Source organism: Ambystoma mexicanum, chromosome 14, assembly GCF_040938575.1.
Source record: "Ambystoma mexicanum isolate Mex_15411 chromosome 14, UKY_AmexF1_1, whole genome shotgun sequence".
Lineage (NCBI taxonomy): Eukaryota > Metazoa > Chordata > Amphibia > Caudata > Ambystomatidae > Ambystoma > Ambystoma mexicanum.
In genome coordinates, this window is record NC_090940.1 from 195,648,818 (window position 1) to 195,792,996 (window position 144,179).

The window sequence follows — 144,179 nt, forward strand, 5'->3', positions numbered from 1 at the left end:
ATTCTGTGATGTAGAATGAGCTGCTCTCCCAAAGGCACAATGACATACAGTGATGCAGAATGAGCTGCTCTCCCATTGGCACACTGACATACAGTGATGTAGAATAAGTTGCTCTCCCACAGGCACACTGACATACAGTGATGCAGAATAAGCTGCTAGCCCACGGGCACACTGGCATACAGTGATGCAGAATAAGCTGAACTCCGATGGGCACACTGACATACAGTGATGCAGAATAAGCTCCTCTCCCACGGGCACGTTGATATACAGTGATGCAGAATAAGCTCCTCTCCCACAGGCACACTGGCATACAGTGATGCAGAACAAACTGGTCTCCCACAGACACACTGGCATACAGTGATGCAGAACCAGCCGCTCTCCCACAGACACACTAACATACAGTGATGCAGAACATGCGGCTCTCCCAGACACTGTTATACAGTGATACAGAATACAAAAAGGTTGCTCTCCCACAGACACACTGGCATACAGTGATGCAGAATAAGCTGCTCTCCCACAGACACACTGACGTACAGTGATGCAGAATACACTGCTCTCCCACAGACACCCTGACATACAGTGATGCAGAATACGAATAGGCTGCTCTCCCACAGGCACACTGACATTCTGTGAAGCAGAATAAGCTGCTCTCCCACAGGCACACTGATATACAGTGATGCATAATACACTGCTCTCCCACAGACACACTGATATACCGTGATGCAGAATACAAATAGGCTGCTCTCCCACAGACACACTGACATTCAGTGATACAGAATTAGCTGCTTTCCCACAGACACTCTGATATAAAGTGATGAAGAATAAGCTGCTCTCCCACAGGCACACATACATACAGTGATGCAGAATAAGCTTCTCTCCCACAGACACACTGACATACATTTGTGAAGAAGGAGCTGCCCTCCCACAAGCACACTGACATAAGTGATGAAGAATAGGTTGCTCCCCCACAGGCACACTGACATACAGTGATGAAGAATAAGTTGCTCTCCCACAGGCACACTGACATAAAGTGATACAGAATGAGCTGCTCTCCCCCATACCCACTGACATACAGTGATGAAGAATAAGTTGCTCTCCTGCAGACACACTGACATACCGTGATGCAGAATAAGCTGCTCTCCCACAGACACACTGACATACAGTGATGCAGGTTAAGCTGCTCTCCCACAGAAACACTGACATACAGTGATGAAGAATAAGCGGCTCTCCCACAGACACACTGATATACAGTGATGCAGAATACGCTGCTCTGCACAGAGACACTGACATACAGCAATGCAGAATACGCTGCTCTCCCACAGAAACACTGGCATACAGTGAAGCAGAATAAGCTGCTCTCCCACAGACACACTGACATACAGTGATGCAGAATAAGCTGCTCTCCTACAGGCACACTGACATTCTGTGATGCAGAATATGCTGCTCTCCCATGAGCACACTGACATACAGTGATGTAGAATAAGTTGCTCTCCCACAGGCACACTGACATACAGTGATGCAGAATAAGCTGGTAGCCCACAGGCACACTGACATACAGTGATGCAGGATAAGCTGCTCTCCCACAGAAACACTGACATACAGTGATGCAGAATAAGCTGCTCTCCCACAGACACACTGTTATACAGTGATGTAGAATAAGCTGCTCTGCACAGACACATTGACATACAGCGGTTCAGAATAACCTACTCTCCTACAGACACACTGGCATTCAGTGATGAAAAATAAGCTGCTCTCCCACAGGCACACTGACATTCTGTGATGCAGAATAAGCTGCTCTCCCACAGGCACACTGACATACAGTGATGCAGAATAAGCTGCTCTCCCACAGGCACACTGACATACAGTGATGCAGAACAAGCTGCTCTCACGCAGGCAGACTGACAAAGTGGTGGAGAATAAGCTGCTCTCCCACAGGCAAACTGGCATACAGTGATGCAGAACAAGCTGCTCTCCCACAGACACACTGCCATATAGTGATGCAGAGCAAGCTACTCTCCCACAGACACGCTGGCATACAGTGATGCAGAAAAAACTGCTCTCCTACGGACGCACTGACATACAGTGATGCAGGACAAGCTGCTCTCCCACAGACACACTGGCATAGTGATGCAGGACAAGGTGCTCTCCCACAGACACACTGGCATAGTGATACAGAATAAGCTGCTCTCCCACAAACACACACACATACAGTGAAGCAGAATAAGCTACTCTCCGACAGACACACTGACATACAGTGATGCAGAATATGCTGCTCTCCCACAGACACACTGGCTTACAGTGATGCAGAACAGGCTTCTCTCCCACAGACACACTGGCATACAGTGATGCAAAATAAGCTGCTCTCCCACAGACACACAGACATACAGTGATGCAGAACCAGCCGCTCTCCCACAGACACACTGGCATACAGTGATGCAGAAAAGCTGCTCTCCCAAAGACACACTGACATACAGTGAAGCAGAATAAGCTGCTCTCCCACAGACACACTGACATACAGTGATGCAGAACATGCGGCTCTCCCAGACACTGATATACAGTGATACAGAATACGAAAAGGCTGCTCTCCCACAGACACACTGGCATACAGTGATACAGAATAAGCTGCTCTCCCACAGACACACTGACTTACAGTGATGCAGAATACACTCCTCTCCCACAGACACCCTGACATACAGTGATGCAGAATACAAATAGGCTGCTCTCCCACAGGCACAATGACATTCTGTGAAGCAGAATAAGCTGCTCTCCCACAAGCACACTGACATACAGTGATGCAGAATAAGCTGAACTCCGACGGGTACACTGACATATAGTGATGCAGAACAAGCTCCTCTCCCACGGGCATGCTGACATACAGTGATGCAGAATAAGCTCCTCTCCCACAGGCACACTGACATACAGTGATGCAGAATAAGCTGCTCTCGCACGGGCACAATGACAAACAGTGATGTAGAATAAGTTGCTCTCCCACAGGCACACTGACATACAGTGATGCAGAATAAGCTCCTCTCCCACGGGCACGCTGACATACAGTGATGCAGAATAAGCTGAACTCCGACGGGTACACTGACATATAGTGATGCAGAATAAACTCCTCTCCCACGGCCACGCTGACATACAGTGATGCAGAATAAGCTCCTCTCCCACAGGCACGCTGACATACAGTGATGCAGAACAAGCTGCTCTCACGCAGGCAGACTGACATAAAGTGATGGAGAATAAGCTGCTCTCCCACAGGCAAACTGGCATACAGTGATGCAGAACAAGCTGCTCTCCCACAGACACACTGGCATGCAGTGATGCAGAACAAGCTGCTCTCCCACAGACACACTGCCATACAGTGATGCAGAACAAGCTACTCTCCCACAGATACGTTGGCATACAGTGATGCAGGACAAGCTGCTCTCCCACAGATACACTGGCATAGTGATACAGAATAAGCTCCTCTCCCACAGACACACTGACATACAGTGAAGCAGAATAAGCTGCTCTCCCACAGACACACTGACATACAGTGATGCAGAATATGCTGCTCTCCCACAGACACACTGGCATACAGTGATGCAGAACAAGCTTCTCTCCCACAGACACACTGGCATACAGTGATGCAGAATAAGCTGCTCCCCCACAGACACACTGCCATACAGTGATGCAGAACCAGCCGCTCTCCCACAGACACACTGGCATACAGTGATGCAGAACAAGCTGCTCTCCCAAAGACACACTGACATACAGTGAAACAGAATACACTGCTTTCCCACAGACACACTGACATACAGTGATGCAGAATAAGCTGCTCTCGCACAGGCACACTGACATTCTGTGATGCAGAACAAGCTGCTCTCCCAAAGGCACACTGACATACAGTGATGCAGAATACGAATAGACTGCTCTCCCACAGGCACACTGATTTACAGTGGTGCAGAATAAGCTGCTCTCCCAGAGACAAACTGACATTCAGTGATGCAGAATAAGCTGCTCTCCCACAGACACACTAACATACAGTGACGAAGAACAAGTTGCTTTCCCACAGGCACACTGACATTTAGTGATGCAGAATAAGCTGTTCTCCCACATGCACACTGACATACAGTGATGCAGAATAAGCTGCTCTCGCACAGGCACACTGACATTCTGTGATGCAGAATAAGCTGCTCTCCCAAAGGCACACTGACATACAGTGATGCAGAATGAGCTGCTCTCCCATGGGCACACTGACATACAGTGATGTAGAATAAGTTGCTCTCCCTCAGGCACACTGACATACAGTGATGCGGAATAAGCTGCTAGCCCACGGGCACACTGCCATACAGTGATGCAGAATAAGCTGAACTCCGATGGGCACACTGACATACAGTGATGCAGAATAAGCTCCTCTCCCACGGGCATGTTGATATACAGTGATGCAGAATAAGCTGCTCTCCCACAGACACACTGGCATACAGTGATGCAGAACCAGCCGCTCTCCCACAGACACACTGGCATACAGTGATGCAGAACAAGCTGCTCTCCCAAAGACACACTAACGTACAGTGATACAGAATAAGCTCCTCTCCCACAGACACACTGACATACAGTGAAGCAGAATAAGCTGCTCTCCCACAGACACACTGACATACAGTGATGCAGAACAAGCTGCTCTCACGCAGGCAGACTGACATAAAGTGATGGAGATTAAGCTGCTCTTCCACAGGCAAACTGGCATACAGTGATGCAGAAAAAGCTGCTCTCCCAGAGACACACTGGCATACAGTGATGCAGAACAAGCTGCTCTCCCACAAACACACTGCCATACAGTGATGCAGAGCAAGCTACTCTCCCACAGACACGCTGGCATACAGTAATGCAGAAAAAATTGCTCTCCTACGGACACACTGACATACAGTGATGCAGGACAAGCTGCTCTCCCACAGACACACTGGCATAGTGATACAGAATAAGCTGCTCTCCCACAAACACACACACATACAGTGAAACAGAATAAGCTGCTCTCCGACAGACACTCTGACATATAGTGATGCAGAATATGCGGCTCTCCCAGACAAACTGACATATAGTAATGCAGAATACAGAAAGGCTGCTCTCCCACAGACACACTGGCATACAGTGATGCAGAAAAAGCTGCTCTCCCAAAGACACACTGACATACAGTGAAGCAGAATAAGCTGCTCTCCCACAGACACACTGACATACAGTGATGCAGAACATGCGGCTCTCCCAGACACAGATATACAGTGATACAGAATACAAAAAGGCTGCTCTCCCACAGACACACTGGCATACAGTGATGCAGAATAAGCTGCTCTCCCACAGACACACTGACGTACAGTGATGCAGAATACACTGCTCTTTCACAGACACCCTGACATACAGTGATGCAGAATACGAATAGGCTGCTCTCCCACAGGCACACTGACATTCGTGAAGCAGAATAAGCTGCTCTCCCACAGGCACACTGACATACAGTGATGCAGAATAACCTGCTCTCCCACGGGCACAATGACATACAGTGATGTAGAATATGTTGCTCTGCCACAGGCACACTGACATACAGTGATGCAGAATAAGCTGCTAGCCCACTAGCACACTGACATACAGTGATGCAGAATAAGCTCCTCTCCCACGGGCACGCTGAAATACAGTGATGCAGAATAAGCTGAACTCCGACGGGTACACTGACATATAATGATGCAGAATAAGCTCCTCTTCCACGGGCACGCTGACATACAGTGATGCAGAATAAGCTCCTCTCCCACAGGCACACTGACATACAGTGACGCAGAATAAGCTGCTAGCCCACTAGCACACTGACATACAGTGATGCAGAATAAGCTCCTCTCCCACGGGCACGCTGACATACAGTGATGCAGAATAAGCTGAACTCCGACGGGTACACTGACATATAGTGATGCAGAATAATCTCCTCTCCCACGGGCACGCTGACATACAGTGATGCAGAATAAGCTCCTCTCCCACAGGCACGCTGACATACAGTGATGCAGAACAAGCTGCTCTCACGCAGGCAGACTGGCATAAAGTGATGGAGAATAAGCTGCTCTCCCACAGGCAAACTGGCATACAGTGATGCAGAACAAGCTGCTCTCCCACAGACACACTGGCGTAGTGATACAGATTAAGCTCCTCTCCCACAGACACACTGACATACAGTGAAGCAGAATAAGCTGCTTTCCCACAGACACACTGACATACAGTGATGCAGAATATGCTGCTCTCCCACAGACACAGTGGCATACAGTGATGCAGAACAAGCTTCTCTCCCACAGACACACTGGCATACAGTGATAGAGAATAAGCTGCTCTCCCACAGACACACTGCCATACAGTGATGCAGAACCAGCCGCTCTCCCACAGACACACTGGCATACAGTGAAACAGAATACACTGCTTTCCCACAGACACACTGACATACAGTGATGCAGAATAAGCTGCTCTCACACAGGCACACTGACATACAGTGGTGCAGAATAAGATGCTCTCCCAGAGACTAACTGACATTCAGTGATGCAGAATAGGCTGCTCTCCCACAGACACACTGGCATACAGTGATGCAGAATAAGCTGCTCTCCCACAGATACACTGGCATACAGTGATGCAGAACAAGCTGCTCTCCCAAAGACACACTGACATACAGTGAAACAGAATACACTGCTTTCCCACAGACACACTGACATTCTGTGATGCAGAATAAGCTGCTCTCCCAAAGGCACACTGACATACAGTGGTGCAGAATAAGATGCTCTCCCAGAGACTAACTGACATTCAGTGATGCAGAATAAGCTGCTCTCCCACAGACACACTGACATACAGTGACGAAGAACAAGTTGCTCTCCCACAGGCACACTGACACTTAGTGATGCAGAATAAGCTGTTCTCCAACATGCACACTGACATACAGTGATGCAGAATAAGCTGCTCTCGCACAGGCACACTGACATTCTGTGATGCAGAATGAGCTGCTCTCCCAAAGGCACACTGACATACAGTGATGCAGAATGAGCTGCTCTCCCATTGGCACACTGACATACAGTGATGTAGAATAAGTTGCTCTCCCACAGGCACACTGACATACAGTGATGCAGAATAAGCTGCTAGTCCACGGGCACACTGGCATACAGTGATGCAGAATAAGCTGAACTCCGATGGGCACACTGACATACAGTGATGCAGAATAAGCTCCTCTCCCACGGGCACGTTGATATACAGTGATGCAGAATAAGCTCCTCTCCCACAGGCACACTGGCAAACAGTGATGCAGAACAAACTGGTCTCCCACAGACACACTGGCATACAGTGATGCAGAACCAGCCGCTCTCCCACAGACTCACTGGCATACAGTGATGCAGAACAAGCTGCTCTCCCAAAGACACACTGACGTACAGTGAAGCAGAATAAGCTGCTCTCCCACAGACACACTGACATACAGTGATGCAGAATATGCGGCTCTCCCAGACACACTGACATACAGTGATGCAGAATACGAAAAAGGCTGCTCTCCCACAGACACACTGGCATACAGTGATGCAGAATAAGCTGCTCTCCCACAGACACACTGGCATTCAGTGATCTAGAATAAGCTGCTCTCCCACAGACACACTGACATACAGTGAAGCAGAATAAGCTGCTCTCCCACAGACACACTGACATACAGTGATGCAGAACATGCGGCTCTCCCAGACACTGATATACAGTGATACAGAATACAAAAAGGTTGCTCTCCCACAGACACACTGGCATACAGTGATGCAGAATAAGCTGCTCTCCCACAGACACACTGACGTACAGTGATGCAGAATACACTGCTCTCCCACAAACACCCTGACATACAGTGATGCAGAATACGAATAGGCTGCTCTCCCACAGGCACACTGACATTCTGTGAAGCAGAATAAGCTGCTCTCCCATAGGCACACTGACATACAGTGATGCAGAATACACTGCTCTCCCACAGACACACTGACATACCGTGATGCAGAATACAAATAGGCTGCTCTCCCACAGACACACTGACATTCAGTGATACAGAATTAGCTGCTTTCCCACAGACACTCTGATATAAAGTGATGAAGAATAAGCTGCTCTCCCACAGGCACACATACATACAGTGATGCAGAATAAGCTTCTCTCCCACAGACACACTGACATACAGTTGTGCAGAATGAGCTGCCCTCCCACAAGCACACTGACATAAAGTGATGAAGAATAGGTTGCTCCCCCACAGGCACACTGACATACAGTGATGAAGAATAAGTTGCTCTCCCACAGGCACACTGACATAAAGTGATTCAGAATGAGCTGCTCTCCCCCATACCCACTGACATACAGTGATTCAGAATATATTGCTCTCCCACAAACACACTGACATTCAATGATACAGAATTAGCTGCTTTCCCACAACAGACACTCTGATATACAGTGATGAAGAATAAGCTGCTCTCCCACAGGCACACAGACATACAGTGATGCAGAATAAACTGCACTCCCCCAGAGACACTGACATACAGTGATGAAGAATAAGTTGCTCTCCTGCAGACACACTGACATACCGTGATGCAGAATAAGCTGCTCTCCCACAGACACACTGACATACAGTGATGCAGGATAAGCTGCTCTCCCACAGAAACACTCACATATAGTGATGCAGAATAAGCTGCTCTCCCACAGACACACTGATATACAGTGATGCAGAATACGCTGCTCTGCACAGAGACACTGACATACAGTAATGCAGAATACGCTGCTCTCCCACAGAAACACTGGCATACAGTGAAGCAGAATAAGCTGCTCTCCCACAGACACACTGACATACAGTGATGCAGAATAAGCTGCTCTCCTACAGGTACACTGACATTCTGTGATGCAGAATATGCTGCTCTCCCATGAGCACACAGACATACAGTGATGTAGAATAAGTTGCTCTCCCACAGGCACACTGACATACAGTGATGCAGGATAAGCTGCTCTCCCACAGAAACACTGACATACAGTGATGCAGAATAAGCTGCTCTCCCACAGACACACTGTTATACAGTGATGCAGAATAAGCTGCTCTGCACAGACACATTGACATACAGCGGTTCAGAATAACCTACTCTCCTACAGACACACTGGCATTCAGTGATGAAAAATAAGCTGCTCTCCCACAGGCACACTGACATTCTGTGATGCAGAATAAGCTGCTCTCCCACAGGCACACTGACATACAGTGATGCAGAATAAGCTGCTCTCCCACAGGCACACTGACATACAGTGATGCAGAACAAGCTGCTCTCACGCAGGCAGACTGACATAAAGTGGTGGAGAATAAGCTGCTCTCCCCCAGGCAATCTGGCATACAGTGATGCAGGACAAGCTGCTCTCCCACAGACACACTGGCATAGTGATGCAGGACAAGGTGCTCTCCCACAGACACACTGGCATAGTGATACAGAATAAGCTGCTCTCCCACAAACACACACACATACAGTGAAGCAGAATAAGCTACTCTCCGACAGACACACTGACATACAGTGATGCAGAATATGCTGCTCTCCCACAGACACACTGGCTTACAGTGATGCAGAACAGGCTTCTCTCCCACAGACACACTGGCATACAGTGATGCAAAATAAGCTGCTCTCCCACAGGCACACAGACATACAGTGATGCAGAACCAGCCGCTCTCCCACAGACACACTGGCATACAGTGATGCAGAAAAGCTGCTCTCCCAAAGACACACTGACATACAGTGAAGCAGAATAAGCTGCTCTCCCACAGACACACTGACATACAGTGATGCAGAACATGCAGCTCTTCCAGACACTGATATACAGTGATACAGAATACGAAAAGGCTGCTCTCCCACAGACACACTGGCATACAGTGATACAGAATAAGCTGCTCTCCCACAGACACACTGACTTACAGTGATGCAGAATACACTGCTCTCCCACAGACACCCTGACATACAGTGATGCAGAATACAAATAGGCTGCTCTCCCACAGGCACACTGACATTCTGTGAAGCAGAATAAGCTGCTATCCCACAAGCACACTGACATACAGTGATGCAGAATAAGCTGCTCTCCCATGGGCACACTGACATACAGTGATGTAGAATAAGTTGCTCTCCCATACACACACTGGCACACAGTGATGCAGAAAAAGCTGCTCTCCCAAAGACACACTGACATACAGTGATGCAGAATATGCGGCTCTCCCAGACACTGATATACAGTGATACAGAATATGAAAAGGCTGCTCTCCCACAGACACACTGGCATACAGTGATGCAGAATCAGCTGCTCTCCCACAGACACACTGACTTACAGTGATGCAGAATACACTGCTCTCCTACAGGCACACTGACATTCTGTGATGCAGAATATGCTGCTCTCCCATGAGCACACTGAAATACTGTGAGGCAGAATAAGCTGCTCTCCCACAGGCACACTGACATACAGTGATGCAGAATAAGCTGCTCTCCCACAGGCACACTGACATACAGTGATGTAGAATAAGTTGCTCTCCCACAGGCACACTGACATACAGTGATGCAGAATAAGCTGCTAGCCCACAGGCACACTGACATACAGTGATGCAGGATAAGCTGCTCTCCCACAGAAACACTGACATACAGTAATGCAGAATAAGCCGCTCTCCCACAGACACACTGTTATACAGTGATGCAGAATAAGCTGCTCTGCACAGACATATTGACATACAGCGATTCAGAATAACCTACTCTCCTACACACACACTGGCATTCAGTGATGAAAAATAAGCTGCTCTCCCACAGGCACACTAACATTCTGTGATGCAGAATAAGCTGCTCTCCCACAGGCACACTGACATACAGTGATGCAGAATAAGCTGCTCTCCCACAGGCACGCTGACATACAGTGATGCAGAACAAGCTGCTCTCACGCAGGCAGACTGACATAAAGTGGTGGAGAATAAGCTGCTCTCCCACAGGCAAGCTGGCATTCAGTGATGAAAAATAAGCTGCTCTCCCACAGGCACACTGACATTCTGTGATGCAGAATAAGCTGCTCTCCCACAGGCACACTGACATGCAGTGAAGCAGAATAAGCTGCTCTCCCACAGATACACTGACATACAGTGATGCAGAACATGCGGCTCTCCCAGACACAGATATACAGTGATACAGAATACGAAAAGGCTGCTCTCCCACAGACACACTGGCATACAGTGATGCAGAATAAGCTGCTCTCCTACAGACACACTGACGTACAGTGATGCAGAATACACTGCTCTTTCACAGACACCCTGACATACAGTGATGCAGAATACGAATAGGCTGCTCTCCCACAGGCACACTGACATTCTGTGAAGCAGAATAAGCTGCTCTCCCACAGGCACACTGACATACAGTGATGCAGAATAAGCTGCTCTCGCACGGGCACAATGACAAACAGTGATGTAGAATAAGTTGCTCTCCCACAGGCACACTGACATACAGTGATGCAGAATAAGCTGCTAGCCTGCTAGCAAACTGACATACAGTGATGCAGAATAAGCTCCTCTCCCACGGGCACGCTGACATACAGTGATGCAGAATAATCTGAACTCTGACGGGTACACTGACATATAGTGATGCAGAATAAGTTCCTCTCCCACGGTCACGCTGACATACAGTGATGCAGAATAAGCTCCTCTCCCACAGGCACGCTGACATACAGTGATGCAGAACAAGCTGCTCTCACGCAGGCAGACTGACATAAAGTGATGGAGAATAAGCTGCTCTCCCACAGGCAAACTGGCATACAGTGATGCAGAACAAGCTGCTCTCCTACAGACACACTGGCATGCAGTGATGCAGAACAAGCTGCTCTCCCACAGACACACTGCCATACAGTGATGCAGAACAAGCTACTCTCCCACAGACACACTGGCATACAGTGATGCAGAATACACTGCTCTCCTACAGGCACACTGACATTCTGTGATGCAGAATATGCGGCTCTCCCAGACACTGATATACAGTGATACAGAATATGAAAAGGCTGCTCTCCCACAGACACACTGACATACAGTGATGCAGAATCAGCTGCTCTCCCACAGACACACTGACTTACAGTGATGCAGAATACACTGCTCTCCTACAGGCACACTGACATTCTGTGATGCAGAATATGCTGCTCTCCCATGAGCACACTGAAATACTGTGAGGCAGAATAAGCTGCTCTCCCACAGGCACACTGACATACAGTGATGCAGAATAAGCTGCTCTCCCACAGGCACACTGACATACAGTGATGTAGAATAAGTTGCTCTCCCACAGGCACACTGACATACAGTGATGCAGAATAAGCTGCTAGCCCACAGGCACACTGACATACAGTGATGCAGGATAAGCTGCTCTCCCACAGAAACACTGACATACAGTAATGCAGAATAAGCCACTCTCCCACAGACACACTGTTATACAGTGATGCAGAATAAGCTGCTCTGCACAGACATATTGACATACAGCGGTTCAGAATAACCTACTCTCCTACACACACACTGGCATTCAGTGATGAAAAATAAGCTGCTCTCCCACAGGCACACTGACATTCTGTGATGCAGAATAAGCTGCTCTCCCACAGGCACACTGACATACAGTGATGCAGAATAAGCTGCTCTCCCACAGGCACGCTGACATACAGTGATGCAGAACAAGCTGCTCTCACGCAGGCAGACTGACATAAAGTGGTGGAGAATAAGCTGCTCTCCCACAGGCAAGCTGGCATTCAGTGATGAAAAATAAGCTGCTCTCCCACAGGCACACTGACATTCTGTGATGCAGAATAAGCTGCTCTCCCACAGGCACACTGACATACAGTGAAGCAGAATAAGCTGCTCTCCCACAAACACACTGACATACAGTGATGCAGAACATGCAGCTCTCCCAGACACAGATATACAGTGATACAGAATACGAAAAGGCTGCTCTCCCACAGACACACTGGCATACAGTGATGCAGAATAAGCTGCTCTCCTACAGACACACTGACGTACAGTGATGCAGAATACACTGCTCTTTCACAGACACCCTGACATACAGTGATGCAGAACATGCGGCTCTCCCAGACACAGATATACAGTGATACAGAATACGAAAAGGCTGCTCTCCCACAGACACACTGGCATACAGTGATGCAGAATAAGCTGCTCTCCTACAGACACACTGACATACAGTGATGCAGAATAAGCTGCTCTCGCACGGGCACAATGACAAACAGTGATGTAGAATAAGTTGCTCTCCCACAGGCACACTGACATACAGTGATGCAGAATAAGCTGCTAGCCCGCTAGCAAACTGACATACAGTGATGCAGAATAAGCTCCTCTCCCACGGGCACGCTGACATACAGTGATGCAGAATAAGCTGAACTCCGACGGGTACACTGACATATAGTGATGCAGAATAAGTTCCTCTCCCACGGTCACGCTGACATACAGTGATGCAGAATAAGCTCCTCTCCCACAGGCACGCTGACATACAGTGATGCAGAACAAGCTGCTCTCACGCAGGCAGACTGACATAAAGTGATGGAGAATAAGCTGCTCTCCCACAGGCAAACTGGCATACAGTGATGCAGAACAAGCTGCTCTCCCACAGACACACTGGCATGCAGTGATGCAGAACAAGCTGCTCTCCCACAGACACACTGCCATACAGTGATGCAGAACAAGCTACTCTCCCACAGATACGTTGGCATACAGTGATGCAGAACAAACTGCTCTCCTACAGACACACTGACATACAGTGATGCAGGACAAGCTGCTCTCCCACAGACACACTGGCATAGTGATATAGAATAAGCTCCTCTCCCACAGACACACTGACATACAGTGAATCAGAATAAGCTGCTCTCCCACAGACACACTGACATACAGTGATGCAGAATATGCTGCTCTCCCACAGACACACTGGCATACAGTGATGCAGAACAAGCTTCTCTCCCACAGACACACTGGTATACAGTGATGCAGAATAAGCTGCTCTCCCACAGACACACTGCCATACAGTGATGCAGAACCAGCCGCTCTCCCACAGACACACTGGCATACAGTGATGCAGAACAAGCTGCTCTCCCAAAGACACACTGACATACAGTGAAACAGAATACACTGCTTTCCCACAGACACACTGACATACAGTGATGCAGAATAAGCTGCTCTAGCACAGGCACACTGACATTCTGTGATGCAGAATAAGCTGCTCTCCCAAAGGCACACTGACATACAGTGATGCAGAATACGAATAGACTGCTCTCCCACAGGCACACTGACTTACAGTGGTGCAGAATAAGCTGCTCTCCCAGAGACAAACTGACATTCAGTGATGCAGAATAAGCTGCTCTCCCACAGGCACACTGACATTTAGTGATGCAGAATAAGCTGTTCTGCCACATGCACACTGACATACAGTGATGCAGAATAAGCTGCTCTCGAACAGGCACACTGACATTCTGTGATGCAGAATAAGCTACTCTCCCATGGGCACACTGACATACAGTGATGTAGAATAAGTTGCTCTCCCACAGGCGCACTGACATACAGTGATGCAGAATAAACTGCTAGCCCACGGGCACACTGGCATACAGTGATGCAGAATAAGCTGAACTCCGATGGGCACACTGACATACAGTGATGCAGAATAAGCTCCTCTCCCACGGGCACGTTGATATACAGTGATGCAGAATAAGCTCCTCTCCCACAGGCACACTGGCATACAGTGATGCAGAACAAGCTGCTCTCCCACAGACACACTGGTATACAGTGATGCAGAACCAGCCGCTCTCCCACAGACACACTGGCATACAGTGATGCAGAACAAGCTACTCTCCCACAGATACGTTGGCATACAGTGATGCAGAACAAACTGCTCTCCTACAGACACACTGACATACAGTGATGCAGGACAAGCTGCTCTCCCACAGACACACTGGCATAGTGATATAGAATAAGCTCCTCTCCCACAGACACACTGACATACAGTGAAGCAGAATAAGCTGCTCTCCCACAGACACACTGACATACAGTGATGCAGAATATGCTGCTCTCCCACAGACACACTGGCATACAGTGATGCAGAACAAGCTTCTCTCCCACAGACACACTGGCATACAGTGATGCAGAATAAGCTGCTCTCCCACAGACACACTGCCATACAGTGATGCAGAACCAGCCGCTCTCCCACAGACACACTGGCATACAGTGATGCAGAACAAGCTGCTCTCCCAAAGACACACTGACATACAGTGAAACAGAATACACTGCTTTCCCACAGACACACTGACATACAGTGATGCAGAATAAGCTGCTCTAGCACAGGCACACTGACATTCTGTGATGCAGAATAAGCTGCTCTCCCAAAGGCACACTGACATACAGTGATGCAGAATACGAATAGACTGCTCTCCCACAGGCACACTCACTTACAGTGGTGCAGAATAAGCTGCTCTCCCAGAGACAAGCTGACATTCAGTGATGCAGAATAAGCTGCTCTCCCACAGGCACACTGACATTTAGTGATGCAGAATAAGCTGTTCTGCCACATGCACACTGACATACAGTGATGCAGAATAAGCTGCTCTCGCACAGGCAAACTGACATTCTGTGATGCAGAATAAGCTACTCTCCCATGGGCACACTGACATACAGTGATGTAGAATAAGTTGCTCTCCCACAGGCGCACTGACATACAGTGATGCAGAATAAACTGCTAGCCCACGGGCACACTGGCATACAGTGATGCAGAAAAAGCTGAACTCCGATGGGCACACTGACATACAGTGATGCAGAATAAGCTCCTCTCCCACGGGCACGTTGATATACAGTGATACAGAATAAGCTCCTCTCCCACAGACACACTGACATACAGTGAAGCAGAATAAGCTGCTCTCCCACAGACACACTGACATACAGTGATGCAGAACAAGCTGCTCTCACGCAGGCAGACTGACATAAAGTGATGGAGAATAAGCTGCTCTCCCACAGGCAAACTGGCATACAGTGATGCAGAACAAGCTGCTCTCCCAGAGACACACTGGCATACAGTGATGCAGAACAAGCTGCTCTCCCACAAACACACTGCCATACAGTGATGCAGAGCAATCTACTCTCCCACAGACACGCTGGCATACAGTAATGCAGAAAAAACTGCTCTCCTACGGACACACTGACATACAGTGATGCAGGACAAGCTGCTCTCCCACAGACACACTGGCATAGTGATGCAGGACAAGGTGCTCTCCCACAGACACACTGGCATGCAGTGATGCAGAACAAGCTGCTCTCCCACAGACACACTTCCATACAGTGATGCAGAACAAGCTACTCTCCCACAGATACGTTGGCATACAGTGATGCAGAACAAACTGCTCTCCTACAGACACACTGACATACAGTGATGCAGGACAAGCTGCTCTCCCACAGACACACTGGCATAGTGATACAGAATAAGCTCCTCTCCCACAGACACACTGACATACAGTGAATCAGAATAAGCTGCTCTCCCACAGACACACTGACATATATTGATGCAGAATATGCTGCTCTCCCACAGACACAGTGGCATACAGTGATGCAGAACAAGCTTCTCTCCCACAGACACACTGGCATACAGTGATGCAGAATAAGCTGCTCTCCCACAGACACACTGCCATACAGTGATGCAGAACCAGCCGCTCTCCCACAGACACACTGGCATACAGTGATGCAGAACAAGCTGCTCTCCCAAAGACACACTGACATACAGTGAAACAGAATACACTGCTTTCCCACAGACACACTGACATACAGTGATGCAGAATAAGCTGCTCTCGCACAGGCACACTGACATACAGTGGTGCAGAATAAGATGATCTCCCAGAGACTGACATTCAGTGATGCAGAATAAGCTGCTCTCCCACAGACACACTGGCATACAGCGATGCAGAATAAGCTGCTCTCCCACAGATACACTGGCATACAGTGATGCAGAACAAGCTGCTCTCCCAAAGACACACTGACATACAGTGAAACATTATACACTGCTTTCCCACAGACACACTGACATTCTGTGATGCAGAATAAGCTGCTCTCCCAAAGGCACACTGACATACAGTGGTGCAGAATAAGATGCTCTCCCAGAGACTAACTGACATTCAGTGATGCAGAATAAGCTGCTCTCCCACAGACACACTGACATACAGTGACGAAGAACAAGTTGCTCTCCCACAGGCACACTGACATTTAGTGATGCAGAATAAGCTGTTCTCCCACATGCACACTGACATACAGTGATGCAGAATAAGCTGCTCTCGCACAGGCACACTGACATTCTGTGATGCAGAATAAGCTGCTCTCCCAAAGGCACACTGACATACAGTGATGCAGAATGAGCTGCTCTCCCATGGGCACACTGACATACAGTGATGTAGAATAAGTTGCTCTCCCACAGGCACACTGACATACAGTGATGCAGAATAAGCAGCTAGCCCACGGGCACACTGGCATACAGTGATGCAGAATAAGCTGAACTCCGATGGGCACACTGACATACAGTGATGCAGAATAAGCTCCTCTCCCACGGGCACGTTGATATACAGTGATGCAGAATAAGCTCCTCTCCCACAGGCACACTGGCATACAGTGATGCAGAACCAGCCGCACTCCCACAGACACACTGGCATACAGTGATGCAGAACAAGCTGCTCTCCCAAAGACACACTAACGTACAGTGATACAGAATAAGCTCCTCTCCCACAGACACACTGACATACAGTGAAGCAGAATAAGCTGCTCTCCCACAGACACACTGACATACAGTGATGCAGAACAAGCTGCTCTCACGCAGGCAGACTGACATAAAGTGATGGAGAATAAGCTGCTCTCCCACAGGCAAACTGGCATACAGTGATGCAGAACAAGCTGCTCTCCCAGAGACACACTGGCATACAGTGATGCAGAACAAGCTGCTCTCCCACAAACACACTGCCATACAGTGATGCAGAGCAATCTACTCTCCCACAGACACGCTGGCATACAGTAATGCAGAAAAAACTGCTCTCCTACGGACACACTGACATACAGTGATGCAGGACAAGCTGCTCTCCCACAGACACACTGGCATAGTGATGCAGGACAAGGTGCTCTCCCACAGACACACTGGCATGCAGTGATGCAGAACAAGCTGCTCTCCCACAGACACACTTCCATACAGTGATGCAGAACAAGCTACTCTCCCACAGATACGTTGGCATACAGTGATGCAGAACAAACTGCTCTCCTACAGACACACTGACATACAGTGATGCAGGACAAGCTGCTCTCCCACAGACACACTGGCATAGTGATACAGAATAAGCTCCTCTCCCACAGACACACTGACATACAGTGAATCAGAATAAGCTGCTCTCCCACAGACACACTGACATATATTGATGCAGAATATGCTGCTCTCCCACAGACACAGTGGCATACAGTGATGCAGAACAAGCTTCTCTCCCACAGACACACTGGCATACAGTGATGCAGAATAAGCTGCTCTCCCACAGACACACTGCCATACAGTGATGCAGAACCAGCCGCTCTCCCACAGACACACTGGCATACAGTGATGCAGAACAAGCTGCTCTCCCAAAGACACACTGACATACAGTGAAACAGAATACACTGCTTTCCCACAGACACACTGACATACAGTGATGCAGAATAAGCTGCTCTCGCACAGGCACACTGACATACAGTGGTGCAGAATAAGATGATCTCCCAGAGACTGACATTCAGTGATGCAGAATAAGCTGCTCTCCCACAGACACACTGGCATACAGCGATGCAGAATAAGCTGCTCTCCCACAGATACACTGGCATACAGTGATGCAGAACAAGCTGCTCTCCCAAAGACACACTGACATACAGTGAAACATTATACACTGCTTTCCCACAGACACACTGACATTCTGTGATGCAGAATAAGCTGCTCTCCCAAAGGCACACTGACATACAGTGGTGCAGAATAAGATGCTCTCCCAGAGACTAACTGACATTCAGTGATGCAGAATAAGCTGCTCTCCCACAGACACACTGACATACAGTGACGAAGAACAAGTTGCTCTCCCACAGGCACACTGACATTTAGTGATGCAGAATAAGCTGTTCTCCCACATGCACACTGACATACAGTGATGCAGAATAAGCTGCTCTCGCACAGGCACACTGACATTCTGTGATGCAGAATAAGCTGCTCTCCCAAAGGCACACTGACATACAGTGATGCAGAATGAGCTGCTCTCCCATGGGCACACTGACATACAGTGATGTAGAATAAGTTGCTCTCCCACAGGCACACTGACATACAGTGATGCAGAATAAGCAGCTAGCCCACGGGCACACTGGCATACAGTGATGCAGAATAAGCTGAACTCCGATGGGCACACTGACATACAGTGATGCAGAATAAGCTCCTCTCCCACGGGCACGTTGATATACAGTGATGCAGAATAAGCTCCTCTCCCACAGGCACACTGGCATACAGTGATGCAGAACAAGCTGGTCTCCCACAGACACACTGGCATACAGTGATGCAGAACCAGCCGCTCTCCCACAGACACACTGGCATACAGTGATGCAGAACAAGCTGCTCTCCCAAAGACACACTGACATACAGTGAAGCAGAATAGGCTGCTCTCCCACAGACACACTGACATACAGTGATGCAGAATATGCGGCTCTCCCAGACACACTGACATACAGTGATGCAGAATACGAAAAAGACTGCTCTCCCACAGACACACTGGCATACAGTGATGCAGAATAAGCTGCTCTCCCACAGACACACTGGCATTCAGTGATCTAGAATACACTGCTCTCCCACAGACACACTGACATACAGTGAAGCAGAATAAGCTGCTCTCCCGCAGACACACTGACATACAGTGATGCAGAACATGCGGCTCTCCCAGACACTGATATACCCTGATACAGAATACAAAAAGGTTGCTCTCCCACAGACACACTGGCATACTGTGATGCAGAATAAGCTGCTCTCCCACAGACACACTGATGTACAGTGATGCAGAATACACTGCTCTCCCACAGACACCCTGACATACAGTGATGCAGAATACGAATAGGCTGCTCTCCCACAGGCACACTGACATTCTGTGAAGCAGAATAAGCTGCTCTCCCACAGGCACACTGACATACAGTGATGCAGAATACACTGCTCTCCCACAGACACACTGACATACCGTGATGCAGAATACAAATAGGCTGCTCTCCCACAGACACACTGACATTCAGTGATACAGAATTAGCTGCTTTCCCACAGCACAGACACTCTGATATAAAGTGATGAAGAATAAGCTGCTCTCCCACAGGCACACAGACATACAGTGATGCAGAATAAGCTTCTCTCCCACAGACACACTGACATACAGTTGTGCAGAATGAGCTGCCTTCCCACAAGCACACTGACATACACTGATGCAGAATAAGCTGCTCTCCCACAGACACACTGACATACAGTGATGCAGAATAAGCTGCTCTGTCCCAGAAACACTGACCTACAGTGATTCAGAGTGAGCTGCTCCCCCAGACACACTGACATAAAGTGATGAAGAATAGGTTGCTCCCCCACAGGCACACTGACATACAGTGATGAAGAATAAGTTACTCTCCCACAGGCACACTGACATGAAGTGATTCAGAATGAGCTGCTCTCCCCCATACCCACTGACATACAGTGATTCAGAATAAATTGCTCTCCCACAAACACACTGACATTCAATGATACAGAATTAGCTGCTTTCCCACCACAGACACTCTGATATACAGTGATGAAGAATAAGCTGCTCTCCCACAGGCACACAGACATACAGTGATGCAGAATAAACTGCACTCCCCCAGAGACACTGACATACAGTGATGAAGAATAAGTTGCTCTCCTGCAGACACACTGACATACAGTGATGCAGAATAAGCTGCTAGCCCACAGGCACACTGACATACAGTGATGCAGGATAAGCTGCTCTCCCACAGAAACACTGACATACAGTGATGCAGAATAAGCTGCTCTCCCACAGACACACTGTTATACAGTGATGCAGAATAAGCTGCTCTGCACAGACACATTGACATACAGCGGTTCAGAATAACCTACTCTCCTACAGACACACTGGTATTCTGTGATGCAGAATAAGCTGCTCTCCCACAGGCACACTGACATACAGTGATGCAGAATAAGCTGCTCTCCCACAGGCACGCTGACATACAGTGATGCAGAACAAGCTGCTCTCACGCAGGCAGACTGACATAAAGTGGTGGAGAATAAGCTGCTCTCCCACAGGCAAACTGGCATACAGTGATGCAGAACAAGCTGCTCTCCCACAGGCACACTGACATAAAGTGATTCAGAATGAGCTGCTCTCCCCCATACCCACTGACATACAGTGATTCAGAATAAATTGCTCTCCCACAAACACACTGACATTCAATGATACAGCAGAATTAGCTGCTTTCCCACAACAGACACTCTGATATACAGTGATGAAGAATAAGCTGCTCTCCCACAGGCACACAGACATACATTGATGCAGAATTGTGATGCTGGAAATGCATCAGAGGGACAGGGCCTCTGAATCCTTGTCCTTTACTGCTTTTTATCGTGTGTTCTGCCGTGTTTTCTGCCCAGGAGTCCATGTGGGACTCCTGGCAGTGCAGCTCTCTCTTTTGGTTTGGTGAACAGACCCATGGGATACCCTTATGGCACCCATGGGTAGGGGTACAACCCTGTGCCCCTAGTTTATGTTTTTGGGCACCTGTGGGTGGCCCACAGAGCAGGGTATGGGCTGGTGGCAGCTCCATGCTGAACTTTACAGGTGCTCTGGGTGTCCTCCATTTTGGGATACCCAGGCCCTGCCATTGGGATCAGTTGATTCCTGATAGAAAACAAGATGGCCCCTGTGGCCTCTTGCTTTCTATTGCCTGTTATCTTGTTTTTCCCAAAGTCCTGGGAAGCCCTGACTCTGTCCCTTCCCCCTGACTGGCTGTTGGGTGGAAGGTCCATATATGGTGTTGTTGTGAAGGCCCAGCTAGACTGACTGGAGCCTTCCCATTGACTGTATGTTGTGGGTACCTCCTGTGGGTGGGACCTGGGTGAATGGAGTGGGTGACCAATATACACTCCTTGTTGTGGTTGTCTGGTTTCTGGCATGTGAGACAAAGACTGAGACAGCCCTGCCCGAAACTGGCCTGAATGCAGTGTGTAGTGTTGAATGGCTGGGTACTTGTCCCAATCCACATTCCTTGTTGTGAGTGTCTGAAAGGGAGGAGTGTGGCCTGAATGCACTGTGTGCCTGATTGGCTGACTGACTGCATGAATGCCCTTCTGTGTGATTGGCTGCTGTGTGTGTGCCAGCAGTGTGGATGAGAGACAGAATAGTATATCTGGGGACCTCTCACCACTGGAAATTGTTCAGAAGCGTCCAGAAGCTGAGTCTCCACTCAAGAGTAACTGGAACTGCTGATCCTCGACGCCCAGCTGGAAGAAGACGACTTGCTGCTGCATTTGCTTCGACCGATCCGAAGGCTGCCGTGTTCGTCGAGGACTGATCCGAGAGAGGATCTGGCTAGGCGCCCTCTTCCCATGCTCCGAGGGACCATCGAGCACCGCTGAACTTTCGCCGAAGCTCCCTGGACGCCAGACCATCGAAAGGCTGCCGACCGGAGAAGGGGACCGCCGAGGAGATCGAAGTGAAGCACCCGGACATCGACGCTGTCGAAGTCCATTGCCGTCGACCAGGGTTCGCAGGTCTGTGGAACCGCTGGAGGCCCGTCGAAGTTGTGTTGCCCAGCCGTGGGAACCACTTGACGCCGTGCCGCCGACGACCGGAGCCGTCCGCTCCTTGCCTAAGAACATTTGACTCGAAGGACTCCCTCGTCCGCATCGTCGACCGCCTTTGTCCTGCCGGAGAAAGTCGAGGACGACCAACGTGCCGAGGAGAATCCGCCGGTGGGTTTCCCGCCACCTCACGACTCCAAAGACTCGAGCGACTCGACGCCCTTGCTGGGCCACCGTCATTCACAATCTTTGCGGTCCAGAACTAGTGTCGCCGAGGTGCCCCGCACGCCTCTTCCTCGCAGGACGCCGACGTCTCGACGCCGACGAGCACCGCTCGGATCGAAGCCTGCCGCCTCATCGACGCCGTTCTACCCTGTTTGTTGTCGGACGTTCGACGCCCCGTGTCTCCCGCTTGAAAGGGAAGGCTTTCAAGAAGGGCCGTCGATTCCCCGACACCGAACACCGAGTTCCTCGACGCTTCTCGACGCCTCTCGACGATCCGTGACTCCTGCTTTAAAGGGGGTCATTCAAGAAGGATCTGTTGACGCCTCCTCGAAGAACTCGACTCCACCAGGTACATTGGGGGGGTAAAAACATTGTAGGAGAGAATAAGACTATTGAACAATATATGGACTGGGCTTGTGTTACATCTCTTTATTTTACAGGTTGCCCAGGTGGGGGGATCTCCACACAGAACTGTGTCCAGTAGCAAGGGCCAGCCTTCTGCCTATTGTTTCAACCATCTGTTATCTCTCCTCTCTCTATTGCTGGTTTCCTTCTTATTGATCTGCGTGCCATTTTTACAGTATTATGAATGCACTTTAATGAGGTCTAATATTAGTGGTACCACTTTAGAATTGTAGATATTTTACCATTATTGATTTTCCTGAGCACAAAGTGCGTTGTTGTGATAAGTGTACATAACCCTTGAATATTAATTATATAAAGACTGTGTTTTCAGTAATACAGTGTGTGGACATTCCTTTGTGGGGGCTTGGGGATACACTGTACTTAAGAACCAGCCTGCATCACCTCCTGAGAAGCTAGGCCTTGATTGATCGTCCATAGCTACCGTAATTGAGAATCTTGGCTGGGGTCCTCTGTGCCTCTCCTCTACCATATAGAGAGCAGAAGTACAGACCCCCCCACCGGTCTTCTTGACAAGAATAAACTGCACTCCCCCAGAGACACTGACATACAGTGATGAAGAATAAGTTGCTCTCCTGCAGACACACTGACATACCGTGATGCAGAATAAGCTGCTCTCCCACAGACACACTGACATACAGTGATGCAGGATAAGCTGCTCTCCCACAGAAACACTGACATACAGTGATGCAGAATAAGCTGGTCTCCCACAGACACACTGATATACAGTGATGCAGAATACGCTGCTCTGCACAGAGACACTGACATACAGTGATGCAGAATACGCTGCTCTCCCACAGAAACACTGGCATACAGTGAAGCAGAATAAGCTGCTCTCCCACAGACACACTGACATACAGTGATGCAGAATAAGCTGCTCTCCTACAGGCACACTGACATTCTGTGATGCAGAATATGCTGTTCTCCCATGAGCACACTGACACACAGTGATGTAGAATAAGTTGCTCTCCCACAGGCACACTGACATACAGTGATGCAGAATAAGCTGCTAGCCCACAGGCACACTGACATACAGTGATGCAGAATAAGCTGCTCTCCCACAGACACACTGTTATACAGTGATGCAGAATAAGCTGCTCTGCACAGACACATTGACATACAGCGGTTCAGAATAACCTACTCTCCTACAGACACACTGGCATTCAGTGATGAAAAATAAGCTGCTCTCCCACAGGCACACTGACATTCTGTGATGCAGAATAAGCTGCTCTCCCACAGGCACACTGACATACAGTGATGCAGAATAAGCTGCTCTCCCACAGGCACACTGACATTCTGTGATGCAGAACAAGATGCTCTCATGCAGTCAGACTGACATACAGTGATGCAGAATAAGCTGCTCTCCCACAGGCACACTGACATTCTGTGATGCAGAATAAGCTGCTCTCCCACAGGCAAACTGGCATACAGTGATGCAGAACAAGCTGCTCTCCCACAGACACACTGCCATACAGTGATGCAGAGCAAGCTACTCTCCCACAGACACGCTGGCATACAGTGATGCAGAAATAACTGCTCTCCTACGGACACACTGACATACAGTGATGCAGGACAAGCTGCTCTCCCACAGACACACTGGCATAGTGATGCAGGACAAGGTGCTCTCCCACAGACACACTGGCATAGTGATACAGAATAAGCTGCTCTCCCACAAACACACACACATACAGTGAAGCAGAATAAGCTGCTCTCCGACAGACACACTGACATACAGTGATGCAGAATATGCTGCTCTCCCACAGACACACTGGCCTACAGTGATGCAGAATAAGCTGCTCTCCCACAGGCACGCTGACATACAGTGATGCAGAACAAGCTGCTCTCACGCAGGCAGACTGACATAAAGTGGTGGAGAATAAGCTGCTCTCCCACAGGCAAACTGACATTCTGTGATGCAGAATAAGCTGCTCTCCCACAGGCACACTGACATACAGTGATGCAGAATAAGCTGCTCTCCCACAGGCACGCTGACATACAGTGATGCAGAACAAGCTGCTCTCACGCAGGCAGACTGACATAAAGTGGTGGAGAATAAGCTGCTCTCCCACAGGCAAACTGGCATACAGTGATGCAGAACAAGCTGCTCTCCCACAGACACACTGCCATATAGTGATGCAGAGCAAGCTACTCTCCCACAGACACGCTGGCATACAGTGATGCAGAAAAAACTGCTCTCCTACGGACACACTGACATACAGTGATGCAGGACAAGCTGCTCTCCCACAGACACACTGGCATAGTGATGCAGGACAAGGTGCTCTCCCACAGACACACTGGCATAGTGATACAGAATAAGCTGCTCTCCCACAAACACACACACATACAGTGAAGCAGAATAAGCTGCTCTCCGACAGACACACTGACATACAGTGATGCAGAATATGCTGCTCTCCCACAGACACACTGGCCTACAGTGATGCAGAACAGGCTTCTCTCCCACAGACACACTGGCATACAGTGATGCAGAAAAGCTGCTCTCCCAAAGACACACTGACATACAGTGAAGCAGAATAAGCTGCTCTCCCACAGACACACTGACATACAGTGATGCAGAACATGCGGCTCTCCCAGACACTGATATACAGTGATACAGAATACGAAAAGGCTGCTCTCCCACAGACACACTGGCATACAGTGATACAGAATAAGCTGCTCTCCCACAGACACACAGACTTACAGTGATGCAGAATACACTGCTCTCTCACAGACACCCTGACATACAGTGATGCAGAATACAAATAGGCTGCTCTCCCACAGGCACACTGACATTCTGTGAAGCAGAATAAGCTGCTCTCCCACAAGCACACTGACATACAGTGATGCAGAATAAGCTGCTCTCCCATGGGCACACTGACATACAGTGATGTAGAATAAGTTGCTCTCCCACAGACACACTGGCATACAGTGATGCAGAAAAAGCTGCTCTCCCAAAGACACACTGACATACAGTGATGCAGAACATGCGGCTCTCCCAGACACTGATATACAGTGATACAGAATATGGAAAGGCTGCTCTCCCACAGACACACTGGCATACAGTGATGCAGAATCAGCTGCTCTCCCACAGACACACTGACTTACAGTGATGCAGAATACACTGCTCTCCTACAGGCACACTGACATTCTGTGATGCAGAATATGCTGCTCTCCCATGAGCACACTGAAATACTGTGAGGCAGAATAAGCTGCTCTCCCACAGGCACACTGACATACAGTGATGCAGAATAAGCTGCTCTCCCACAGGCACACTGACATACAGTGATGTAGAATAAGTTGCTCTCCCACAGGCACACTGACATACAGTGATGCAGAATAAGCTGCTAGCCCACAGGCACACTGACATACAGTGATGCAGGATAAGCTGCTGTCCCACAGAAACACTGACATACAGTGATGCAGAATAAGCTGCTCTCCCACAGACACACTGTTATACAGTGATGCAGAATAAGCTGCTCTGCACAGACACATTGACATACAGCGGTTCAGAATAACCTACTCTCCTACAGACACACTGGCATTCAGTGATGAAAAATAAGCTGCTCTCCCACAGGCACACTGACATTCTGTGATGCAGAATAAGCTGCTCTCCCACAGGCACACTGACATACAGTGATGCAGAATAAGCTGCTCTCCCACAGGCACGCTGACATACAGTGATGCAGAGCAAGCTGCTCTCACGCAGGCAGACTGACATAAAGTGGTGGAGAATAAGCTGCTCTCCCACAGGCAAACTGGCATACAGTGATGCAGAACAAGCTGCTCTCCCACAGACACACTAGCATACAGTGATGCAGAACAAGCTGCTCTCCCACAGACACACTGCCATACAGTGATGCAGAGCAAGCTACTCTCCCACAGACATGCTGGCATACAGTGTTGCAGAAAAAACTGCTCTCCTACGGACACACTGACATACAGTGATGCAGGACAAGCTGCTCTCCCACAGACACACTGGCATAGTGATGCAGGACAAGGTGCTCTCCCACAGACACACTGGCATAGTGATACAGAATAAGCTGCTCTCCCACAAACACACACACATACAGTGAAGCAGAATAAGCTGCTCTCCAACAGACACACGGACATACGGTGATGCAGAATATGCTGCTCTCCCACAGACACACTGGCATACAGTGATGCAGAACAGGCTTCTCTCCCACAGACACACTGGCATACAGTGATGCAAAATAAGCTGCTCTCCCACAGACACACTGACATAGAGTGATGCAGAACCAGCCGCTCTCCCACAGACACACTGGCATACAGTGATGCAGAAAAGCTGCTCTCCCAAAGACACACTGACATACAGTGAAGCAGAATAAGCTGCTCTCCCACAGACACACTGACATACAGTGATGCAGAACATGCGGCTCTCCCAGACACTGATATACAGTGATACAGAATACGAAAAGTCTGCTCTCCCACAGACACACTGGCATACAGTGATACAGAATAAGCTGCTCTCCCACAGACACACTGACTTACAGTGATGCAGAATACACTGCTCTCCCACAGACACCCTGACATACAGTGATGCAGAATACAAATAGGCTGCTCTCCCACAGGCACACTGACATTCTGTGAAGCAGAATAAGCTGCTCTCCCACAAGCACACTGACATACAGTGATGCAGAATAAGCTGCTCTCCCATGGGCACACTGACATACAGTGATGCAGAACAAGCTGCTCTCCCACAGACACACTGGCATACAGTGATGCAGAACAAGCTGCTCTCCCACAGACACACTGCCATACAGTGATGCAGAGCAAGCTACTCTCCCACAGACACGCTGGCATACAGTGATGCAGAAAAAACTGCTCTCCTACGGACACACTGACATACAGTGATGCATTACAAGCTGCTCTCCCACAGACACACTGGCATAGTGATGCAGGACAAGGTGCTCTCCCACAGACACACTGGCATAGTGATACAGAATAAGCTGCTCTCCCACAAACACACACACATACAGTGAAGCAGAATAAGCTGCTCTCCGACAGACACAATGACATACAGTGATGCAGAATATGCTGCTCTCCCACAGACACGCTGGCATACAGTGATGCAGAACAGGCTTCTCTCCCACAGACACACTGGCATACAGTGATGCAAAATAAGCTGCTCTCCCACAGACACACTGACATACAGTGATGCAGAACCAGCCGCTCTCCCACAGACACACTGGCATACAGTGATGCAGAAAAGCTGCTCTCCCAAAGACACACTGACATACAGTGAAGCAGAATAAGCTGCTCTCCCACAGACACACTGACATACAGTGATGCAGAACATGCGGCTCTCCCAGACACTGATATACAGTGATACAGAATACGAAAAGGCTGCTCTCCTACAGACACACTGGCATACAGTGATACAGAATAAGCTGCTCTCCCACAGACACACTGACTTACAGTGATGCAGAATACACTGCTCTCCCACACACACCCTGACATACAGTGATGCAGAATACAAATAGGCTGCTCTCCCACAGGCACACTGACATTCTGTGAAGCAGAATAAGCTGCTCTCCCACAAGCACACTGACATACAGTGATGCAGAATAAGCTGCTCTCCCATGGGCACACTGACATACAGTGATGCAGAACAAGCTGCTCTCCCACAGACACACTGGCATACAGTGATGCAGAACAAGCTGCTCTCCCACAGACACACTGCCATACAGTGATGCAGAGCAAGCTACTCTCCCACAGACACGCTGGCATACAGTGATGCAGAAAAAACTGCTCTCCTACGGACACACTGACATACAGTGATGCATTACAAGCTGCTCTCCCACAGACACACTGGCATAGTGATGCAGGACAAGGTGCTCTCCCACAGACACACTGGCGTAGTGATACAGAATAAGCTGCTCTCCCACAAACACACACACATACAGTGAAGCAGAATAAGCTGCTCTCCGACAGACACAATGACATACAGTGATGCAGAATATGCTGCTCTCCCACAGACACGCTGGCATACAGTGATGCAGAACAGGCTTCTCTCCCACAGACACACTGGCATACAGTGATGCAAAATAAGCTGCTCTCCCACAGACACACTGACATACAGTGATGCAGAACCAGCCGCTCTCCCACAGACACACTGGCATACAGTGATGCAGAAAAGCTGCTCTCCCAAAGACACACTGACATACAGTGAAGCAGAATAAGCTGCTCTCCCACAGACACACTGACATACAGTGATGCAGAACATGCGGCTCTCCCAGACACTGATATACAGTGATACAGAATACGAAAAGGCTGCTCTCCTACAGACACACTGGCATACAGTGATACAGAATAAGCTGCTCTCCCACAGACACACTGACTTACAGTGATGCAGAATACACTGCTCTCCCACACACACCCTGACATACAGTGATGCAGAATACAAATAGGCTGCTCTCCCACAGGCACACTGACATTCTGTGAAGCAGAATAAGCTGCTCTCCCACAAGCACACTGACATACAGTGATGCAGAATAAGCTGCTCTCCCATGGGCACACTGACATACAGTGATGTAGAATAAGTTGCTCTCCCACAGACACACTGGCATACAGTGATGCAGAAAAAGCTGCTCTCCCAAAGGCACACTGACATACAGTGATGCAGAACATGCGGCTCTCCCAGACACTGATATACAGTGATACAGAATATGAAAAGGCTGCTCTCCCACAGACACACTGGCATACAGTGATGCAGAATCAGCTGCTCTCCACGGACACACTGACTTACAGTGATGCAGAATACACTGCTCTCCTACAGGCACACTGACATTCTGTGATGCAGAATATGCGGCTCTCCCATGAGCACACTGAAATACTGTGAGGCAGAATAAGCTGCTCTCCCAGGGACAAACTGACATTCAGTGATGCAGAATAAGCTGCTCTCCCACAGGCACACTGACATACAGTGATGCAGAATAAGCTGCTCTCCCAAAGGCACACTGACATACAGTGATGTAGAATAAGTTGCTCCCCCACAGGCACACTGACATACAGTGATGCAGAATAAGCTGCTAGCCCACAGGCACACTGACATATAGTGATGCAGGATAAGCTGCTCTCCCACAGAAACACTGACATACAGTGATGCAGAATAAGCCGCTCTCCCACAGACACACTGTTATACAGTGATGCAGAATAAGCTGCTCTGCACAGACATATTGACATACAGCGGTTCAGAATAACCTACTCTCCTACACACACACTGGCATTCAGTGATGAAAAATAAGCTGCTCTCCCACAGGCACACTGACATACAGTGATGCAGAATAAGCTGCTCTCCCACAGACACACTGACATACAGTGATGCAGAACAAGCTGCTCTCACGCAGGCAGACTGACATAAAGTGATGGAGATTAAGCTGCTCTTCCACAGTCAAACTGGCATACAGTGATGCAGAACAAGCTGCTCTCCCAGAGACACACTGGCATACAGTGATGCAGAACAAGCTGCTCTCCCACAAACACACTGCCATACAGTGATGCAGAGCAAGCTACTCTCCCACAGACACGCTGGCATACAGTAATGCAGAAAAAACTGCTCTCCTACGGACACACTGACATACAGTGATGCAGGACAAGCTGCTCTCCCATAGACACACTGGCATAGTGATGCAGGACAAGGTGCTCTCCCACAGACACACTGGCATAGTGATACAGAATAAGCTGCTCTCCCACAAACAAACACACATACAGTGAAACAGAATAAGCTGCTCTCCGACAGACACTCTGACATATAGTGATGCAGAATATGCGGCTCTCCCAGACAAACTGACATATAGTGATGCAGAATACAGAAAGGCTGCTCTCCCACAGACACACTGGCATACAGTGATGCAGAATAAGCTGCTCGCCCACAGACACACTGACATACAGTGATGCAGAACCAGCCGCTCTCCCAAAGACACACTGGCATACAGTGATGCAGAAAAAGCTGCTCTCCCAAAGACACACTGACATACAGTGAAGCAGAATAAGCTGCTCTCCCACAGACACACTGACATACAGTGATGCAGAACATGCGGCTCTCCCAGACACAGATATACAGTGATACAGAATACGAAAAGGCTGCTCTCCCACAGACACACTGGCATACAGTGATGCAGAATAAGCTGCTCTCCCACAGACACACTGACGTACAGTGATGCAGAATACACTGCTCTTTCACAGACACCCTGACATACAGTGATGCAGAATACGAATAGGCTGCTCTCCCACAGGCACACTGACATTCGTGAAGCAGAATAAGCTGCTCTCCCACAGGCACACTGACATACAGTGATGCAGAATAACCTGCTCTCCCACGGGCACAATGACATACAGTGATGTAGAATTAGTTGCTCTCCCACAGGCACACTGACATACAGTGATGCAGAATAAGCTGCTAGCCCACTAGCACACTGACATACAGTGATGCAGAATAAGCTCCTCTCCCACGGGCACGCTGACATACAGTGATGCAGAATAAGCTGAACTCCGACGGGTACACTGACATATAGTGATGCAGAATAAGCTCCTCTTCCACGGGCACGCTGACATACAGTGATGCAGAATAAGCTCCTCTCCCACAGGCACACGGACATACAGTGATGCAGAATAAGCTGCTAGCCCACTAGCACACTGACATACAGTGATGCAGAATAAGCTCCTCTCCCACGGGCACGCTGACATACAGTGATGCAGAATAAGCTGAACTCCGACGGGTACACTGACATATAGTGATGCAGAATAAGCTCCCCTCCCACGGGCACGCTGACATACAGTGATGCAGAATAAGCTCCTCTCCCACAGGCACGCTGACATACAGTGATGCAGAACAAGCTGCTCTCACGCAGGCAGACTGACATAAAGTGATGGAGAATAAGCTGCTCTCCCACAGGCAAACTGGCATACAGTGATGCAGAACAAGCTGCTCTCCCACAGACACACTGGCATGCAGTGATGCAGAACAAGCTGCTCTCCCACAGACACACTGCCATACAGTGATGCAGAACAAGCTACTCTCCCACAGATACGTTGGCATACAGTGATGCAGAACAAACTGCTCTCCTACAGACACGCTGACATACAGTGATGCAGGATAAGCTGCTCTCCCACAGACACACTGGCATAATGATACAGATTAAGCTCCTCTCCCACAGACACACTGACATACAGTGAAGCAGAATAAGCTGCTCTCCCACAGACACACTGACATACAGTGATGCAGAATATGCTGCTCTCCCACAGACACAGTGGCATACAGTGATGCAGAACAAGCTTCTCTCCCACAGACACACTGGCATACAGTGATGCAGAATAAGCTGCTCTCCCACAGACACACTGCCATACAGTGATGCAGAACCAGCCGCTCTCCCACAGACACACTGGCATACAGTGATGCAGAACAAGCTGCTCTCCCAAAGACACACTGACATACAGTGAAACAGAATACACTGCTTTCCCACAGACACACTGACATACAGTGATGCAGAATAAGCTGCTCTCGCACAGGCACACTGACATACAGTGGTGCAGAATAAGATGCTCTCCCAGAGACTAACTGACATTCAGTGATGCAGAATAAGCTGCTCTCCCACAGACACACTGGCATACAGTGATGCAGAATAAGCTGCTCTCCCACAGATACACTGGCATACAGTGATGCAGAACAAGCTGCTCTCCCAAAGACACACTGACATACAGTGAAACAGAATACACTGCTTTCCCACAGACACACTGACATTCTGTGATGCAGAATAAGCTGCTCTCCCAAAGGCACACTGACATACAGTGGTGCAGAATAAGATGCTCTCCCAGAGACTAACTGACATTCAGTGATGCAGAATAAGCTGCTCTCCCACAGACACACTGACATACAGTGACGAAGAACAAGTTGCTCTCCCACAGGCACACTGACATTTAGTGATGCAGAATAAGCTGTTCTCCAACATGCACACTGTCATACAGTGATGCAGAATAAGCTGCTCTCGCACAGGCACACTGACATTCTGTGATGTAGAATGAGCTGCTCTCCCAAAGGCACAATGACATACAGTGATGCAGAATGAGCTGCTCTCCCATTGGCACACTGACATACAGTGATGTAGAATAAGTTGCTCTCCCACAGGCACACTGACATACAGTGATGCAGAATAAGCTGCTAGCCCACGGGCACACTGGCATACAGTGATGCAGAATAAGCTGAACTCCGATGGGCACACTGACATACAGTGATGCAGAATAAGCTCCTCTCCCACGGGCACGTTGATATACAGTGATGCAGAATAAGCTCCTCTCCCACAGGCACACTGGCATACAGTGATGCAGAACAAACTGGTCTCCCACAGACACACTGGCATACAGTGATGCAGAACCAGCCGCTCTCCCACAGACACACTAACATACAGTGATGCAGAACATGCGGCTCTCCCAGACACTGTTATACAGTGATACAGAATACAAAAAGGTTGCTCTCCCACAGACACACTGGCATACAGTGATGCAGAATAAGCTGCTCTCCCACAGACACACTGACGTACAGTGATGCAGAATACACTGCTCTCCCACAGACACCCTGACATACAGTGATGCAGAATACGAATAGGCTGCTCTCCCACAGGCACACTGACATTCTGTGAAGCAGAATAAGCTGCTCTCCCACAGGCACACTGATATACAGTGATGCATAATACACTGCTCTCCCACAGACACACTGATATACCGTGATGCAGAATACAAATAGGCTGCTCTCCCACAGACACACTGACATTCAGTGATACAGAATTAGCTGCTTTCCCACAGACACTCTGATATAAAGTGATGAAGAATAAGCTGCTCTCCCACAGGCACACATACATACAGTGATGCAGAATAAGCTTCTCTCCCACAGACACACTGACATACATTTGTGAAGAAGGAGCTGCCCTCCCACAAGCACACTGACATAAGTGATGAAGAATAGGTTGCTCCCCCACAGGCACACTGACATACAGTGATGAAGAATAAGTTGCTCTCCCACAGGCACACTGACATAAGGTGATACAGAATGAGCTGCTCTCCCCCATACCCACTGACATACAGTGATGAAGAATAAGTTGCTCTCCTGCAGACACACTGACATACCGTGATGCAGAATAAGCTGCTCTCCCACAGACACACTGACATACAGTGATGCAGGTTAAGCTGCTCTCCCACAGAAACACTGACATACAGTGATGAAGAATAAGCGGCTCTCCCACAGACACACTGATATACAGTGATGCAGAATACGCTGCTCTGCACAGAGACACTGACATACAGCAATGCAGAATACGCTGCTCTCCCACAGAAACACTGGCATACAGTGAAGCAGAATAAGCTGCTCTCCCACAGACACACTGACATACAGTGATGCAGAATAAGCTGCTCTCCTACAGGCACACTGACATTCTGTGATGCAGAATATGCTGCTCTCCCATGAGCACACTGACATACAGTGATGTAGAATAAGTTGCTCTCCCACAGGCACACTGACATACAGTGATGCAGAATAAGCTGGTAGCCCACAGGCACACTGACATACAGTGATGCAGGATAAGCTGCTCTCCCACAGAAACACTGACATACAGTGATGCAGAATAAGCTGCTCTCCCACAGACACACTGTTATACAGTAATGTAGAATAAGCTGCTCTGCACAGACACATTGACATACAGCGGTTCAGAATAACCTACTCTCCTACAGACACACTGGCATTCAGTGATGAAAAATAAGCTGCTCTCCCACAGGCACACTGACATTCTGTGATGCAGAATAAGCTGCTCTCCCACAGGCACACTGACATACAGTGATGCAGAATAAGCTGCTCTCCCACAGGCACACTGACATACAGTGATGCAGAACAAGCTGCTCTCACGCAGGCAGACTGACAAAGTGGTGGAGAATAAGCTGCTCTCCCACAGGCAAACTGGCATACAGTGATGCAGAACAAGCTGCTCTCCCACAGACACACTGCCATATAGTGATGCAGAGCAAGCTACTCTCCCACAGACACGCTGGCATACAGTGATGCAGAAAAAACTGCTCTCCTACGGACGCACTGACATACAGTGATGCAGGACAAGCTGCTCTCCCACAGACACACTGGCATAGTGATGCAGGACAAGGTGCTCTCCCACAGACACACTGGCATAGTGATACAGAATAAGCTGCTCTCCCACAAACACACACACATACAGTGATGCAGAACAGGCTTCTCTCCCACAGACACACTGGCATACAGTGATGCAAAATAAGCTGCTCTCCCACAGACACACAGACATACAGTGATGCAGAACCAGCCGCTCTCCCACAGACACACTGGCATACAGTGATGCAGAAAAGCTGCTCTCCCAAAGACACACTGACATACAGTGAAGCAGAATAAGCTGCTCTCCCACAGACACACTGACATACAGTGATGCAGAACATGCGGCTCTCCCAGACACTGATATACAGTGATACAGAATACGAAAAGGCTGCTCTCCCACAGACACACTGGCATACAGTGATACAGAATAAGCTGCTCTCCCACAGACACACTGACTTACAGTGATGCAGAATACACTCCTCTCCCACAGACACCCTGACATACAGTGATGCAGAATACAAATAGGCTGCTCTCCCACAGGCACAATGACATTCTGTGAAGCAGAATAAGCTGCTCTCCCACAAGCACACTGACATACAGTGATGCAGAATAAGCTGAACTCCGACGGGTACACTGACATATAGTGATGCAGAACAAGCTCCTCTCCCACGGGCATGCTGACATACAGTGATGCAGAATAAGCTCCTCTCCCACAGGCACACTGACATACAGTGATGCAGAATAAGCTGCTCTCGCACGGGCACAATGACAAACAGTGATGTAGAATAAGTTGCTCTCCCACAGGCACACTGACATACAGTGATGCAGAATAAGCTCCTCTCCCACGGGCACGCTGACATACAGTGATGCAGAATAAGCTGAACTCCGACGGGTACACTGACATATAGTGATGCAGAATAAACTCCTCTCCCACGGCCACGCTGACATACAGTGATGCAGAATAAGCTCCTCTCCCACAGGCACGCTGACATACAGTGATGCAGAACAAGCTGCTCTCACGCAGGCAGACTGACATAAAGTGATGGAGAATAAGCTGCTCTCCCACAGGCAAACTGGCATACAGTGATGCAGAACAAGCTGCTCTCCCACAGACACACTGGCATGCAGTGATGCAGAACAAGCTGCTCTCCCACAGACACACTGCCATACAGTGATGCAGAACAAGCTACTCTCCCACAGATACGTTGGCATACAGTGATGCAGGACAAGCTGCTCTCCCACAGATACACTGGCATAGTGATACAGAATAAGCTCCTCTCCCACAGACACACTGACATACAGTGAAGCAGAATAAGCTGCTCTCCCACAGACACACTGACATACAGTGATGCAGAATATGCTGCTCTCCCACAGACACACTGGCATACAGTGATGCAGAACAAGCTTCTCTCCCACAGACACACTGGCATACAGTGATGCAGAATAAGCTGCTCCCCCACAGACACACTGCCATACAGTGATGCAGAACCAGCCGCTCTCCCACAGACACACTGGCATACAGTGATGCAGAACAAGCTGCTCTCCCAAAGACACACTGACATACAGTGAAACAGAATACACTGCTTTCCCACAGACACACTGACATACAGTGATGCAGAATAAGCTGCTCTCGCACAGGCACACTGACATTCTGTGATGCAGAACAAGCTGCTCTCCCAAAGGCACACTGACATACAGTGATGCAGAATACGAATAGACTGCTCTCCCACAGGCACACTGATTTACAGTGGTGCAGAATAAGCTGCTCTCCCAGAGACAAACTGACATTCAGTGATGCAGAATAAGCTGCTCTCCCACAGACACACTAACATACAGTGACGAAGAACAAATTGCTTTCCCACAGGCACACTGACATTTAGTGATGCAGAATAAGCTGTTCTCCCACATGCACACTGACATACAGTGATGCAGAATAAGCTGCTCTCGCACAGGCACACTGACATTCTGTGATGCAGAATAAGCTGCTCTCCCAAAGGCACACTGACATACAGTGATGCAGAATGAGCTGCTCTCCCATGGGCACACTGACATACAGTGATGTAGAATAAGTTGCTCTCCCTCAGGCACACTGACATACAGTGATGCGGAATAAGCTGCTAGCCCACGGGCACACTGCCATACAGTGATGCAGAATAAGCTGAACTCCGATGGGCACACTGACATACAGTGATGCAGAATAAGCTCCTCTCCCACGGGCATGTTGATATACAGTGATGCAGAATAAGCTGCTCTCCCACAGACACACTGGCATACAGTGATGCAGAACCAGCCGCTCTCCCACAGACACACTGGCATACAGTGATGCAGAACAAGCTGCTCTCCCAAAGACACACTAACGTACAGTGATACAGAATAAGCTCCTCTCCCACAGACACACTGACATACAGTGAAGCAGAATAAGCTGCTCTCCCACAGACACACTGACATACAGTGATGCAGAACAAGCTGCTCTCACGCAGGCAGACTGACATAAAGTGATGGAGATTAAGCTGCTCTTCCACAGGCAAACTGGCATACAGTGATGCAGAAAAAGCTGCTCTCCCAGAGACACACTGGCATACAGTGATGCAGAACAAGCTGCTCTCCCACAAACACACTGCCATACAGTGATGCAGAGCAAGCTACTCTCCCACAGACACGCTGGCATACAGTAATGCAGAAAAAATTGCTCTCCTACGGACACACTGACATACAGTGATGCAGGACAAGCTGCTCTCCCACAGACACACTGGCATAGTGATGCAGGACAAGGTGCTCTCCCACAGACACACTGGCATAGTGATACAGAATAAGCTGCTCTCCCACAAACACACACACATACAGTGAAACAGAATAAGCTGCTCTCCGACAGACACTCTGACATATAGTGATGCAGAATATGCGGCTCTCCCAGACAAACTGACATATAGTAATGCAGAATACAGAAAGGCTGCTCTCCCACAGACACACTGGCATACAGTGATGCAGAAAAAGCTGCTCTCCCAAAGACACACTGACATACAGTGAAGCAGAATAAGCTGCTCTCCCACAGACACACTGACATACAGTGATGCAGAACATGCGGCTCTCCCAGACACAGATATACAGTGATACAGAATACAAAAAGGCTGCTCTCCCACAGACACACTGGCATACAGTGATGCAGAATAAGCTGCTCTCCCACAGACACACTGACGTACAGTGATGCAGAATACACTGCTCTTTCACAGACACCCTGACATACAGTGATGCAGAATACGAATAGGCTGCTCTCCCACAGGCACACTGACATTCGTGAAGCAGAATAAGCTGCTCTCCCACAGGCACACTGACATACAGTGATGCAGAATAACCTGCTCTCCCACGGGCACAATGACATACAGTGATGTAGAATATGTTGCTCTCCCACAGGCACACTGACATACAGTGATGCAGAATAAGCTGCTAGCCCACTAGCACACTGACATACAGTGATGCAGAATAAGCTCCTCTCCCACGGGCACGCTGAAATACAGTGATGCAGAATAAGCTGAACTCCGACGGGTACACTGACATATAATGATGCAGAATAAGCTCCTCTTCCACGGGCACGCTGACATACAGTGATGCAGAATAAGCTCCTCTCCCACAGGCACACTGACATACAGTGACGCAGAATAAGCTGCTAGCCCACTAGCACACTGACATACAGTGATGCAGAATAAGCTCCTCTCCCACGGGCACGCTGACATACAGTGATGCAGAATAAGCTGAACTCCGACGGGTACACTGACATATAGTGATGCAGAATAATCTCCTCTCCCACGGGCACGCTGACATACAGTGATGCAGAATAAGCTCCTCTCCCACAGGCACGCTGACATACAGTGATGCAGAACAAGCTGCTCTCACGCAGGCAGACTGGCATAAAGTGATGGAGAATAAGCTGCTCTCCCACAGGCAAACTGGCATACAGTGATGCAGAACAAGCTGCTCTCCCACAGACACACTGGCATGCAGTGATGCAGAACAAGCTGCTCTCCCACAGACACACTGCCATACAGTGATGCAGAACAAGCTACTCTCCCACAGATACGTTGGCATACAGTGATGCAGAACAAACTGCTCTCCTACAGACACACTGACATACAGTGATGCAGGACAAGCTGCTCTCCCACAGACACACTGGCGTAGTGATACAGATTAAGCTCCTCTCCCACAGACACACTGACATACAGTGAAGCAGAATAAGCTGCTCTCCCACAGACACACTGACATACAGTGATGCAGAATATGCTGCTCTCCCACAGACACAGTGGCATACAGTGATGCAGAACAAGCTTCTCTCCCACAGACACACTGGCATACAGTGATACAGAATAAGCTGCTCTCCCACAGACACACTGCCATACAGTGATGCAGAACCAGCCGCTCTCCCACAGACACACTGGCATACAGTGAAACAGAATACACTGCTTTCCCACAGACACACTGACATACAGTGATGCAGAATAAGCTGCTCTCACACAGGCACACTGACATACAGTGGTGCAGAATAAGATGCTCTCCCAGAGACTAACTGACATTCAGTGATGCAGAATAAGCTGCTCTCCCACAGACACACTGGCATACAGTGATGCAGAATAAGCTGCTCTCCCACAGATACACTGGCATACAGTGATGCAGAACAAGCTGCTCTCCCAAAGACACACTGACATACAGTGAAACAGAATACACTGCTTTCCCACAGACACACTGACATTCTGTGATGCAGAATAAGCTGCTCTCCCAAAGGCACACTGACATACAGTGGTGCAGAATAAGATGCTCTCCCAGAGACTAACTGACATTCAGTGATGCAGAATAAGCTGCTCTCCCACAGACACACTGACATACAGTGACGAAGAACAAGTTGCTCTCCCACAGGCACACTGACACTTAGTGATGCAGAATAAGCTGTTCTCCAACATGCACACTGACATACAGTGATGCAGAATAAGCTGCTCTCGCACAGGCACACTGACATTCTGTGATGCAGAATGAGCTGCTCTCCCAAAGGCACACTGACATACAGTGATGCAGAATGAGCTGCTCTCCCATTGGCACACTGACATACAGTGATGTAGAATAAGTTGCTCTCCCACAGGCACACTGACATACAGTGATGCAGAATAAGCTGCTAGTCCACGGGCACACTGGCATACAGTGATGCAGAATAAGCTGAACTCCGATGGGCACACTGACATACAGTGATGCAGAATAAGCTCCTCTCCCACGGGCACGTTGATATACAGTGATGCAGAATAAGCTCCTCTCCCACAGGCACACTGGCAAACAGTGATGCAGAACAAACTGGTCTCCCACAGACACACTGGCATACAGTGATGCAGAACCAGCCGCTCTCCCACAGACTCACTGGCATACAGTGATGCAGAACAAGCTGCTCTCCCAAAGACACACTGACGTACAGTGAAGCAGAATAAGCTGCTCTCCCACAGACACACTGACATACAGTGATGCAGAATATGCGGCTCTCCCAGACACACTGACATACAGTGATGCAGAATACGAAAAAGGCTGCTCTCCCACAGACACACTGGCATACAGTGATGCAGAATAAGCTGCTCTCCCACAGACACACTGGCATTCAGTGATCTAGAATAAGCTGCTCTCCCACAGACACACTGACATACAGTGAAGCAGAATAAGCTGCTCTCCCACAGACACACTGACATACAGTGATGCAGAACATGCGGCTCTCCCAGACACTGATATACAGTGATACAGAATACAAAAAGGTTGCTCTCCCACAGACACACTGGCATACAGTGATGCAGAATAAGCTGCTCTCCCACAGACACACTGACGTACAGTGATGCAGAATACACTGCTCTCCCACAAACACCCTGACATACAGTGATGCAGAATACGAATAGGCTGCTCTCCCACAGGCACACTGACATTCTGTGAAGCAGAATAAGCTGCTCTCCCATAGGCACACTGACATACAGTGATGCAGAATACACTGCTCTCCCACAGACACACTGACATACCGTGATGCAGAATACAAATAGGCTGCTCTCCCACAGACACACTGACATTCAGTGATACAGAATTAGCTGCTTTCCCACAGACACTCTGATATAAAGTGATGAAGAATAAGCTGCTCTCCCACAGGCACACATACATACAGTGATGCAGAATAAGCTTCTCTCCCACAGACACACTGACATACAGTTGTGCAGAATGAGCTGCCCTCCCACAAGCACACTGACATAAAGTGATGAAGAATAGGTTGCTCCCCCACAGGCACACTGACATACAGTGATGAAGAATAAGTTGCTCTCCCACAGGCACACTGACATAAAGTGATTCAGAATGAGCTGCTCTCCCCCATACCCACTGACATACAGTGATTCAGAATATATTGCTCACCCACAAACACACTGACATTCAATGATACAGAATTAGCTGCTTTCCCACAACAGACACTCTGATATACAGTGATGAAGAATAAGCTGCTCTCCCACAGGCACACAGACATACAGTGATGCAGAATAAACTGCACTCCCCCAGAGACACTGACATACAGTGATGAAGAATAAGTTGCTCTCCTGCAGACACACTGACATACCGTGATGCAGAATAAGCTGCTCTCCCACAGACACACTGACATACAGTGATGCAGGATAAGCTGCTCTCCCACAGAAACACTCACATATAGTGATGCAGAATAAGCTGCTCTCCCACAGACACACTGATATACAGTGATGCAGAATACGCTGCTCTGCACAGAGACACTGACATACAGTAATGCAGAATACGCTGCTCTCCCACAGAAACACTGGCATACAGTGAAGCAGAATAAGCTGCTCTCCCACAGACACACTGACATACAGTGATGCAGAATAAGCTGCTCTCCTACAGGTACACTGACATTCTGTGATGCAGAATATGCTGCTCTCCCATGAGCACACAGACATACAGTGATGTAGAATAAGTTGCTCTCCCACAGGCACACTGACATACAGTGATGCAGGATAAGCTGCTCTCCCACAGAAACACTGACATACAGTGATGCAGAATAAGCTGCTCTCCCACAGACACACTGTTATACAGTGATGCAGAATAAGCTGCTCTGCACAGACACATTGACATACAGCGGTTCAGAATAACCTACTCTCCTACAGACACACTGGCATTCAGTGATGAAAAATAAGCTGCTCTCCCACAGGCACACTGACATTCTGTGATGCAGAATAAGCTGCTCTCCCACAGGCACACTGACATACAGTGATGCAGAATAAGCTGCTCTCCCACAGGCACACTGACATACAGTGATGCAGAACAAGCTGCTCTCACGCAGGCAGACTGACATAAAGTGGTGGAGAATAAGCTGCTCTCCCCCAGGCAATCTGGCATACAGTGATGCAGGACAAGCTGCTCTCCCACAGACACACTGGCATAGTGATGCAGGACAAGGTGCTCTCCCACAGACACACTGGCATAGTGATACAGAATAAGCTGCTCTCCCACAAACACACACACATACAGTGAAGCAGAATAAGCTACTCTCCGACAGACACACTGACATACAGTGATGCAGAATATGCTGCTCTCCCACAGACACACTGGCTTACAGTGATGCAGAACAGGCTTCTCTCCCACAGACACACTGGCATACAGTGATGCAAAATAAGCTGCTCTCCCACAGGCACACAGACATACAGTGATGCAGAACCAGCCGCTCTCCCACAGACACACTGGCATACAGTGATGCAGAAAAGCTGCTCTCCCAAAGACACACTGACATACAGTGAAGCAGAATAAGCTGCTCTCCCACAGACACACTGACATACAGTGATGCAGAACATGCAGCTCTTCCAGACACTGATATACAGTGATACAGAATACGAAAAGGCTGCTCTCCCACAGACACACTGGCATACAGTGATACAGAATAAGCTGCTCTCCCACAGACACACTGACTTACAGTGATGCAGAATACACTGCTCTCCCACAGACACCCTGACATACAGTGATGCAGAATACAAATAGGCTGCTCTCCCACAGGCACACTGACATTCTGTGAAGCAGAATAAGCTGCTATCCCACAAGCACACTGACATACAGTGATGCAGAATAAGCTGCTCTCCCATGGGCACACTGACATACAGTGATGTAGAATAAGTTGCTCTCCCATACACACACTGGCACACAGTGATGCAGAAAAAGCTGCTCTCCCAAAGACACACTGACATACAGTGATGCAGAATATGCGGCTCTCCCAGACACAGATATACAGTGATACAGAATACGAAAAGGCTGCTCTCCCACAGACACACTGGCATACAGTGATGCAGAATAAGCTGCTCTCCTACAGACACACTGACGTACAGTGATGCAGAATACACTGCTCTTTCACAGACACCCTGACATACAGTGATGCAGAATACGAATAGGCTGCTCTCCCACAGGCACACTGACATTCTGTGAAGCAGAATAAGCTGCTCTCCCACAGGCACACTGACATACAGTGATGCAGAATAAGCTGCTCTCGCACGGGCACAATGACAAACAGTGATGTAGAATAAGTTGCTCTCCCACAGGCACACTGACATACAGTGATGCAGAATAAGCTGCTAGCCCGCTAGCAAACTGACATACAGTGATGCAGAATAAGCTCCTCTCCCACGGGCACGCTGACATACAGTGATGCAGAATAATCTGAACTCTGACGGGTACACTGACATATAGTGATGCAGAATAAGTTCCTCTCCCACGGTCACGCTGACATACAGTGATGCAGAATAAGCTCCTCTCCCACAGGCACGCTGACATACAGTGATGCAGAACAAGCTGCTCTCACGCAGGCAGACTGACATAAAGTGATGGAGAATAAGCTGCTCTCCCACAGGCAAACTGGCATACAGTGATGCAGAACAAGCTGCTCTCCTACAGACACACTGGCATGCAGTGATGCAGAACAAGCTGCTCTCCCACAGACACACTGCCATACAGTGATGCAGAACAAGCTACTCTCCCACAGACACACTGGCATACAGTGATGCAGAATACACTGCTCTCCTACAGGCACACTGACATTCTGTGATGCAGAATATGCGGCTCTCCCAGACACTGATATACAGTGATACAGAATATGAAAAGGCTGCTCTCCCACAGACACACTGACATACAGTGATGCAGAATCAGCTGCTCTCCCACAGACACACTGACTTACAGTGATGCAGAATACACTGCTCTCCTACAGGCACACTGACATTCTGTGATGCAGAATATGCTGCTCTCCCATGAGCACACTGAAATACTGTGAGGCAGAATAAGCTGCTCTCCCACAGGCACACTGACATACAGTGATGCAGAATAAGCTGCTCTCCCACAGGCACACTGACATACAGTGATGTAGAATAAGTTGCTCTCCCACAGGCACACTGACATACAGTGATGCAGAATAAGCTGCTAGCCCACAGGCACACTGACATACAGTGATGCAGGATAAGCTGCTCTCCCACAGAAACACTGACATACAGTAATGCAGAATAAGCCACTCTCCCACAGACACACTGACTTACAGTGATGCAGAATACACTGCTCTCCCACAGACACCCTGACATACAGTGATGCAGAATACAAATAGGCTGCTCTCCCACAGGCACACTGACATTCTGTGAAGCAGAATAAGCTGCTATCCCACAAGCACACTGACATACAGTGATGCAGAATAAGCTGCTCTCCCATGGGCACACTGACATACAGTGATGTAGAATAAGTTGCTCTCCCATACACACACTGGCACACAGTGATGCAGAAAAAGCTGCTCTCCCAAAGACACACTGACATACAGTGATGCAGAATATGCGGCTCTCCCAGACACTGATATACAGTGATACAGAATATGAAAAGGCTGCTCTCCCACAGACACACTGGCATACAGTGATGCAGAATCAGCTGCTCTCCCACAGACACACTGACTTACAGTGATGCAGAATACACTGCTCTCCTACAGGCACACTGACATTCTGTGATGCAGAATATGCTGCTCTCCCATGAGCACACTGAAATACTGTGAGGCAGAATAAGCTGCTCTCCCACAGGCACACTGACATACAGTGATGCAGAATAAGCTGCTCTCCCACAGGCACACTGACATACAGTGATGTAGAATAAGTTGCTCTCCCACAGGCACACTGACATACAGTGATGCAGAATAAGCTGCTAGCCCACAGGCACACTGACATACAGTGATGCAGGATAAGCTGCTCTCCCACAGAAACACTGACATACAGTAATGCAGAATAAGCCGCTCTCCCACAGACACACTGTTATACAGTGATGCAGAATAAGCTGCTCTGCACAGACATATTGACATACAGCGATTCAGAATAACCTACTCTCCTACACACACACTGGCATTCAGTGATGAAAAATAAGCTGCTCTCCCACAGGCACACTAACATTCTGTGATGCAGAATAAGCTGCTCTCCCACAGGCACACTGACATACAGTGATGCAGAATAAGCTGCTCTCCCACAGGCACGCTGACATACAGTGATGCAGAACAAGCTGCTCTCACGCAGGCAGACTGACATAAAGTGGTGGAGAATAAGCTGCTCTCCCACAGGCAAGCTGGCATTCAGTGATGAAAAATAAGCTGCTCTCCCACAGGCACACTGACATTCTGTGATGCAGAATAAGCTGCTCTCCCACAGGCACACTGACATACAGTGAAGCAGAATAAGCTGCTCTCCCACAGATACACTGACATACAGTGATGCAGAACATGCGGCTCTCCCAGACACAGATATACAGTGATACAGAATACGAAAAGGCTGCTCTCCCACAGACACACTGGCATACAGTGATGCAGAATAAGCTGCTCTCCTACAGACACACTGACGTACAGTGATGCAGAATACACTGCTCTTTCACAGACACCCTGACATACAGTGATGCAGAATACGAATAGGCTGCTCTCCCACAGGCACACTGACATTCTGTGAAGCAGAATAAGCTGCTCTCCCACAGGCACACTGACATACAGTGATGCAGAATAAGCTGCTCTCGCACGGGCACAATGACAAACAGTGATGTAGAATAAGTTGCTCTCCCACAGGCACACTGACATACAGTGATGCAGAATAAGCTGCTAGCCCGCTAGCAAACTGACATACAGTGATGCAGAATAAGCTCCTCTCCCACGGGCACGCTGACATACAGTGATGCAGAATAATCTGAACTCTGACGGGTACACTGACATATAGTGATGCAGAATAAGTTCCTCTCCCACGGTCACGCTGACATACAGTGATGCAGAATAAGCTCCTCTCCCACAGGCACGCTGACATACAGTGATGCAGAACAAGCTGCTCTCACGCAGGCAGACTGACATAAAGTGATGGAGAATAAGCTGCTCTCCCACAGGCAAACTGGCATACAGTGATGCAGAACAAGCTGCTCTCCTACAGACACACTGGCATGCAGTGATGCAGAACAAGCTGCTCTCCCACAGACACACTGCCATACAGTGATGGAGAACAAGCTACTCTCCCACAGACACACTGGCATACAGTGATGCAGAATACACTGCTCTCCTACAGGCACACTGACATTCTGTGATGCAGAATATGCGGCTCTCCCAGACACTGATATACAGTGATACAGAATATGAAAAGGCTGCTCTCCCACAGACACACTGACATACAGTGATGCAGAATCAGCTGCTCTCCCACAGACACACTGACTTACAGTGATGCAGAATACACTGCTCTCCTACAGGCACACTGACATTCTGTGATGCAGAATATGCTGCTCTCCCATGAGCACACTGAAATACTGTGAGGCAGAATAAGCTGCTCTCCCACAGGCACACTGACATACAGTGATGCAGAATAAGCTGCTCTCCCACAGGCACACTGACATACAGTGATGTAGAATAAGTTGCTCTCCCACAGGCACACTGACATACAGTGATGCAGAATAAGCTGCTAGCCCACAGGCACACTGACATACAGTGATGCAGGATAAGCTGCTCTCCCACAGAAACACTGACATACAGTAATGCAGAATAAGCCACTCTCCCACAGACACACTGTTATACAGTGATGCAGAATAAGCTGCTCTGCACAGACATATTGACATACAGCGGTTCAGAATAACCTACTCTCCTACACACACACTGGCATTCAGTGATGAAAAATAAGCTGCTCTCCCACAGGCACACTGACATTCTGTGATGCAGAATAAGCTGCTCTCCCACAGGCACACTGACATACAGTGATGCAGAATAAGCTGCTCTCCCACAGGCACGCTGACATACAGTGATGCAGAACAAGCTGCTCTCACGCAGGCAGACTGACATAAAGTGGTGGAGAATAAGCTGCTCTCCCACAGGCAAGCTGGCATTCAGTGATGAAAAATAAGCTGCTCTCCCACAGGCACACTGACATTCTGTGATGCAGAATAAGCTGCTCTCCCACAGGCACACTGACATACAGTGAAGCAGAATAAGCTGCTCTCCCACAAACACACTGACATACAGTGATGCAGAACATGCAGCTCTCCCAGACACAGATATACAGTGATACAGAATACGAAAAGGCTGCTCTCCCACAGACACACTGGCATACAGTGATGCAGAATAAGCTGCTCTCCTACAGACACACTGACGTACAGTGATGCAGAATACACTGCTCTTTCACAGACACCCTGACATACAGTGATGCAGAACATGCGGCTCTCCCAGACACAGATATACAGTGATACAGAATACGAAAAGGCTGCTCTCCCACAGACACACTGGCATACAGTGATGCAGAATAAGCTGCTCTCCTACAGACACACTGACATACAGTGATGCAGAATAAGCTGCTCTCGCACGGGCACAATGACAAACAGTGATGTAGAATAAGTTGCTCTCCCACAGGCACACTGACATACAGTGATGCAGAATAAGCTGCTAGCCCGCTAGCAAACTGACATACAGTGATGCAGAATAAGCTCCTCTCCCACGGGCACGCTGACATACAGTGATGCAGAATAAGCTGAACTCCGACGGGTACACTGACATATAGTGATGCAGAATAAGTTCCTCTCCCACGGTCACGCTGACATACAGTGATGCAGAATAAGCTCCTCTCCCACAGGCACGCTGACATACAGTGATGCAGAACAAGCTGCTCTCACGCAGGCAGACTGACATAAAGTGATGGAGAATAAGCTGCTCTCCCACAGGCAAACTGGCATACAGTGATGCAGAACAAGCTGCTCTCCCACAGACACACTGGCATGCAGTGATGCAGAACAAGCTGCTCTCCCACAGACACACTGCCATACAGTGATGCAGAACAAGCTACGCTCCCACAGATACGTTGGCATACAGTGATGCAGAACAAACTGCTCTCCTACAGACACACTGACATACAGTGATGCAGGACAAGCTGCTCTCCCACAGACACACTGGCATAGTGATATAGAATAAGCTCCTCTCCCACAGACACACTGACATACAGTGAATCAGAATAAGCTGCTCTCCCACAGACACACTGACATACAGTGATGCAGAATATGCTGCTCTCCCACAGAAACACTGGCATACAGTGATGCAGAACAAGCTTCTCTCCCACAGACACACTGGTATACAGTGATGCAGAATAAGCTGCTCTCCCACAGACACACTGTCATACAGTGATGCAGAACTAGCCGCTCTCCCACAGACACACTGGCATACAGTGATGCAGAACAAGCTGCTCTCCCAAAGACACACTGACATACAGTGAAACAGAATACACTGCTTTCCCACAGACACACTGACATACAGTGATGCAGAATAAGCTGCTCTAGCACAGGCACACTGACATTCTGTGATGCAGAATAAGCTGCTCTCCCAAAGGCACACTGACATACAGTGATGCAGAATACGAATAGACTGCTCTCCCACAGGCACACTGACTTACAGTGGTGCAGAATAAGCTGCTCTCCCAGAGACAAACTGACATTCAGTGATGCAGAATAAGCTGCTCTCCCACAGGCACACTGACATTTAGTGATGCAGAATAAGCTGTTCTGCCACATGCACACTGACATACAGTGATGCAGAATAAGCTGCTCTCGAACAGGCACACTGACATTCTGTGATGCAGAATAAGCTACTCTCCCATGGGCACACTGACATACAGTGATGTAGAATAAGTTGCTCTCCCACAGGCGCACTGACATACAGTGATGCAGAATAAACTGCTAGCCCACGGGCACACTGGCATACAGTGATGCAGAATAAGCTGAACTCCGATGGGCACACTGACATACAGTGATGCAGAATAAGCTCCTCTCCCACGGGCACGTTGATATACAGTGATGCAGAATAAGCTCCTCTCCCACAGGCACACTGGCATACAGTGATGCAGAACAAGCTGCTCTCCCACAGACACACTGGTATACAGTGATGCAGAACCAGCCGCTCTCCCACAGACACACTGGCATACAGTGATGCAGAACAAGCTACTCTCCCACAGATACGTTGGCATACAGTGATGCAGAACAAACTGCTCTCCTACAGACACACTGACATACAGTGATGCAGGACAAGCTGCTCTCCCACAGACACACTGGCATAGTGATATAGAATAAGCTCCTCTCCCACAGACACACTGACATACAGTGAAGCAGAATAAGCTGCTCTCCCACAGACACACTGACATACAGTGATGCAGAATATGCTGCTCTCCCACAGACACACTGGCATACAGTGATGCAGAACAAGCTTCTCTCCCACAGACACACTGGCATACAGTGATGCAGAATAAGCTGCTCTCCCACAGACACACTGCCATACAGTGATGCAGAACCAGCCGCTCTCCCACAGACACACTGGCATACAGTGATGCAGAACAAGCTGCTCTCCCAAAGACACACTGACATACAGTGAAACAGAATACACTGCTTTCCCACAGACACACTGACATACAGTGATGCAGAATAAGCTGCTCTAGCACAGGCACACTGACATTCTGTGATGCAGAATAAGCTGCTCTCCCAAAGGCACACTGACATACAGTGATGCAGAATACGAATAGACTGCTCTCCCACAGGCACACTCACTTACAGTGGTGCAGAATAAGCTGCTCTCCCAGAGACAAGCTGACATTCAGTGATGCAGAATAAGCTGCTCTCCCACAGGCACACTGACATTTAGTGATGCAGAATAAGCTGTTCTGCCACATGCACACTGACATACAGTGATGCAGAATAAGCTGCTCTCGCACAGGCAAACTGACATTCTGTGATGCAGAATAAGCTACTCTCCCATGGGCACACTGACATACAGTGATGTAGAATAAGTTGCTCTCCCACAGGCGCACTGACATACAGTGATGCAGAATAAACTGCTAGCCCACGGGCACACTGGCATACAGTGATGCAGAAAAAGCTGAACTCCGATGGGCACACTGACATACAGTGATGCAGAATAAGCTCCTCTCCCACGGGCACGTTGATATACAGTGATGCAGAATAAGCTCCTCTCCCACAGGCACACTGGCATACAGTGATGCAGAACAAGCTGCTCTCCCACAGACACACTGGCATACAGTGATGCAGAACCAGCCGCTCTCCCACAGACACACTGGCATACAGTGATGCAGAACAAGCTGCTCTCCCAAAGACACACTAACGTACAGTGATACAGAATAAGCTCCTCTCCCACAGACACACTGACATACAGTGAAGCAGAATAAGCTGCTCTCCCACAGACACACTGACATACAGTGATGCAGAACAAGCTGCTCTCACGCAGGCAGACTGACATAAAGTGATGGAGAATAAGCTGCTCTCCCACAGGCAAACTGGCATACAGTGATGCAGAACAAGCTGTTCTCCCAGAGACACACTGGCATACAGTGATGCAGAACAAGCTGCTCTCCCACAAACACACTGCCATACAGTGATGCAGAGCAATCTACTCTCCCACAGACACGCTGGCATACAGTAATGCAGAAAAAACTGCTCTCCTACGGACACACTGACATACAGTGATGCAGGACAAGCTGCTCTCCCACAGACACACTGGCATAGTGATGCAGGACAAGGTGCTCTCCCACAGACACACTGGCATGCAGTGATGCAGAACAAGCTGCTCTCCCACAGACACACTTCCATACAGTGATGCAGAACAAGCTACTCTCCCACAGATACGTTGGCATACAGTGATGCAGAACAAACTGCTCTCCTACAGACACACTGACATACAGTGATGCAGGACAAGCTGCTCTCCCACAGACACACTGGCATAGTGATACAGAATAAGCTCCTCTCCCACAGACACACTGACATACAGTGAATCAGAATAAGCTGCTCTCCCACAGACACACTGACATATATTGATGCAGAATATGCTGCTCTCCCACAGACACAGTGGCATACAGTGATGCAGAACAAGCTTCTCTCCCACAGACACACTGGCATACAGTGATGCAGAATAAGCTGCTCTCCCACAGACACACTGCCATACAGTGATGCAGAACCAGCCGCTCTCCCACAGACACACTGGCATACAGTGATGCAGAACAAGCTGCTCTCCCAAAGACACACTGACATACAGTGAAACAGAATACACTGCTTTCCCACAGACACACTGACATACAGTGATGCAGAATAAGCTGCTCTCGCACAGGCACACTGACATACAGTGGTGCAGAATAAGATGATCTCCCAGAGACTGACATTCAGTGATGCAGAATAAGCTGCTCTCCCACAGACACACTGGCATACAGCGATGCAGAATAAGCTGCTCTCCCACAGATACACTGGCATACAGTGATGCAGAACAAGCTGCTCTCCCAAAGACACACTGACATACAGTGAAACATTATACACTGCTTTCCCACAGACACACTGACATTCTGTGATGCAGAATAAGCTGCTCTCCCAAAGGCACACTGACATACAGTGGTGCAGAATAAGATGCTCTCCCAGAGACTAACTGACATTCAGTGATGCAGAATAAGCTGCTCTCCCACAGACACACTGACATACAGTGACGAAGAACAAGTTGCTCTCCCACAGGCACACTGACATTTAGTGATGCAGAATAAGCTGTTCTCCCACATGCACACTGACATACAGTGATGCAGAATAAGCTGCTCTCGCACAGGCACACTGACATTCTGTGATGCAGAATAAGCTGCTCTCCCAAAGGCACACTGACATACAGTGATGCAGAATGAGCTGCTCTCCCATGGGCACACTGACATACAGTGATGTAGAATAAGTTGCTCTCCCACAGGCACACTGACATACAGTGATGCAGAATAAGCAGCTAGCCCACGGGCACACTGGCATACAGTGATGCAGAATAAGCTGAACTCCGATGGGCACACTGACATACAGTGATGCAGAATAAGCTCCTCTCCCACGGGCACGTTGATATACAGTGATGCAGAATAAGCTCCTCTCCCACAGGCACACTGGCATACAGTGATGCAGAACCAGCCGCTCTCCCACAGACACACTGGCATACAGTGATGCAGAACAAGCTGCTCTCCCAAAGACACACTAACGTACAGTGATACAGAATAAGCTCCTCTCCCACAGACACACTGACATACAGTGAAGCAGAATAAGCTGCTCTCCCACAGACACACTGACATACAGTGATGCAGAACAAGCTGCTCTCACGCAGGCAGACTGACATAAAGTGATGGAGAATAAGCTGCTCTCCCACAGGCAAACTGGCATACAGTGATGCAGAACAAGCTGCTCTCCCAGAGACACACTGGCATACAGTGATGCAGAACAAGCTGCTCTCCCACAAACACACTGCCATACAGTGATGCAGAGCAATCTACTCTCCCACAGACACGCTGGCATACAGTAATGCAGAAAAAACTGCTCTCCTACGGACACACTGGCATACAGTGATGCAGGACAAGCTGCTCTCCCACAGACACACTGGCATAGTGATGCAGGACAAGGTGCTCTCCCACAGACACACTGGCATGCAGTGATGCAGAACAAGCTGCTCTCCCACAGACACACTTCCATACAGTGATGCAGAACAAGCTACTCTCCCACAGATACGTTGGCATACAGTGATGCAGAACAAACTGCTCTCCTACAGACACACTGACATACAGTGATGCAGGACAAGCTGCTCTCCCACAGACACACTGGCATAGTGATACAGAATAAGCTCCTCTCCCACAGACACACTGACATACAGTGAATCAGAATAAGCTGCTCTCCCACAGACACACTGACATATATTGATGCAGAATATGCTGCTCTCCCACAGACACAGTGGCATACAGTGATGCAGAACAAGCTTCTCTCCCACAGACACACTGGCATACAGTGATGCAGAATAAGCTGCTCTCCCACAGACACACTGCCATACAGTGATGCAGAACCAGCCGCTCTCCCACAGACACACTGGCATACAGTGATGCAGAACAAGCTGCTCTCCCAAAGACACACTGACATACAGTGAAACAGAATACACTGCTTTCCCACAGACACACTGACATACAGTGATGCAGAATAAGCTGCTCTCGCACAGGCACACTGACATACAGTGGTGCAGAATAAGATGATCTCCCAGAGACTGACATTCAGTGATGCAGAATAAGCTGCTCTCCCACAGACACACTGGCATACAGCGATGCAGAATAAGCTGCTCTCCCACAGATACACTGGCATACAGTGATGCAGAACAAGCTGCTCTCCCAAAGACACACTGACATACAGTGAAACATTATACACTGCTTTCCCACAGACACACTGACATTCTGTGATGCAGAATAAGCTGCTCTCCCAAAGGCACACTGACATACAGTGGTGCAGAATAAGATGCTCTCCCAGAGACTAACTGACATTCAGTGATGCAGAATAAGCTGCTCTCCCACAGACACACTGACATACAGTGACGAAGAACAAGTTGCTCTCCCACAGGCACACTGACATTTAGTGATGCAGAATAAGCTGTTCTCCCACATGCACACTGACATACAGTGATGCAGAATAAGCTGCTCTCGCACAGGCACACTGACATTCTGTGATGCAGAATAAGCTGCTCTCCCAAAGGCACACTGACATACAGTGATGCAGAATGAGCTGCTCTCCCATGGGCACACTGACATACAGTGATGTAGAATAAGTTGCTCTCCCACAGGCACACTGACATACAGTGATGCAGAATAAGCAGCTAGCCCACGGGCACACTGGCATACAGTGATGCAGAATAAGCTGAACTCCGATGGGCACACTGACATACAGTGATGCAGAATAAGCTCCTCTCCCACGGGCACGTTGATATACAGTGATGCAGAATAAGCTCCTCTCCCACAGGCACACTGGCATACAGTGATGCAGAACAAGCTGGTCTCCCACAGACACACTGGCATACAGTGATGCAGAACCAGCCGCTCTCCCACAGACACACTGGCATACAGTGATGCAGAACAAGCTGCTCTCCCAAAGACACACTGACATACAGTGAAGCAGAATAGGCTGCTCTCCCACAGACACACTGACATACAGTGATGCAGAATATGCGGCTCTCCCAGACACACTGACATACAGTGATGCAGAATACGAAAAAGACTGCTCTCCCACAGACACACTGGCATACAGTGATGCAGAATAAGCTGCTCTCCCACAGACACACTGGCATTCAGTGATCTAGAATACACTGCTCTCCCACAGACACACTGACATACAGTGAAGCAGAATAAGCTGCTCTCCCGCAGACACACTGACATACAGTGATGCAGAACATGCGGCTCTCCCAGACACTGATATACCCTGATACAGAATACAAAAAGGTTGCTCTCCCACAGACACACTGGCATACTGTGATGCAGAATAAGCTGCTCTCCCACAGACACACTGACGTACAGTGATGCAGAATACACTGCTCTCCCACAGACACCCTGACATACAGTGATGCAGAATACGAATAGGCTGCTCTCCCACAGGCACACTGACATTCTGTGAAGCAGAATAAGCTGCTCTCCCACAGGCACACTGACATACAGTGATGCAGAATACACTGCTCTCCCACAGACACACTGACATACCGTGATGCAGAATACAAATAGGCTGCTCTCCCACAGACACACTGACATTCAGTGATACAGAATTAGCTGCTTTCCCACAGCACAGACACTCTGATATAAAGTGATGAAGAATAAGCTGCTCTCCCACAGGCACACAGACATACAGTGATGCAGAATAAGCTTCTCTCCCACAGACACACTGACATACAGTTGTGCAGAATGAGCTGCCTTCCCACAAGCACACTGACATACACTGATGCAGAATAAGCTGCTCTCCCACAGACACACTGACATACAGTGATGCAGAATAAGCTGCTCTGTCCCAGAAACACTGACCTACAGTGATTCAGAGTGAGCTGCTCCCCCAGACACACTGACATAAAGTGATGAAGAATAGGTTGCTCCCCCACAGGCACACTGACATACAGTGATGAAGAATAAGTTACTCTCCCACAGGCACACTGACATGAAGTGATTCAGAATGAGCTGCTCTCCCCCATACCCACTGACATACAGTGATTCAGAATAAATTGCTCTCCCACAAACACACTGACATTCAATGATACAGAATTAGCTGCTTTCCCACCACAGACACTCTGATATACAGTGATGAAGAATAAGCTGCTCTCCCACAGGCACACAGACATACAGTGATGCAGAATAAACTGCACTCCCCCAGAGACACTGACATACAGTGATGAAGAATAAGTTGCTCTCCTGCAGACACACTGACATACAGTGATGCAGAATAAGCTGCTAGCCCACAGGCACACTGACATACAGTGATGCAGGATAAGCTGCTCTCCCACAGAAACACTGACATACAGTGATGCAGAATAAGCTGCTCTCCCACAGACACACTGTTATACAGTGATGCAGAATAAGCTGCTCTGCACAGACACATTGACATACAGCGGTTCAGAATAACCTACTCTCCTACAGACACACTGGTATTCTGTGATGCAGAATAAGCTGCTCTCCCACAGGCACACTGACATACAGTGATGCAGAATAAGCTGCTCTCCCACAGGCACGCTGACATACAGTGATGCAGAACAAGCTGCTCTCACGCAGGCAGACTGACAAAGTGGTGGAGAATAAGCTGCTCTCCCACAGGCAAACTGGCATACAGTGATGCAGAACAAGCTGCTCTCCCACAGGCACACTGACATAAAGTGATTCAGAATGAGCTGCTCTCCCCCATACCCACTGACATACAGTGATTCAGAATAAATTGCTCTCCCACAAACACACTGACATTCAATGATACAGAATTAGCTGCTTTCCCACAACAGACACTCTGATATACAGTGATGAAGAATAAGCTGCTCTCCCACAGGCACACAGACATACATTGATGCAGAATTGTGATGCTGGAAATGCATCAGAGGGACAGGGCCTCTGAATCCTTGTCCTTTACTGCTTTTTATCGTGTGTTCTGCCGTGTTTTCTGCCCAGGAGTCCATGTGGGACTCCTGGCAGTGCAGCTCTCTCTTTTGGTTTGGTGAACAGACCCATGGGATACCCTTATGGCACCCATGGGTAGGGGTACAACCCTGTGCCCCTAGTTTATGTTTTTGGGCACCTGTGGGTGGCCCACAGAGCAGGGTATGGGCTGGTGGCAGCTCCATGCTGAACTTTACAGGTGCTCTGGGTGTCCTCCATTTTGGGATACCCAGGCCCTGCCATTGGGATCAGTTGATTCCTGATAGAAAACAAGATGGCCCCTGTGGCCTCTTGCTTTCTATTGCCTGTTATCTTGTTTTTCCCAAAGTCCTGGGAAGCCCTGACTCTGTCCCTTCCCCCTGACTGGCTGTTGGGTGGAAGGTCCATATATGGTGTTGTTGTGAAGGCCCAGCTAGACTGACTGGAGCCTTCCCATTGACTGTATGTTGTGGGTACCTCCTGTGGGTGGGACCTGGGTGAATGGAGTGGGTGACCAATATACACTCCTTGTTGTGGTTGTCTGGTTTCTGGCATGTGAGACAAAGACTGAGACAGCCCTGCCCGAAACTGGCCTGAATGCAGTGTGTAGTGTTGAATGGCTGGGTACTTGTCCCAATCCACATTCCTTGTTGTGAGTGTCTGAAAGGGAGGAGTGTGGCCTGAATGCACTGTGTGCCTGATTGGCTGACTGACTGCATGAATGCCCTTCTGTGTGATTGGCTGCTGTGTGTGTGCCAGCAGTGTGGATGAGAGACAGAATAGTATATCTGGGGACCTCTCACCACTGGAAATTGTTCAGAAGCGTCCAGAAGCTGAGTCTCCACTCAAGAGTAACTGGAACTGCTGATCCTCGACGCCCAGCTGGAAGAAGACGACTTGCTGCTGCATTTGCTTCGACCGATCCGAAGGCTGCCGTGTTCGTCGAGGACTGATCCGAGAGAGGATCTGGCTAGGCGCCCTCTTCCCATGCTCCGAGGGACCATCGAGCACCGCTGAACTTTCGCCGAAGCTCCCTGGACGCCAGACCATCGAAAGGCTGCCGACCGGAGAAGGGGACCGCCGAGGAGATCGAAGTGAAGCACCCGGACATCGACGCTGTCGAAGTCCATTGCCGTCGACCAGGGTTCGCAGGTCTGTGGAACCGCTGGAGGCCCGTCGAAGTTGTGTTGCCCAGCCGTGGGAACCACTTGACGCCGTGCCGCCGACGACCGGAGCCGTCCGCTCCTTGCCTAAGAACATTTGACTCGAAGGACTCCCTCGTCCGCATCGTCGACCGCCTTTGTCCTGCCGGAGAAAGTCGAGGACGACCAACGTGCCGAGGAGAATCCGCCGGTGGGTTTCCCGCCACCTCACGACTCCAAAGACTCGAGCGACTCGACGCCCTTGCTGGGCCACCGTCATTCACAATCTTTGCGGTCCAGAACTAGTGTCGCCGAGGTGCCCCGCACGCCTCTTCCTCGCAGGACGCCGACGTCTCGACGCCGACGAGCACCGCTCGGATCGAAGCCTGCCGCCTCATCGACGCCGTTCTACCCTGTTTGTTGTCGGACGTTCGACGCCCCGTGTCTCCCGCTTGAAAGGGAAGGCTTTCAAGAAGGGCCGTCGATTCCCCGACACCGAACACCGAGTTCCTCGACGCTTCTCGACGCCTCTCGACGATCCGTGACTCCTGCTTTAAAGGGGGTCATTCAAGAAGGATCTGTTGACGCCTCCTCGAAGAACTCGACTCCACCAGGTACATTGGGGGGGTAAAAACATTGTAGGAGAGAATAAGACTATTGAACAATATATGGACTGGGCTTGTGTTACATCTCTTTATTTTACAGGTTGCCCAGGTGGGGGGATCTCCACACAGAACTGTGTCCAGTAGCAAGGGCCAGCCTTCTGCCTATTGTTTCAACCATCTGTTATCTCTCCTCTCTCTATTGCTGGTTTCCTTCTTATTGATCTGCGTGCCATTTTTACAGTATTATGAATGCACTTTAATGAGGTCTAATATTAGTGGTACCACTTTAGAATTGTAGATATTTTACCATTATTGATTTTCCTGAGCACAAAGTGCGTTGTTGTGATAAGTGTACATAACCCTTGAATATTAATTATATAAAGACTGTGTTTTCAGTAATACAGTGTGTGGACATTCCTTTGTGGGGGCTTGGGGATACACTGTACTTAAGAACCAGCCTGCATCACCTCCTGAGAAGCTAGGCCTTGATTGATCGTCCATAGCTACCGTAATTGAGAATCTTGGCTGGGGTCCTCTGTGCCTCTCCTCTACCATATAGAGAGCAGAAGTACAGACCCCCCCACCGGTCTTCTTGACAAGAATAAACTGCACTCCCCCAGAGACACTGACATACAGTGATGAAGAATAAGTTGCTCTCCTGCAGACACACTGACATACCGTGATGCAGAATAAGCTGCTCTCCCACAGACACACTGACATACAGTGATGCAGGATAAGCTGCTCTCCCACAGAAACACTGACATACAGTGATGCAGAATAAGCTGGTCTCCCACAGACACACTGATATACAGTGATGCAGAATACGCTGCTCTGCACAGAGACACTGACATACAGTGATGCAGAATACGCTGCTCTCCCACAGAAACACTGGCATACAGTGAAGCAGAATAAGCTGCTCTCCCACAGACACACTGACATACAGTGATGCAGAATAAGCTGCTCTCCTACAGGCACACTGACATTCTGTGATGCAGAATATGCTGTTCTCCCATGAGCACACTGACACACAGTGATGTAGAATAAGTTGCTCTCCCACAGGCACACTGACATACAGTGATGCAGAATAAGCTGCTAGCCCACAGGCACACTGACATACAGTGATGCAGAATAAGCTGCTCTCCCACAGACACACTGTTATACAGTGATGCAGAATAAGCTGCTCTGCACAGACACATTGACATACAGCGGTTCAGAATAACCTACTCTCCTACAGACACACTGGCATTCAGTGATGAAAAATAAGCTGCTCTCCCACAGGCACACTGACATTCTGTGATGCAGAATAAGCTGCTCTCCCACAGGCACACTGACATACAGTGATGCAGAATAAGCTGCTCTCCCACAGGCACACTGACATTCTGTGATGCAGAACAAGATGCTCTCATGCAGTCAGACTGACATACAGTGATGCAGAATAAGCTGCTCTCCCACAGGCACACTGACATTCTGTGATGCAGAATAAGCTGCTCTCCCACAGGCAAACTGGCATACAGTGATGCAGAACAAGCTGCTCTCCCACAGACACACTGCCATACAGTGATGCAGAGCAAGCTACTCTCCCACAGACACGCTGGCATACAGTGATGCAGAAATAACTGCTCTCCTACGGACACACTGACATACAGTGATGCAGGACAAGCTGCTCTCCCACAGACACACTGGCATAGTGATGCAGGACAAGGTGCTCTCCCACAGACACACTGGCATAGTGATACAGAATAAGCTGCTCTCCCAAAAACACACACACATACAGTGATGCAGAATATGCTGCTCTCCCACAGAGACACTGGCATACAGTGATGCAGAACAGGCTTCTCTCCCACAGACACACTGGCATACAGTGATGCAAAATAATCTGCTCTCCCACAGACACACTGACATACAGTGATGCAGAACCAGCCGCTCTCCCACAGACACACTGGCATACAGTGATGCAGAAAAGCTGCTCTCCCAAAGACACACTGACATACAGTGAAGCAGAATAAGCTGCTCTCCCACAGACACACTGACATACAGTGATGCAGAATATGCGGCTCTCCCAGACACTGATATACAGTGATACAGAATACAAAAAGGCTGCTCTCCCACAGGCACACTGGCATACAGTGATGCAGAATAAGCTGCTCTCCCACAGACACACTGACTTACAGTGATGCAGAATACAATGCTCTCCCACAGACACCCTGACATACAGTGATGCAGAATACAAATAGGCTGCTCTCCCACAGGCACACTGACATTCTGTGAAGCAGAATAAGCTGCACTCCCACAAGCACACTGACATACAGTGATGCAGAATAAGCTGCTCTCCCATGGGCACACTGACATACAGTGATGTAGAATAAGTTGCTCTCCTACAGACACACTGGCATACAGTGATGCAGAAAAAGCTGCTCTCCCAAAGACACACTGACATACAGTGATGCAGAAAATGCGGCTCTCCCAGACACTGATATACAGTGATACAGAATATGAAAAGCTGCTCTCCCACAGACACACTGGCATACAGTGATGCAGAATCCGCTGCTCTCCCACAGACACACTGACTTACAGTGATGCAGAATACACTGCTCTCCTACAGGCACACTGACATTCTGTGATGCAGAATATGCTGCTCTCCCATGAGCACACTGAAATACTGTGATGCACAATAAGCTGCTCTCCCACAGGCACACTGACATACAGTGATGCAGAATGAGCTGCTCTCCCACAGGCACACTGACATACAGTGATGTAGAATAAGTTGCTCTCCCACAGAAACACTGACATACAGTGATGCAGAATAAGCCGCTCTCCCACAGACACACTGTTATACAGTGATGCAGAATAAGCTGCTCTGCACAGACATATTGACATACAGCGGTTCAGAATAACCTACTCTCCTACACACACACTGGCATTCAGTGATGAAAAATAAGCTGCTCTCCCACAGGCACACTGACATTCTGTGATGCAGAATAAGCTGCTCTCGCACAGGCACACTGACATACAGTGATGCAGAATAAGCTGCTCTCCCACAGGCACGCTGAGATACAGTGATGCAGAACAAGCTGCTCTCACGCAGGCAGACTGACATAAAGTGGTGGAGAATAAGCTGCTCTCCCACAGGCAAACTGGCATTCAGTGATGAAAAATAAGCTGCTCTCCCACAGGCACACTGACATTCTGTAATGCAGAATAAGCTGCTCTCCCACAGGCACACTGACATACAATGAAGCAGAATAAGCTGCTCTCCCACAGACACACTGACATACAGTGATGCAGAACATGCGGCTCTCCCAGACACAGATATACAGTGATACAGAATACAAAAAGGCTGCTCTCCCACAGACACACTGGCATACAGTGATGCAGAATAAGCTGCTCTTCCACAGACACACTGACGTACAGTGATGCAGAATACACTGCTCTTTCATAGACACCCTGACATACAGTGATGCAGAATACGAATAGACTGCTCTCCCACAGGCACACTGACTTACAGTGGTGCAGAATAAGCTGCTCTCCCAGAGACAAACTGACATTCAGTGATGCAGAATAAGCTGCTCTCCCACAGACACACTGACATACAATGACGAAGAACAAGTTGCTCTCCCACAGGCACACTGACATGTAGTGATGCAGAATAAGCTGTTCTCCCACATGCACACTGACATACAGTGATGCAGAATAAGCTGCTCTCGCACAGGCACACTGACATTCTGTGATGCAGAATAAGCTGCTCTCCCAAAGGCACACTGACATACAGTGATGCAGAATGAGCTGCTCTCCCATGGGCACACTGACATACAGTGATGTAGAATAAGTTGCTCTCCCACAGGCACACTGACATACAGTGATGCAGAACAAACTGCTAGCCCACGGGCACACTGGCATACAGTGATGCAGAATAAGCTGAACTCCGATGGGCACACTGACATACAGTGATGCAGAATAAGCTCCTCTCCCACGGGCACGTTGATATACAGTGATGCAGAATAAGCTCCTCTCCCACAGGCACACTGGCATACAGTGATGCAGAACAAGCTGCTCTCCCACAGACACACTGGCATACAGTGATGCAGAACCGGCCGCTCTCCCACAGACACACTGGCATACAGTGATGCAGAACAAGCTGCTCTCCCAAAGACACACTAACGTACAGTGATACAGAATAAGCTCCTCTCCCACAGACACACTGACATACAGTGAAGCAGAATAAGATGCTCTCTCACAGACACACTGACATACAGTGATGCAGAACAAGCTGCTCTCACGCAGGCAGACTGACATAAAGTGATGGAGAATAAGCTGCTCTCCCACAGGCAAACTGGCATACAGTGATGCAGAACAAGCTGCTCTCCCAGAGACACACTGGCATACAGTGATGCAGAACAAGCTGCTCTCCCACAAACACACTGCCATACAGTGATGCAGAGCAAGCTACTCTCCCACAGACACGCTGGCATACAGTAATGCAGAAAAAACTGCTCTCCTACGGACACACTGACATACAGTGATGCAGGACAAGCTGCTCTCCCTCAGACACACTGGCATAGTGATGCAGGACAAGGTGCTCTCCCACAGACACACTGGCATGCAGTGATGCAGAAAAAGCTGCTCTCCCACAGACACACTGCCATACAGTGATGCAGAACAAGCTACTCTCCCACAGATACGTTGGCATACAGTGATGCAGAACAAACTGCTCTCCTACAGACACATTGACATACAGTGATGCAGGACAAGCTGCTCTCCCACAGACACACTGGCATAGTGATACAGAATAAGCTCCTCTCCCACAGACACACTGACATACAGTGAAGCAGAATAAGCTGCTCTCCCACAGACACGCTGACATACAGTGATGCAGAATATTCTGCTCTCCCACAGACACAGTGGCATACAGTGATGCAGAACAAGCTTCTCTCCCAAAGACACACTGGCATACAGTGATGCAGAATAAGCTGCTCTCCCACAGACACACTGCCATACAGTGATGCAGAACCAGCCGCTCTCCCACAGACACACTGGCATACAGTGATGGAGAACAAGCTGCTCTCCCAAAGACACACTGACATACAGTGAAACAGAATACACTGCTTTCCCACAGACACACTGACATACAGTGATGCAGAATAAGCTGCTCTCGCACAGGCACACTGACATACAGTGGTGCAGAATAAGATGATCTCCCAGAGACTAACTGACATTCAGTGATGCAGAATAAGCTGCTCTCCCACAGACACACTGGCATACAGTGATGCAGAATAAGCTGCTCTCCCACAGATACACTGGCATACAGTGATGCAGAACAAGCTGCTCTCCCAAAGACACACTGACAGACAGTGAAACAGAATACACTGCTTTCCCACAGACACACTGACATTCTGTGATGCAGAATAAGCTGCTCTCCCAAAGGCACACTGACATACAGTGGTGCAGAATAAGATGCTCTCCCAGAGACTAACTGACATTCAGTGATGCAGAATAAGCTGCTCTCCCACAGACACACTGACATACAGTGACGAAGAACAAGTTGCTCTCCCACAGGCACACTGACATTTAGTGATGCAGAATAAGTTGTTCTCCCACATGCACACTGACATACAGTGATGCAGAATAAGCTGCTCTCGCACAGGCACACTGACATTCTGTGATGCAGAATAAGCTGCTCTCCCAAAGGCACACTGACATACAGTGATGCAGAATGAGCTGCTCTCCCACAGACACACTGACATACAGTGATGCAGAATATGCGGCTCTCCCAGACACACTGACATACAGTGATGCAGAATACGAAAAAGGCTGCTCTCCCACAGACACACTGGCATACAGTGATGCAGAATAAGCTGCTCTCCCACAGACACACTGGCATTCAGTGATCTAGAATAAGCTGCTCTCCCACAGACACACTGACATACAGTGAAGCAGAATAAGCTGCTCTCCCACAGACACACTGACATACAGTGATGCAGAACATGCGGCTCTCCCAGACACTGATATACAGTGATACAGAATACAAAAAGGTTGCTCTCCCACAGACACACTGGCATACAGTGATGCAGAATAAGCTGCTCTCCCACAGACACACTGACGTACAGTGATGCAGAATACACTGCTCTCCCACAGACACCCTGACATACAGTGATGCAGAATACGAATAGGCTGCTCTCCCACAGGCACACTGACATTCTGTGAAGCAGAATAAGCTGCTCTCCCACAGGCACACTGACATACAGTGATGCAGAATACACTGCTCTCCCACAGACACACTGACATACCGTGATGCAGAATACAAATAGGCTGCTCTCCCACAGACACACTGACATTCAGTGATACAGAATTAGCTGCTTTCCCACAGACACTCTGATATAAAGTGATAAAGAATAAGCTGCTCTCCCACAGGCACACAGACATACAGTGATGCAGAATAAGCTTCTCTCCCACAGACACACTGACATACAGTTGTGCAGAATGAGCTGCCCTCCCACATGCACACTGACATACACTGATGCAGAATAAGCTGCTCTCCCACAGACACACTGACATACAGTGTTGCAGAATAAGCTGCTCTGTCCCAGAAACACTGACCTACAGTGATTCAGAGTGAGCTGCTCCCCCCAGACACACTGACATAAAGTGATGAAGAATAGGTTGCTCCCCCACAGGCACACTGACATACAGTGATGAAGAATAAGTTGCTCTCCTGCAGACACACTGACATAACGTGATGCAGAATAAGCTGCTCTCCCACAGACACACTGACATACAGTGATGCAGGATAAGCTGCTCTCCCACAGAAACACTGACATACAGTGATGCAGAATAAGCTGCTCTCCCACAGACACACTGATATACAGTGATGCAGAATACACTTCTCTGCACAGAGACACTGACATACAGTGATGCAGAATACACTGCTCTCCCACAGAAACACTGGCATACAGTGAAGCAGAATAAGCTGCTCTCCCACAGACACACTGACATACAGTGATGCAGAATAAGCTGCTCTCCTACAGGCACACTGACATTCTGGGATGCAGAATATGCTCTCTCCCATGAGCACACTGACATACAGTGATGTAGAATAAGTTGCTCTCCCACAGGCACACTGACATACAGTGATGCAGGATAAGCTGCTCTCCCACAGAAACACTGACATACAGTGATGCAGAATAAGCTGCTCTCCCACAGACACACTGTTATACAGTGATGCAGAATAAGCTGCTCGGCACAGACACATTGACATACAGCGGTTCAGAATAACCTACTCTCTTACAGACACACTGGCATTCAGTGATGAAAAATAAGCTGCTCTCCCACAGGCACACTGACATTCTGTGATGCAGAATAAGCTGCTCTCCCACAGGCACACTGATATACAGTGATGCAGAATAAGCTGCTCTCCCACAGGCACGCTGACATACATTGATGCAGAACAAGCTGCTCTCACGCAGGCAGACTGACATAAAGTGGTGGAGAATAAGCTGCTCTCCCACAGGCAAACTGGCATACAGTGATGCAGAACAAGCTGCTCTCCCACAGACACACTGCCATACAGTGATACAGAGCAAGCTACTCTCCCACAGACACGCTGGCATACAGTGATGCAAAAAAAACTGCTCTCCTACGGACACACTGACATACAGTGATGCAGGACAAGCTGCTCTCCCACAGACACACTGGCATAGTGATGCAGGACAAGGTGCTCTCCCACAGACACACTGGCATAGTGATACAGAATAAGCTGCTCTCCCAAAAACACACACACATACAGTGAAGCAGAATAAGCTGCTCTCCGACAGACACACTGACATACAGTGATGCAGAATATGCTGCTCTCCCACAGAGACACTGGCATACAGTGATGCAGAACAGGCTTCTCTCCCACAGACACACTGGCATACAGTGATGCAAAATAATCTGCTCTCCCACAGACACACTGACATACAGTGATGCAGAACATGCGGCTCTCCCAGACACAGATATACAGTGATACAGAATACGAAAAGGCTGCTCTCCCACAGGCACACTGGCATACAGTGATGCAGAATAAGCTGCTCTCCCACAGACACACTGATTTACAGTGATGCAGAATACAATGCTCTCCCACAGACACCCTGACATACAGTGATGCAGAATACAAATAGGCTGCTCTCCCACAGGCACACTGACATTCTGTGAAGCAGAATAAGCTGCTCTCCCACAAGCACACTGACGTACAGTGATGCAGAATAAGCTGCTCTCCCATGGGCACACTGACATACAGTGATGTAGAATAAGTTGCTCTCCTACAGACACACTGGCATACAGTGATGCAGAAAAAGCTGCTCTCCCAAAGACACACTGACATACAGTGATGCAGAACATGCGGCCCTCCCAGACACTGATATACAGTGATACAGAATATGAAAAGGCTGCTCTCCCACAGACACACTGGCATGCAGTGATGCAGAACAAGCTGCTCTCCCACAGACACACTTCCATACAGTGATGCAGAACAAGCTACTCTCCCACAGATACGTTGGCATACAGTGATGCAGAACAAACTGCTCTCCTACAGACACACTGACATACAGTGATGCAGGACAAGCTGCTCTCCCACAGACACACTGGCATAGTGATACAGAATAAGCTCCTCTCCCACAGACACACTGACATACAGTGAATCAGAATAAGCTGCTCTCCCACAGACACACTGACATATATTGATGCAGAATATGCTGCTCTCCCACAGACACAGTGGCATACAGTGATGCAGAACAAGCTTCTCTCCCACAGACACACTGGCATACAGTGATGCAGAATAAGCTGCTCTCCCACAGACACACTGCCATACAGTGATGCAGAACCAGCCGCTCTCCCACAGACACACTGGCATACAGTGATGCAGAACAAGCTGCTCTCCCAAAGACACACTGACATACAGTGAAACAGAATACACTGCTTTCCCACAGACACACTGACATACAGTGATGCAGAATAAGCTGCTCTCGCACAGGCACACTGACATACAGTGGTGCAGAATAAGATGATCTCCCAGAGACTGACATTCAGTGATGCAGAATAAGCTGCTCTCCCACAGACACACTGGCATACAGCGATGCAGAATAAGCTGCTCTCCCACAGATACACTGGCATACAGTGATGCAGAACAAGCTGCTCTCCCAAAGACACACTGACATACAGTGAAACATTATACACTGCTTTCCCACAGACACACTGACATTCTGTGATGCAGAATAAGCTGCTCTCCCAAAGGCACACTGACATACAGTGGTGCAGAATAAGATGCTCTCCCAGAGACTAACTGACATTCAGTGATGCAGAATAAGCTGCTCTCCCACAGACACACTGACATACAGTGACGAAGAACAAGTTGCTCTCCCACAGGCACACTGACATTTAGTGATGCAGAATAAGCTGTTCTCCCACATGCACACTGACATACAGTGATGCAGAATAAGCTGCTCTCGCACAGGCACACTGACATTCTGTGATGCAGAATAAGCTGCTCTCCCAAAGGCACACTGACATACAGTGATGCAGAATGAGCTGCTCTCCCATGGGCACACTGACATACAGTGATGTAGAATAAGTTGCTCTCCCACAGGCACACTGACATACAGTGATGCAGAATAAGCAGCTAGCCCACGGGCACACTGGCATACAGTGATGCAGAATAAGCTGAACTCCGATGGGCACACTGACATACAGTGATGCAGAATAAGCTCCTCTCCCACGGGCACGTTGATATACAGTGATGCAGAATAAGCTCCTCTCCCACAGGCACACTGGCATACAGTGATGCAGAACAAGCTGGTCTCCCACAGACACACTGGCATACAGTGATGCAGAACCAGCCGCTCTCCCACAGACACACTGGCATACAGTGATGCAGAACAAGCTGCTCTCCCAAAGACACACTGACATACAGTGAAGCAGAATAGGCTGCTCTCCCACAGACACACTGACATACAGTGATGCAGAATATGCGGCTCTCCCAGACACACTGACATACAGTGATGCAGAATACGAAAAAGACTGCTCTCCCACAGACACACTGGCATACAGTGATGCAGAATAAGCTGCTCTCCCACAGACACACTGGCATTCAGTGATCTAGAATACACTGCTCTCCCACAGACACACTGACATACAGTGAAGCAGAATAAGCTGCTCTCCCGCAGACACACTGACATACAGTGATGCAGAACATGCGGCTCTCCCAGACACTGATATACCCTGATACAGAATACAAAAAGGTTGCTCTCCCACAGACACACTGGCATACTGTGATGCAGAATAAGCTGCTCTCCCACAGACACACTGACGTACAGTGATGCAGAATACACTGCTCTCCCACAGACACCCTGACATACAGTGATGCAGAATACGAATAGGCTGCTCTCCCACAGGCACACTGACATTCTGTGAAGCAGAATAAGCTGCTCTCCCACAGGCACACTGACATACAGTGATGCAGAATACACTGCTCTCCCACAGACACACTGACATACCGTGATGCAGAATACAAATAGGCTGCTCTCCCACAGACACACTGACATTCAGTGATACAGAATTAGCTGCTTTCCCACAGCACAGACACTCTGATATAAAGTGATGAAGAATAAGCTGCTCTCCCACAGGCACACAGACATACAGTGATGCAGAATAAGCTTCTCTCCCACAGACACACTGACATACAGTTGTGCAGAATGAGCTGCCTTCCCACAAGCACACTGACATACACTGATGCAGAATAAGCTGCTCTCCCACAGACACACTGACATACAGTGATGCAGAATAAGCTGCTCTGTCCCAGAAACACTGACCTACAGTGATTCAGAGTGAGCTGCTCCCCCAGACACACTGACATAAAGTGATGAATAATAGGTTGCTCCCCCACAGGCACACTGACATACAGTGATGAAGAATAAGTTACTCTCCCACAGGCACACTGACATGAAGTGATTCAGAATGAGCTGCTCTCCCCCATACCCACTGACATACAGTGATTCAGAATAAATTGCTCTCCCACAAACACACTGACATTCAATGATACAGAATTAGCTGCTTTCCCACCACAGACACTCTGATATACAGTGATGAAGAATAAGCTGCTCTCCCACAGGCACACAGACATACAGTGATGCAGAATAAACTGCACTCCCCCAGAGACACTGACATACAGTGATGAAGAATAAGTTGCTCTCCTGCAGACACACTGACATACCGTGATGTAGAATAAGTTGCTCTCCCACAGGCACACTGACATACAGTGATGCAGAATAAGCTGCTAGCCCACAGGCACACTGACATACAGTGATGCAGGATAAGCTGCTCTCCCACAGAAACACTGACATACAGTGATGCAGAATAAGCTGCTCTCCCACAGACACACTGTTATACAGTGATGCAGAATAAGCTGCTCTGCACAGACACATTGACATACAGCGGTTCAGAATAACCTACTCTCCTACAGACACACTGGTATTCTGTGATGCAGAATAAGCTGCTCTCCCACAGGCACACTGACATACAGTGATGCAGAATAAGCTGCTCTCCCACAGGCACGCTGACATACAGTGATGCAGAACAAGCTGCTCTCACGCAGGCAGACTGACATAAAGTGGTGGAGAATAAGCTGCTCTCCCACAGGCAAACTGGCATACAGTGATGCAGAACAAGCTGCTCTCCCACAGGCACACTGACATAAAGTGATTCAGAATGAGCTGCTCTCCCCCATACCCACTGACATTCAATGATACAGAATTAGCTGCTTTCCCACAACAGACACTCTGATATACAGTGATGAAGAATAAGCTGCTCTCCCACAGGCACACAGACATACATTGATGCAGAATTGTGATGCTGGAAATGCATCAGAGGGACAGGGCCTCTGAATCCTTGTCCTTTACTGCTTTTTATCGTGTGTTCTGCCGTGTTTTCTGCCCAGGAGTCCATGTGGGACTCCTGGCAGTGCAGCTCTCTCTTTTGGTTTGGTGAACAGACCCATGGGATACCCTTATGGCACCCATGGGTAGGGGTACAACCCTGTGCCCCTAGTTTATGTTTTTGGGCACCTGTGGGTGGCCCACAGAGCAGGGTATGGGCTGGTGGCAGCTCCATGCTGAACTTTACAGGTGCTCTGGGTGTCCTCCATTTTGGGATACCCAGGCCCTGCCATTGGGATCAGTTGATTCCTGATAGAAAACAAGATGGCCCCTGTGGCCTCTTGCTTTCTATTGCCTGTTATCTTGTTTTTCCCAAAGTCCTGGGAAGCCCTGACTCTGTCCCTTCCCCCTGACTGGCTGTTGGGTGGAAGGTCCATATATGGTGTTGTTGTGAAGGCCCAGCTAGACTGACTGGAGCCTTCCCATTGACTGTATGTTGTGGGTACCTCCTGTGGGTGGGACCTGGGTGAATGGAGTGGGTGACCAATATACACTCCTTGTTGTGGTTGTCTGGTTTCTGGCATGTGAGACAAAGACTGAGACAGCCCTGCCCGAAACTGGCCTGAATGCAGTGTGTAGTGTTGAATGGCTGGGTACTTGTCCCAATCTACATTCCTTGTTGTGAGTGTCTGAAAGGGAGGAGTGTGGCCTGAATGCACTGTGTGCCTGATTGGCTGACTGACTGCATGAATGCCCTTCTGTGTGATTGGCTGCTGTGTGTGTGCCAGCAGTGTGGATGAGAGACAGAATAGTATATCTGGGGACCTCTCACCACTGGAAATTGTTCAGAAGCGTCCAGAAGCTGAGTCTCCACTCAAGAGTAACTGGAACTGCTGATCCTCGACGCCCAGCTGGAAGAAGACGACTTGCTGCTGCATTTGCTTCGACCGATCCGAAGGCTGCCGTGTTCGTCGAGGACTGATCCGAGAGAGGATCTGGCTAGGCGCCCTCTTCCCATGCTCCGAGGGACCATCGAGCACCGCTGAACTTTCGCCGAAGCTCCCTGGACGCCAGACCATCGAAAGGCTGCCGACCGGAGAAGGGGACCGCCGAGGAGATCGAAGTGAAGCACCCGGACATCGACGCTGTCGAAGTCCATTGCCGTCGACCAGGGTTCGCAGGTCTGTGGAACCGCTGGAGGCCCGTCGAAGTTGTGTTGCCCAGCCGTGGGAACCACTTGACGCCGTGCCGCCGACGACCGGAGCCGTCCGCTCCTTGCCTAAGAACATTTGACTCGAAGGACTCCCTCGTCCGCATCGTCGACCGCCTTTGTCCTGCCGGAGAAAGTCGAGGACGACCAACGTGCCGAGGAGAATCCGCCGGTGGGTTTCCCGCCACCTCACGACTCCAAAGACTCGAGCGACTCGACGCCCTTGCTGGGCCACCGTCATTCACAATCTTTGCGGTCCAGAACTAGTGTCGCCGAGGTGCCCCGCACGCCTCTTCCTCGCAGGACGCCGACGTCTCGACGCCGACGAGCACCGCTCGGATCGAAGCCTGCCGCCTCATCGACGCCGTTCTACCCTGTTTGTTGTCGGACGTTCGACGCCCCGTGTCTCCCGCTTGAAAGGGAAGGCTTTCAAGAAGGGCCGTCGATTCCCCGACACCGAACACCGAGTTCCTCGACGCTTCTCGACGCCTCTCGACGATCCGTGACTCCTGCTTTAAAGGGGGTCATTCAAGAAGGATCTGTTGACGCCTCCTCGAAGAACTCGACTCCACCAGGTACATTGGGGGGGTAAAAACATTGTAGGAGAGAATAAGACTATTGAACAATATATGGACTGGGCTTGTGTTACATCTCTTTATTTTACAGGTTGCCCAGGTGGGGGGATCTCCACACAGAACTGTGTCCAGTAGCAAGGGCCAGCCTTCTGCCTATTGTTTCAACCATCTGTTATCTCTCCTCTCTCTATTGCTGGTTTCCTTCTTATTGATCTGCGTGCCATTTTTACAGTATTATGAATGCACTTTAATGAGGTCTAATATTAGTGGTACCACTTTAGAATTGTAGATATTTTACCATTATTGATTTTCCTGAGCACAAAGTGCGTTGTTGTGATAAGTGTACATAACCCTTGAATATTAATTATATAAAGACTGTGTTTTCAGTAATACAGTGTGTGGACATTCCTTTGTGGGGGCTTGGGGATACACTGTACTTAAGAACCAGCCTGCATCACCTCCTGAGAAGCTAGGCCTTGATTGATCGTCCATAGCTACCGTAATTGAGAATCTTGGCTGGGGTCCTCTGTGCCTCTCCTCTACCATATAGAGAGCAGAAGTACAGACCCCCCCACCGGTCTTCTTGACAAGAATAAACTGCACTCCCCCAGAGACACTGACATACAGTGATGAAGAATAAGTTGCTCTCCTGCAGACACACTGACATACCGTGATGCAGAATAAGCTGCTCTCCCACAGACACACTGACATACAGTGATGCAGGATACGCTGCTCTCCCACAGAAACACTGACATACAGTGATGCAGAATAAGCTGGTCTCCCACAGACACACTGATATACAGTGATGCAGAATACGCTGCTCTGCACAGAGACACTGACATACAGTGATGCAGAATACGCTGCTCTCCCACAGAAACACTGGCATACAGTGAAGCAGAATAAGCTGCTCTCCCACAGACACACTGACATACAGTGATGCAGAATAAGCTGCTCTCCTACAGGCACACTGACATTCTGTGATGCAGAATATGCTGTTCTCCCATGAGCACACTGACACACAGTGATGTAGAATAAGTTGCTCTCCCACAGGCACACTGACATACAGTGATGCAGAATAAGCTGCTAGCCCACAGGCACACTGACATACAGTGATGCAGAATAAGCTGCTCTCCCACAGACACACTGTTATACAGTGATGCAGAATAAGCTGCTCTGCACAGACACATTGACATACAGCGGTTCAGAATAACCTACTCTCCTACAGACACACTGGCATTCAGTGATGAAAAATAAGCTGCTCTCCCACAGGCACACTGACATTCTGTGATGCAGAATAAGCTGCTCTCCCACAGGCACACTGACATACAGTGATGCAGAATAAGCTGCTCTCCCACAGGCACACTGACATTCTGTGATGCAGAACAAGATGCTCTCATGCAGTCAGACTGACATACAGTGATGCAGAATAAGCTGCTCTCCCACAGGCACACTGACATTCTGTGATGCAGAATAAGCTGCTCTCCCACAGGCAAACTGGCATACAGTGATGCAGAACAAGCTGCTCTCCCACAGACACACTGCCATACAGTGATGCAGAGCAAGCTACTCTCCCACAGACACGCTGGCATACAGTGATGCAGAAATAACTGCTCTCCTACGGACACACTGACATACAGTGATGCAGGACAAGCTGCTCTCCCACAGACACACTGGCATAGTGATGCAGGACAAGGTGCTCTCCCACAGACACACTGGCATAGTGATACAGAATAAGCTGCTCTCCCAAAAACACACACACATACAGTGAAGCAGAATAAGCTGCTCTCCGACAGACACACTGACATACAGTGATGCAGAATATGCTGCTCTCCCACAGAGACACTGGCATACAGTGATGCAGAACAGGCTTCTCTCCCACAGACACACTGGCATACAGTGATGCAAAATAATCTGCTCTCCCACAGACACACTGACATACAGTGATGCAGAACCAGCCGCTCTCCCACAGACACACTGGCATACAGTGATGCAGAAAAGCTGCTCTCCCAAAGACACACTGACATACAGTGAAGCAGAATAAGCTGCTCTCCCACAGACACACTGACATACAGTGATGCAGAATATGCGGCTCTCCCAGACACTGATATACAGTGATACAGAATACAAAAAGGCTGCTCTCCCACAGGCACACTGGCATACAGTGATGCAGAATAAGCTGCTCTCCCACAGACACACTGACTTACAGTGATGCAGAATACAATGCTCTCCCACAGACACCCTGACATACAGTGATGCAGAATACAAATAGGCTGCTCTCCCACAGGCACACTGACATTCTGTGAAGCAGAATAAGCTGCACTCCCACAAGCACACTGACATACAGTGATGCAGAATAAGCTGCTCTCCCATGGGCACACTGACATACAGTGATGTAGAATAAGTTGCTCTCCTACAGACACACTGGCATACAGTGATGCAGAAAAAGCTGCTCTCCCAAAGACACACTGACATACAGTGATGCAGAAAATGCGGCTCTCCCAGACACTGATATACAGTGATACAGAATATGAAAAGCTGCTCTCCCACAGACACACTGGCATACAGTGATGCAGAATCCGCTGCTCTCCCACAGACACACTGACTTACAGTGATGCAGAATACACTGCTCTCCTACAGGCACACTGACATTCTGTGATGCAGAATATGCTGCTCTCCCATGAGCACACTGAAATACTGTGATGCACAATAAGCTGCTCTCCCACAGGCACACTGACATACAGTGATGCAGAATGAGCTGCTCTCCCACAGGCACACTGACATACAGTGATGTAGAATAAGTTGCTCTCCCACAGAAACACTGACATACAGTGATGCAGAATAAGCCACTCTCCCACAGACACACTGTTATACAGTGATGCAGAATAAGCTGCTCTGCACAGACATATTGACATACAGCGGTTCAGAATAACCTACTCTCCTACACACACACTGGCATTCAGTGATGAAAAATAAGCTGCTCTCCCACAGGCACACTGACATTCTGTGATGCAGAATAAGCTGCTCTCGCACAGGCACACTGACATACAGTGATGCAGAATAAGCTGCTCTCCCACAGGCACGCTGAGATACAGTGATGCAGAACAAGCTGCTCTCACGCAGGCAGACTGACATAAAGTGGTGGAGAATAAGCTGCTCTCCCACAGGCAAACTGGCATTCAGTGATGAAAAATAAGCTGCTCTCCCACAGGCACACTGACATTCTGTAATGCAGAATAAGCTGCTCTCCCACAGGCACACTGACATACAATGAAGCAGAATAAGCTGCTCTCCCACAGACACACTGACATACAGTGATGCAGAACATGCGGCTCTCCCAGACACAGATATACAGTGATACAGAATACAAAAAGGCTGCTCTCCCACAGACACACTGGCATACAGTGATGCAGAATAAGCTGCTCTTCCACAGACACACTGACGTACAGTGATGCAGAATACACTGCTCTTTCATAGACACCCTGACATACAGTGATGCAGAATACGAATAGACTGCTCTCCCACAGGCACACTGACTTACAGTGGTGCAGAATAAGCTGCTCTCCCAGAGACAAACTGACATTCAGTGATGCAGAATAAGCTGCTCTCCCACAGACACACTGACATACAATGACGAAGAACAAGTTGCTCTCCCACAGGCACACTGACATGTAGTGATGCAGAATAAGCTGTTCTCCCACATGCACACTGACATACAGTGATGCAGAATAAGCTGCTCTCGCACAGGCACACTGACATTCTGTGATGCAGAATAAGCTGCTCTCCCAAAGGCACACTGACATACAGTGATGCAGAATGAGCTGCTCTCCCATGGGCACACTGACATACAGTGATGTAGAATAAGTTGCTCTCCCACAGGCACACTGACATACAGTGATGCAGAACAAACTGCTAGCCCACGGGCACACTGGCATACAGTGATGCAGAATAAGCTGAACTCCGATGGGCACACTGACATACAGTGATGCAGAATAAGCTCCTCTCCCACGGGCACGTTGATATACAGTGATGCAGAATAAGCTCCTCTCCCACAGGCACACTGGCATACAGTGATGCAGAACAAGCTGCTCTCCCACAGACACACTGGCATACAGTGATGCAGAACCGGCCGCTCTCCCACAGACACACTGGCATACAGTGATGCAGAACAAGCTGCTCTCCCAAAGACACACTAACGTACAGTGATACAGAATAAGCTCCTCTCCCACAGACACACTGACATACAGTGAAGCAGAATAAGATGCTCTCTCACAGACACACTGACATACAGTGATGCAGAACAAGCTGCTCTCACGCAGGCAGACTGACATAAAGTGATGGAGAATAAGCTGCTCTCCCACAGGCAAACTGGCATACAGTGATGCAGAACAAGCTGCTCTCCCAGAGACACACTGGCATACAGTGATGCAGAACAAGCTGCTCTCCCACAAACACACTGCCATACAGTGATGCAGAGCAAGCTACTCTCCCACAGACACGCTGGCATACAGTAATGCAGAAAAAACTGCTCTCCTACGGACACACTGACATACAGTGATGCAGGACAAGCTGCTCTCCCTCAGACACACTGGCATAGTGATGCAGGACAAGGTGCTCTCCCACAGACACACTGGCATGCAGTGATGCAGAAAAAGCTGCTCTCCCACAGACACACTGCCATACAGTGATGCAGAACAAGCTACTCTCCCACAGATACGTTGGCATACAGTGATGCAGAACAAACTGCTCTCCTACAGACACATTGACATACAGTGATGCAGGACAAGCTGCTCTCCCACAGACACACTGGCATAGTGATACAGAATAAGCTCCTCTCCCACAGACACACTGACATACAGTGAAGCAGAATAAGCTGCTCTCCCACAGACACGCTGACATACAGTGATGCAGAATATTCTGCTCTCCCACAGACACAGTGGCATACAGTGATGCAGAACAAGCTTCTCTCCCAAAGACACACTGGCATACAGTGATGCAGAATAAGCTGCTCTCCCACAGACACACTGCCATACAGTGATGCAGAACCAGCCGCTCTCCCACAGACACACTGGCATACAGTGATGGAGAACAAGCTGCTCTCCCAAAGACACACTGACATACAGTGAAACAGAATACACTGCTTTCCCACAGACACACTGACATACAGTGATGCAGAATAAGCTGCTCTCGCACAGGCACACTGACATACAGTGGTGCAGAATAAGATGATCTCCCAGAGACTAACTGACATTCAGTGATGCAGAATAAGCTGCTCTCCCACAGACACACTGGCATACAGTGATGCAGAATAAGCTGCTCTCCCACAGATACACTGGCATACAGTGATGCAGAACAAGCTGCTCTCCCAAAGACACACTGACATACAGTGAAACAGAATACACTGCTTTCCCACAGACACACTGACATTCTGTGATGCAGAATAAGCTGCTCTCCCAAAGGCACACTGACATACAGTGGTGCAGAATAAGATGCTCTCCCAGAGACTAACTGACATTCAGTGATGCAGAATAAGCTGCTCTCCCACAGACACACTGACATACAGTGACGAAGAACAAGTTGCTCTCCCACAGGCACACTGACATTTAGTGATGCAGAATAAGTTGTTCTCCCACATGCACACTGACATACAGTGATGCAGAATAAGCTGCTCTCGCACAGGCACACTGACATTCTGTGATGCAGAATAAGCTGCTCTCCCAAAGGCACACTGACATACAGTGATGCAGAATGAGCTGCTCTCCCATGGGCACACTGACATACAGTGATGTAGAATAAGTTGCTCTCCCACAGGCACACTGACATACAGTGATGCAGAATAAGCTGCTAGCCCACGGGCACACTGGCATACAGTGATGCAGAATAAGCTCCTCTCCCACGGGCACGTTGATATACAGTGATGCAGAAAAAGCTCCTCTCCCACAGAATATGCGGCTCTCCCAGACACACTGACATACAGTGATGCAGAATATGAAAAAGGCTGCTCTCCCACAGACACACTGGCATACAGTGATGCAGAATAAGCTGCTCTCCCACAGACACACTGGCATTCAGTGATCTAGAATAATCTGCTCTCCCACAGACACACTGACATACAGTGAAGCAGAATAAGCTGCTCTCCCACAGACACACTGACATACAGTGATGCAGAACATGCGGCTCTACCAGACACTGATATACAGTGATACAGAATAGAAAAAGGTTGCTCTCCCACTGACACACTGGCATACAGTGATGCAGAATGAGCTGCTCTCCCACAGACACACTGACGTACAGTGATGTAGAATACACTGCTCTCCCACAGACACACTGACATACAGTGATGCAGAATACGAAAAAGGCTGCTCTCCCACAGACACACTGGCATACAGTGATGCAGAATAAGATGCTCTCCCACAGACACACTGGCATTCAGTGATCTAGAATAAGCTGCTCTCCCACAGACACACTGACATACAGTGAAGCAGAATAAGCTGCTCTCCCACAGACACACTGACATACAGTGATGCAGAACATGCGGCTCTCCCAGACACAGATATACAGTGATACAGAATACGAAAAGGCTGCTCTCCCACAGACACACTGGCATACAGTGATGCAGAATAAGCTGCTCTCCTACAGACACACTGACGTACAGTGATGCAGAATAACCTGCTCTTTCACAGACACCCTGACATACAGTGATGCAGAATACGAATAGGCTGCTCTCCCACAGGCACACTGACATTCTGTGAAGCAGAATAAGCTGCTCTCCCACAGGCACACTGACATACAGTGATGCAGAATAAGCTGCTCTCGCACGGGCACAATGACAAACAGTGATGTAGAATAAGTTGCTCTCCCACAGGCACACTGACATACAGTGATGCAGAATAAGCTGCTAGCCCGCTAGCAAACTGACATACAGTGATGCAGAATAAGCTCCTCTCCCACGGGCACGCTGACATACAGTGATGCAGAATAAGCTGAACTCCGACGGGTACACTGACATATAGTGATGCAGAATAAGTTCCTCTCCCACGGTCACACTGACATACAGTGATGCAGAATAAGCTCCTCTCCCACAGGCACGCTGACATACAGTGATGCAGAACAAGCTGCTCTCACGCAGGCAGACTGACATAAAGTGATGGAGAATAAGCTGCTCTCCCACAGGCAAACTGGCATACAGTGATGCAGAACAAGCTGCTCTCCCACAGACACACTGGCATGCAGTGATGCAGAACAAGCTGCTCTCCCACAGACACACTGCCATACAGTGATGCAGAACAAGCTACTCTCCCACAGATACGTTGGCATACAGTGATGCAGAACAAACTGCTCTCCTACAGACACACTGACATACAGTGATTCAGGACAAGCTGCTCTCCCACAGACACACTGGTATAGTGATACAGAATAAGCTCCTCTCCCACAGACACACTGACATACAGTGAAGCAGAATAAGCTGCTCTCCCACAGACACACTGACATACAGTGATGCAGAATATGCTGCTCTCCCACAGACACACTGGCATACAGTGATGCAGAACAAGCTTCTCTCCCACAGACACACTGGCATACAGTGATGCAGAATAAGCTGCTCTCCCACAGACACACTGCCATACAGTGATGCAGAACCAGCCGCTCTCCCACAGACACACTGGCATACAGTGATGCAGAACAAGCTGCTCTCCCAAAGACACACTGACATACAGTGAAACAGAATACACTGCTTTCCCACAGACACACTGACATACAGTGATGCAGAATAAGCTGCTCTCGCACAGGCACATTGACATTCTGTGATGCAGAATAAGCTGCTCTCCCAAAGGCACACTGACATACAGTGATGCAGAATACGAATAGACTGCTCTCCCACAGGCACACTGACTTACAGTGGTGCAGAATAAGCTGCTCTCCCAGAGACAAACTGACATTCAGTGATACAGAGCAAGCTACTCTCCCACAGACACGCTGGCATACAGTGATACAGAGCAAGCTACTCTCACGCAGGCAGACTGACATAAAGTGGTGGAGAATAAGCTGCTCTCCCACAGGCAAACTGGCATACAGTGATGCAGAACAAGCTGCTCTCCCACAGACACACTGCCATACAGTGATACAGAGCAAGCTACTCTCCCACAGACACGCTGGCATACAGTGATGCAAAAAAAACTGCTCTCCTACGGACACACTGACATACAGTGATGCAGGACAAGCTGCTCTCCCACAGACACACTGGCATAGTGATGCAGGACAAGGTGCTCTCCCACAGACACACTGGCATAGTGATACAGAATAAGCTGCTCTCCCAAAAACACACACACATACAGTGAAGCAGAATAAGCTGCTCTCCGACAGACACACTGACATACAGTGATGCAGAATATGCTGCTCTCCCACAGAGACACTGGCATACAGTGATGCAGAACAGGCTTCTCTCCCACAGACACACTGGCATACAGTGATGCAAAATAATCTGCTCTCCCACAGACACACTGACATACAGTGATGCAGAACATGCGGCTCTCCCAGACACAGATATACAGTGATACAGAATACGAAAAGGCTGCTCTCCCACAGGCACACTGGCATACAGTGATGCAGAATAAGCTGCTCTCCCACAGACACACTGATTTACAGTGATGCAGAATACAATGCTCTCCCACAGACACCCTGACATACAGTGATGCAGAATACAAATAGGCTGCTCTCCCACAGGCACACTGACATTCTGTGAAGCAGAATAAGCTGCTCTCCCACAAGCACACTGACGTACAGTGATGCAGAATAAGCTGCTCTCCCATGGGCACACTGACATACAGTGATGTAGAATAAGTTGCTCTCCTACAGACACACTGGCATACAGTGATGCAGAAAAAGCTGCTCTCCCAAAGACACACTGACATACAGTGATGCAGAACATGCGGCCCTCCCAGACACTGATATACAGTGATACAGAATATGAAAAGGCTGCTCTCCCACAGACACACTGGCATACAGCGATGCAGAATCAGCTGCTCTCCCACAGACACACTGACTTACAGTGATGCAGAATACACTGCTCTCCTACAGGCACACTGACATTCTGTGATGCAGAATATGCTGCTCTCCCATGAGCACACTGAAATACTGTGATGCAGAATAAGCTGCTCTCCCACAGGCACACTGACATACAGTGATGCAGAATGAGCTGCTCTCCCACAGGCACACTGACATACAGTGATGTAGAATAAGTTGCTCTCCCACAGGCACACTGACATACAGTGATGCAGAATAAGCTGCTAGCCCACAGGCACACTGACATACAGTGATGCAGGATAAGCTGCTCTCCCACAGAAACACTGACATACAGTGATGCAGAATAAGCCACTCTCCCACAGACACACTGTTATACAGTGATGCAGAATAAGCTGCTCTGCACAGACATATTGACATACAGCGGTTCAGAATAACCTACTCTCCTACACACACACTGGCATTCAGTGATGAAAAATAAGCTGCTCTCCCACAGGCACACTGACATTCTGTGATGCAGAATAAGCTGCTCTCGCACAGGCACACTGACATACAGTGATGCAGAATAAGCTGCTCTCCCACAGGCATGCTGACATACAGTGATGCAGAACAAGCTGCTCTCACGCAGGCAGACTGACATTCTGTGATGCAGAATAAGCTGCTCTCCCACAGGCACACTGACATACAGTGAAGCAGAATAAGCTGCTCTCCCACAGACACACTGACATACAGTGATGCAGAACATGCGGCTCTCCCAGACACAGATATACAGTGATACAGAATACGAAAAGGCTGCTCTCCCACAGGCACACTGGCATACAGTGATGCAGAATAAGCTGCTCTCCCACAGACACACTGACGTACAGTGATGCAGAATACATTGCTCTTTCACAGACACCCTGACATACAGTGATGCAGAATACAAATAGGCTGCTCTCCCACAGGCACACTGACATTCTGTGAAGCAGAATAAGCTGCTCTCCCACAGGCACACTGACATACAGTGATGCAGAATAAGCTGCTCTCGCACCGGCACAATGACATACAGTGATGTAGAATAAGTTGCTCTCCCACAGGTACACTGACATACAGTGATGCAGAATAAGCTGCTAGCCCGCTAGCACACTGACATACAGTGATGCAGAATAAGCTCCTCTCCCACGGGCACGCTGACATACAGTGATGCAGAATAAGCTGAACTCCGACGGGTACACTGACATAGAGTGATGCAGAATAAGCTCCTCTCCCACGGGCACGCTGACATACAGTGATGCAGAATAAGCTCCTCTCCCACAGGCACGCTGACATACAGTGATGCAGAACAAGCTGCTCTCACGCAGGCAGGCTGACATACAGTGACAAAGAACAAGTTGCTCTCCCACAGGCACACTGACATTTAGTGATGCAGAATAAGCTGTTCTCCCACATGCACACTGACATACAGTGATGCAGAATAAGCTGCTCTCGCACAGGCACACTGACATTCTGTGATGCAGAATAAGCTGCTCTCCCAAAGGCACACTGACATACAGTGATGCAGAATGAGCTGCTCTCCCATGGGCACACTGACATACAGTGATGTAGAATAAGTTGCTCTCCCACAGGCACACTGACATACAGTGATGCAGAATAAACTGGTAGCCCACGGGCACACTGGCATACAGTGATGCAGAATAAGCTGAACTCCGATGGGCACACTGACATACAGTGATGCAGAATAAGCTCCTCTCCCACGGGCACGTTGATATACAGTGATGCAGAATAAGCTCCTCTCCCACAGGCACACTGGCATACAGTGATGCAGAACAAGCTGCTCTCCCACAGACACACTGGCATACAGTGATGCAGAACCGGCCGCTCTCCCACAGACACACTGGCATACAGTGATGCAGAACAAGCTGCTCTCCCAAAGACACACTAACGTACAGTGATACAGAATAAGCTCCTCTCCCACAGACACACTGACATACAGTGAAGCAGAATAAGCTGCTCTCCCACAGACACACTGACATAAAGTGATGCAGAACAAGCTGCTCTCACGCAGGCAGACTGACATAAAGTGATGGAGAATAAGCTGCTCTCCCACAGGCAAACTTGCATACAGTGATGCAGAACAAGCTGCTCTCCCAGAGACACACTGGCATACAGTGATGCAGAACAAGCTGCTTTCCCACAAACACACTGCCATACAGTGATGCAGAGCAAGCTACTCTCCCACAGACACGCTGACATACAGTAATGCAGAAAAAACTGCTCTCCTACAGACACACTGACATACAGTGATGCAGGACAAGCTGCTCTCCCTCAGACACACTGGCATAGTGATGCAGGACAAGGTGCTCTCCCACAGACACACTGGCATGCAGTGATGCAGAAAAAGCTGCTCTCCCACAGACACACTGCCATACAGTGATGCAGAACAAGCTACTCTCCCACAGATACGTTGGCATACAGTGATGCAGAACAAACTGCTCTCCTAAAGACACACTGACATACAGTGATGCAGGACAAGCTGCTCTCCCACAGACACACTGGCATAGTGATACAGAATAAGCTCCTCTCCCACAGACACACTGACATACAGTGAAGCAGAATAAGCTGCTCTCCCACAGACACACTGACATACAGTGATGCAGAATATTCTGCTCTCCCACAGACACAGCGGCATACAGTGATGCAGAACAAGCTTCTCTCCCAAAGACACACTGGCATACAGTGATGCAGAATAAGCTGCTCTCCCACAGACACACTGCCATACAGTGATGCAGAACCAGCCGCTCTCCCACAGACACACTGGCATACAGTGATGGAGAACAAGCTGCTCTCCCAAAGACACACTGACATACAGTGAAACAGAATACACTGCTTTCCCACAGACACACTGACATACAGTGATGCAGAATAAGCTGCTCTCGCACAGGCACACTGACATACAGTGGTGCAGAATAAGATGATCTCCCAGAGACTAACTGACATTCAGTGATGCAGAATAAGCTGCTCTCCCACAGACACACTGGCATACAGTGATGCAGAATAAGCTTCTCTCCCACAGATACACTGGCATACAGTGATGCAGAACAAGCTGCTCTCCCAAAGACACACTGACATACAGTGAAACAGAATACACTGCTTTCCCACAGACACACTGACATTCTGTGATGCAGAATAAGCTGCTCTCCCAAAGGCACACTGACATACAGTGGTGCAGAATAAGATGCTCTCCCAGAGACTAACTGACATTCAGTGATGCAGAATAAGCTGCTCTCCCACAGACACACTGACATACAGTGACGAAGAACAAGTTGCTCTCCCACAGGCACACTGACATTTAGTGATGCAGAATAAGTTGTTCTCCCACATGCACACTGACATACAGTGATGCAGAATAAGCTGCTCTCGCACAGGCACACTGACATTCTGTGATGCAGAATAAGCTGCTCTCCCAAAGGCACACTGACATACAGTGATGCAGAATGAGCTGCTCTCCCATGGGCACACTGACATACAGTGATGTAGAATAAGTTGCTCTCCCACAGGCACACTGACATACAGTGATGCAGAATAAGCTGCTAGCCCACGGGCACACTGGCATACAGTGATGCAGAATAAGCTGAACTCCGATGGGCACACTGACATACAGTGATGCAGAATAAGCTCCTCTCCCACGGGCACGTTGATATACAGTGATGCAGAAAAAGCTCCTCTCCCACAGGCACACTGGCATACAGTGATGCAGAACAAGCTGGTCTCCCACAGCATACAGTGATGCAGAACCAGCCGCTCTCCCACAGACACACTGGCATACAGTGATGCAGAACAAGCTGCTCTCCCAAAGACACACTGACGTACAGTGAAGCAGAATAAGCTGCTCTCCCACAGACACACTGACATACAGTGATGCAGAATATGCGGCTCTCCCAGACACACTGACATACAGTGATGCAGAATACGAAAAAGGCTGCTCTCCCACAGACACACTGGCATACAGTGATGCAGAATAAGCTGCTCTCCCACAGACACACTGGCATTCAGTGATCTAGAATAAGCTGCTCTCCCACAGACACACTGACATACAGTGAAGCAGAATAAGCTGCTCTCCCACAGACACACTGACATACAGTGATGCAGAACATGCGGCTCTCCCAGACACTGATATACAGTGATACAGAATACAAAAAGGTTGCTCTCCCACAGACACACTGGCATACAGTGATGCAGAATAAGCTGCTCTCCCACAGACACACTGACGTACAGTGATGCAGAATACACTGCTCTCCCACAGACACCCTGACATACAGTGATGCAGAATACGAATAGGCTGCTCTCCCACAGGCACACTGACATTCTGTGAAGCAGAATAAGCTGCTCTCCCACAGGCACACTGACATACAGTGATGCAGAATACACTGCTCTCCCACAGACACACTGACATACCGTGATGCAGAATACAAATAGGCTGCTCTCCCACAGACACACTGACATTCAGTGATACAGAATTAGCTGCTTTCCCACAGACACTCTGATATAAAGTGATAAAGAATAAGCTGCTCTCCCACAGGCACACAGACATACAGTGATGCAGAATAAGCTTCTCTCCCACAGACACACTGACATACAGTTGTGCAGAATGAGCTGCCCTCCCACATGCACACTGACATACACTGATGCAGAATAAGCTGCTCTCCCACAGACACACTGACATACAGTGTTGCAGAATAAGCTGCTCTGTCCCAGAAACACTGACCTACAGTGATTCAGAGTGAGCTGCTCCCCCCAGACACACTGACATAAAGTGATGAAGAATAGGTTGCTCCCCCACAGGCACACTGACATACAGTGATGAAGAATAAGTTGCTCTCCTGCAGACACACTGACATAACGTGATGCAGAATAAGCTGCTCTCCCACAGACACACTGACATACAGTGATGCAGGATAAGCTGCTCTCCCACAGAAACACTGACATACAGTGATGCAGAATAAGCTGCTCTCCCACAGACACACTGATATACAGTGATGCAGAATACACTTCTCTGCACAGAGACACTGACATACAGTGATGCAGAATACACTGCTCTCCCACAGAAACACTGGCATACAGTGAAGCAGAATAAGCTGCTCTCCCACAGACACACTGACATACAGTGATGCAGAATAAGCTGCTCTCCTACAGGCACACTGACATTCTGGGATGCAGAATATGCTCTCTCCCATGAGCACACTGACATACAGTGATGTAGAATAAGTTGCTCTCCCACAGGCACACTGACATACAGTGATGCAGGATAAGCTGCTCTCCCACAGAAACACTGACATACAGTGATGCAGAATAAGCTGCTCTCCCACAGACACACTGTTATACAGTGATGCAGAATAAGCTGCTCGGCACAGACACATTGACATACAGCGGTTCAGAATAACCTACTCTCTTACAGACACACTGGCATTCAGTGATGAAAAATAAGCTGCTCTCCCACAGGCACACTGACATTCTGTGATGCAGAATAAGCTGCTCTCCCACAGGCACACTGATATACAGTGATGCAGAATAAGCTGCTCTCCCACAGGCACGCTGACATACATTGATGCAGAACAAGCTGCTCTCACGCAGGCAGACTGACATAAAGTGGTGGAGAATAAGCTGCTCTCCCACAGGCAAACTGGCATACAGTGATGCAGAACAAGCTGCTCTCCCACAGACACACTGCCATACAGTGATACAGAGCAAGCTACTCTCCCACAGACACGCTGGCATACAGTGATGCAAAAAAAACTGCTCTCCTACGGACACACTGACATACAGTGATGCAGGACAAGCTGCTCTCCCACAGACACACTGGCATAGTGATGCAGGACAAGGTGCTCTCCCACAGACACACTGGCATAGTGATACAGAATAAGCTGCTCTCCCAAAAACACACACACATACAGTGAAGCAGAATAAGCTGCTCTCCGACAGACACACTGACATACAGTGATGCAGAATATGCTGCTCTCCCACAGAGACACTGGCATACAGTGATGCAGAACAGGCTTCTCTCCCACAGACACACTGGCATACAGTGATGCAAAATAATCTGCTCTCCCACAGACACACTGACATACAGTGATGCAGAACATGCGGCTCTCCCAGACACAGATATACAGTGATACAGAATACGAAAAGGCTGCTCTCCCACAGGCACACTGGCATACAGTGATGCAGAATAAGCTGCTCTCCCACAGACACACTGATTTACAGTGATGCAGAATACAATGCTCTCCCACAGACACCCTGACATACAGTGATGCAGAATACAAATAGGCTGCTCTCCCACAGGCACACTGACATTCTGTGAAGCAGAATAAGCTGCTCTCCCACAAGCACACTGACGTACAGTGATGCAGAATAAGCTGCTCTCCCATGGGCACACTGACATACAGTGATGTAGAATAAGTTGCTCTCCTACAGACACACTGGCATACAGTGATGCAGAAAAAGCTGCTCTCCCAAAGACACACTGACATACAGTGATGCAGAACATGCGGCCCTCCCAGACACTGATATACAGTGATACAGAATATGAAAAGGCTGCTCTCCCACAGACACACTGGCATACAGCGATGCAGAATCAGCTGCTCTCCCACAGACACACTGACTTACAGTGATGCAGAATACACTGCTCTCCTACAGGCACACTGACATTCTGTGATGCAGAATATGCTGCTCTCCCATGAGCACACTGAAATACTGTGATGCAGAATAAGCTGCTCTCCCACAGGCACACTGACATACAGTGATGCAGAATGAGCTGCTCTCCCACAGGCACACTGACATACAGTGATGTAGAATAAGTTGCTCTCCCACAGGCACACTGACATACAGTGATGCAGAATAAGCTGCTAGCCCACAGGCACACTGACATACAGTGATGCAGGATAAGCTGCTCTCCCACAGAAACACTGACATACAGTGATGCAGAATAAGCCACTCTCCCACAGACACACTGTTATACAGTGATGCAGAATAAGCTGCTCTGCACAGACATATTGACATACAGCGGTTCAGAATAACCTACTCTCCTACACACACACTGGCATTCAGTGATGAAAAATAAGCTGCTCTCCCACAGGCACACTGACATTCTGTGATGCAGAATAAGCTGCTCTCGCACAGGCACACTGACATACAGTGATGCAGAATAAGCTGCTCTCCCACAGGCATGCTGACATACAGTGATGCAGAACAAGCTGCTCTCACGCAGGCAGACTGACATTCTGTGATGCAGAATAAGCTGCTCTCCCACAGGCACACTGACATACAGTGAAGCAGAATAAGCTGCTCTCCCACAGACACACTGACATACAGTGATGCAGAACATGCGGCTCTCCCAGACACAGATATACAGTGATACAGAATACGAAAAGGCTGCTCTCCCACAGGCACACTGGCATACAGTGATGCAGAATAAGCTGCTCTCCCACAGACACACTGACGTACAGTGATGCAGAATACATTGCTCTTTCACAGACACCCTGACATACAGTGATGCAGAATACAAATAGGCTGCTCTCCCACAGGCACACTGACATTCTGTGAAGCAGAATAAGCTGCTCTCCCACAGGCACACTGACATACAGTGATGCAGAATAAGCTGCTCTCGCACCGGCACAATGACATACAGTGATGTAGAATAAGTTGCTCTCCCACAGGTACACTGACATACAGTGATGCAGAATAAGCTGCTAGCCCGCTAGCACACTGACATACAGTGATGCAGAATAAGCTCCTCTCCCACGGGCACGCTGACATACAGTGATGCAGAATAAGCTGAACTCCGACGGGTACACTGACATAGAGTGATGCAGAATAAGCTCCTCTCCCACGGGCACGCTGACATACAGTGATGCAGAATAAGCTTCTCTCCCACAGACACACTGACATACAGTTGTGCAGAATGAGCTGCCCTCCCACATGCACACTGACATACACTGATGCAGAATAAGCTGCTCTCCCACAGACACACTGACATACAGTGTTGCAGAATAAGCTGCTCTGTCCCAGAAACACTGACCTACAGTGATTCAGAGTGAGCTGCTCCCCCCAGACACACTGACATAAAGTGATGAAGAATAGGTTGCTCCCCCACAGGCACACTGACATACAGTGATGAAGAATAAGTTGCTCTCCTGCAGACACACTGACATAACGTGATGCAGAATAAGCTGCTCTCCCACAGACACACTGACATACAGTGATGCAGGATAAGCTGCTCTCCCACAGAAACACTGACATACAGTGATGCAGAATAAGCTGCTCTCCCACAGACACACTGATATACAGTGATGCAGAATACACTTCTCTGCACAGAGACACTGACATACAGTGATGCAGAATACACTGCTCTCCCACAGAAACACTGGCATACAGTGAAGCAGAATAAGCTGCTCTCCCACAGACACACTGACATACAGTGATGCAGAATAAGCTGCTCTCCTACAGGCACACTGACATTCTGGGATGCAGAATATGCTCTCTCCCATGAGCACACTGACATACAGTGATGTAGAATAAGTTGCTCTCCCACAGGCACACTGACATACAGTGATGCAGGATAAGCTGCTCTCCCACAGAAACACTGACATACAGTGATGCAGAATAAGCTGCTCTCCCACAGACACACTGTTATACAGTGATGCAGAATAAGCTGCTCGGCACAGACACATTGACATACAGCGGTTCAGAATAACCTACTCTCTTACAGACACACTGGCATTCAGTGATGAAAAATAAGCTGCTCTCCCACAGGCACACTGACATTCTGTGATGCAGAATAAGCTGCTCTCCCACAGGCACACTGATATACAGTGATGCAGAATAAGCTGCTCTCCCACAGGCACGCTGACATACATTGATGCAGAACAAGCTGCTCTCACGCAGGCAGACTGACATAAAGTGGTGGAGAATAAGCTGCTCTCCCACAGGCAAACTGGCATACAGTGATGCAGAACAAGCTGCTCTCCCACAGACACACTGCCATACAGTGATACAGAGCAAGCTACTCTCCCACAGACACGCTGGCATACAGTGATGCAAAAAAAACTGCTCTCCTACGGACACACTGACATACAGTGATGCAGGACAAGCTGCTCTCCCACAGACACACTGGCATAGTGATGCAGGACAAGGTGCTCTCCCACAGACACACTGGCATAGTGATACAGAATAAGCTGCTCTCCCAAAAACACACACACATACAGTGAAGCAGAATAAGCTGCTCTCCGACAGACACACTGACATACAGTGATGCAGAATATGCTGCTCTCCCACAGAGACACTGGCATACAGTGATGCAGAACAGGCTTCTCTCCCACAGACACACTGGCATACAGTGATGCAAAATAATCTGCTCTCCCACAGACACACTGACATACAGTGATGCAGAACATGCGGCTCTCCCAGACACAGATATACAGTGATACAGAATACGAAAAGGCTGCTCTCCCACAGGCACACTGGCATACAGTGATGCAGAATAAGCTGCTCTCCCACAGACACACTGATTTACAGTGATGCAGAATACAATGCTCTCCCACAGACACCCTGACATACAGTGATGCAGAATACAAATAGGCTGCTCTCCCACAGGCACACTGACATTCTGTGAAGCAGAATAAGCTGCTCTCCCACAAGCACACTGACGTACAGTGATGCAGAATAAGCTGCTCTCCCATGGGCACACTGACATACAGTGATGTAGAATAAGTTGCTCTCCTACAGACACACTGGCATACAGTGATGCAGAAAAAGCTGCTCTCCCAAAGACACACTGACATACAGTGATGCAGAACATGCGGCCCTCCCAGACACTGATATACAGTGATACAGAATATGAAAAGGCTGCTCTCCCACAGACACACTGGCATACAGCGATGCAGAATCAGCTGCTCTCCCACAGACACACTGACTTACAGTGATGCAGAATACACTGCTCTCCTACAGGCACACTGACATTCTGTGATGCAGAATATGCTGCTCTCCCATGAGCACACTGAAATACTGTGATGCAGAATAAGCTGCTCTCCCACAGGCACACTGACATACAGTGATGCAGAATGAGCTGCTCTCCCACAGGCACACTGACATACAGTGATGTAGAATAAGTTGCTCTCCCACAGGCACACTGACATACAGTGATGCAGAATAAGCTGCTAGCCCACAGGCACACTGACATACAGTGATGCAGGATAAGCTGCTCTCCCACAGAAACACTGACATACAGTGATGCAGAATAAGCCACTCTCCCACAGACACACTGTTATACAGTGATGCAGAATAAGCTGCTCTGCACAGACATATTGACATACAGCGGTTCAGAATAACCTACTCTCCTACACACACACTGGCATTCAGTGATGAAAAATAAGCTGCTCTCCCACAGGCACACTGACATTCTGTGATGCAGAATAAGCTGCTCTCGCACAGGCACACTGACATACAGTGATGCAGAATAAGCTGCTCTCCCACAGGCATGCTGACATACAGTGATGCAGAACAAGCTGCTCTCACGCAGGCAGACTGACATTCTGTGATGCAGAATAAGCTGCTCTCCCACAGGCACACTGACATACAGTGAAGCAGAATAAGCTGCTCTCCCACAGACACACTGACATACAGTGATGCAGAACATGCGGCTCTCCCAGACACAGATATACAGTGATACAGAATACGAAAAGGCTGCTCTCCCACAGGCACACTGGCATACAGTGATGCAGAATAAGCTGCTCTCCCACAGACACACTGACGTACAGTGATGCAGAATACATTGCTCTTTCACAGACACCCTGACATACAGTGATGCAGAATACAAATAGGCTGCTCTCCCACAGGCACACTGACATTCTGTGAAGCAGAATAAGCTGCTCTCCCACAGGCACACTGACATACAGTGATGCAGAATAAGCTGCTCTCGCACCGGCACAATGACATACAGTGATGTAGAATAAGTTGCTCTCCCACAGGTACACTGACATACAGTGATGCAGAATAAGCTGCTAGCCCGCTAGCACACTGACATACAGTGATGCAGAATAAGCTCCTCTCCCACGGGCACGCTGACATACAGTGATGCAGAATAAGCTGAACTCCGACGGGTACACTGACATAGAGTGATGCAGAATAAGCTCCTCTCCCACGGGCACGCTGACATACAGTGATGCAGAATAAGCTCCTCTCCCACAGGCACGCTGACATACAGTGATGCAGAACAAGCTGCTCTCACGCAGGCAGACTGACATAAAGTGATGGAGAATAAGCTGCTCTCCCAAAGGCAAACTGGCATACAGTGATGCAGAACAAGCTGCTCTCCCACAGACACACTGGCATGCAATGATGCAGAACAAGCTGCTCTCCCACAGACACACTGCCATACAGTGATGCAGAACAAGCTACTCTCCCACAGATACGTTGGCATACAGTGATGCAGAACAAACTGCTCTCCTACAGACACACTGACATACAGTGATACAGAATAAGCTCCTCTCCCACAGACACACTGACATACAGTGAAGCAGAATAAGCTGCTCTCCCACAGACACACTGACATACAGTGATGCAGAATATGTTGCTCTCCTACAGACACACTGGCATACAGTGATGCAGAACAAGCTTCTCTCCCACAGACACACTGGCATACAGTGATGCAGAATAAGCTGCTCTCCCACAGACACACTGCCATACAGTGATGCAGAACCAGCCGCTCTCCCACAGACACACTGGCATACAGTGATGCAGAACAAGCTGATCTCCCAAAGACACACTGACATACACTGAAACAGAATACACTGCTTTCCCACAGACACACTGACATACAGTGATGCAGAATAAGCTGCTCTTGCACAGGCACACTGACATTCTGTGATGCAGAATAAGCTGCTCTCCCAAAGGCACACTGACATACAGTGATGCAGAATATGAATAGACTGCTCTCCCACAGGCACACTGACTTACAGTGATGCAGAATAAGCTGCTCTCCCAGAGACAAACTGACATTCAGTGATGCAGAATAAGCTGCTCTCCCACAGACACACTGACATACAGTGACGAAGAACAAGTTGCTCTCCCACAGGCACACTGACATTTAGTGATGCAGAATAAGCTGTTCTCCCACATGCACACTGACATACAGTGATGCAGAATAAGCTGCTCTCGCACAGGCACACTGACATTCTGTGATGCAGAATAAGCTGCTCTCCCAAAGGCACACTGACATACAGTGATGCAGAATGAGCTGCTCTCCCATGGGCACACTGACATAGAGTGATGTAGAATAAGTTGCTCTCCCACAGGCACGTTGATATACAGTGATGCAGAATAAGCTCCTCTCCCACAGGCACACTGGCATACAGTGATGCAGAACAAGATGCTCTCCCACAGACACACTGGCATACAGTGATGCAGAACCAGCCGCTCCCCCACAGACACACTGGCATACAGTGATGCAGAACAAGTTGCTCTCCCAAAGACACACTAACGTACATTGAAGCAGAATAAGCTGCTCTCCCACAGACACACTGACATACAGTGATGCAGAATATGCAGCTCTCCCAGACACACTGACATACAATGATGCAGAATACAAAAAAGGCTGCTCTCCCACAGACACACTGGCATACAGTGATGCAGAATAAGCTGCTCTCCCACAGACACACTGGCATTCAGTGATCTAGAATAAGCTGCTCTCCCACAGACACACTGACATACAGTGAAGCAGAATAAGCTGCTCTCCCACAGACACACTGACATACAGTGATGCAGAACATGTGGCTCTCCCAGACACTGATATACAGTGATACAGAATAGAAAAAGGTTGCCCTCCCACAGGCACACTGACATTCTGTGAAGCAGAATAAGCTGCTCTCCCATAGGCACACTGACATACAGTGATGCAGAATACACTGCTCTCCCACAGACACACTGACATACCGTGATGCAGAATACAAATAGGCTGCTCTCCCACAGACACACTGACATTCAGTGATACAGAATTAGTTGCTTTCCCACAGACACTCTGATATAAAGTGATGAAGTATAAGCTGCCCTCCGACAAGCACACTGACATACAGTGATGCAGAATAAGCTGCTCTGTCCCAGAAACACTGACCTACAGTGATTCAGAGTGAGCTGCTCCCCCCCAGACACACTGACATAAAGTGATGAAGAATAGGTTGCTCCCCCACAGGCACACTGGCATAAAGTGATTCAGAATGAGCTGCTCTCCCCCATACCCACTGACATACAGTGATTCAGAATAAATTGCTCTCCCACAAACACACTGACATTCAATGATACAGAATCAGCTGCTTTCCCACCACAGACACTCTGATATACAGTGATGAAGAATAAGCTGCTCTCCCACAGGCACACTGACATACAGTGATGCAGAATAAGCTGCTAGCCCACAGGCACACTGACATACAGTGATGCAGGATAAGCTGATCTCCCACAGAAACACTGACATACAGTGATGCAGAATAAGCTGCTCTCCCACAGACACACTGTTATACAGTGATGCAGAATAAGCTGCTCTGCACAGACATATTGACATACAGCGGTTCAGAATAACCTACTCTCCTACACACACACTGGCATTCAGTGATGAAAAATAAGCTGCTCTCCCACAGGCACACTGACATTCTGTGATGCAGAATAAGCTGCTCTCCCACAGGCACACTGACATACAGTGATGCAGAATAAGCTGCTCTCCCACAGGCACGCTGACATACAGTGATGCAGAATAAGCTGCTCTCACGCAGGCAGACTGACATAAAGTGGTGGAGAATAAGCTGCTCTCCCACAGGAAAACTGGCATACAGTGATGCAGAACAAGCTGCTCTCCCACAGACACACTGGCATGCAGTGATGCAGAACAAGCTGCTCTCCCACAGACACACTGCCATACAGTGATGCAGAGCAAGCTACTCTCCCACAGACACGCTGGCATACAGTGATGCAGAAAAAACTGCTCTCCTATGGACACACTGACATACAGTGATGCAGGACAAGCTGCTCTCCCACAGACACACTGGCATAGTGATGCAGGACAAGGTGCTCTCCCACAGACACACTGGCATAGTGATACAGAATAAGCTGCTCTCCCACAAACACACACACATACAGTGAAGCAGAATAAGCTGCTCTCCGACAGACACACTGACATACAGTGATGCAGAATATGCTGCTCTCCCACAGACACACTGGCATACAGTGATGCAGAACAGGCTTCTCTCCCACAGGCACACTGGCATACAGTGATGCAAAATAAGCTGCTCTCCCACAGACACACTGACATACAGTGATGCAGAACCAACCGCTCTCCCACAGACACACTGGCATACAGTGATGCAGAAAAAGCTGCTCTCCCAAAGACACACTGACATACAGTGAAGCAGAATAAGCTGCTCTCCCAGACACTGATATACAGTGATACAGAATACGAAAAGGCTGCTCTCCCACAGACACACTGGCATACAGTGATGCAGAATAAGCTGCTCTCCCACAGACACACTGACTTACAGTGATGCAGAATACACTGCTCTCCCACAGACACCCTGACATACAGTGATGCAGAATACCAATAGGCTGCTCTCCCACAGGCACACTGACATTCTGTGAAGCAGAATAAGCTGCTCTCCCACAAGCACACTGACATACAGTGATGCAGAATAAGCTGCTCTCCCATGGGCACACTGACATACAGTGATGTAGAATAAGTTGCTCTCCCACAGACACACTGGCATACAGTGATGCAGAAAAAGCTGCTCTCCCAAAGACACACTGACATACAGTGATGCAGAACATGCGGCTCTCCCAGACACTGATATACAGTGATACAGAATATTAAAAGGCTGCTCTCCCACAGACACACTGGCATACAGTGATGCAGAATCAGATGCTCTCCCACAGACACACTGACTTACAGTGATGCAGAATAAACTGCTCTCCTACAGGCACACTGACATTCTGTGATGCAGAATATGCTGCTCTCCCATGAGCACACAGAAATACTGTGATACAGTATAAGCTGCTCCCCCACAGGCACACTGACATACAGTGATGCAGAATTAGCTGCTCTCCCACAGGCACACTGACATACAGTGATGTAGAACAAGTTGCTCTCCCACAGGCACACTGTTATACAGTGATGCAGAATATGCTGCTCTGCACAGACATATTGACATACAGCGGTTCAGAATAACCTACTCTCCTACACACACACTGGCATTCAGTGATGAAAAATAAGCTGCTCTCCCACAGGCACACTGACATTCTCTGATGCAGAATAAGCTGCTCTCCCACAGGCACACTGACATACAGTGATGCAGAATAAGCTGCTCTCCCACAGGCACGCTGACATACAGTGATGCAGAACAAGCTGCTCTCACGCAGGCAGACTGACATAACGTGGTGGAGAATAAGCTGCTCTCCCACAGACACACTGGCATACAGTGATGCAGAACAAGCTTCTCTCCCACAGACACACTGGCATACAGTGATGCAGAATAAGCTGCTCTCCCACAGACACACTGACATACAGTGAAGCAGAATAAGCTGCTCTCCCACAGACACACTGACATACAGTGATGCAGAACATGCGGCTCTCCCAGACACAGATATACAGTGATACAGAATACGAAAAGGCTGCTCTCCCACAGACACACTGGCATACAGTGATGCAGAATAAGCTGCTCTCCCACAGACACACTGACGTACAGTGATGCAGAATACACTGCTCTTTCACAGACACACTGACATACAGTGATGCAGAATACGAATAGGCTGCTCTCCCACAGATACACTGACATTCTTTGAAGCAGAATAAGCTGCTCTCCCACAGGCACACTGACATACAGTGATGCAGAATAAGCTGCTCTCCCACGGGCACAATGACATACAGTGATGTAGAATAAGTTGCTCTCCCACAGGCACACTGACATACAGTGATGCAGAATAAGCTGCTAGCCCACTAGCACACTGACATACAGTGATGCAGAATAAGCTCCTCTCCCACGGGCACGCTGACATACAGTGATGCAGAATAAGCTGAACTCCGACGGGTACACTGACATATAGTGATGCAGAATAAGCTCCTCTCCCACGGGCACGCTGACATACAGTGATGCAGAATAAGCTCCTCTCCCACAGGCAGGCTGACATACAGTGATGCAGAACAAGCTGCTCTCCCACAGGCAAACTGTCATACAGTGATGCATAACAAGCTGCTCTCCCACAGACACACTGGCATGCAGTGATGCAGAACAAGCTGCTCTCCCACAGACACACTGCCATACAGTGATGCAGAACAAGCTACTCTCCCACAGATACGTTGGCATACAGTGATGCAGAACAAACTGCTCTCCTACAGACACACTGACATACAGTGATGCAGGACAAGCTGCTCTCCCACAGACACACTGGCATAGTGATACAGAATAAGCTCCTCTCCCACAGACACACTGACATACAGTGAAGCAAAATAAGCTGCTCTCCCACAGACACACTGACATACAGTGATGCAGAATATGCTGCTCTCCCACAGACACACTGGCATACAGTGATGCAGAACAAGGTTCTCTCCTACAGACACACTGGCATACAGTGATGCAGAACAAGCTGCTCTCCCAAAGACACACTGACATACAGTGAAACAGAATACACTGCTTTCCCACAGACACACTGACATACAGTGATGCAGAATAAGCTGCTCTCGCACAGGCACACTGACATTATGTGATGCAGAATAAGCTGCTCTCCCAAAGGCACACTGACATACAGTGATGCAGAATAAGCTGCTCTCCCAGTGACAAAATGACATTCAGTGATGCAGAATAAGCTGCTCTCCCACAGACACACTGACATACAGTGACGAAGAACAAGTTGCTCTCCCACAGGCACACTGACATTTAGTGATGCAGAATAAGCTGTTCTCCCACATGCACACTGACATACAGTGATGCAGAATAAGCTGCTCTCGCACAGGCACACTGACATTCTGTGATGCAGAATAAGCTGCTCTCCCAAAGGCACACTGACATACAGTGATGCAGAATGAGCTGCTCTCCCATGGGCACACTGACATACAGTGATGTAGAATAAGTTGCTCTCCCACAGGCACACTGACATACAGTGATGCAGAATAAGCTGCTAGCCCGCTAGCAAACTGACATACAGTGATGCAGAATAAGCTCCTCTCCCACGGGCACGCTGACATACAGTGATGCAGAATAAGCTGAACTCCGACGGGCACACTGACATACAGTGATGCAGAATAAGCTGCTAGCCCGCTAGCAAACTGACATACAGTGATGCAGAATAAGCTCCTCTCCCACAGGCACGCTGACATACAGTGATGCAGAACAAGCTGCTCTCCCACAGGCAAACTGGCATACAGTGATGCAGAACAAGCTGCTCTCCCACAGACACACTGGCATGCAGTGATGCAGAACAAGCTGCTCTCCCACAGACACACTGCCATACAGTGATGCAGAACAAGCTACTCTCCCACAGATACGTTGGCATACAGTGATGCAGAACAAACTGCTCCCCTACAGACACACTGACATACAGTGATTCAGGACAAGCTGCTCTCCCATAGACACACTGGTATAGTGATACAGAATAAGCTCCTCTCCCACAGACACACTGACATACAGTGAAGCAGAATAAGCTGCTCTCCCACAGACACACTGACATACAGTGATGCAGAATATGCTGCTCTCCCACAGACACACTGGCATACAGTGATGCAGAACAAGCTTCTCTCCCACAGACACACTGGCATACAGTGATGCAGAATAAGCTGCTCTCCCACAGACACACTGCCATACAGTGATGCAGAACCAGCCGCTCTCCCACAGACACACTGGCATACAGTGATGCAGAACAAGCTGCTCTCCCAAAGACACACTGACATACAGTGAAACAGAATACACTGCTTTCCCACAGACACACTGACATACAGTGATGCAGAATAAGCTGCTCTCGCACAGGCACATTGACATTCTGTGATGCAGAATAAGCTGCTCTCCCAAAGGCACACTGACATACAGTGATGCAGAATACAAATAGACTGCTCTCCCACAGGCACACTGACTTACAGTGGTGCAGAATAAGCTGCTCTCCCAGAGACAAACTGACATTCAGTGATGCAGAATAAGCTGCTCTCCCACAGACACACTGACATACAGTGACGAAGAACAAGTTGCTCTCCCACAGGCACACTGACATTTAGTGATGCAGAATAAGCTGTTCTCCCACATGCACACTGACATACAGTGATGCAGAATAAGCTGCTCTCGCACAGGCACACTGACATTCTGTGATGCAGAATAAGCTGCTCTCCCAAAGGCACACTGACATACAGTGATGCAGAATGAGCTGCTCTCCCATGGGCACACTGACATACAGTGATGTAGAATAAGTTGCTCTCCCACAGGCACACTGACATACAGTGATGCAGAATAAACTGCTAGCCCACAGGCACACTGGCAAACAGTGATGCAGAATAAGCTGAACTCCGATGGGCACACTGACATACAGTGATGCAGAATAAGCTCCTCTCCCACGGGCACGTTGATATACAGTGATGCAGAATAAGCTCCTCTCCCACAGGCACACTGGCATACAGTGATGCAGAACAAGCTGCTCTCCCACAGACACACTGGCATACAGTGATGCAGAACCGGCCGCTCTCCCACAGACACACTGGCATACAGTGATGCAGAACAAGCTGCTCTCCCAAAGACACACTAACGTACAGTGATACAGAATAAGCTCCTCTCCCACAGACACACTGACATACAGTGAAGCAGAATAAGCTGCTCTCCCACAGACACACTGACATACAGTGATGCAGAACAAGCTGCACTCACGCAGGCAGACTGACATAAAGTGATGGAGAATAAGCTGCTCTCCCACAGACAAACTGGCATACAGTGATGCAGAACAAGCTGCTCTCCCAGAGACACACTGGCATACAGTGATGCAGAAAAAGCTGCTCTCCCACAAACACACTGCCATACAGTGATGCAGAGCAAGCTACTCTCCCACAGACACGCTGGCATACAGTAATGCAGAAAAAACTGCTCTCCTACGGACACACTGACATACAGTGATGCAGGACAAGCTGCTCTCCCTCAGACACACTGGCATAGTGATGCAGGACAAGGTGCTCTCCCACAGACACACTGGCATGCAGTGATGCAGAAAAAGCTGCTCTCCCACAGACACACTGCCATACAGTGATGCAGAACAAGCTACTCTCCCACAGATACGTTGGCATACAGTGATGCAGAACAAACTGCTCTCCTACAGACACACTGACATACAGTGATGCAGGACAAGCTGCTCTTCCACAGACACACTGGCATAGTGATACAGAATAAGCTCCTCTCCCACAGACACACTGACATACAGTGAAGCAGAATAAGCTGCTCTCCCACAGACACACTGACATACAGTGATGCAGAATATTCTGCTCTCCCACAGACACAGTGGCATACAGTGATGCAGAACAAGCTTCTCTCCCAAAGACACACTGGCATACAGTGATGCAGAATAAGCTGCTCTCCCACAGACACACTGCCATACAGTGATGCAGAACCAGCCGCTCTCCCACAGACACACTGGCATACAGTGATGGAGAACAAGCTGCTCTCCCAAAGACACACTGATATACAGTGAAACAGAATACACTGCTTTCCCACAGACACACTGACATACAGTGATGCAGAATAAGCTGCTCTCGCACAGGCACACTGACATACAGTGGTGCAGAATAAGATGATCTCCCAGAGACTAACTGACATTTTGTGATGCAGAATAAGCTGCTCTCCCACAGACACACTGGCATACAGTGATGCAGAATAAGCTGCTCTCCCACAGATACACTGGCATACAGTGATGCAGAACAAGCTGCTCTCCCAAAGACCCACTGACATACAGTGAAACAGAATACACTGCTTTCCCACAGACACACTGACATACAGTGAAGCAGAATAAGCTGCTCTCCCACAGACACACTGACATACAGTGATGCAGAATATTCTGCTCTCCCACAGACACAGTGGCATACAGTGATGCAGAACAAGCTTCTCTCCCAAAGACACACTGGCATACAGTGATGCAGAATAAGCTGCTCTCCCACAGACACACTGCCATACAGTGATGCAGAACCAGCCGCTCTCCCACAGACACACTGGCATACAGTGATGGAGAACAAGCTGCTCTCCCAAAGACACACTGATATACAGTGAAACAGAATACACTGCTTTCCCACAGACACACTGACATACAGTGATGCAGAATAAGCTGCTCTCGCACAGGCACACTGACATACAGTGGTGCAGAATAAGATGATCTCCCAGAGACTAACTGACATTCAGTGATGCAGAATAAGCTGCTCTCCCACAGACAAACTGGCATACAGTGATGCAGAACAAGCTGCTCTCCCAGAGACACACTGGCATACAGTGATGCAGAAAAAGCTGCTCTCCCACAAACACACTGCCATACAGTGATGCAGAGCAAGCTACTCTCCCACAGACACGCTGGCATACAGTAATGCAGAAAAAACTGCTCTCCTACGGACACACTGACATACAGTGATGCAGGACAAGCTGCTCTCCCTCAGACACACTGGCATAGTGATGCAGGACAAGGTGCTCTCCCACAGACACACTGACATACAGTGATGCAGAATATTCTGCTCTCCCACAGACACAGTGGCATACAGTGATGCAGAACAAGCTTCTCTCCCAAAGACACACTGGCATACAGTGATGCAGAATAAGCTGCTCTCCCACAGACACACTGCCATACAGTGATGCAGAACCAGCCGCTCTCCCACAGACACACTGGCATACAGTGATGGAGAACAAGCTGCTCTCCCAAAGACACACTGATATACAGTGAAACAGAATACACTGCTTTCCCACAGACACACTGACATACAGTGATGCAGAATAAGCTGCTCTCGCACAGGCACACTGACATACAGTGGTGCAGAATAAGATGATCTCCCAGAGACTAACTGACATTCAGTGATGCAGAATAAGCTGCTCTCCCACAGACACACTGGCATACAGTGATGCAGAATAAGCTGCTCTCCCACAGATACACTGGCACACAGTGATGCAGAACAAGCTGCTCTCCCAAAGACCCACTGACATACAGTGAAACAGAATACACTGCTTTCCCACAGACACACTGACATACAGTGAAGCAGAATAAGCTGCTCTCCCACAGACACACTGACATACAGTGATGCAGAATATTCTGCTCTCCCACAGACACAGTGGCATACAGTGATGCAGAACAAGCTTCTCTCCCAAAGACACACTGGCATACAGTGATGCAGAATAAGCTGCTCTCCCACAGACACACTGCCATACAGTGATGCAGAACCAGCCGCTCTCCCACAGACACACTGGCATACAGTGATGGAGAACAAGCTGCTCTCCCAAAGACACACTGATATACAGTGAAACAGAATACACTGCTTTCCCACAGACACACTGACATACAGTGATGCAGAATAAGCTGCTCTCGCACAGACACACTGACATACAGTGATGCAGAATATTCTGCTCTCCCACAGACACAGTGGCATACAGTGATGCAGAACAAGCTTCTCTCCCAAAGACACACTGGCATACAGTGATGCAGAATAAGCTGCTCTCCCACAGACACACTGCCATACAGTGATGCAGAACCAGCCGCTCTCCCACAGACACACTGGCATACAGTGATGGAGAACAAGCTGCTCTCCCAAAGACACACTGATATACAGTGAAACAGAATACACTGCTTTCCCACAGACGCACTGACATACAGTGATGCAGAATAAGCTGCTCTCGCACAGGCACACTGACATACAGTGGTGCAGAATAAGATGATCTCCCAGAGACTAACTGACATTCAGTGATGCAGAATAAGCTGCTCTCCCACAGACACACTGGCATACAGTGATGCAGAATAAGCTGCTCTCCCACAGATACACTGGCATACAGTGATGCAGAACAAGCTGCTCTCCCAAAGACCCACTGACATACAGTGAAACAGAATACACTGCTTTCCCACAGACACACTGACATTCTGTGATGCAGAATAAGCTGCTCTCCCAAAGGCACACTGACATACAGTGGTGCAGAATAAGATGCTCTCCCAGAGACTAACTGACATTCAGTGATGCAGAATAAGCTGCTCTCCCACAGACACACTGACATACAGTGACGAAGAACAAGTTGCTCTCCCACAGGCACACTGACATTTAGTGATGCAGAATAAGTTGTTCTCCCACATGCACACTGACATACAGTGATGCAGAATAAGCTTCTCTCGCACAGGCACACTGACATTCTGTGATGCAGAATAAGCTGCTCTCCCAAAGGCACACTGACATACAGTGATGCAGAATGAGCTGCTCTCCCATGGGCACACTGACATACAGTGATGTAGAATAAGTTGCTCTCCCACAGGCACACTGACATACAGTGATGCAGAATAAGCTGCTAGCCCACGGGCACACTGGGATACAGTGATGCAGAATAAGCTGAACTCCGATGGGCACACTGACATGCAGTGATGCAGAATAAGCTCCTCTCCCACGGGCACGTTGATATACAGTGATGCAGAAAAAGCTCCTCTCCCACAGGCACACTGGCATACAGTGATGCAGAACAAGCTGGTCTCCCACAGCATACAGTGATGCAGAACCAGCCGCTCTCCCACAGACACACTGGCATACAGTGATGCAGAACAAGCTGCTCTCCCAAAGACACACTGACGTACAGTGAAGCAGAATAAGCTGCTCTCCCACAGACATACTGACATACAGTGATGCAGAATATGCGGCTCTCCCAGACACACTGACATACAGTGATGCAGAATACGAAAAAGGCTGCTCTCCCACAGACACACTGGCATACAGTGATGCAAAATAAGCTGCTCTCCCACAGACACACTGGCATTCAGTGATCTAGAATAAGCTGCTCTCCCACAGACACACTGACATACAGTGAAGCAGAATAAGCTGCTCTCCCACAGACACACTGACATACAGTGATGCAGAACATGCGGCTCTCCCAGACACTGATATACAGTGATACAGAATACAAAAAGGTTGCTCTCCCACAGACACACTGGCATACAGTGATGCAGAATAAGCTGCTCTCCCACAGACACACTGACGTACAGTGATGCAGAATACACTGCTCTCCCACAGACACCCTGACATACAGTGATGCAGAATACGAATAGGCTGCTCTCCCACAGGCACACCGCCATTCTGTGAAGCAGAATAAGCTGCTCTCCCACAGGCACACTGACATACAGTGATGCAGAATACACTGCTCTCCCACAGACACACTGACATACCGTGATGCAGAATACAAATAGGCTGCTCTCCCACAGACACACTGACATTCAGTGATACAGAATTAGCTGCTTTCCCACAGACACTCTGATATAAAGTGATAAAGAATAAGCTGCTCTCCCACAGGCACACAGACATACAGTGATGCAGAATAAGCTTCTCTCCCACAGACACACTGAAATACAGTTGTGCAGAATGAGCTGCCCTCCCACAAGCACAATGACATACACTGATGCAGAATAAGCTGCTCTCCCACAGACACACTGACATACAGTGTTGCAGAATAAGCTGCTCTGTCCCAGAAACACTGACCTACAGTGATTCAGAGTGAGCTGCTCCCCCCAGACACACTGACATAAAGTGATGAAGAATAGGTTGCTCCCCCACAGGCACACTGACATACAGTGATGAAGAATAAGTTGCTCTCCTGCAGACACACTGACATAACATGATGCAGAATAAGCTGCTCTCCCACAGACACACTGACATACAGTGATGCAGGATAAGCTGCTCTCCCACAGAAACACTGACATACAGTGATGCAGAATAAGCTGCTCTCCCACAGACACACTGATATACAGTGATGCAGAATACACTGCTCTGCACAGAGACACACATACAGTGATGCAGAATACACTGCTCTCCCACAGAAACACTGGCATACAGTGAAGCAGAATAAGCTGCTCTCCCACAGACACACTGACATACAGTGATGCAGAATAAGCTGCTCTCCTACAGGAACACTGACATTCTGGGATGCAGAATATGCTCTCTCCCATGAGCACACTGACATACAGTGATGTAGAATAAGTTGCTCTCCCACAGGCACACTGACATACAGTGATGCAGGATAAGCTGCTCTCCCACAGACACACTGACATACAGTGATGCAGAATAAGCTGCTCTCCAACAGACACACTGTTATACAGTGATGCAGAATAAGCTGCTCGGCACAGACACATTGACATACAGCGGTTCAGAATAACCTACTCTCCTACAGACACACTGGCATTCAGTGATGAAAAATAAGCTGCTTTCCCACAGGCACACTGACATTCTGTGATGCAGAATAAGCTGCTCTCCCACAGGCACACTGATATACAGTGATGCAGAATAAGCTGCTCTCCCACAGGCACGCTGACATACAGTGATGCAGAACAAGCTGCTCTCACGCAGGCAGACTGACATGAAGTGGTGGAGAATAAGCTGCTCTCCCACAGGCAAACTGGCATACAGTGATACAGAGCAAGCTACTCTCCCACAGACACGCTGGCATACAGTGATGCAGAAAAAACTGCTCTCCTACGGACACACTGACATACAGTGATGCAGGACAAGCTGCTCTCCCACAGACACACTGGCATAGTGATGCAGGACAAGGTGCTCTCCCACAGACACACTGGCATAGTGATACAGAATAAGCTGCTCTCCCAAAAACACACACACATACAGTGATGCAGAATATGCTGCTCTCCCACAGAGACACTGGCATACAGTGATGCAGAACAGGCTTCTCTCCCACAGACACACTGGCATACAGTGATGCAAAATAATCTGCTCTCCCACAGACACACTGACATACAGTGATGCAGAACCAGCCGCTCTCCCACAGACACACTGGCATACAGTGATGCAGAAAAGCTGCTCTCCCAAAGACACACTGACATACAGTGAAGCAGAATAAGCTGCTCTCCCACAGACACACTGACATACAGTGATGCAGAACATGCGGCTCTCCCAGACACTGATATACAGTGATACAGAATACGAAAAGGCTGCTCTCCCACAGACACACTGGCATACAGTGATGCAGAATAAGCTGCTCTCCCACAGACACACTGATTTACAGTGATGCAGAATACAATGCTCTCCCACAGACACCCTGACATACAGTGATGCAGAATACAAATAGGCTGCTCTCCCACAGGCACACTGACATTCTGTGAAGCAGAATAAGCTGCTCTCCCACAAGCACACTGACATACAGTGATGCAGAATAAGCTGCTCTCCCATGGGCACACTGACATACAGTGATGTAGAATAAGTTGCTCTCCTACAGACACACTGGCATACAGTGATGCAGAAAAAGCTGCTCTCCCAAAGACACACTTACATACAGTGATGCAGAACATGCGGCCCTCCCAGACACTGATATACAGTGATACAGAATATGAAAAGGCTGCTCTCCCACAGACACACTGGCATACAGCGATGCAGAATCAGCTGCTCTCCCACAGACACACTGACTTACAGTGATGCAGAATACACTGCTCTCCTACAGGCACACTGACATTCTGTGATGCAGAATATGCTGCTCTCCCATGAGCACACTGAAATACTGTGATGCAGAATAAGCTGCTCTCCCACAGGCACACTGACATACAGTGATGCAGAATGAGCTGCTCTCCCACAGGCACACTGACATACAGTGATGTAGAATAAGTTGCTCTCCCACAGGCACACTGACATACAGTGATGCAGAATAAGCTGCTAGCCCACAGGCACACTGACATACAGTGATGCAGGATAAGCTGCTCTCCCACAGAAACACTGACATACAGTGATGCAGAATAAGCCACTCTCCCACAGACACACTGTTATACAGTGATGCAGAATAAGCTGCTGTGCACAGACATATTGACATACAGCGGTTCAGAATAACCTACTCTCCTACACACACACTGGCATTCAGTGATGAAAAATAAGCTGCTCTCCCACAGGCACACTGACATACAGTGATGCAGAATAAGCTGCTCTCCCACAGGCATGCTGACATACAGTGATGCAGAACAAGCTGCTCTCACGCAGGCAGACTGACATAAAGTGGTGGAGAATAAGCTGCTCTCCAACAGGCAAACTGGCATTCAGTGATGAAAAATAAGATGCTCTCCCACAGGCACACTGACATTCTGTGATGCAGAATAAGCTGCTCTCCCACAGGCACACTGACATACAGTGAAGCAGAATAAGCTGCTCTCCCACAGACACACTGACATACAGTGATGCAGAACATGCGGCTCTCCCAGACACAGATATACAGTGATACAGAATACGAAAAGGCTGCTCTCCCACAGACACACTGGCATACAGTGATGCAGAATAAGCTGCTCTCCCACAGACACACTGACGTACAGTGATGCAGAATACACTGCTCTTTCACAGACACCCTGACATACAGTGATGCAGAATACGAATAGGCTGCTCTCCCACAGGCACACTGACATTCTGTGAAGCAGAATAAGCTGCTCTCCCACAGGCACACTGACATACAGTGATGCAGAATAAGCTGCTCTCGCACGGGCACAATGACATACAGTGATGTAGAATAAGTTGCTCTCCCACAGGTACACTGACATACGGTTTGCAGAATAAGCTGCTAGCCCGCTAGCACACTGACATACAGTGATGCAGAATAAGCTCCTCTCCCACGGGTACGCTGACATACAGTGATGCAGAATAAGCTGAACTCCGACGGGTACACTGACATAGAGTGATGCAGAATAAGCTCCTCTCCCACGGGCACGCTGACATACAGTGATGCAGAATAAGCTCCTCTCCCACAGGCACGCTGACATACAGTGATGCAGAACAAGCTGCTCTCACGCAGGCAGACTGACATAAAGTGATGGAGAATAAGCTGCTCTCCCAAAGGCAAACTGGCATACAGTGATGCAGAACAAGCTGCTCTCCCACAGACACACTGGCATGCAGTGATGCAGAACAAGCTGCTCTCCCACAGACACACTGCCATACAGTGATGCAGAACAAGCTACTCTCCCACAGATACGTTGGCATACAGTGATGCAGAACAAACTGCTCTCCTACAGACACACTGACATACAGTGATGCAGGACAAGCTGCTCTCCCACAGACACACTGGCATAGTGATACAGAATAAGCTCCTCTCCCACAGACACACTGACATACAGTGAAGCAGAATAAGCTGCTCTCCCACAGACACACTGACATACAGTGATGCAGAATATGTTGCTGTCCTACAGACACACTGGCATACAGTGATGCAGAACAAGCTTCTCTCCCACAGACACACTGGCATACAGTGATGCAGAATAAGCTGCTCTCCCACAGACACACTGCCATACAGTGATGCAGAACCAGCCGCTCTCCCACAGACACACTGGCATACAGTGATGCAGAACAAGCTGATCTCCCAAAGACACACTGACATACACTGAAACAGAATACACTGCTTTCCCACAGACACACTGACATACAGTGATGCAGAATAAGCTGCTCTTGCACAGGCACACTGACATTCTGTGATGCAGAATAAGCTGCTCTCCCAAAGGCACACTGACATACAGTGATGCAGAATACGAATAGACTGCTCTCCCACAGGCACACTGACTTACAGTGATGCAGAATATGCTGCTCTCCCAGAGACAAACTGACATTCAGTGATGCAGAATAAGCTGCTCTCCCACAGACACACTGACATACAGTGACGAAGAACAAGTTGCTCTCCCACAGGCACACTGACATTTAGTGATGCAGAATAAGCTGTTCTCCCACATGCACACTGACATACAGTGATGCAGAATAAGCTGCTCTCGCACAGGCACACTGACATTCTGTGATGCAGAATAAGCTGCTCTCCCAAAGGCACACTGACATACAGTGATGCAGAATGAGCTGCTCTCCCATGGGCACACTGACATAGAGTGATGTAGAATAAGTTGCTCTCCCACAGGCACGTTGATATACAGTGATGCAGAATAAGCTCCTCTCCCACAGGCACACTGGCATACAGTGATGCAGAACAAGATGCTCTCCCACAGACACACTGGCATACAGTGATGCAGAACCAGCCGCTCCCCCACAGACACACTGGCATACAGTGATGCAGAACAAGTTGCTCTCCCAAAGACACACTAACGTACAGTGAAGCAGAATATGCTGCTCTCCCACAGACACACTGACATACAGTGATGCAGAATATGCAGCTCTCCCAGACACACTGACATACAATGATGCAGAATACAAAAAAGGCTGCTCTCCCACAGACAAACTGGCATACAGTGATGCAGAATAAGCTGCTCTCCCACAGACACACTGGCATTCAGTGATCTAGAATAAGCTGCTCTCCCACAGACACACTGACATACAGTGAAGCAGAATAAGCTGCTCTCCCACATACACACTGACATACAGTGATGCAGAACATGCGGCTCTCCCAGACACTGATATACAGTGATACAGAATAGAAAAAGGTTGCTCTCCCACAGACACACTGGCATACAGTGATGCAGAATGAGCTGCTCTCCCACAGACACACTGACGTATAGTGATGTAGAATACACTGCTCTCCCACAGACACACTGACATACAGTGATGCAGAATACGAATAGGCTGCTCTCCCACAGGTACACTGACATTCTGTGAAGCAGAATAAGCTGCTCTCCCATAGGCACACTGACATACAGTGATGCAGAATACACTGCTCTCCCACAGATACACTGACATACCGTGATGCAGAATACAAATAGGCTGCTCTCCCACAGACACACTGACATTCAGTGATACAGAATTAGTTGCTTTCCCACAGACACTCTGATATAAAGTGATGAAGTATAAGCTGCTCTCCCACAGGCACACAGACATACAGGGATGCAGAATAAGCTTCTCTCCCACAGACACACTGACATACAGTTGTGCAGAATGAGCTGCCCTCCGACAAGCACACTGACATACAGTGATGCAGAATAAGCTGCTCTGTCCCAGAAACACTGACCTACAGTGATTCAGAGTGAGCTGCTCCCCCCCAGACACACTGACATAAAGTGATGAAGAATAGGTTGCTCCCCCACAGGCACACTGACATACAGTGATGAATAATAAGTTGCTCTCCCACAGGCACACTGGCATAAAGTGATTCAGAATGAGCTGCTCTCCCCCATACCCACTGACATACAGTGATTCAGAATAAATTGCTCTCCCACAAACACACTGACATTCAATGATACAGAATCAACTGCTTTCCCACAGACACACTGTTATACAGTGATGAAGAATAAGCTGCTCTCCCACAGGCACACTGACATACAGTGATGCAGAATAAGCTGCTAGCCCACAGGCACACTGACATACAGTGATGCAGGATAAGCTGCTCTCCCACAGAAACACTGACATACAGTGATGCAGAATAAGCCGCTCTCCCACAGACACACTGTTATACAGTGATGCAGAATAAGCTGCTCTGCACAGACATATTGACATACAGCGGTTCAGAATAACCTACTCTCCTACACACACACTGGCATTCAGTGATGAAAAATAAGCAGCTCTCCCACAGGCACACTGACTTTCTGTGATGCAGAATAAGCTGCTCTCCCACAGGCACACTGACATACAGTGATGCAGAATAAGCTGCTCTCCCACAGGCACGCTGACATACAGTGATGCAGAATAAGCTGCTCTCACGCAGGCAGACTGACAAAGTGGTGGAGAATAAGCTGCTCTCCCACAGGAAAACTGGCATACAGTGATGCAGAACAAGCTGCTCTCCCACAGACACACTGGCATGCAGTGATGCAGAACAAGCTGCTCTCCCACAGACACACTGCCATACAGTGATGCAGAGCAAGCTACTCTCCCACAGACACGCTGGCATAGAGTGATGCAGAAAAAACTGCTCTCCTATGGACACACTGACATACAGTGATGCAGGACAAGCTGCTCTCCCACAGACACACTGGCATAGTGATGCAGGACAAGGTGCTCTCCCACGGACACACTGGCATAGTGATACAGAATAAGCTGCTCTCCCACAAACACACACACATACAGTGAAGCAGAATAAGCTGCTCTCCGACAGACACACTGACATACAGTGATGCAGAACAGGCTTCTCTCCCACAGACACACTGGCATACAGTGATGCAAAATAAGCTGCTCTCCCACAGACACAGACATACAGTGATGCAGAACCAACCGCTCTCCCACAGACACACTGGCATACAGTGATGCAGAAAAAGATGCTCTCCCAAAGACACACTGACATACAGTGAAGCAGAATAAGCTGCTCTCCCACAGACACACTGACATACAGTGATGCAGAACATGCGGCTCTCCCAGACACTGATATACAGTGATACAGAATACGAAAAGGCTGCTCTCCCACAGACACACTGGCATACAGTGATGCAGAATAAGCTGCTCTCCCACAGACACACTGACTTACAGTGATGCAGAATACACTGCTCTCCCACAGACACCCTGACATACAGTGATGCAGAATACCAATAGGCTGCTCTCCCACAGGCACACTGACATACAGTGATGCAGAATAAGCTGCTCTCCCATGGGCACACTGACATACAGTGATGTAGAATAAGTTGCTCTCCCACAGACACACTGGCATACAGTGATGCAGAAAAAGCTGCTCTCCCAAAGACACACTGACATACAGTGATGCAGAACATGCGGCTCTCCCAGACACTGATATACAGTGATACAGAATATTAAAAGGCTGCTCTCCCACAGACACACTGGCATACAGTGATGCAGAATCAGCTGCTCTCCCACAGACACACTGACTTACAGTGATGCAGAATAAACTGCTCTCCTACAGGCACACTGACATTCTGTGATGCAGAATATGCTGCTCTCCCATGAGCACACAGAAATACTGTGATGCAGAATAAGCTGCTCCCCCACAGGCACACTGACATACAGTGATGCAGAATTAGCTGCTCTTCCACAGGCACACTGACATACAGTGATGTAGAATAAGTTGCTCTCCCACAGGCACACTGTTATACAGTGATGCAGAATATGCTGCTCTGCACAGACATATTGACATACAGCGGTTCAGAATAACCTACTCTCCTACACACACACTGGCATTCAGTGATGAAAATTAAGCTGCTCTCCCACAGGCACACTGACATACAGTGATGCAGAATAAGCTGCTCTCCCACAGGCACGCTGACATACAGTGATGCAGAACAAGCTGCTCTCACGCAGGCAGACTGACATAACGTGGTGGAGAATAAGCTGCTCTCCCACAGGCAAACTGGCATTCAGTGATGAAAAATAAGCTGCTCTCCCACAGGCACACTGACATTCTGTGATGCAGAATAAGCTGCTCTCCCACAGGCACACTGACATACAGTGAAGCAGAATAAGCTGCTCTCCCACAGACACACTGACATACAGTGATGCAGAACATGCGGCTCTCCCAGACACAGATATACAGTGATACAGAATACGAAAAGGCTGCTCTCCCACAGACACACTGGCATACAGTGATGCAGAATAAGCTGCTCTCCCACAGACACACTGACGTACAGTGATGCAGAATACACTGCTCTTTCACAGACACCCTGACATACAGTGATGCAGAATACGAATAGGCTGCTCTCCCACAGGCACACTGACATTCTGTGAAGCAGAATAAGCTGCTCTCCCACAGGCACACTGACATACAGTGATGCAGAATAAACTGCTCTCCCACGGGCACAATGACATACAGTGATGTAGAATAAGTTGCTCTCCCACAGGCACACTGACATACAGTGATGCAGAATAAGCTGCTAGCCCACTAGCACACTGACATACAGTGATGCAGAATAAGCTCCTCTCCCACGGGCACGCTGACATACAGTGATGCAGAATAAGCTGAACTCCGACGGGTACACTGACATATAGTGATGCAGAATAAGCTCCTCTCCCACGGGCACGCTGACATACAGTGATGCAGAATAAGCTCCTCTCCCACAGGCAGGCTGACATACAGTGATGCAGAACAAGCTGCTCTCACGCAGGCAGACTGACATAAAGTGATGGAGAATAAGATGCTCTCCCACAGGCAAACTGGCATACAGTGATGCATAACAAGCTGCTCTCCCACAGACACACTGGCATGCAGTGATGCAGAACAAGCTGCTCTCCCACAGACACACTGCCATACAGTGATGCAGAACAAGCTACTCTCCCACAGATACGTTGGCATACAGTGATGCAGAACAAACTGCTCTCCTACAGACACACTGACATACAGTGATGCAGAATAAGCTGCTCTCCCACAGGCACGCTGACATACAGTGATGCAGAACAAGCTGCTCTCACGCAGGCAGACTGACATAACGTGGTGGAGAATAAGCTGCTCTCCCACAGGCACACTGACATTCTGTGATGCAGAATAAGCTGCTCTCCCACAGGCACACTGACATACAGTGAAGCAGAATAAGCTGCTCTCCCACAGACACACTGACATACAGTGATGCAGAACATGCGGCTATCCCAGACACAGATATACAGTGATACAGAATACGAAAAGGCTGCTCTCCCACAGACACACTGGCATACAGTGATGCAGAATAAGCTGCTCTCCCACAGACACACTGACGTACAGTGATGCAGAATACACTGCTCTTTCACAGACACCCTGAAATACAGTGATGCAGAATACGAATAGGCTGCTCTCCCACAGGCACACTGACATTCTGTGAAGCAGAATAAGCTGCTCTCCCACAGGCACACTGACATACAGTGATGCAGAATAAGCTGCTCTCCCACGGGCACAATGACATACAGTGATGTAGAATAAGTTGCTCTCCCACAGGCACACTGACATACAGTGATGCAGAATAAGCTGCTAGCCCACTAGCACACTGACATACAGTGATGCAGAATAAGCTCCTCTCCCACGGGCACGCTGACATACAGTGATGCAGAATAAGCTGAACTCCGACGGGTACACTGACATATAGTGATGCAGAATAAGCTCCTCTCCCACGGGCACGCTGACATACAGTGATGCAGAATAAGCTCCTCTCCCACAGGCAGGCTGACATACAGTGATGCAGAACAAGCTGCTCTCACGCAGGCAGACTGACATAAAGTGATGGAGAATAAGATGCTCTCCCACAGGCAAACTGGCATACAGTGATGCATAACAAGCTGCTCTCCCACAGACACACTGGCATGCAGTGATGCAGAACAAGCTGCTCTCCCACAGACACACTGCCATACAGTGATGCAGAACAAGCTACTCTCCCACAGATACGTTGGCATACAGTGATGCAGAACAAACTGCTCTCCTACAGACACACTGACATACAGTGATGCAGGACAAGCTGCTCTCCCACAGACACACTGGCATAGTGATACAGAATAAGCTCCTCTCCCACAGACACACTGACATACAGTGAAGCAGAATAAGCTGCTCTCCCACAGACATACTGACATACAGTGATGCAGAATATGCTGCTCTCCCACAGACACACTGGCATACAGTGATGCAGAACAAGCTGCTCTCCCAAAGACACACTGACATACAGTGAAACAGAATACACTGCTTTCCCACAGACACACTGACATACAGTGATGCAGAATAAGCTGCTCTCGCACAGGCACACTGACATTATGTGATGCAGAATAAGCTGCTCTCCCAAAGGCACACTGACATACAGTGATGCAGAATGAGCTGCTCTCCCATGGGCACACTGACATACAGTGATGTAGAATAAGTTGCTCTCCCACAGGCACACTGACATACAGTGATGCAGAATAAGCTGCTAGCCCACGGGCACACTTGCATACAGTGATGCAGAATAAGCTGAACTCCGATGGGTACACTGACATACAGTGATGCAGAATAAGCTCCTCTCCCACGGGCACGTTGATATACAGTGATGCAGAATAAGCTCCTCTCCCACAGGCACACTGGCATACAGTGATGCAGAACAAGCTGCTCTCCCACAGACACACTGGCATACAGTGATGCAGAACCAGCCACTCTCCCACAGACACACTGGCATACAGTGATGCAGAACAAGCTGCTCTCCCAAAGACACACTAACGTACAGTGAAGCAGAATAAGCTGCTCTCCCACAGACACACTGACATACAGTGATGCAGAATATGCGGCTCTCCCAGACACACTGACATACAGTGATGCAGAATACGAAAAAGGCTGCTCTCCCACATATACTCTGGCATACAGTGATGCAGAATAAGCTGCTCTCCCACAGACACACTGGCATTCAGTGATCTAGAATAAGCTGCTCTCCCACAGACACACTGACATACAGTGAAGCAGAATAAGCTGCTCTCCCACAGACACACTGACATACAGTGATGCAGAATACAAATAGGCTGCTCTCCCACAGACACACTGGCATACAGTGATGGAGAATAAGCTGCTCTCCCACAGACACACTGGCATTCAGTGATGCAGAATACGCTGCTCTCCCACAGACACATTGACATACAGTGATGCAGAATACGAATAGGCTGCTCTCCCACAGACACACTGACATTCAGTGATACAGAATTAGCTGCTTTCCCACAGACACTCTGATATAAAGTGATGAAGAATAAGCTGCTCTCCCACAGGCACACAGACATACAGTGATGCAGAATAAGCTTCTCTCCCACAGACACACTGACATACAGTTGTGCAGAATGAGCTGCCCTCCCACAAGCACACTGACATACACTGATGCAGAATAAGCTGCTCTGTCCCAGAAACACTGACCTACAGTGATTCAGAGTGAGCTGCTCCCCCCAGACACACTGACATAAAGTGATGAAGAATAGGTTGCTCCCCCATAGGCACCCTGACATACAGTGATGAAGAATAAGTTGCTCTCCCACAGGCACACTGACATAAAGTGATTCAGAATGAGCTGCTCTCCCCCATACCCACTGACATACAGTGATTCAGAATTAATTGCTCTCCCACAAACACACTGACGTTCAATGATACAGAATTAGCTGCTTTCCCACCACTGACACTCTGATATACAGTGATGAAGAATAAGCTGCTCTCCCACAGGCACACAGACATACAGTGATGCAGAATAAGCTGCTCTCCCCCAGACACACTGACATACAGTGATGAAGAATAAGTTGCTCTCCCGCAGACACACTGACATACCGTGATGCAGAATAAGCTTCTCTCCCACAGACACACTGACATACAGTGATGCAGGATAGGCTGCTCTCCCACAGAAACACTGACATACAGTGATGCAGAATAAGCTGCTCTCCCACAGACACACTGATATACAGTGATGCAGAATACGCTGCTCTGCACAGACACACTGACATACAGTGATGCAGAATACGCTGCTCTCCCACAGAAACACTGGCATACGTGAAGCAGAATAAGCTGCTCTCCCACAGACACACTGACATAGAGTGATGCAGAATAAGCTGCTCTCCTACAGGCACAATGACATTCTGTGATGCAGAATATGCTGCTCTCCCATCGGCACACTGACATACAGTGATGTAGAATAAGTTGCTCTCCCACAGGCACACTGACATACAGTGATGCAGAATAAGCTGCTAGCCCACAGGCACACTGGCATACAGTGATGCAGAATAAGCTGAACTCCGACGGGCAAACTGACATACAGTGATGCAGAATAAGCTCCTCTCCCACGGGCACGCTGACATACAGTGATGCAGAATAAGCTCCTCTCCGACGGGCACGCTGACATACAGTGATGCAGAATAAGCTCCTCTCCCACGGGCACACTGCCATACAGTGATGCAGAACAAGCTACTCTCCCACAGACACGCTGGCATACAGTGATGCAGAAAAAACTGTTCTCCTACGGACACACTGACATACAGTGATGCAGGACAAGCTGCTCTCCCAAGGACACACTGGCATAGTGATGCAGGACAAGGTGCTCTCCCACAGACACACTGGCATAGTAATACAGAATAAACTGCTCTCCCACAGACACACTGACATACAGTGAAGCAGAATAAGCTGCTCTCCCACAGACACACTGCATACAGTGTTGCAGAACAGGCTGCTCTCCCCACAGACATGATGGCATACAGTGATGCAGAATACGAATAGGCTGCTCTCCCACAGACACATTGGCATACAGTGATGCAGAATAAGCTGCTCTCCCACAGACACACTGACATACAGTGATGCAGGATAAGCTGCTCTCCCACAGAAACACTGACATACAGTGATGCAGAATAAGCTGCTCTCCCACAGACACACTGTTATACAGTGATGCAGAATAAGCTGCTCTGCACATACACATTGACATACAGCGGTTCGGAATAACCTGCTCTCCTACAGACACACTGGCATTCAGTGATGAAAAATAAGCTGCTCTCCCACAGGCACACTGACATTCTGTGATGCAGAATAAGCTGCTCTCCCACAGGCACAGTGACATACAGTAATGCAGAATAAGCAGCTCTCCCACAAGCACACTCACATACAGTGATGTAGAATTAGTTGCTCTCCCACAGGCACACTGACATACAGTGATGCAGAATAAGCTGCTATCCCACGGGCACACTGGCATACAGTGATGCAGAATAAGCTGAACTCCGACGGGCACACTGGCATACAGTGAAGCAGAATACACTGCTCTTCCACAGACACACTGACATACAGTGATGCAGAATAAGCTGCTCTCCTACAGGCACACTGACATTCTGTGATGCAGAATATGCTGCTCTCCCATGGGCACACTGACATACAGTGATGTAGAATAAGTTGCTGCTCTCCCACAGGCACACTGACATACAGTTATGCAGAATAAGCTGCTAGCCCACAGGCACACTGGCATACAGTGATGCAGAATAAGCTGAACTCCGACGGGCAAACTGACATACAGTGATGCAGAATAAGCTCATCTCCCACGGACACGCTGACATACAGTGATGCAGAATAAGCTCCTCTCCCACGGGCACGCTGACATACAGTGATGCAGAACAAGCTGCTCTCACGCAGGCAGACTGACATAAAGAGAAGGAGAATACGCTGCTCTCCCACAGGCACACTGACATACAGTGATGCAGAATAAGCTGCTCTCCCACAGGCACACTGACATACAGTGATGCAGAACAAGCTGCTCTCCCACAGACACACTACCATACAGTGATGCAGAACAAGCTACTCTCCCACAGACACGCTGGCATACAGCGATGCAGAAAAAACTGCTCTCCTACGGACACACTGACATACAGTGATGCAGGACAAGGTGCTCTCCCACAGACACACTGGCATAGTGATGCAGGACAAGGTGCTCTCCCACAGACACACTGGCATAGTGATACAGAATAAACTGCTCTCCCACAGACACACTGACATACAGTGAAGCAGAATAAGCTGCTCTCCCACAGACACACTGACATACAGTAATGCAGAATATGCTGCTCTCCCACAGACACACTGGCATACAGTGATGCAGAACAGGCTGCTCTCCCCACAGACACAATGGCATACAGTGATGCAGAATACGAATAGGCTGCTCTCCCACAGACACACTGGCATACAGTGATGCATAATGAGCTGTTCTTCCACAGACACGCTGACATACAGTCATGCAGAATAAGCTGCTCTCCCACAGACACACTGACATACAGTGATGCAGAATAAGCTGCTCTCCCACAGACACACTGTTATACAGTGATGCAGAATAAGCTGCTCTGCACAGACACATTGACATACAGCGGTTCAGAATAAACTGCTCTCCTACAGACACACTGGCATTCAGTGATGAAAAATAAGCTGCTCTCCCACAGGCACACTGACATACAGTGATGCAGAATAAGCTGCTCTCCCACAGGCAAACTGACATACAGTGATGTAGAATGAGTTGCTTTCCCACAGGCACACTGACATACAGTGATGCAGAATAAGCTGCTAGCTCATGGGCACACTGGCATACAGTGATGCAGAATAAGCTGAACTCCGACCGGCACACTGACATACAGTGATGCAGAATAAGCTCCTCTCCCACGGGCACGCTGACATACAGTGATGCAGAATAAGCTCCTCTCCCACGGGCACGCTGACATACAGTGATGCAGAACAAGCTGCTCTCACTCAGGCAGACTGACATAAAGTGGTGGAAAATAAGCTGCTCTCCCACAGGCAAACTGGCATACAGTGATGCAGAACAAGCTGCTCTCGCACAGACACACTGGCATACAGTCATGCAGAACAAGCTGCTCTCCCACAGACAAACTGCCATACAGTGATGCAGAGCAAGCTACTCTCCCACAGACACGCTGGCATACAGTGATGCAGAAAAAACTGCTCTCCTATGGACACACTGACATACAATGATGCAGGACCAGCTGCTCTCCCACAGACACACTGGCATAATGATGCAGGACAAGGTGCTCTCCCACAGACACACTGGCATAGTGATACAGAATAAGCTGCTCTCCCACAAACAAACACACATACAGTGAAGCAGAATAAGCTCCTCTCCGACAGACACACTAACATACAGTGATGCAGAATTTGCTGCTCTCCCACAGACACACTGGCATATAGTGATGCAGAACAGGCTTCTCTCCCACAGACACACTGGCATACAGTAATGCAGAATAAGATGCTCTCCCACAGACACACTGACATACAGTGATGCAGAACCAGCCACTCTCCCACAGACACACTGGCATACAGTGATGCAGAAAAAGCTGCTCTCCCAAAGACACACTGACATACAGTGAAGCAGAATAAGCTTCTCTCCCACAGACACACTGACATACAGTGATGCAGAACATGCGGCTCTCCCAGACACTGATATACAGTGATACAGAATACAAAAAGGCTGCTCTCCCACAGTCACACTGACTTACAGTGATGCAGAATACACTACTCTCGCACAGACACCCTGACATACAGTGATGCAGAATACGAATAGGCTGCTCTCCCACAGGCACACTGACATTCTGTGAAGCAGAATAAGCTGCTCTCCCACAGGCACACTGACATACAGTGATGCAGTATAAGCTGCTCTCCCACGGGCACACTGACATACAGTGATGTAGAATAAGTTGCTCTCCCACAGGCACACTGACATACAGTGATGCAGAATAAGCTGCTAGCCCACTGGCACACTGGCATACAGTGATGCAGAATAAGCTGAACTCCGACGGGCACACTGACATACAGTGATGCAGAATAAGTTCCTCTCCCACGGGCACGCTGACATACAGTGATGCAGAATAAGCTGAACTCCGACGGGTACACTGACATAAAGTGATGCAGAATAAGCTCCTCTCCCACGGGCACGCTGACATACAGTGATGCAGAATAAGCTCCTCTCCCACAGGCACGCTGACATACAGTGATGAAGAACAAGCTGCTCTCACGCAGGCAGACTGACATAAAGTGATGGAGAATAAGGTGCTCTCCCACAGGCAAACTGGCATACAGTGATGCAGAACAAGCTGCTCTCCCACAGCCACACTGCCATACAGTGATGCAGAACAAGCTACTCTCCCACAGATACATTGGCATACAGTGATGCAGAACAAACTGCTCTCCCACAGACACACTGACATACAGTGATGCAGGACAAGCTGCCCTCCCACAGAACACTGGCATAGTGATGCAGGACAAGGTGCTCTCCCACAGACACACTGGCATAGTGATACAGAATAAGCTCCTCTCCCACAGACACACTGACATACAGTGAAGCAGAATAAGCTGCTCTCCCACAGACACACTGACATACAGTGATGCAGAACAAGCTGCTCTCACGCAGGCAGACTGACATAAAGTGATGGAGAATAAGCTGCTCTCCCACAGGCAAACTTGCATACAGTGATGCAGAACAAGCTGCTCTCCCAGAGACACACTGGCATACAGTGATGCAGAACAAGCTGCTCTCCCACAAACACACTGCCATACAGTGATGCAGAGCAAGCTACCCTCCCACAGACACGCTGGCATACAGTAATGCAGAAAAAACTGCTCTCCTACGGACACACTGACATACAGTGATGCAGGACAAGCTGCTCTCCCACAGACACACTGGCATAGTGATGCAGGACAAGGTGCTCTCCCACAGACAAAACTTGCATAGTGATACAGAATAAGCTGCTCTCCCACAAACACACACACATACAGTGAAGCAGAATAAGATGCTCTCCGACAGACACTCTGACATATAGTGATGCAGAATATGCGGCTCTCCCAGACAAACTGACATATAGTGATGCAGAATACAGAAAGGCTGCTCTCCCACAGACACACTGGCATACAGTGATGCAGAATAAGCTGCTCTCCCACAGACACACTGACATACAGTGATGCAGAACCAGCCACTCTCCCACAGACACACTGGAATACAGTGATGCAGAAAAAGCTGCTCTCCCAAAGACACACTGACATACAGTGAAGCAGAATAAGCTGCTCTCCCACAGACACACTGACATACAGTGATGCAGAACATGCGGCTCTCCCAGACACAGATATACAGTGATACAGAATACGAAAAGGCTGCTCTCCCACAGACACATTGGCATACAGTGATGCAGAATAAGCTGCTCTCCCACAGACACACTGACGTACAGTGATGCAGAATACACTGCTCTTTCACAGACACCCTGACATACAGTGATGCAGAATACGAATAGGCTGCTCTCCCACAGGCACACTGACATTCTGTGAAGCAGAATAAGCTGCTCTCCCACAGGCACACTGACATACAGTGATGCAGAATAAGCTGCTCTCCCACGGGCACAATGACATACAGTGATGCAGAATGAGCTGCTCTCCCACAGGCACACTGACATACAGTGATGTAGAATAAGTTGCTCTCCCACAGGCACACTGACATACAGTGATGCAGAATAAGCTGCTAGCCCACAGGCACACTGACATACAGTGATGCAGGATAAGCTGCTCTCCCACAGAAACACTGACATACAGTGATGCAGAATAAGCCACTCTCCCACAGACACACTGTTATACAGTGATGCAGAATAAGCTGCTCTGCACAGACATATTGACATACAGCGGTTCAGAATAACCTACTCTCCTACACACACACTGGCATTCAGTGATGAAAAATAAGCTGCTCTCCCACAGGCACACTGACATACAGTGATGCAGAATAAGCTGCTCTCCCACAGGCATGCTGACATACAGTGATGCAGAACAAGCTGCTCTCACGCAGGCAGACTGACATAAAGTGGTGGAGAATAAGCTGCTCTCCAACAGGCAAACTGGCATTCAGTGATGAAAAATAAGCTGCTCTCCCACAGGCACACTGACATTCTGTGATGCAGAATAAGCTGCTCTCCCACAGGCACACTGACATACAGTGAAGCAGAATAAGCTGCTCTCCCACAGACACACTGACATACAGTGATGCAGAACATGCAGCTCTCCCAGACACAGATATACAGTGATACAGAATACGAAAAGGCTGCTCTCCCACAGACACACTGGCATACAGTGATGCAGAATAAGCTGCTCTCCCACAGACACACTGACGTACAGTGATGCAGAATACACTGCTCTTTCACAGACACCCTGACATACAGTGATGCAGAATACGAATAGGCTGCTCTCCCACAGGCACACTGACATTCTGTGAAGCAGAATAAGCTGCTCTCCCACAGGCACACTGACATACAGTGATGCAGAATAAGCTGCTCTCGCACGGGCACAATGACATACAGTGATGTAGAATAAGTTGCTCTCCCACAGGTACACTGACATACGGTTTGCAGAATAAGCTGCTAGCCCGCTAGCACACTGACATACAGTGATGCAGAATAAGCTCCTCTCCCACGGGCACGCTGACATACAGTGATGCAGAATAAGCTGAACTCCGACGGGTACACTGACATAGAGTGATGCAGAATAAGCTCCTCTCCCACGGGCACGCTGACATACAGTGATGCAGAATAAGCTCCTCTCCCACAGGCACGCTGACATACAGTGATGCAGAACAAGCTGCTCTCACGCAGGCAGACTGACATAAAGTGATGGAGAATAAGCTGCTCTCCCAAAGGCAAACTGGCATACAGTGATGCAGAACAAGCTGCTCTCCCACAGACACACTGGCATGCAGTGATGCAGAACAAGCTGCTCTCCCACAGACACACTGCCATACAGTGATGCAGAACAAGCTACTCTCCCACAGATACGTTGGCATACAGTGATGCAGAACAAACTGCTCTCCTACAGACACACTGACATACAGTGATGCAGGACAAGCTGCTCTCCCACAGACACACTGGCATAGTGATACAGAATAAGCTCCTCTCCCACAGACACACTGACATACAATGAAGCAGAATAAGCTGCTCTCCCACAGACACACTGACATACAGTGATGCAGAATATGTTGCTGTCCTACAGACACACTGGCATACAGTGATGCAGAACAAGCTTCTCTCCCACAGACACACTGGCATACAGTGATGCAGAATAAGCTGCTCTCCCACAGACACACTGCCATACAGTGATGCAGAACCAGCCGCTCTCCCACAGACACACTGGCATACAGTGATGCAGAACAAGCTGATCTCCCAAAGACACACTGACATACACTGAAACAGAATACACTGCTTTCCCACAGGCACACTGACATACAGTGATGCAGAATAAGCTGCTCTTGCACAGGCACACTGACATTCTGTGATGCAGAATAAGCTGCTCTCCCAAAGGCACACTGACATACAGTGATGCAGAATACGAATAGACTGCTCTCCCACAGGCACACTGACTTACAGTGATGCAGAATATGCTGCTCTCCCAGAGACAAACTGACATTCAGTGAGGCAGAATAAGCTGCTCTCCCACAGACACACTGACATACAGTGACGAAGAACAAGTTGCTCTCCCACAGGCACACTGACATTTAGTGATGCAGAATAAGCTGTTCTCCCACATGCACACTGACATACAGTGATGCAGAATAAGCTGCTCTCGCACAGGCACACTGACATTCTGTGATGCAGAATAAGCTGCTCTCCCAAAGGCACACTGACATACAGTGATGCAGAATGAGCTGCTCTCCCATGGGCACACTGACATAGAGTGATGTAGAATAAGTTGCTCTCCCACAGGCACGTTGATATACAGTGATGCAGAATAAGCTCCTCTCCCACAGGCACACTGGCATACAGTGATGCAGAACAAGATGCTCTCCCACAGACACACTGGCATACAGTGATGCAGAACCAGCCGCTCCCCCACAGACACACTGGCATACAGTGATGCAGAACAAGTTGCTCTCCCAAAGACACACTAACGTACAGTGAAGCAGAATATGCTGCTCTCCCACAGACACACTGACATACAGTGATGCAGAATATGCAGCTCTCCCAGACACACTGACATACAATGATGCAGAATACAAAAAAGGCTGCTCTCCCACAGACAAACTGGCATACAGTGATGCAGAATAAGCTGCTCTCCCACAGACACACTGGCATTCAGTGATCTAGAATAAGCTGCTCTCCCACAGACACACTGACATACAGTGAAGCAGAATAAGCTGCTCTCCCACATACACACTGACATACAGTGATGCAGAACATGCGGCTCTCCCAGACACTGATATACAGTGATACAGAATAGAAAAAGGTTGCTCTCCCACAGACACACTGGCATACAGTGATGCAGAATGAGCTGCTCTCCCACAGACACACTGACGTATAGTGATGTAGAATACACTGCTCTCCCACAGACACACTGACATACAGTGATGCAGAATACGAATAGGCTGCTCTCCCACAGGTACACTGACATTCTGTGAAGCAGAATAAGCTGCTCTCCCATAGGCACACTGACATACAGTGATGCAGAATACACTGCTCTCCCACAGACACACTGACATACCGTGATGCAGAATACAAATAGGCTGCTCTCCCACAGACACACTGACATTCAGTGATACAGAATTAGTTGCTTTCCCACAGACACTCTGATATAAAGTGATGAAGTATAAGCTGCTCTCCCACAGGCACACAGACATACAGGGATGCAGAATAAGCTTCTCTCCCACAGACACACTGACATACAGTTGTGCAGAATGAGCTGCCCTCCGACAAGCACACTGACATACAGTGATGCAGAATAAGCTGCTCTGTCCCAGAAACACTGACCTAAAGTGATTCAGAGTGAGCTGCTCCCCCCAGACACACTGACATAAAGTGATGAAGAATAGGTTGCTCCCCCACAGGCACACTGACATACAGTGATGAATAATAAGTTGCTCTCCCACAGGCACACTGGCATAAAGTGATTCAGAATGAGCTGCTCTCCCCCATACCCACTGACATACAGTGATTCAGAATAAATTGCTCTCCCACAAACACACTGACATTCAATGATACAGAATCAGCTGCTTTCCCACAGACACACTGTTATACAGTGATGAAGAATAAGCTGCTCTCCCACAGGCACACTGACATACAGTGATGCAGAATAAGCTGCTAGCCCACAGGCACACTGACATACAGTGATGCAGGATAAGCTGCTCTCCCACAGAAACACTGACATACAGTGATGCAGAATAAGCCGCTCTCCCACAGACACACTGTTATACAGTGATGCAGAATAAGCTGCTCTGCACAGACATATTGACATACAGCGGTTCAGAATAACCTACTCTCCTACACACACACTGGCATTCAGTGATGAAAAATAAGCAGCTCTCCCACAGGCACACTGACTTTCTGTGATGCAGAATAAGCTGCTCTCCCACAGGCACACTGACATACAGTGATGCAGAATAAGCTGCTCTCCCACAGGCACGCTGACATACAGTGATGCAGAATAAGCTGCTCTCACGCAGGCAGACTGACAAAGTGGTGGAGAATAAGCTGCTCTCCCACAGGAAAACTGGCATACAGTGATGCAGAACAAGCTGCTCTCCCACAGACACACTGGCATGCAGTGATGCAGAACAAGCTGCTCTCCCACAGACACACTGCCATACAGTGATGCAGAGCAAGCTACTCTCCCACAGACACGCTGGCATAGAGTGATGCAGAAAAAACTGCTCTCCTATGGACACACTGACATACAGTGATGCAGGACAAGCTGCTCTCCCACAGACACACTGGCATAGTGATGCAGGACAAGGTGCTCTCCCACAGACACACTGGCATAGTGATACAGAATAAGCTGCTCTCCCACAAACACACACACATACAGTGAAGCAGAATAAGCTGCTCTCCGACAGACACACTGACATACAGTGATGCAGAACAGGCTTCTCTCCCACAGACACACTGGCATACAGTGATGCAAAATAAGCTGCTCTCCCACAGACACAGACATACAGTGATGCAGAACCAACCGCTCTCCCACAGACACACTGGCATACAGTGATGCAGAAAAAGATGCTCTCCCAAAGACACACTGACATACAGTGAAGCAGAATAAGCTGCTCTCCCACAGACACACTGACATACAGTGATGCAGAACATGCGGCTCTCCCAGACACTGATATACAGTGATACAGAATACGAAAAGGCTGCTCTCCCACAGACACACTGGCATACAGTGATGCAGAATAAGCTGCTCTCCCACAGACACACTGACTTACAGTGATGCAGAATACACTGCTCTCCCACAGACACCCTGACATACAGTGATGCAGAATACCAATAGGCTGCTCTCCCACAGGCACACTGACATACAGTGATGCAGAATAAGCTGCTCTCCCATGGGCACACTGACATACAGTGATGTAGAATAAGTTGCTCTCCCACAGACACACTGGCATACAGTGATGCAGAAAAAGCTGCTCTCCCAAAGACACACTGACATACAGTGATGCAGAACATGCGGCTCTCCCAGACACTGATATACAGTGATACAGAATATTAAAAGGCTGCTCTCCCACAGACACACTGGCATACAGTGATGCAGAATCAGCTGCTCTCCCACAGACACACTGACTTACAGTGATGCAGAATAAACTGCTCTCCTACAGGCACACTGACATTCTGTGATGCAGAATATGCTGCTCTCCCATGAGCACACAGAAATACTGTGATGCAGAATAAGCTGCTCCCCCACAGGCACACTGACATACAGTGATGCAGAATTAGCTGCTCTTCCACAGGCACACTGACATACAGTGATGTAGAATAAGTTGCTCTCCCACAGGCACACTGTTATACAGTGATGCAGAATATGCTGCTCTGCACAGACATATTGACATACAGTGGTTCAGAATAACCTACTCTCCTACACACACACTGGCATTCAGTGATGAAAATTAAGCTGCTCTCCCACAGGCACACTGACATACAGTGATGCAGAATAAGCTGCTCTCCAACAGGCACGCTGACATACAGTGATGCAGAACAAGCTGCTCTCACGCAGGCAGACTGACATAATGTGGTGGAGAATAAGCTGCTCTCCCACAGGCAAACTGGCATTCAGTGATGAAAAATAAGCTGCTCTCCCACAGGCACACTGACATTCTGTGATGCAGAATAAGCTGCTCTCCCACAGGCACACTGACATACAGTGAAGCAGAATAAGCTGCTCTCCCACAGACACACTGACATACAGTGATGCAGAACATGCGGCTCTCCCAGACACAGATATACAGTGATACAGAATACGAAAAGGCTGCTCTCCCACAGACACACTGGCATACAGTGATGCAGAATAAGCTGCTCTCCCACAGACACACTGACGTACAGTGATGCAGAATACACTGCTCTTTCACAGACACCCTGACATACAGTGATGCAGAATACGAATAGGCTGCTCTCCCACAGGCACACTGACATTCTGTGAAGCAGAATAAGCTGCTCTCCCACAGGCACACTGACATACAGTGATGCAGAATAAACTGCTCTCCCACGGGCACAATGACATACAGTGATTTAGAATAAGTTGCTCTCCCACAGGCACACTGACATACAGTGATGCAGAATAAGCTGCTAGCCCACTAGCACACTGACATACAGTGATGCAGAATAAGCTCCTCTCCCACGGGCATGCTGACATACAGTGATGCAGAATAAGCTGAACTCCGACGGGTACACTGACATATAGTGATGCAGAATAAGCTCCTCTCCCACGGGCACGCTGACATACAGTGATGCAGAATAAGCTCCTCTCCCACAGGCAGGCTGACATACAGTGATGCAGAACAAGCTGCTCTCACGCAGGCAGACTGACATAAAGTGATGGAGAATAAGATGCTCTCCCACAGGCAAACTGGCATACAGTGATGCATAACAAGCTGCTCTCCCACAGACACACTGGCATGCAGTGATGCAGAACAAGCTGCTCTCCCACAGACACACTGCCATACAGTGATGCAGAACAAGCTACTCTCCCACAGATACGTTGGCATACAGTGATGCAGAACAAACTGCTCTCCTACAGACACACTGACATACAGTGATGCAGAATAAGCTGCTCTCCCACAGGCACGCTGACATACAGTGATGCAGAACAAGCTGCTCTCACGCAGGCAGACTGACATAACGTGGTGGAGAATAAGCTGCTCTCCCACAGGCACACTGACATTCTGTGATGCAGAATAAGCTGCTCTCCCACAGGCACACTGACATACAGTGAAGCAGAATAAGCTGCTCTCCCACAGACACACTGACATACAGTGATGCAGAACATGCAGCTATCCCAGACACAGATATACAGTGATACAGAATATGAAAAGGCTGCTCTCCCACAGACACACTGGCATACAGTGATGCAGAATAAGCTGCTCTCCCACAGACACACTGACGTACAGTGATGCAGAATACACTGCTCTTTCACAGACACCCTGACATACAGTGATGCAGAATACGAATAGGCTGCTCTCCCACAGGCACACTGACATTCTGTGAAGCAGAATAAGCTGCTCTCCCACAGGCACACTGACATACAGTGATGCAGAATAAGCTGCTCTCCCACGGGCACAATGACATACAGTGATGTAGAATAAGTTGCTCTCCCACAGGCACACTGACATACAGTGATGCAGAATAAGCTGCTAGCCCACTAGCACACTGACATACAGTGATGCAGAATAAGCTCCTCTCCCACGGGCACGCTGACATACAGTGATGCAGAATAAGCTGAACTCCGACGGGTACACTGACATATAGTGATGCAGAATAAGCTCCTCTCCCACGGGCACGCTGACATACAGTGATGCAGAATAAGCTCCTCTCCCACAGGCAGGCTGACATACAGTGATGCAGAACAAGCTGCTCTCACGCAGGCAGACTGACATAAAGTGATGGAGAATAAGATGCTCTCCCACAGGCAAACTGGCATACAGTGATGCATAACAAGCTGCTCTCCCACAGACACACTGGCATGCAGTGATGCAGAACAAGCTGCTCTCCCACAGACACACTGCCATACAGTGATGCAGAACAAGCTACTCTCCCACAGATACGTTGGCATACAGTGATGCAGAACAAACTGCTCTCCTACAGACACACTGACATACAGTGATGCAGGACAAGCTGCTCTCCCACAGACACACTGGCATAGTGATACAGAATAAGCTCCTCTCCCACAGACACACTGACATACAGTGAAGCAGAATAAGCTGCTCTCCCACAGACATACTGACATACAGTGATGCAGAATATGCTGCTCTCCCACAGACACACTGGCATACAGTGATGCAGAACAAGCTGCTCTCCCAAAGACACACTGACATACAGTGAAACAGAATACACTGCTTTCCCACAGACACACTGACATACAGTGATGCAGAATAAGCTGCTCTCGCACAGGCACACTGACATTATGTGATGCAGAATAAGCTGCTCTCCCAAAGGCACACTGACATACAGTGATGCAGAATGAGCTGCTCTCCCATGGGCACACTGACATACAGTGATGTAGAATAAGTTGCTCTCCCACAGGCACACTGACATACAGTGATGCAGAATAAGCTGCTAGCCCACGGGCACACTTGCATACAGTGATGCAGAATAAGCTGAACTCCGATGGGTACACTGACATACAGTGATGCAGAATAAGCTCCTCTCCCACGGGCACGTTGATATACAGTGATGCAGAATAAGCTCCTCTCCCACAGGCACACTGGCATACAGTGATGCAGAACAAGCTGCTCACCCACAGACACACTGGCATACAGTGATGCAGAACCAGCCACTCTCCCACAGACACACTGGCATACAGTGATGCAGAACAAGCTGCTCTCCCAAAGACACACTAACGTACAGTGAAGCAGAATAAGCTGCTCTCCCACAGACACACTGACATACAGTGATGCAGAATATGCGGCTCTCCCAGACACACTGACATACAGTGATGCAGAATACGAAAAAGGCTGCTCTCCCACATATACTCTGGCATACAGTGATGCAGAATAAGCTGCTCTCCCACAGACACACTGGCATTCAGTGATCTAGAATAAGCTGCTCTCCCACAGACACACTGACATACAGTGAAGCAGAATAAGCTGCTCTCCCACAGACACACTGACATACAGTGATGCAGAATACAAATAGGCTGCTCTCCCACAGACACACTGGCATACAGTGATGGAGAATAAGCTGCTCTCCCACAGACACACTGGCATTCAGTGATGCAGAATACGCTGCTCTCCCACAGACACATTGACATACAGTGATGCAGAATACGAATAGGCTGCTCTCCCACAGACACACTGACATTCAGTGATACAGAATTAGCTGCTTTCCCACAGACACTCTGATATAAAGTGATGAAGAATAAGCTGCTCTCCCACAGGCACACAGACATACAGTGATGCAGAATAAGCTTCTCTCCCACAGACACACTGACATACAGTTGTGCAGAATGAGCTGCCCTCCCACAAGCACACTGACATACACTGATGCAGAATAAGCTGCTCTGTCCCAGAAACACTGACCTACAGTGATTCAGAGTGAGCTGCTCCCCCCAGACACACTGACATAAAGTGATGAAGAATAGGTTGCTCCCCCATAGGCACCCTGACACACAGTGATGAAGAATAAGTTGCTCTCCCACAGGCACACTGACATAAAGTGATTCAGAATGAGCTGCTCTCCCCCATACCCACTGACATACAGTGATTCAGAATTAATTGCTCTCCCACAAACACACTGACGTTCAATGATACAGAATTAGCTGCTTTCCCACCACTGACACTCTGATATACAGTGATGAAGAATAAGCTGCTCTCCCACAGGCACACAGACATACAGTGATGCAGAATAAGCTGCTCTCCCCCAGACACACTGACATACAGTGATGAAGAATAAGTTGCTCTCCCGCAGACACACTGACATACCGTGATGCAGAATAAGCTTCTCTCCCACAGACACACTGACATACAGTGATGCAGGATAGGCTGCTCTCCCACAGAAACACTGACATACAGTGATGCAGAATAAGCTGCTCTCCCACAGACACACTGATATACAGTGATGCAGAATACGCTGCTCTGCACAGACACACTGACATACAGTGATGCAGAATACGCTGCTCTCCCACAGAAACACTGGTATACGTGAAGCAGAATAAGCTGCTCTCCCACAGACACACTGACATAGAGTGATGCAGAATAAGCTGCTCTCCTACAGGCACAATGACATTCTGTGATGCAGAATATGCTGCTCTCCCATCGGCACACTGACATACAGTGATGTAGAATAAGTTGCTCTCCCACAGGCACACTGACATACAGTGATGCAGAATAAGCTGCTAGCCCACAGGCACACTGGCATACAGTGATGCAGAATAAGCTGAACTCCGACGGGCAAACTGACATACAGTGATGCAGAATAAGCTCCTCTCCCACGGGCACGCTGACATACAGTGATGCAGAATAAGCTCCTCTCCCACGGGCACGCTGACATACAGTGATGCAGAATAAGCTCCTCTCCCACGGGCACACTGCCATACAGTGATGCAGAACAAGCTACTCTCCCACAGACACGCTGGCATACAGTGATGCAGAAAAAACTGTTCTCCTACGGACACACTGACATACAGTGATGCAGGACAAGCTGCTCTCCCAAGGACACACTGGCATAGTGATGCAGGACAAGGTGCTCTCCCACAGACACACTGGCATAGTAATACAGAATAAACTGCTCTCCCACAGACACACTGACATACAGTGAAGCAGAATAAGCTGCTCTCCCACAGACACACTGCATACAGTGTTGCAGAACAGGCTGCTCTCCCCACAGACATGATGGCATACAGTGATGCAGAATACGAATAGGCTGCTCTCCCACAGACACATTGGCATACAGTGATGCAGAATAAGCTGCTCTCCCACAGACACACTGACATACAGTGATGCAGGATAAGCTGCTCTCCCACAGAAACACTGACATACAGTGATGCAGAATAAGCTGCTCTCCCACAGACACACTGTTATACAGTGATGCAGAATAAGCTGCTCTGCACATACACATTGACATACAGCGGTTCAGAATAACCTGCTCTCCTACAGACACACTGGCATTCAGTGATGAAAAATAAGCTGCTCTCCCACAGGCACACTGACATTCTGTGATGCAGAATAAGCTGCTCTCCCACAGGCACACTGACATACAGTGATGCAGAATAAGCAGCTCTCCCACAAGCACACTCACATACAGTGATGTAGAATTAGTTGCTCTCCCACAGGCACACTGACATACAGTGATGCAGAATAAGCTGCTATCCCACGGGCACACTGGCATACAGTGATGCAGAATAAGCTGAACTCCGACGGGCACACTGGCATACAGTGAAGCAGAATACACTGCTCTTCCACAGACACACTGACATACAGTGATGCAGAATAAGCTGCTCTCCTACAGGCACACTGACATTCTGTGATGCAGAATATGCTGCTCTCCCATGGGCACACTGACATACAGTGATGTAGAATAAGTTGCTGCTCTCCCACAGGCACACTGACATACAGTTATGCAGAATAAGCTGCTAGCCCACAGGCACACTGGCATACAGTGATGCAGAATAAGCTGAACTCCGACGGGCAAACTGACATACAGTGATGCAGAATAAGCTCATCTCCCACGGACACGCTGACATACAGTGATGCAGAATAAGCTCCTCTCCCACGGGCACGCTGACATACAGTGATGCAGAACAAGCTGCTCTCACGCAGGCAGACTGACATAAAGAGATGGAGAATACGCTGCTCTCCCACAGGCACACTGACATACAGTGATGCAGAATAAGCTGCTCTCCCACAGGCACACTGACATACAGTGATGCAGAACAAGCTGCTCTCCCACAGACACACTACCATACAGTGATGCAGAACAAGCTACTCTCCCACAGACACGCTGGCATACAGCGATGCAGAAAAAACTGCTCTCCTACGGACACACTGACATACAGTGATGCAGGACAAGGTGCTCTCCCACAGACACACTGGCATAGTGATGCAGGACAAGGTGCTCTCCCACAGACACACTGGCATAGTGATACAGAATAAACTGCTCTCCCACAGACACACTGACATACAGTGAAGCAGAATAAGCTGCTCTCCCACAGACACACTGACATACAGTAATGCAGAATATGCTGCTCTCCCACAGACACACTGGCATACAGTGATGCAGAACAGGCTGCTCTCCCCACAGACACAATGGCATACAGTGATGCAGAATACGAATAGGCTGCTCTCCCACAGACACACTGGCATACAGTGATGCATAATGAGCTGTTCTTCCACAGACACGCTGACATACAGTCATGCAGAATAAGCTGCTCTCCCACAGACACACTGACATACAGTGATGCAGAATAAGCTGCTCTCCCACAGACACACTGTTATACAGTGATGCAGAATAAGCTGCTCTGCACAGACACATTGACATACAGCGGTTCAGAATAAACTGCTCTCCTACAGACACACTGGCATTCAGTGATGAAAAATAAGCTGCTCTCCCACAGGCACACTGACATACAGTGATGCAGAATAAGCTGCTCTCCCACAGGCAAACTGACATACAGTGATGTAGAATGAGTTGCTTTCCCACAGGCACACTGACATACAGTGATGCAGAATAAGCTGCTAGCTCATGGGCACACTGGCATACAGTGATGCAGAATAAGCTGAACTCCGACCGGCACACTGACATACAGTGATGCAGAATAAGCTCCTCTCCCACGGGCACGCTGACATACAGTGATGCAGAATAAGCTCCTCTCCCACGGGCACGCTGACATACAGTGATGCAGAACAAGCTGCTCTCACTCAGGCAGACTGACATAAAGTGGTGGAAAATAAGCTGCTCTCCCACAGGCAAACTGGCATACAGTGATGCAGAACAAGCTGCTCTCGCACAGACACACTGGCATACAGTCATGCAGAACAAGCTGCTCTCCCACAGACAAACTGCCATACAGTGATGCAGAGCAAGCTACTCTCCCACAGACACGCTGGCATACAGTGATGCAGAAAAAACTGCTCTCCTACGGACACACTGACATACAGTGATGCAGGACCAGCTGCTCTCCCACAGACACACTGGCATAATGATGCAGGACAAGGTGCTCTCCCACAGACACACTGGCATAGTGATACAGAATAAGCTGCTCTCCCACAAACAAACACACATACAGTGAAGCAGAATAAGCTCCTCTCCGACAGACACACTAACATACAGTGATGCAGAATATGCTGCTCTCCCACAGACACACTGGCATATAGTGATGCAGAACAGGCTTCTCTCCCACAGACACACTGGCATACAGTAATGCAGAATAAGATGCTCTCCCACAGACACACTGACATACAGTGATGCAGAACCAGCCACTCTCCCACAGACACACTGGCATACAGTGATGCAGAAAAAGCTGCTCTCCCAAAGACACACTGACATACAGTGAAGCAGAATAAGCTGCTCTCCCACAGACACACTGACATACAGTGATGCAGAACATGCGGCTCTCCCAGACACTGATATACAGTGATACAGAATACAAAAAGGCTGCTCTCCCACAGTCACACTGACTTACAGTGATGCAGAATACACTGCTCTCGCACAGACACCCTGACATACAGTGATGCAGAATACGAATAGGCTGCTCTCCCACAGGCACACTGACATTCTGTGAAGCAGAATAAGCTGCTCTCCCACAGGCACACTGACATACAGTGATGCAGTATAAGCTGCTCTCCCACGGGCACACTGACATACAGTGATGTAGAATAAGTTGCTCTCCCACAGGCACACTGACATACAGTGATGCAGAATAAGCTGCTAGCCCACTGGCACACTGGCATACAGTGATGCAGAATAAGCTGAACTCCGACGGGCACACTGACATACAGTGATGCAGAATAAGTTCCTCTCCCACGGGCACGCTGACATACAGTGATGCAGAATAAGCTGAACTCCGACGGGTACACTGACATAAAGTGATGCAGAATAAGCTCCTCTCCCACGGGCACGCTGACATACAGTGATGCAGAATAAGCTCCTCTCCCACAGGCACGCTGACATACAGTGATGAAGAACAAGCTGCTCTCACGCAGGCAGACTGACATAAAGTGATGGAGAATAAGCTGCTCTCCCACAGGCAAACTGGCATACAGTGATGCAGAACAAGCTGCTCTCCCACAGCCACACTGCCATACAGTGATGCAGAACAAGCTACTCTCCCACAGATACATTGGCATACAGTGATGCAGAACAAACTGCTCTCCCACAGACACACTGACATACAGTGATGCAGGACAAGCTGCCCTCCCACAGAACACTGGCATAGTGATGCAGGACAAGGTGCTCTCCCACAGACACACTGGCATAGTGATACAGAATAAGCTCCTCTCCCACAGACACACTGACATACAGTGAAGCAGAATAAGCTGCTCTCCCACAGACACACTGACATACAGTGATGCAGAACAAGCTGCTCTCACGCAGGCAGACTGACATAAAGTGATGGAGAATAAGCTGCTCTCCCACAGGCAAACTTGCATACAGTGATGCAGAACAAGCTGCTCTCCCAGAGACACACTGGCATACAGTGATGCAGAACAAGCTGCTCTCCCACAAACACACTGCCATACAGTGATGCAGAGCAAGCTACCCTCCCACAGACACGCTGGCATACAGTAATGCAGAAAAAACTGCTCTCCTACGGACACACTGACATACAGTGATGCAGGACAAGCTGCTCTCCCACAGACACACTGGCATAGTGATGCAGGACAAGGTGCTCTCCCACAGACAAAACTTGCATAGTGATACAGAATAAGCTGCTCTCCCACAAACACACACACATACAGTGAAGCAGAATAAGCTGCTCTCCGACAGACACTCTGACATATAGTGATGCAGAATATGCGGCTCTCCCAGACAAACTGACATATAGTGATGCAGAATACAGAAAGGCTGCTCTCCCACAGACACACTGGCATACAGTGATGCAGAATAAGCTGCTCTCCCACAGACACACTGACATACAGTGATGCAGAACCAGCCACTCTCCCACAGACACACTGGAATACAGTGATGCAGAAAAAGCTGCTCTCCCAAAGACACATTGACATACAGTGAAGCAGAATAAGCTGCTCTCCCACAGACACACTGACATACAGTGATGCAGAACATGCGGCTCTCCCAGACACAGATATACAGTGATACAGAATACGAAAAGGCTGCTCTCCCACAGACACATTGGCATACAGTGATGCAGAATAAGCTGCTCTCCCACAGACACACTGACGTACAGTGATGCAGAATACACTGCTCTTTCACAGACACCCTGACATACAGTGATGCAGAATACGAATAGGCTGCTCTCCCACAGGCACACTGACATTCTGTGAAGCAGAATAAGCTGCTCTCCCACAGGCACACTGACATACAGTGATGCAGAATAAGCTGCTCTCCCACGGGCACAATGACATACAGTGATGTAGAATAAGTTGCTCTCCCACAGGCACACTGACATACAGTGATGCAGAATAAGCTGCTAGCCCACTAGCACACTGACATACAGTGATGCAGAATAAGCTCCTCTCCCACGGGCACGCTGACATACAGTAATGCAGAATAAGCTCCTTTCCCACAGGCACACTGACATACAGTGATGCAGAATAAGCTTCTAGCCCACTAGCACACTGACATACAGTGATGCAGAATAAGCTCCTCTCCCACGGGCACGCTGACATACAGTGATGCAGAATAAGCTGAACTCCGACGGGTACACTGACATATAGTGATGCAGAATAAGCTCCTCTCCCACGGGCACGCTGACATACAGTGATGCAGAATAAGCTCCTCTCCCACAGGCACGCTGACATACAGTGATGCAGAACAAACTGCTCTCATGCAGGCAGACTGACATAAAGTGATGGAGAATAAGCTGCTCTCCCACAGGCAAACTGGCATACAGTGATGCAGAACAAGCTGCTCTCCCACAGACACACTGGCATGCAGTGATGCAGAACAAGCTGCTCTCCCACAGACACACTGGTATACAGTGATGCAGAACAAGCTACTCTCCCACAGATACGTTGGCATACAGTGATGCAGAACAAACTGCTCTCCTACAGACACACTGACATACAGTGATGCAGGACAAGCTGCTCTCCCACAGACACACTGGCATAGTGATACAGAATAAGCTCCTCTCCCACAGACACACTGACATACAATGAAGCAGAATAAGCTGCTCTCCCACAGACACACTGGCATACAGTGATGCAGAATATGCTACTCTCCCACAGACACACTGGCATACAGTGATGCAGAACAAGCTTCTCTCCCACAGACACACTGGCATACAGTGATGCAGAATAGGCTGCTCTCCCACAGACACACTGCCATACAGTGATGCAGAACCAGCCGCTCTCCTACAGACACACTGGCATACAGTGATGCAGAACAAGCTGCTCTCCCAAAGACACACTGACATACAGTGAAACAGAATACACTGCTTTCCCACAGACACACTGACATACAGTGATGCAGAATAAGCTGCTCTCGCACAGGCACACTGACATTTAGTGATGCAGAATAAGCTATTCTCCCACATGCACACTGACATACAGTGATGCAGAATAAGCTGCTCTCGCACAGGCACACTGACATACAGTGATGCAGAATAAGCTGCTCTCCCACAGGCACACTGACATTTAGTGATGCAGAATAAGCTATTCTCCCACATGCACACTGACATACAGTGATGCAGAATAAGCTGCTCTCGCACAGGCACACTGACATACAGTGATGCAGAATAAGCTGCTCTCCCACAGGCAAACTGACATACAGTGATGTAGAATGAGTTGCTTTCCCACAGGCACACTGACATACAGTGATGCAGAATAAGCTGCTAGCTCATGGGCACACTGGCATACAGTGATGCAGAATAAGCTGAACTCCGACCGGCACACTGACATACAGTGATGCAGAATAAGCTCCTCTCCCACGGGCACGCTGACATACAGTGATGCAGAATAAGCTCCTCTCCCACGGGCACGCTGACATACAGTGATGCAGAACAAGCTGCTCTCACTCAGGCAGACTGACATAAAGTGGTGGAAAATAAGCTGCTCTCCCACAGGCAAACTGGCATACAGTGATGCAGAACAAGCTGCTCTCGCACAGACACACTGGCATACAGTGATGCAGAACAAGCTGCTCTCCCACAGACAAACTGCCATACAGTGATGCAGAGCAAGCTACTCTCCCACAGACACGCTGGCATACAGTGATGCAGAAAAAACTGCTCTCCTACGGACACACTGACATACAGTGATGCAGGACCAGCTGCTCTCCCACAGACACACTGGCATAATGATGCAGGACAAGGTGCTCTCCCACAGACACACTGGCATAGTGATACAGAATAAGCTGCTCTCCCACAAACAAACACACATACAGTGAAGCAGAATAAGCTCCTCTCCGACAGACACACTAACATACAGTGATGCAGAATATGCTGCTCTCCCACAGACACACTGGCATATAGTGATGCAGAACAGGCTTCTCTCCCACAGACACACTGACATACAGTAATGCAGAATAAGCTGCTCTCCCACAGACACACTGACATACAGTGATGCAGAACCAGCCACTCTTCCACAGACACACTGGCATACAGTGATGCAGAAAAAGCTGCTCTCCCAAAGACACACTGACATACAGTGAAGCAGAATAAGCTGCTCTCCCACAGACACACTGACATACAGTGATGCAGAACATGCGGCTCTCCCAGACACTGATATACAGTGATACAGAATACAAAAAGGCTGCTCTCCCACAGTCACACTGACTTACAGTGATGCAGAATACACTGCTCTCGCACAGACACCCTGACATACAGTGATGCAGAATACGAATAGGCTGCTCTCCCACAGGCACACTGACATTCTGTGAAGCAGAATAAGCTGCTCTCCCACAGGCACACTGACATACAGTGATGCAGTATAAGCTGCTCTCCCACGGGCACACTGACATACAGTGATGTAGAATAAGTTGCTCTCCCACAGGCACACTGACATACAGTGATGCAGAATAAGCTGCTAGCCCACTGGCACACTGGCATACAGTGATGCAGAATAAGCTGAACTCCGACGGGCACACTGACATACAGTGATGCAGAATCAGTTCCTCTCCCACGGGCACGCTGACATACAGTGATGCAGAATAAGCTGAACTCCGACGGGTACACTGACATAAAGTGATGCAGAATAAGCTCCTCTCCCACGGGCACGCTGACATACAGTGATGCAGAATAAGCTCCTCTCCCACAGGCACGCTGACATACAGTGATGAAGAACAAGCTGCTCTCACGCAGGCAGACTGACATAAAGTGATGGAGAATAAGCTGCTCTCCCACAGGCAAACTGGCATACAGTGATGCAGAACAAGCTGCTCTCCCACAGCCACACTGCCATACAGTGATGCAGAACAAGCTACTCTCCCACAGATACATTGGCATACAGTGATGCAGAACAAACTGCTCTCCCACAGACACACTGACATACAGTGATGCAGGACAAGCTGCCCTCCCACAGAACACTGGCATAGTGATGCAGGACAAGGTGCTCTCCCACAGACACACTGGCATAGTGATACAGAATAAGCTCCTCTCCCACAGACACACTGACATACAGTGAAGCAGAATAAGCTGCTCTCCCACAGACACACTGACATGCAGTGATGCAGAACAAGCTGCTCTCACGCAGGCAGACTGACATAAAGTGATGGAGAATAAGCTGCTCTCCCACAGGCAAACTGGCATACAGTGATGCAGAACAAGCTGCTCTCCCAGAGACACACTGGCATACAGTGATGCAGAACAAGCTGCTCTCCCACAAACACACTGCCATACAGTGATGCAGAGCAAGCTACTCTCCCACAGACACGCTGGCATACAGTAATGCAGAAAAAACTGCTCTCCTACGGACACACTGACATACAGTGATGCAGGACAAGCTGCTCTCCCACAGACACACTGGCATAGTGATGCAGGACAAGGTGCTCTCCCACAGACAAACTTGCATAGTGATACAGAATAAGCTGCTCTCCCACAAACACACACACATACAGTGAAGCAGAATAAGCTGCTCTCCGACAGACACTCTGACATATAGTGATGCAGAATATGCGGCTCTCCCAGACAAACTGACATATAGTGATGCAGAATACAGAAAGGCTGCTCTCCCACAGACACACTGGCATACAGTGATGCAGAATAAGCTGCTCTCCCACAGACACACTGACATACAGTGATGCAGAACCAGCCGCTCTCCCACAGACACACTGGCATACAGTGATGCAGAAAAAGCTGCTCTCCCAAAGACACACTGACATACAGTGAAGCAGAATAAGCTGCTCTCCCACAGACACACTGACATACAGTGATGCAGAACATGCGGCTCTCCCAGACACAGATATACAGTGATACAGAATACGAAAAGGCTGCTCTCCCACAGACACATTGGCATACAGTGATGCAGAATAAGCTGCTCTCCCACAGACACACTGACGTACAGTGATGCAGAATACACTGCTCTTTCACAGACACCCTGACATACAGTGATGCAGGATAAGCTGCTCTCCCACGGGCACAATGACATACAGTGATGTAGAATAAGTTGCTCTCCCACAGGCACACTGACATACAGTGATGCAGAATAAGCTGCTAGCCCACTAGCACACTGACATACAGTGATGCAGAATAAGCTCCTCTCCCACGGGCACGCTGACATACAGTGATGCAGAATAAGCTCCTTTCCCACAGGCACACTGACATACAGTGATGCAGAATAAGCTTCTAGCCCACTAGCACACTGACATACAGTGATGCAGAATAAGCTCCTCTCCCACGGGCACGCTGACATACAGTGATGCAGAATAAGCTGAACTCCGACGGGTACACTGACATATAGTGATGCAGAATAAGCTCCTCTCCCACGGGCACGCTGACATACAGTGATGCAGAATAAGCTCCTCTCCCACAGGCATGCTGACATACAGTGATGCAGAACAAACTGCTCTCATGCAGGCAGACTGACATAAAGTGATGGAGAATAAGCTGCTCTCCCACAGGCAAACTGGCATACAGTGATGCAGAACAAGCTGCTCTCCCACAGACACACTGGCATGCAGTGATGCAGAACAAGCTGCTCTCCCACAGACACACTGCCATACAGTGATGCAGAACAAGCTACTCTCCCACAGATACGTTGGCATACAGTGATGCAGAACAAACTGCTCTCCTACAGACACACTGACATACAGTGATGCAGGACAAGCTGCTCTCCCACAGACACACTGGCATAGTGATACAGAATAAGCTCCTCTCCCACAGACACACTGACATACAATGAAGCAGAATAAGCTGCTCTCCCACAGACACACTGACATACAGTGATGCAGAATATGCTACTCTCCCACAGACACACTGGCATACAGTGATGCAGAACAAGCTTCTCTCCCACAGACACACTGGCATACAGTGATGCAGAATAGGCTGCTCTCCCACAGACACACTGCCATACAGTGATGCAGAACCAGCCGCTCTCCTACAGACACACTGGCATACAGTGATGCAGAACAAGCTGCTCTCCCAAAGACACACTGACATACAGTGAAACAGAATACACTGCTTTCCCACAGACACACTGACATACAGTGATGCAGAATAAGCTGCTCTCGCACAGGCACACTGACATACAGTGGTGCAGAATAAGATGCTCTTCCAGAGACTGACATTCAGTGATGCAGAATAAGCTGCTCTCCCACAGGCACACTGACATTTAGTGATGCAGAATAAGCTATTCTCCCACATGCACACTGACATACAGTGATGCAGAATAAGCTGCTCTCGCACAGGCACACTGACATTCTCTGATGCAGAATAAGCTGCTCTCCCACAGACACACTGACATACAGTGATGCAGAAGAAGCTGCTCTCACGCAGGCAGACTGACATAAAGTGATGGAGAATAAGCTGCTCTCCCACAGGCAAACTGGCATACAGTGATGCAGAACAAGCTGCTCTCCCAGAGACACACTGGCATACAGTGATGCAGAACAAGCTGCTCTCCCACAAACACACTGCCATACAGTGATGCAGAGCAAGCTACTCTCCCACAGACACGCTGGCAGACAGTAATGCAGAAAAAACTGCTCTCCTACGGACACACTGACATACAGTGATGCAGGACAAGCTGCTCTCCCACAGACACACTGGCATAGTGATGCAGGACAAGGTGCTCTCCCACAGACATACTTGCATAGTGATACAGAATAAACTGCTCTCCCACAAACACACACACATACAGTGAAGCAGAATAAGCTGCTCTCCGACAGACACTCTGCCATATAGTGATGCAGAATATGCGGCTCTCCCAGACAAACTGACATATAGTGATGCAGAATACAGAAAGGCTGCTCTCCCACAGACACACTGGCATACAGTGATGCAGAATAAGCTGCTCTCCCACAGACACACTGACATACAGTGATGCAGAACCAGCCGCTCTCCCACAGACACACTGACATACAGTGATGCAGAAAAAGCTGCTCTCCCAAAGACACACTGACATACAGTGAAGCAGAATAAGCTGCTCTCCCACAGACACACTGACATACAGTGATGCAGAACATGCGGCTCTCCCAGACACAGATATACAGTGATACAGAATACGAAAAGGCTGCTCTCCCACAGACACACTGGCATACAGTGATGCAGAATAAGCTGCTCTCCCACAGACACACTGACGTACAGTGATGCAGAACACACTGCTCTTTCACAGACACCCTGACATACAGTGATGCAGAATACGAATAGGCTGCTCTCCCACAGGCACACTGACATTCTGTGAAGCAGAATAAGCTGCTCTCCCACAGGCACACTGACATACAGTGATGCAGAATAAGCTGCTCTCCCACGGGCACAATGACATACAGTGATGTAGAATAAGTTGCTCTCCCACAGGCACACTGACATACAGTGATGCAGAATAAGCTCCTCTCCCACGGGCATGCTGACA